This window comes from Gopherus evgoodei, chromosome 17 (assembly GCF_007399415.2).
Source record: "Gopherus evgoodei ecotype Sinaloan lineage chromosome 17, rGopEvg1_v1.p, whole genome shotgun sequence".
NCBI classification, from domain to species: domain Eukaryota; kingdom Metazoa; phylum Chordata; order Testudines; family Testudinidae; genus Gopherus; species Gopherus evgoodei.
Genome location: NC_044338.1, coordinates 20546484 through 20690662, shown reverse-complemented (window position 1 = coordinate 20690662; position 144179 = coordinate 20546484).

Here is a 144179-nt window from a genome sequence, read left to right as displayed (position 1 = left end):
GTTTCGAGGAGGGCACACTCTAGAAGGTGTTAGATTGACAGCCCTCCAATTCAGCTAAAAGACACTGCTATTGCAGATAAATTTTCTGAGATGGAGGGACTGCAGCTTGAGGCTCCGTTCTTGCCCTGGGGAGAGAACGAGCCAGACATGACATATGTGGATCATGTCACTTAAGACATGACTGGAAGGTGCTCAGATGCTAGCGTGCAGTAGGTGGTATGAGAACCTATATAGAATAGGATAAAAGTCTGGTCTTATGTCATCATTAGCTCAGAAGTTTTGCTTGGATGTTTTTAGAGCTGGGCAGGAGGGTTTTTTTTCCTGCAATACATTTTGGGATTTCATTGAAAACAAACAAAGTAACCCCCTAAGTGTCCATTTTAAACCGGAAACTTTTTTTAAACTATGTTTTTGGGGTTTTTTTGGGAAAAACCCAAATATTTTTGTTGAAAACTTTTTTTCCACTAAAATGTCTTCTTTAACAAAACATAATGAAAAAAAGCTTTTGATTAAAGAACATTTTAATCGTCTCTGTTTTTATAACTGACCTGGATCTAAAATATCACAGAAAGTCAGTGAGTCATTGTCCCTTTATTGTCCTCAGTCCTCAAACTAATGCAACACCTAGCTAGTCTCCAGGGATATCTATTTATATGTCCCTCACGGCCATGGTATATGAGATCATCTAATATAACTGAGCAGTCTTGGTGGCCATATGCCAGCTGGTCAGTGTTAGCCACTAGAAGCAGGGCCGGTGCAACCATTTAGGAGACCTCGGCGGTCGCCTAGGGTGCTAGGATTTGGGGGGCAGGATCTTCAGCCGCCCTGGTCGCCACCGGCATTTAGGCGGAGGAAGCTGGGGCAGGGGAGCACGGGGAGGGCTGCCTGCAGTAAGGGGTGGGCAGCACACAGGGGAACTCCCCACCCCAGCTCACCCCTGCCCTGCCTCCTCCCTGAGCAATCCATGGCTGCTTCACTTCTCCCACCTCCCAGGCTTGCGGTGCCAATCAGCTTAGGTGCCACAAGCCTGAGAGGTGGGAGAAGTGAAGCAGTGATGGTGTGCTCGTGGTGGAGGCAGAGCAGGGGTGAGCTGGGGTAGGGGGGCGCTTCAAGGCAGAGGGGGGGAGCTGCCACGGGGTGGGGTGCCTCAGGGCAGGAGCTTGGGGATGGGGGAGGGCGCAAGGTGGAAGTTTCGCCTAGGGCGCGAAACATCCTTGCACCAGCCCTGACTAGAAGCAAGAGATTTCCCAGCCCAAAGTTCCTAGCTCCCTCACACTGCCTCAAAGGTGAACCTGTGGACATTCATACACTTTGCCACATGTCCTAGAGACCAACAAAATTGTGGGTCTATCGGACTAAGAGGATGGTGAGTTTCAGAGTCAAGAGCCCTCCCTTAAGTGTCCTCACAGATCTAGCTATCCCTCATCATAATATATCTGAGCACCTAACATGATCAAGAAGTCCTGACCCTCAGTCCAGTCTTCCTTTCGCCTTGTGCTGTCTCTCTGTCAAACAGGGTAGTGATTCTCCATCTTTTCCACGCTGTCATGCCACGTTCCAACAGAAAACCATTTCCAGACCCACTCCCAACTGGCCAGAAAGCACAGCAAGGTGCTGCCCCGCAGGCGGCGAACCCAAGTGGTAAGAGACAGTTTTCCATCTCTTCCTTTGTTAAAGCAGAAGCTTTAGTGGATTAGGTGTTCGGTGTCTGCAGTCCAGACCCCATCAGTCACATCACATTGCTTCTCAATTCCAGCCCTGTAGGTTCTTTCATTGGGCAGATATCCCTTCAATTTTCCTCGGCAGTAATGTTATTGATAGCTGAGGTCTCACCATTCTCCAGGCGGGCCTTCAAAATAGCCTGTTAACAATTCTAATGACGGTGTAATGCTTTGCCTTCCTATAGCACCCTTCAGCCCAGAAACTCAAGCAATTCATTATGGTGCACAACCTCTCCTGGAAGACATGTAAGTACTAATTGTCCAAGGACCAACCCTGGAGATAGCCCAAGACTACACCATCCTTCCGGCTCCAGCATAACCCTTACCTCTCCACTACACTGGACCAAGTGCAACCAGGAGGGTGGCTATATGCAAATCTTGTGGTGAGGACTTACAAATAAGGACCAGCTCCCCAGGTGGTATAAATTGGTGCTGAGTCTTTTCCTTGACTTTGGATAAGACCCTTCTGCTGTGTCATCAATAGGGGGAAAAGTTCTGTCCTTAACTCGAGTTAGCTAACGTGAGGTCAAATCCTAGTGAAGACAAATCTTAGTGTGTAGTTTTCACACGGCTTAGCAAGCTGAGTTAAGGACTAGGCACCCACATAGTCTTAACCCACTAACTTTGGTGAGATCTACAAGCTGCCATATCTTCTCTGGATACTAACACAAACAGAGTCAGGTGAAAAAATATTCAACAGAACACTTCTCCGTCAGGAAGTGTAGTTTCATTGAATTCAAAACTTTTCACAGGTATGTATCTAGTTTGATGAAATTTTCAATGGGAGAAAGTCAAGTCCAATTGATTTGCTTCATAGAATCATAGACTATCAAGATTGGAAGGGACCTCAGGAGCTCATCTAGTCCAACCCCCTGCTCAAAGCAGGACCAATACCTACCAAATCATCCCAGCCAGGGCTTTGTCAAGCCTGACCTTAAAAACCTCTAAGGGAGGAGATTCCACCACCTCCTTAGAGAACCCATTCCAGTGCTTCACCACCCTCCTAGTGAAATAGTGTTTCCTAACATCCTACCTAGACCTCCCCCACTGCAACTTGAGACCATTACTCCTTGTTCTGTCTTGCTTCTCTCATTTTGATAATGTCAAAACACTGTTACAAAAATATTCTGTTTTGACTTTATCATTTTGATTTGTTTTGTTTCAACTTTTATATTTATATTATAATATTCATTGGGATATTAGACCTTAGCTCTTCTATAGTGATTTTCATCAGCAGATGGCAAAGTACTTCACATGCTTTGTTGTATTTATCCTCACAATACCCCTGTGAGATAGGGAAGTATTATCCCCATTTTACAGATGCGGAACGGAGACAGAGAGAAACTATGTGACTTGCCCAAAAGGAAATTATAGAATCATAGACTCCTAGAAATGTGGGGCTGGAAGGGACCTTGAGAAGTCATCAAGTCCAACCCCCTGTGCTGAGGCAGGACCAAGCAAACCTAGACCATCCCTGACAGCTGTTTTCCAACCTGTCCTTAAAAACCTCCAGTGATGGGGATTCACAACCTCCCTGAGCCTTCTGCAGAGCTTAACTACCCTTGTAATTAGAAAGTTTTTCCTAATATCTAACACAAATCTCCCTTGCTGCAGGCGAAGCTCATCACTTCTTTTTCTGCCTTAGGTGTGCTTGGAGAACAATTGATCACTGTCTTCTTTATAACTCCCTTTAACATACTTGAAGACTGTTACCAGGCCCCCCAATTCAGTCTTCTTTTCTCAAGACTAGACATGCCCAAATTTAACCTTTTTCGCATAGGCCAGGTTTTCTAAACCTTCTATCTTTTTTGTTGCTCTCCTCTGGCATAGAACTTCTACCTCCCAATGGCACTAACCACTGTATCAGCCTTCCTTTCTCTAGGTATAGAATCTAATATTTTTTGTTATAATGCTTCTGCATCATCAGAACAAAGAGAAAGTGTTTGGAATTTCCGTTTCGCAGAACATTTAGACATTCCGACTTTTCATTCCAATTCAGAATGAAAATGAGTTTCTGAAACTCGTGTCCATTTATCAGGAATGGAAATTCTGTTTTCCAGCCACCTCTGAACACAAGTTAGCCAAAGTGAGTGAAGAACATGCCTTTTTCCTAGTGAAGCCAAGACTCTAGGGTCGTGGGAGTGATGTACAGATTTACGGTATTCATTCAGCTCTAAATTTCATTCATGGATCCTCTTCCCATGTGTGTTTTGCGTAGAGCTGGTTTGCTGATGCTCCTTGGTGCTGGCATATTGGGCTATAGAACAATAGATACATGCTTCCCTTAATTATTGCCCTCTGGTGTCTTGTCTCTTCCAGTACAGTCCATCTATGAGTGCCACCATGATGACTGACGACACATCGATGGTACCTACGTCATGCCAGGGACAATTGTCAGGGTCAGATTTCATCAGGGCTCTGATGAAATCTGACCCCGACAATTGTCCCTGCATATGTGAGACATAAGGGGGATCAGGCTGATCATCCTCCCAGACTGTCTGATCGGTAGGTTCAGGGATGTGGAGTGCATAACCGACCTTCAGAATGCAGAACGCTGCCTGTGTGGGTCCCACCCATTTCCTGCCCCACCCAACTTCTATGTATGGACAGCTTGATTCTGGCTCCACCCTTGGACTCTCCACTCTCAGCAGGTGATGCTGTTAATTGGATGATGGGATGCAGATGGTGCCCTGATTATCAGAAGTGCTTTCTTTCATGACGTGATCTCCCTTCACCTCCTACAGATCCTCTTCCAGCTGAAGCCATGGAATGATCCAATCTACCACTTACCCACAAGCTCCATCACAAAACTGTCATCTGTGGTGACACCAACTAGGCTAAAAGTACCAGTCCCACCAGTCCTGATGCTGTTTTCTTTGTAACTCCATCCGCGTAGGGTCAGGTTCCGCCACCCCCTTACTCCATGGACAACCCAGCCATGGTAAACGGGCTACTTGAAAAGGAGCAGTAGAATCTAGCCCTTCGTAAGATGCGCTCTGTAGAGAATGTTCTAATTTTGATGATTAATTCTGTTTAGACTGCTGGCTGTACAATATCTAGTTAATTATCCCAGTTGTTGCTCTATATCTAGATCAGCCATAGGAAGAAATTAATTACCCAGAGGTCACAATGCCCATTTCAAAGCCATGCTAGTCGTTTTATTTTTTAAATCAACTCTAAAGTATGCTGAGAGTAATTGTCTGTTGGGGAAAGTGTAACACGTATAATGAAATCTAACAAGGAAATGATGGGTACCACAAGAGAACAAGACAAAAAACTTTAATGCCGGAAGTATATCCTTTATCTATTATATTTATAAATAGGAACCATACTTTTAAAAAGCATTCATAGACAAACTTTGTTAGCTTCAAGTTAACGTTGCTCAGTAAGTCACCGCATCAGAACAATTACATTACCAGGATGTTGTGTCTTAAGAGTCTCGGTGTCACAAAAACTCAGATCATCAGTTAAGATCATACCTAGCTAAATTTGAATAGCAGTTCACTCATCTATCAAGCTTTACATTCATAGATCTCAAAGCACTTACAAAGGAAGGCAGGAGGAAGTGAGAGTTTTGTGTGATATTTGTATGAATCTGGACCTACCTTTGTCTGTTACCGCAGTGCTGACATAGTCAACAATGATGTGATAGTGGATAGCTGCAAAACGGAAAATGTTCTTGAAAGGAAGAAATTTGGCAGGATAAATCTCCTATAGTTTTCTGAGAATCACTGACCTGCGTACTGGGCACATGGAATAAGAAAAACACGATCAATCATCCCAGGAATCCCTGGTCAAAGGACTGTAAACTGCTTGACTATGAGATAGATGGAGATGAAAAGTGGGAAGAGGAAGAACCAGAAGAGTCTCTTTCTCACAGAGAAAGGGATGATGATGACGAGAGAGAAGATGAAGATGATGATGATGGTTTTTTTGTATAATGTATAATGCGGTTTACAAACTGTGACAGGTTGGGTCCCAGAGATCCCCTTGTGAACTGCCACCTGATGTGCTGAGACTACTTCTGAGCCCGTTTTCCCTGCCAGCTTGGGATATGGTTCGGCTTGAGCCTGGGTTTGTAGCAGGCTAGCACGTCTGGCTTAACAAGGCAGGGTACTGAAGTCCCAGGCTGGCAGGGAAACCAGGCTCAAAGGTAATTTCCGCACATCAGTTGACAGTCCCAAGGGGATCTCTCTGACCGAACCCATCACACAAATCCCACACTAAGCACAGGCATAGGGGACAAGAATGTCACCCCCCTGTGCAGCTTCCAGAACTGTCGATCGAGAAGACGTGCACTCACAACTGTGACCAACAAAGAAAACAAGCCCAGGTGTACAGGACAGAGAAGGCAAAGGGGCAGAGAGGCCTGAGACAGCAATGGGGCAAAAGCTTCGCACCCAGCTGCCTCAGAGAAACCAGCAAGGAGACAAAAGGAGATTGTGAACCCTGGGGTTTAGGGGCTGATAGACTCAATGTAAGTTTTTTATGGACTGGTCTAATCACAGACAAATTGAAGGGGGCCAATTAGGAAAAAGCTGCCCTTTAAAGGGGTCACCCACAGGAGACTGGTGACATGCTGGATGTAGACCAGACCCAGTGATTGTGTGACAGAAGGTAATTGTTGTTATCCCCATTAGATGGAGCGAGTGACTTGCCCAAAATCATCCTGCAGGACAATGGCAGAGAACCCAAGTGTCCTGAGTCCTAAGGAAGCACCCTTGTCACTAGTCCATGCTACCTCTTAAAGAATTGTGAGCCAAAAGAACCAAATGTTTGACTTGAAATTCAGCATTAATTGCTTCACAAACAATGCAAACAGGACACTGCACAGGACAGTTCACAGAGCAACATTATACCCAACTGCCCCAGATCTCATTTACATTGGCCAAATGGGCCAAAAACCCACAGCCATTGCTGCCAACTCTCATGATAAGCATCATTCTTCTTAAAGCCCCAGCTCCTAGAGTCATGGGAATATGTGAGAATCTCAGCTTCCATTTAAAAAAAAAATTCTAGCCTTTTTGATTGCAGAGAAAGGCATGGAAATATGACCCCAGTGTACCTGAAAGGCGCAAAGGCCAGAAGGCAAAGAAGAAGAACCCAACTGTATTGTCCTTTGGAAAACCTTTTGACTTTCAAGCCAATCTCATTATTTTTTGGAGCCTGGCTGATGATTTTTGCATGTTTGGGGCTGGTGATACTACACCCTCTATATGGGGTGAAATCCACCCCTGGACTGAGGGGGTTGACACAAGGCCTGGTTTTGTCCTCTGCATTATCTGCACTACCAAGGATCCCTAGTCACAGACCAGGACCCCACTGTGCTAGGCGCGATTAGAAACAGCAGCAGCAGCCCATGAGCCATGCTGCAAAAGGTGCTTACGCTCCTTGCCAGGTCAGTAGCACCCAAAGAGTCCAGCTGAGATCAGGGCCCCACCATGCCAAGTGCCATGCACACTCGCAGTGAGAGACAGTCTCTGCCCCCAAAGCTCTGCCTGAATAGGCAAGACAGACAAAGGGGCAGGGAACTGAAGCACAGACAAACTCAGGGTTTCTGAGTCCTTCCCCACCAGTCCATCCTTGCTAGGGATCAGCTCGAGTACCTGGTTTTACAGCCTACACTGAAACCTACCAGCGGGAATGAAGGAGAGTTTGGTTACAATATGCACATGGGAGCTTTGTGTGTGGATTTCTGTGCATTCGTCCCAGAGGCCTCTATTCTTTCTGCCCTTCCCATCCCTTCTTCATCTCTCATCTCTGCATTACGCCTTCTCTTTGGGAGTAATAATTCCCTACGTGTTCCTGATGACAGCACCGAAGGCCACTGCCTCCCCCTCCCACTCCATCGGAGGAGTCTCTCTGACCTTCTGCAGCTACATACAACCCACTGCCTGTTGGAGGGATGCACCTCCCAGCCCCCAGTGATCCATCTCAGGCAGTTTGCAGAGACCTCATTATCTGTCTCAGCGCTCTGATTTCAGGTCGGACTCTCAACACCTGCATCACAAAGGCTGCAGGATAAAGTGGTGTGGGAAGCAACTGGTACTGATAGAGTGACACAGGAGATATTCCATTCCACAGGCACATTGAAATCCAGCACAGGAGTCACCTGTGACTGGTCAGGTGAAACGTTAGCTCCAAGTATTGGTGTTAGACAACTGGAATCCCAAAGGGATGAGGGAAGAAGAGCCTGGACTGGATTTCTCTGGCCACTTAGAATGGACTCTGGGTCCAACACCCGATGAGAAGGACTACATTTTTCTGCCCTAGAACAGTGTTTTTCAATGACCAGTCTGTGGACTGGCACTGGTCCCTGAGATCTTCCAGGCACAGTTTAGGAATGCAGCAAGCTGGTCCCTGGTATCAAAAAAGTTGAGAAACATGGTCCTAGAAGACATATATGCTGTGTCCCATGTTCCTTGGGAACATCATTGCAATCTGCCTCCTGTCAGGGTTTTAAGGCACCTGTTGCATTGGACTCTAAGCACCCCGCAAATTTTATTGATTCTGCTGCACTGCATGATGCTCACTGGACTCCCAAAGTCCTGTCCCAGCATACCCTGGGCTCCATGTAAAATCTGGGGTGGCGCCTCAGGGCTCTAGAGGGGATATTGCATGTGCATTGAGGTCATTTGTTCACAAAGCACAGGAACATTTTCCTTGGTTAGGATTTGAGAGCTATTTGTTCAACAGGTTGTGGTTTTTATAGCTTTGCTTTCATAATGAGGCAGTTTGTAAATTTAAATAGCCTCTGTTTGCTTAACATACCTGCTCTTTGTTAGAACTGCAGTGAAGATCCAGCCCCAAACAGGTGCTAAAAATCCAGAAGGGCCTTGTAACAGCACAGCACCCACCTCTCACAAGCACCCCTTCTGGCTGGGTGTGTGTGAGGTCTTTAAGTAGTCCCGGCCCTGGTTTCGGGCTGTACCCCCAGGGCTTCCTCCCTGGAGGCAATGGTTTCACCCTCTTTGCCAGGGCTTTATCTCTGTCTGGGAGTAGGTCACTTCCCCAGTGGCCTACGGGGAGTGGGGGGAAATCCAGCCCTGCCCACTACTCCAGATCCCAGCCAAGAGATTCTCAGAATTTCAGCCACCTGCACCGTGTCCTTTTAACTAACTGCATTCCGTTCCCTGGGCCACTTCCCCACACCCCTAGCCTTCCCCGATTCTTTACACTAGGGTGACCAGATGTCCTGATTTTATAGGGACAGTCCCAATTTCAGGGTCTTTTTCTTATATAGGCACCTATTACCCCCACCCAGATCCCAATTTTTTACACTTGCTGTCTAGTCACCCTATTTCACACTAACCTCAGGGCTCTTTTATGTTCAGTCCCAGCAGCCAGCCAGGAGCTCTTTCTCACTCCCCCTGTCCCTGCTAGCAGTGAGCTGTCCATGGTTCTGCAGTGCCCTTTGGTCAGACAACAGCACCATATGCACTCCCCTAGCTCCAGCAAGGAATTGCTTGTCTGCTGCAGCTCCTTTTATATTGTCCTCCTAGGCCCTGATTGGCTGCTCACTGCAGCCTCTCTGATTGGCTGCTTCCCCTGCAGCCACTCTAGGCTGTTTGGAGCACTTCTCCACTGCTTCTTTCCTGGTGTGGCAGGATCCAGAGGCCTCCAGCAGGGGGGCTCTCAGCCCACTTCACCACATCACAGGCCTTTAGTAGGCTCAATTCTCAACTCAAAAGAAACTCTCTGGAGTTCTGGTTTCAAGTTCTACAGGATCAGCCCTGAAATGGGTTTGGTGGAATCTCATCCTAGTTTCTGCACATAGGATAAGGTGCATCAGCAGAGCTCTGGCTGGGGAGACTTGGAAACTAGTCTTCTTGCTTGCATATATATATACACCTGCCCCTAGAAATTTCCACTACATGAATCCAACGAAGTGGGTATTCACCCATGAAAGCTCATGCTCCAATACATCTGTTTGTCTATAAGGTGCCACAGGACTCTTTGCTGCTTTTTACAGATCCAGACTAACATGGCTACCCCTCTGATACTTGAGGACTAGGCGAGTAGTGGAGCAGGTCAGCTTTGAGGGGCATTGCCAAAACTTGGCAGGGCAGTGGGAAGGAAACAGGGGGACTGTTGGTCGGGATTGAGGGGCATTACCAGGAACTGCTGTGTGAGATGTTTTCACACCATCAGCCCTTGATTTAGTAATGCAATTACTTCCTCTATTTTCTAAATGCTAAATATATCCCCTGAAAAATGGAATAGCATAAACAAGGAAACCATGGAGACTAAGGGCTAACTGAACCACTGCCATAACTCTCCACAACCCCAGTATGCGTTCTGTGTCAGGGCAGAACTGCTGTTAGTGGTTTTCTCTAATTCCAGATGCGGACTTGAAAATCATAGATGTTGTTCTTAAATGGGAGTTAAAAATCCAACCATCCCAGTGGCTGTTTGGCTGGTTTGTGCAACACCCACTGCTCTCTCCCCTAGCACTGAAATGAAACTGTGCCCCAAAGAAAAACTATCAATCAAAGTCTAGAGATACAGCAGGAAATGGAACACAAGAGCCCTCCTGTGTTATAAATGGGAGGGAATTTAGAGCTCATCAAGCTAGTGTATCTAGTGAAAAGTTCATGCTAACTTCTTGTTTGTTTATTTTCCATGCCCTGGTATCCATATTGGCTCCACATGGTGTCAGGTGGATGTGGGGGGCTGGTGTCTGTGCCTGAGATCCTCATCCATAACATGGGGATAATAGCACTGAATTGTGAAATGCTCGGTTACTATGGAAATGAGGGCCATATGTAACTAATTGAGTTACCTGCAGTAAGTTAGCCTAGCTCCACAGCTGGTGGCAAAACATAGGGGAGGAAATTTCATTAACGTTTCTCCTGATTTGTTTTCAAATGTCAAAATTTCATCAAAATTTCAAAATCCTCAAAATTTCAACCAACTCTGGTGTTTAGCCCCTTCCAAGGCCATTCTCAAGTCCCAGCTTAGACATGGGTTAGCCAACCTAGACAGATTTAGCCACTGTAAATGGAGCTGTTCGGAAAATGTATTTTATTTTCCTTCCAAAATTTTAGAGAATACAATAATGTTTCATTTTTATAGCAGTTTTTTTTAAAATCAGGTTTTTGTTGATAAACCCAAAGCCCTGAAAAATGTGTTTGTTTTTAATAAAAGCAGAGTAATTTTTTAGATAGAGATTCACAGATTCCAAAGCCAGAAGGAACCATTGTGATCATCTAGTCTGACCTCCTGTGCAACACAGGCCAAAGAACTGCCCCAAAATGACTCATAGAACAGAACTTTTAGAAAAACAGACAAACATATTTGACAACCAAAAGCTGAAAAATGTCACGTTTTGGAGCTTGGTTTTTTCCCTAAAAATCTGAAAAATTCTGACAAAAAAGGGACGTTTTCTTGCAAAGGGCATTTTTCATTGGAAAAAAAGTTTTCAGTGAGAAATTTTGGATGAACTCTGTGTTTTCCTTTATCTCCCAAGCCAGCCCTTCCACCCCCACAACCATTTTGGTGTCTCAAGAATCCCCGTCATTGAAGTTTTTTAACAATAGGTTGGACAAACAACTGGTAGGGAAGTCTAGGTTTACTTAGTCCTGCTTCAGTACAGCGGGTTGGTCTAGGTGACCTCTCAAGGTGCCTTTCAGCCCAAGATTTCTATGATTCCCCTACTTTTTTGTCCCCAGCTATTCCAGGTGCACTCTCCATGCTGAATGACAATGGCTTCCCTGTTCCCACGCCCAGTGTGCCTGCATGCACAGCCCCTAGACTGCATTAGCCTTTTGCCTCCCTCTGCTAGTGCCATGTCTCATTCCCTGCCCTTTGCCCTAAGGATGTTGAATCTAGTTGGCAGTGAAGAAAGCCCTATTGATGTCCGTGGTGCCCATTACTCCGGCAACTCACCCTATTCCATTTGTTGTTCTCCCTGAACACCTTCTGTTTTGCCACTGTCTTCATGGTGATGCCCAGAGCTGACTGCTGTATTCCAAGACAGTGCCCATACCCTGCAAAGTGATACGAGACCATCCAGGAGAGCCAGGACAACAGGGAAATCACAGGAGACTGTGAAGAGGCAGCATTGTACACTGCAAATTAGAAGACTTGGGTTCTATTCCTTGCTCTGCTGTATGACCCTGGAGCAGTCATTTCCCCTCTCTGTGCCTCAGTTTCCCCTCCTATACTTTGTCTATTTAGACTGTAAACTCTTTGGGGCAGGGAGCATCTCTTACAATATTTCTGTACAGCACCTAGCACCAGGGGGCCTTGATCTCAGTTGGGGCCTCTTGGTGCTACCATATTACTATTACTAAGTGAGCTCCGGGCATCCAGGTGAGAATGTTGATCGATTCCTTCTGCTGCTTGCAATAGGGGTAGAGCTGCTTCAAGCCACAAAAATGCTTCTTCCAGCTAGGGTGTGAGAGAGAGAAAAATAAAAGGCTCTTTCCAAGAAGGAAATTAAATTGGACTTTCAAATGTACAGGATCTTCCTTTTTGTTCTGATGATAATGACTCAAGCTCTTGATGGTAGTTATATTACTGCAGAAATAAGTACCAGTGTTGGAAGCACTTTTGGAAAACATGCCTTTTGTTGTAAAGCTGTTACAATTTGCATTTAATTCTTCCATTAAGTCATTTATTTATGTGGCTCAGGTCCTAATCCTTTGCTGGAATTGCCGGTGTAGCCCACGCTGAGTGGCCAGGAGTGTGTCCGAACAGGGGCCCAAACTGTATCATCACACTGCATAGGGATGAACCGCTCCTGATTTTCATGGGTGATGAGATCAGTTCTGTCCCTGTAGCAGTGTGGGACGCATACCTGTGGCGCCTTCTGCTGGTCTCTTCCAGGAATTAGCTCTCCAGCCTCCAGAGCACTCTCTGCAGGCCGGTGTCCCACTACTGCTTGGCCCCCACATCCCTCCCGGACCCAGTGCCCTGTTAGCTGGGGCGCTGCCCCCTGGCAGTAACCCCTCAGTCTTAAGGTCTCCTCTCACCAGAGACCCCACCTACTATCCCCACCTTGCCTCAGTATACAGCTACTGCCAGTCATTGTCTAGCCCGGCGCCCTGGGGCAGACTGCCGTATCAGCCTACTCAGCACTGGCAGGAGGGTTTGGACCTGCTGCCTTGGCCTACCCCTGGGCTGCCCTCTGCAACCCCCAGTACCTATTAGCCCAATGATAGGCCACAGCCTGGGGCTTTCCAGGCTGGAGCTCCCTGGCTCCTCTGCCTTTCCCCAGCCCTGCTCCACTCAAGTACCCTGTGTCCAGCTCCCTGCAGCCAGGCCCATCTATCTCTACAAACAGAGATAGACTTGAGCGCCTGGCTCCCAGCCTCTTATATAGGGCCAGCTGAGGCCTGATTGGGGCATGGCCCAGCTGCAGCCACTTCCCCAGTCAGCATAGCAGCTTTTCCCCCTACCACAGCCCTCTCCCAGGGCTGTCTTTAAACCTCTCAGGGCAGGAGCGGGTGACCACCCCTCTACAGTCCACCAGTGGCAAATCTCTGCTCAGACTCATCTCTGCCTTTAAAGTTTGCTTCTATCTCCTGGGCTGAGTTCTGGACTGAATGACCCTACAGTACTCAGATATTAAAGGTTAACATTGGTGCATTGCCTTATCCCCTTCCTCCTTGCCATGCCCAGCCTGTGCTAGTGTAACCCACACACCTTCTGGGTGTGGTGTTCTGTCCCATCTAGCGGCATTGAGACCACTTAGAGAGAGAGAGAGAGAAAATGAGAGCGAAATAAAAGCTTATGCCCAAATAAATCTGTTAGTCTTTAAGGTGCCACTGGACTCCTCGTTGTTTTTGTGGATACAGACTAACCCGGCTACACCTCTGATACAGAGATAAAATGGGTGTGGGACGTGCTTCAGAGTCTTCCCAGACGAAATCCTGGACGAGCCCCAACTTGTAACACTGACAGAGGAATTGAACCTGGGACCTCTGTGCATGAGTCTCTACCATGTGCTTTAAAAACCACCTGGCTGTTAGCTAAGGCTGTAGAGCATGCTCATTTAATGCTCTCTTTCTAAGTCGTCTCAGTGCCACTAGATGGGACACACCACTACACCCAGGAAGTGTGTGGGTCACGCCAGCAGCGGCCAATAACTAGAAACACAGACCTCTTAGATTGTAAACTGCCATTGTGGGTCAGGACCTGTCTTGCTTGTTATGGACACCCGGCATCAGGCACAGTGGGTCCTGACTGGCAACCTCAGACACTACTGCAAATCTAATAATAAAATACTAACAAATAACACTAATAAATGGTGATTAATAATTCCTAATTAATTATCAGTAATAATCCATGACTAATTAACAACAACCCCCAATTAATATTAAGTATGAGCAATTAATTAATCAACATTAATAATCATTCATGATTTATATTAAGTATGGCTAAGGAATAATTCATATGCTACTGTCATTAGCAATTATTGATTGAGTAATTATTTGTAATTTATTATTATTATGTAATAAGAAAAATGTTACCACCTCTACTCAGGAATTATTATTAATTATTATTATTGCTTAATTATTAAATTATTGTTCCACTTTAAAGCTGAACGGAATTCTTGTTTTTAGTAGAAAAGTCCAGTTAGGTCAACATCAAAAATGTTTTATGGAGAGAGTTTGACTTTGACCCCCTCTTTGATCCCCCCGCCCCATGTATTGAAATGAAAATAAAATCTTTGTTTGATTTTTTTAGTCAAAGAATGGAAATTGGCCACCTAGAATCTTAAACGACATGGTTTCATTTGAAACTTTTCCTGGCAATGAACGACGCTATTTTCACCAGCTCTGCTCCTGAGCTGGGACGGCTACATTGATGCCTGTCGATCAGGAGAAGCCACACTGAAACTGGACTCAATTGTATTGTGTTATTGTCTCATTGTGCTCCGTGTCTGTCTGTCTGTGCCCGTCTGCTGTCACGTGTCTGGTGCTTAGGATATGTCTATGCTACAGCGGCACAGACATGACTGACGAAAGCATTTTTCCATTGGCCTAGCTGCGTCCACAACAGGGTCTAGGTGAGCATAATTATGTTACTCAGGGCGCAGAATTTTTCACAGCTCTGTGCGATGTAGCTAAGTCGACCTAACGTTTAGGTGTCGGCTAAGCCTTGGATTGGAAGCTGTTTGGGGCAGAGAGTGTCTCTTGGTTCTGTGTTTGTCCAGCATCTAGCGTCATGGGTGCCGGTCCATGACTTGGGCTCCTAGAACCTGCCGTAATACAAATAGTAAATCATCCTCCTGAGAACAGAGAGTAGAGTTAGTGGCTTCAGGCATTACTAACTATTCTGTGGACAATACACTTCCTGTGCAACCCCTCTCCCCATATGGGGCTCCCAGAAAACTCGACTACAGTGCTACAGGGGGCAGCTGACCCCCACTCCATGTGAACAGACAGGGGTTCCTCTGCCTGTTTTGGCCTGGCACAGGAGGCTGTTCAGAAGCCTGAGGAAGGTTGGCCAGCTCGAGGAAATGGACAATCTCGAAGCTTCATTCTAGCTGAAACTTCAGCTGCCTGTGACCCACTTAGAATTGACCATGGAACATGATGGCCCAGCCCAGATCAGACATAGAGCCCACCCCCTTCTGTGCCCACCCATTCCCTTCCTGCCCTGGCATAGCTGCCCCCTTTCCCCTCTTTACCCACCGCAGCCCTGCTCCCCGCCAGGCCTGAGAAGATGAAGCATTGACCGGGAGCCAACAGCTGAAGGGTAAATGGCCCATTACCTTGATTAACGGATGCAGTCTGGAAAACATGTAAAGTGCTGTGGCTTGCGATATTTCACCCCCTCCCGGCGCCTGCTACCCCCTGGCCTATGTGATGAGATGCGAGGGGAAGGGGGATGGGAGTCCCTGAATCCCACACCCCACATGCTCCCTTTTCATTTCCTCTCCTCCCCCCAGACTATGAAAGCTGGTACCGAGGGCAGCCTCAGTCTCTTCCAGGTTGGAATCTCCCTATTAATAACATGCTTCTCGCGGCCCTCAGGCAGATTTATGCCCTGCAATAACTGGGATGGGCAAGAGGGCCCCGACTGGTATTTTTTGGAGCGTGGTGGCTGGGAGTAATTGGAGACTTTCAATATTGATCCATCCAGTTTCAATCAGATGCCTTCCACTCTGCACCTGAATAAATAGTACCATTTATTAAGACTTTTCATTTTGCCGGGGGAAGTAACCTTATTGTTTGAGGGCTGTAATCCCACAGCAGATACAGAATTTCAATCGAGGTTATTGCTGAGTGGTTTCTACCTTCCTCGCATCTTTATTACACCTGCAGCCGCTGTCTCCCAGATGCATCTTTTCCTGCCTGGAAGGGGGATACAGCAGAGCTGGAGTTTAACCCATCCCCACCTACCCCAGAATAACATGCCTGGTGATTTCTTTTCGATAGACCCCAGAGCACTGAGAAGGGTCCTACAACTCACAGGTATCCTGACTGCAAAGAGGTCTCCAGTCTCGGGAATGTGGAGTGTCTGGGCTGTGCCATAGTTTCACCCTGAAGGGTTAACGAGTGCTACCAGTGTCTGTGCAGTGAGGGCAAAGTCACACAGCTACAGGCACTGCTGTCACCAGTGAGAGTAATGATAATAACACCTAGATGGGGAAACTGAGGCATGGAGGTGACATGAATTGACCACAGTCACCCAGCAGACCAATAGCAGAGCCACGACAAGAGCCCAGTGAAGTGTTCTAGCCGCTAGGCCACAGGACCTGGAGACTTCACCATCCAAAGCATGAAACCCGACCACCTGAGTTAACAGAAGAAGCACCTTTGTCTGTGAGCAACTTCCCTAGCTCGCTTGCTAGAAGTTTATTGTTGTTAGGTATTTTCACATAACAGCCTCAGCTGAGATCAGAACCCCATAGCACTTGGTACTGCACAGAGAGGCACTTTCTGCCCAGAAAAGCTTGTGATCTAAACAGAGAAGACAGACAAAATGTGGGAGGGGAAACTGAGCCACAGAGTGAAGAAGAAGCTTGGCCAAAGGTCACCCAGCAGGGTGAGAGTTGAGCCAGGAATAGAACTCAGCTTCCCAGCCAGTGTCCAACCCACGAGGCAGTACTACCTCTTGTGCTTTTAGTGCTGAAGTCCTGGGTACTAATCCAGTGCCAGCTATTGCTGTCACTGAGAATAGACATGAGAGGACAACACAATTGCATGGACCAGGCCAGTGTGGCATCCAAAGGCTGAATCTGCTGAACCACGTGCAAGCCAAGAGGGTGTCTTCCAGCTGCATGAGTCCTTGTGAAAGCTGGCCCAGGAACTGCGGGATATGGGCCAGTTGCATTTCTGCCCCAGCTGGAAGCAAGACGTGCTGAGAGGCAGTGAACGTTACAAGGGAATGGTAACCAGGGCCTGAATGGAGCATTTTGCCTTTTTCCCAGCTCAGATCCGCCCTTTGTCTGCAACAAGCAGACATTGTTAACATCAATTTTGTGGCCTGTGGGGACAGAGTGGTGGTTGGAGGGAAGCACAGACCAGCTCCCAGAAGACAGGCGCCCATCTGGCACAAAAAGAAATCCCCCCACCGACAGCACACGTGATGGTACCCATAGGGGAATGAATGGCCCTCTCAAGGTGGGTGGGGGAGTGGGGAGATTGCCGTATGGGGAACCTCTGCTGCCCCTGGGGTTCAGCAGAGATTCCCACCACATCTGCAAAGTTGATGAATGGCTCTTTGGCAGCGATCCCAGCACACCCTTTCCCTCTCCAGCCTTCCCCCTAGGGACAGTGGGTCCTATCCTCAGCGGAGGTAAGCCAGCACTGATTCCAATGGAGCTGCACCAGTTAATACCAGCCCAGGAACTGGCCCTGAATACAGAGCAGTGTATTCAGGTGTATTGGGTCCAATGCAGAGCAGTGGCGGTGGCTGCACGGAGCCAGGCCCCCGCTCGATTAGCAGCTTCGCAGCCACCGCGTTAGTGCCAGCCGTAAAACACCAACAGCCTCGTAATTTATATGGCAGGTTTCATTCCTTTCCTTCTCCAAAGACTTGTTCAATAAATTACTGCTTTATATCTTCCAAAGTGCTCTGCGGAGCGCAGAATGAGGGGTAAAGCGAGCCCCGCCTGTTGGCGTGCCAGCGAGCCACTACTGCCACGCGCAGCCCCACACGAGCTACTCCTTCCACCGGGAAGCACATGCCAAGGCAAATGCAATACAGAAACACCAAGGGGTGCCGAGGAAGAGCAGGGTCTCATGGTGCTAGGCACAGGCCCATCCAGAGGAATTTGGGGCCCCGATGCACCTTGCTTTCTGGGGCTTCCCTCCCTCTCATTTCACTTTATTTACACAGATGTTTTGGAGGCAATTGCTGCCCCTGCTCCCACCTGTCAGCCATTGAGAGACAGTCTCTGTCCCAGAGAGCTCACAGCCTCCAGAGAAAGCAAAGGGCGGGAGGGGAAAGTGACTTACCCAAGGCCAGCCAGCAAATTAGTAGCAGAGACTAGAACTAGAACTCCTGAGGGCCAGTCCCTGCCCCATCGATGAGGCCACATGGTCTGTACAATCTCACCCAGTGCATTCCCTTCAGGAGCATTAGTGATGTCCCCTTCTTCCCCCCACTCAATTAATCCTAAACTGCCACCCTCAGCACAGCTGCCATGTGGGGAGTGGTGGTGCTGGGGACTTCAGGGCAGCTGAAATCTCAGACAGGAAGCATACTGCCCGCTGTAGACCATCTATGACAGATGCTTGCAGTGCCAAGGATGCTGCAGCCTCAGTGCACCATAGACAGGCTGGGGCATCTGTAAGGCAGCGCATTGGATCTCTCCGCAGGGCAGTGACCTCACCTCTCTGATTGGCCTGGAAAGTGCCCAGCAAACTTTTGGATTCAAGTCAAAAGAATGAATTCCAAAGCACCAATAAAGAGAACAAGAAAACTAGCCATTGCTGTGTCCCTGGCTGCTGGGGAGCAGCTGATACCAAAGCACTGGAGACGGGCCCATTGCTAGGAGCTTTCTTGACCACGTCTGCATGTGAGGCACTCACTGAAGGGAATTCATCCCTGGAGGGACTCTGAGGCTGGGGGTGGGTGGGAGGAAGCAGTTTCCTCCTCCCTTGTTCAGGAGCAGCCAGGAGCCAACTTAGTTCCTGGTACAAGTTAGAGCAGCACTGGGGTTACTCTGGAGCACTGCAGGTCTGCCCTAGCCACACCACCTCCTTCCTTGGGTCTGCCCTGCTTCAGCCCCACTCTGGAATCCCCTCTGCATGCTCCAGAGTGAGGGACGCTTATAGGAAGGCCAGCCAGGGACCTGCGGAGCTAAAAGCAATTCAGTCACCATAACTGGAAGGCTAAACCACCACCTAAGACAAAAGGAGAAAGTGAAGCCACCCAGGAGATTTGTGGAGTATTGTTTTGGGTGGGTGGAGGCGAGGAGGCAGAATGGACAAAACCTGAGCAAGATGGAGAGACAGAAAAAGAAGTCAGAGAGGAAGAAAAGAGCAGAAGAAGCTGGTTCCTGTTGTTTGATCTTTCTGTGTTCAGAGACACAGGACTTTGTACATTCTTTGTAAATAAAAAAATGCATCCAAGAAATACCCATCACAAATTTCTACCCCACATGGAACGTTCCCAGGGCCCCAAACTTTGACTAGTTGCTCAGGTTGAAAAGGGACATCAATACATTTCAATTTATGTGCGTGGTGCTGTACAAAACAAAGGCAGAGTTCCTGCCCACCAGAGCACATAGAGAAAGAGGTTTTAAGACATACACACACACATCCATGCATAGGCATGTGAACACTCTCCTTTGCACTCATGCACACACATGCATTCTCAAACACACACACTCATGCAGACACACACCTACTCATATACACACACACACATTCACAATCATTCAGGCAGGTGCACGCACTTGGGCACACCCCACCCCATATCAGTATGCATATGTGACCCTAACAGCCTCTCAGTTAGGGTGACCAGACAGCAAGTGTGAAAAATCGGGACAGGGGGTGAGGGGTAATAGGATTCTATATAAGAAAAAGACCCAAAAATCGGGACTGTCCCTATAAAATCAGGACATCTGGTCACTCTAATCCAAGTGCAAGAGGGTAAGGGGTTCGCTGTTAGCTGTGAGCACAGCTGGCCTTACCCATTCAGTGTACACCAATTCATTAATGCCATAAATTGTATCCGAGATGTGTCATGTATGCTATCATCAGAAAACTAATAACTCGCTGATCATTGGTGTTCTTGTGTGGTGTGTATACGGAAAATGCCCAAGGGATCATACACATGTGAAGGAAATGTGGAATTAAAACACGTTTAATAGACAAGTCTGGGAAGTGGGTAAACAGGTTTCTCCCAGCCAAAGGACAAACCATCAGTGTCAATTAGCAATCACATGCCAAGTGGCCATTCATTTGCATCAGTGAGGGCTAGGACAGATTAATTTGAATTTTAGCAAACACCAGCAGGGGAAGAAACCAGCATGGAATTTCCTTCACCAGCAGACTCCATCTCTCTCTCCTCACACCTTGAATGAGCTTAGCTTTGGGGGTAACTTGCAGAAGAATCTATTGCAAAGGCTCATCAAACGGTCCCAAGATACCGTTCACCTGAGAACACCAGGAAGTGAGCTCTTTGAACTTTGTGGGAAATCCCGATCAGACGAGTGATCAGCTGCGATGTTGGAAGGTAGATTAATAAGGAAATTACCTTGAACAAAGGCCTACAGCCTTGCTGTGTTAAGTCTTAACTGCTCGAAAGTGTTTTTCACTTTGATTTTCATGTCACCATTTCTAACTTGACCCTTTGTACTTAAACTCAGTTAAAATTCTCTCTCTTTTTTTAACATACTTGTTTTAGTTTTAATCTAAGCCAACCCTGTGCTGTGTTTGAGCTGAAATAATTTCTAACTCCAGTTAAAGGGATATACTGTGCAGTTTGTTTCTTGGGAGGAGCAAATTAACCCTATTATTCCTCTGAATGGCCTGGAGATTGCAGAGCACAGGGTTTGGGGACAATTCGGGACTGGGGGGTATTGGGGTCATTTGCCAAGTGGAACCAAGTCTGGTAGAGGCCAGAGTGTGTCTGGGTGTAGCAAGCAGGTGGCTGGAGTCAGCGCTGCTGGTCCAGGGTAACTTATCATACAGACACTCAGGGCATGCTTGTCTGCTGGCCGGGAGCATCCGGACAAGGGAGCTGCAGCAGCAGAGGCACCCAGGGTTTCTGGGCATGTGATGACACTACCCCTCACCAGTCTGGATTGCACCCAGAACGTGAGACCATGCACACACGCCGGTGCACACACACCCGTGCACACAATTCAAACCATTGCAGACCAATTAGAAGCAGCAGCTGCTTTGTGGCAATCTCCCTTCTGTGCACCTGTTCAAGCCGGCATCGCTATGGCAACACACCAGCCTGGGGGAGGTGGGAGATGAGTTGCCAAGTAACGCAATGCTCCGGACTACAGAGCTGACCCCAGGTACTCGAATCATCAATGTGGGGAGCGACGTGCCTCATTGAAAAGAGTCAGCAGGGGAGAGAGGAAACAGGAGGAGAGATGATCAAAGGAGAGTCACTTCCCATGCTAGATGGGAGGCTGATCAACATGCTCTGACTAGTAGGCATAACTCCCTATGTGGCTCTGGAACAACTGGCCACTGGAGTCATTGACTGATGATCCATTTTACCCAGCAGCAGCACAATCCCTCTGCTTCCTTCCCCATACCTGGGAGCAGCAGCTGGTGAGTGAAAGGAAATGCATTGCGGGAAGAAAAGTGAGTTGGGCAGGGCTGCTGCAAAGAAGCTATTTAAATGACAATTATTTTTTCACAGGACATTTTGAACTTCTTAAAAAAATTTCTTATAGAAAAAATTCATTTTTCAAAAATAATTTTTGATTATAAACCAGTTTTCAGTTAATTTTTTTTGGTTTTAGATTTTTGGTTTCTGGGATTTTATTTGAAACCTGAAACTTTTAAAATTGAAATCTGGTTATTTTTGTAAATCAAAAACAGTTTTCAAAAAACATTTTTTTTCTTTTACTCAAAATATTTTCTAGGGAAAAAAACCCAGGATGAAAACCTAGAAAATTTCAACCACAATGGAAATAGACCATGAAAACAATTGGTTTTTGTCCAAAAGCTACTTTTTGCTGAAAAAAACGTTTGGACAAACCAATTTCAATCAGCTACAATCAGTACATGCCAGACATTTTGCTGAGGGCCCTGTCCTTTTCTACACAAGCAATCAATCCCCTTCCAGTACTGTCAGTTCAGGATGCAGTGCCAGTTATTTCTGAATGGAAACAATGTCAGTGTTGGTTATATAGCCCTTCTGATGGACAGGGTCGATCCTGGCCATCCCAGGTCCTCAGGAGCAGCACAGACTATTGCCATGTGATCAAAAGAAGCACACACATTAGCTGGCAGCAGTGGTAAGCTGCAATCCACCATGTGGATCAGTCATAGAGGGGGAGAAGACACTCACTTTGCAAGTGCGTTACAATGGCATTTTAACTTCAATGGAAGTAGCCACAGTTTGAATAGATGAATCCAGATTCCCTGCTAGTATACATTGGCTCATCTCTTTTGGAGTCAGTGGGCCAGATCCCATCTCTCTAGGACAGAGACTGCTTATCACTGTGTGTTTGTGCAGCGCCTAACACAATGGGGCCCTGGTGGAGATTGGTGCCTCTAGGTGATTTAACATGAAAATACTACACCAGTGAGGGCTGCTGGTCTGCAGACAAATCCCTCAGGAACGCAGAGCCGGGGCTATCTCCTGGATTCCGAAGATGACTTCATTTTTTAGAGATGCTTTTGTCGGATGTAAATTACCGATTGATTTCTGGGTGCTTTGGCTAATGAAGAACTGAGCTAAATAATTAATCACTTCTGAGTAAATAATTCATAGCTGGTTGTGATTTCGATGGGGGAGCAGGGAAACGTTTTATTTATTTGAATCTTAAAAAGAATAATACATGCCATTCCCACTGCACTCATCCCTCTCCCCTCCCCGCACGATGTCATTGCCATAGAGCTATGGATTTTCAGGCCGCAAGAGAACGTTAGATCATCTAGTCTGACCTCCTGTCTAACGCAGGCCAGCGAATGTTGCCCTGTTACCCCAGTGTTGAGCCTATAGCTTGTGCCTGATTAAAGTGTCTCCTCCAGAAAGGCCTCTGGTTGTGATGTGAAGACCTCAAGAGATGAAGAATCTGCCATGCCCCTTGGTAATTTGTTCCATTGGTTAATCATCCTCACTGTTAAAAATGTGTGCCTGATTCCTCATTTGAAGTTGTCTGGCTTCAGCTTCCAGCAGTTCCTGTATTTATTTAGGGGATACTCATAAATTCATAGATTTTAAAGCCAAACAGGACCATTAGATCATCTAAGCTGACCTGTATATCACGAGCCAGAGAATTTCTCATAGTTATTCCTGTATTGAGCCCCCGAAGGTCTGGCTGAATGCAACACCTTTTACAAAAAAGATCCAGTATGGATTTAAAGACTCATCGTCCCTTGGTAAGTTGTTGCAATGCTTAATTACCCTCGCTGCTAAAAATTCATACCTTATTTCTAGCTTGAATGAATCTAGCTTCTGCTTCCAGCCACTGGACATTGTTAGGGCCTTGCCTGCCAGATTAAAGACTCAGGAAAGTGTTTGGTGGAGCTGTAACGAAAACAACAAGAAAAACCCCAAACAAGAATGAAATGTCTCCGTTCTTTTCCCTGCTTTTCACATTTTTGATGGAAATGTTGCAACCTTCTCCTCTCATCGGTGGGTATGGGACAGCCCTAACAATGCACCATATAACAGAGTCCTCTACAGAGAGTGTAATGTAGCTCTGTAAGGTGCCTGGTGGAAAAGAGGACATGAGAGCTAAGACCCACAGGAAAGATTACACAGTCCACTCCTGTTTTCTGCCTTCCCAAGAGCGGCACCCAGAGTCCAGGAAGTACAAAAACCTGTTCAACTTCTTTCCCCATCCAAGTCCCTTTTACTTGAAGGAGGTACACTCTGCAGCCTCCTATTTATGCTCGGAGCTGTACATACATATAGTAAGTGACAGCCACTGCCCTGAGGAGCTTGCAGAGAGTACAGCCTCCCCAAAGAGAACACTATTTATTTATACCACCCTGCTTTGCAGGCTTTGTTCTGACCCACAGGCGCATTGATCCTGGGACGGTCTGATGGTCATTTTCCCTTTGTGCTGCCAGTTCGGAGCCTGAGTGCATTGGGCTGTTGCTGGAGTTCAGCTTGTCTGCAAGGCAAGAAAGGCAGATATTTGTATCCCACAGCTCTCTCTCTCTGCTTCTTTTCAGGCGCGTTGCCAGGTTTGGCAGTGCAGTACATAGGAACAATTCACTCGATCTACCAGCATGCTGGATAATGAGCCAGAGCAATCATCAGCAGAACAATATTTATTAAAATCACCATAAGCGTTGTTATTAATAAAGAAGTACATTATGATAACATCCAACGGCCCCCAACTGGATGCCACTGTGCAGACACAGGGAGAGAGACAATCCCTGTCTTGGAACTACCCCAGTCTCAGTCATGGTGCAGCATCGTTTGCAGTCAATAGGGGGACAGGATGTTTCCATTGACTTCCTTCGGCCCTGGATCAGGCCCTAAGCCAAAAAGACAAAGGGCTGCAGAAGGGGCAAGACAAAGAGTGTGATGAAGAATTGACACTGGGCAGATTAGCTCGGGTTGCCCGGTTACGTGGCTGAGGACCAAGGTGAGATCCTTTATATTGTGGAGGGCTACTCAGTGAAACTGCCTCAAGGAACTGTCCGATGTCTGCTCGGAAAGATATTCAGCATCTTGCCACATACTGGAGGTGGTTTTCTGAAGTGCGAGGATTTAAGGGCACTGTCCAGCCTTGCTAAAGCAACTGCTGAAAGTATGTTGGCCTTGACTGGGTAAGGTGAAATCAAAATAATACATTGCACTTATGATGCATTTCTCCGAAGATCTCAAAAGCATCTGCAAAGGTGAATGAGTATCACTATTTTACAGATAAGGAAGTGGACACTCAGATAGGGTAAGGCCTGTGTTTTCATGCTCAGATACCTAAGAATTAGGTACTAGACATGTTGCACGTTAGCAGTTCCAGTGGCCTTTGAGAAGTAGGACATAAGGGACGTAGGGGAAGGATTCATAGATTCATAGACTCTAGGACTGGAAGGGACCTCGAGAGGTCATTGAGTCTAGTCCCCTGCCCTCATGGCAGGACCAAATACTGTCTAGACCATCCCTGATAGACATTTCTCTAACCTACTCTTAAATATCTCCAGAGATGGAGATTCCACAACCTCCCTAGACAGTTTATTCCAGTGTTTAACCACCCTGACAATTAGGAACTTTTTCCTAATGTCCAACCTAAACCTCCCTTGCTGCAGTTTAAGCCCATTGCTTCTTGTTCTATCCTTAGAGGCTAAGGTGAACAAGTTTTCTCCCTCCTCCTGATGACACCCTTTTAGATTCCTGAAACTGCTATCATGTCCCCTCTCAGTCTTCTCTTTTCCAAACTAAACAAACCCAATTCTTTCAGCCTTCCTTCATAGGTCGTGTTCTCTAGACCTTTAATCATTCTTGTTGCTCTTCTCCGGACCCTCTCCAATTTCTCCACATCTTTCTTGAAATGCAGTGCCCATAACTGGACACAATACTCCAGTTGAGGCCTAACCAGCGCAGAGTAGAGCAGAAGAATGACTTCTCGTGTCTTGCTCACAACACACCTGTTAATGCATCCCAGAATCACGTTTGCTTTTTTTGCAACAGCATCACACTGTTGACTCATATTTAGCTTGTGGTCCACTATAACCCCTAGATCCCTTTCTGCCATACTCCTTCCTAGACAGTCTCTTCCAACTCTGTATGTGTGAAACTGATTGTTCCTTCCTAAGTGGAGCACTTTGCATTTGTCTTTATTAAACTTCATCTGGTTTACCTCAGATTATTTCTCCAATTTGTCCAGATCATTTTCAGTTATGACCCTGTCCTCCAAAGCAGTTGCAATCCCTCCCAGTTTGGTATCATCTGCAAACTTAATAAGTGGACTTTCTATGCCAACATCTAAGTCATTGATGAAGATATTGAGCAGAGCCGGTCCCAAAACAGACCTCTGATGAACCCCACTTGTTATACCTTTCCAGCAGGATTGGGAACCATTAATAACTACTCTCTGAGTACGGTTATCCAGCCAGTTATGCACCCTCCTTATAGTAGCCCCATCTAAATTGTATTTGCCTAGTTTATCGATAAGAATATCATGCGAGACTGTATCAAATGCCTTACTAAAGTCTAGGTATACCACATCCACGGCTTCTCCCTTATCCACAAGACTCGTTATCCTATTAAAGAAAGCTATAAGATTGAGTTGATACGATTTGTTCTTTACAAATCCATGCTGGCTATTCCCTATCACCTTACCACCTTCCAAGTGTTTGCAGATGATTTCCTTAATTACCTGCTCTATTAAGTAGGAGGCAATGTAAAGTTTCCATGTGAGAGAGAGCAGAGCTTGCCTTTAATTCAATAAGAGGCTGCTCTGTGCTCCGAACAGCATTCGCAGCCCTGTATCCTTATAAGAAAGGTGACCCTTTAATAACACCCTCTAGTTGTTATCTAGCCCTTTTCTTAGTAGATCTCAAAGCACTCTGCAATGGTAGTCAGGATCATTATCTCTATTTTACTGATGGAGAAACTGAGGCAGGGATGTGATGTGATTTGCTCAAGGTCACCCAGCAGGCCACAGGCAGAGCTAGGAACAGAACACAGGTTGTCTGAGTCCTGCTCCAGAGCTCTATCCACCAGGGCCCTTTGGACTCCCCAATCACACCTGCCCCCATCAAAAACAGTAACAGCTGCTCCATATACCCATGAGGGGACAGATTTAAAGGAGCGGCGCACAAAAAGGAGAATGCAGCTGCATCCACTTTCCACTGCTGCTCTGAAGATCCAAAGGGCAGCATGGGACAATCTCCAAGTCCCATGCGATCATGGATTTGTTACATTCCCATCAGCATATCCTCACACTGGGCATTACAGAGGAAAGGCAGCGCCTATAGAAAAATGAGCCGTTCTTTAGCGCTGTGTCAATAGCTAGGCAAAGAGCTAGAAGAAAGCAATCAGTTATACTTACTTTTTGTAGGGCTTTAGACTTGGAGCTGCTAACTTGGGGCTGTCAAAATCCATAGTTCCACTTGATTGTCTCCTCATGCATTGTCTCAGGGGACTCTAGAGCTGGACTGACATCCCTAGAGGCTGAAGTCCCAGTTTATCCTTAGGACGGCTACATCTCCGACTCACTTCCTTGACCCTGTGCTTCACTGTGCATCCAGCCCTGTTCTCAGGGGGCGTTCAGTCCCCAGGGAGCGTTCTGAGAACACCCACCAGGGAGCCCAGGGGCAGATGTTCAGGAGAGCTCAGCACGTCGTGTGCCTATTGGGCGTCAGCTCTAGAAAGGGAAAACTTCCCTCTTTGTAGCATGCGTGGTGGAAGGGGTTTGCCATGTGGACCGGAAATGGGCTGGAGAGGGTGAATTCCTGAGGAGGGATACAGGAGGGAGGGTGATACCACGGTGCACTCCCTGCAGAGGAATACGGTTGGGAGGTCGGTTACCACAGTGCACTCCCTGCGGAGGGATACAGGAGGGAGGGTGATACCACGGTGCACTCCCTGCAGAGGAATACGGTTGGGAGGTCGGTTACCACAGTGCACTCCCTGCGGAGGGATACAGGAGGGAGGGTGATACCACGGTGCACTCCCTGCAGAGGAATACGGTTGGGAGGTCGGTTACCACAGTGCACTCCCTGCGGAGGGATACAGGAGGGAGGGTGATACCACGGTGCACTCCCTGCAGAGGAATACGGTTGGGAGGTCGGTTACCACAGTGCACTCCCTGCGGAGGGATACAGGAGGGAGGGTGATACCACGGTGCACTCCCTGCAGAGGAATACGGTTGGGAGGTCGGTTACCACAGTGCACTCCCTGCGGAGGGATACAGGAGGGAGGGTGATACCACGGTGCACTCCCTGCAGAGGAATACGGTTGGGAGGTCGGTTACCACAGTGCACTCCCTGCGGAGGGATACAGGAGGGAGGGTGATACCACGGTGCACTCCCTGCAGAGGAATACGGTTGGGAGGTCGGTTACCACAGTGCACTCCCTGCGGAGGGATACAGGAGGGAGGGTGATACCACGGTGCACTCCCTGCAGAGGAATACGGTTGGGAGGTCGGTTACCACAGTGCACTCCCTGCAGAGGGATACAGGAGGGAGGGTGATACCACGGTGCACTCCCTGCAGAGGAATACGGTTGGGAGGTCGGTTACCACAGTGCACTCCCTGCGGAGGGATACAGGAGGGAGGGTGATACCACGGTGCACTCCCTGCAGAGGAATACGGTTGGGAGGTCGGTTACCACAGTGCACTCCCTGCGGAGGGATACAGGAGGGAGGGTGATACCACGGTGCACTCCCTGCAGAGGAATACGGTTGGGAGGGTGGTTACCACAGTGCACTCCTTGCGGAGGGATACAGGAGGGAGATTTACAGACTTAACATCTCTGGGCAGTGCAGGAGGGACATGAAGAGGACGTTCTGTCAAGCAGTTCTTCAGGGTGCGATGGGGAGGAAAAGGTTTCACTCTGAGATCCCACCTGTGGAGTGATTCTTTTGGCAATGGCACCAGCCAGCCATCTGCTCTGGGACTCTGTGCACTGTGTCAATCACTTCCTGATTACCTATTTGTCTGTCCTAAAAGGGACCTGAAGCATATGGGAAATAGCAAACCCTGGTATAAGCAGGCACAGCTCCCCTTGGGGAGGACTGAACTGGGTCCAAGGAATCTAATGGATATCTGTGACCAACCATCAAATCCTACATCAGACAGGCTGCAAAACGGCCCTGCAGCTAGAGGCCTCTTCTGACAGGGATGTGTCTGAGATGAACAGATAGAGAACAAGGACAGAGCAAGGCAGGAGAGTGCCAGAGAGAAGATGATGGGGCGAGGAAGGGGGGATAAGAGAAGAGAGAAGAGGAGAGAAAGTGAGGGGAAAGAGGACAAGAACAGAAAGAGAAGGAAACAGAGGGAGGCGAGAGCAGTAGCACACTCTATCAGAGTTGCACCGAGTCAGTGCTCCAGCCGCATGGGGCTGCGCTGAACAAGCAGAGCGCTGCTCCCAAGAAAGCAGCTCTCAGCTCCATCTGCTGAACCATTACTGTGCTTAAATCATTGGAAAGAAATCGGAGTTAAAATGTGTAAAGCCGCCTTTCTCCCACCATCTCCGCTGCGCTGCAGGGGAACCAGGCTCAGGTGACGCACTGGAGCAGAACCTCTCTGTGCAGCTTCCATGCCTCCTGGATATCTGGGGCACCCATGGGGGAGTGCAGCAATGGGGGAGGGATGCCAAGGGACTGAAACTCCCCGATGGGGAGGAGGGGAGAACAGGACAGAGGGTAATCTGGTACCTGGGATGGTCTAGATAATACTTGTCCTGCCATGAGTGCAGGGGACTGGAGTAGATGATCTCTTGAAGTCCCTTCCAGTCCTATGATTCTATGAAAACAGGTCGGATTAGCTGGTGGATTGGTATCAGAACAAAGAATGTCCCAATATTTTGTTCAGTGCCTGGTACTGTACCACCCATAGCGGCCCGACGGGACTAATGTAACGCTGAAGGGACCAGCCATTGTGGAGTGCCTGGAAAAGTCCCAGCGGGATTGGTACAAATGGGAAAGAAAAGTCAATATTTCTCAATTTCGCATGGAACAGAAATTCCAAAAAGTTTCAATTCAGCAACATCAACAGATTTCATGTCAATAATGTCAAACATTACAATATAAAGTATGAAATATGTGTAAATAGTAGATACAGAAAACATAATACTAACATTCAGACAACATAAAAGTCAAAACAATGAAGTTGAAATGAAACATTTTGTTCTAATTGAAATTAAAAAGGTGAAACAACTGGTTGTGACACATTCTTGCTGGATGTTTAATGAAAACCGACTGGTTCTTTAAAATGTTGCAATGAAACCTGCATTTGCTGGTAAAAAACCGTTCTGTCAAAAAATTGTCAACCAATTCCAGAACTGAAGCAGACACCGAGCAGCCTTCTCCCATCTGACCGTCAGTCTGTCCTTGCCATCCGCTCCCAGACTCTGCATGTCACTCCTCAGTCCAAGTCACTGTAGCCCCCGCACCTTGGAGCACGGGTTAGCCGAGTCTGTTCTTCAACAATTCCTCTTGTGTCAGAATATGTGATATCCCACTGGAGAGGGAGATGTGGGAGACAGTAGATCAAGTCACCCACCCTCCCTTCAGCTCTCTTCCCTTGGTCCTGGGACTGTAGCAGCATCAGATTTCGTCCTCCTCCTTGACGTTAGGGAGCAGAGACATAAAGCTGACATGCAGCCAAGTGGCCTTGACGGCTCTTGGTGACTTTCCCTCAGCAGAAATTTGCTTGATGCTCAGTGAGGGAGCGCGTAAGTGATGCTGCAGCTGGAAAGGCAGGCACTGCTTTGCGAATTAAGGAGAGGAGAGAAGGTTCTCCTCTCACTGCTTGTGCTGATGCAAAGCAGCCTGGGCCCTGCTGTGAATGCTATCTGGGGGCCTCATGGATCCCCAACTAAAATCAAGGTCTGTCTTAGGTACTTACTGGCCCCAATTACCAGATAGATGAGCACCTCACAATCCTGAAAGGATTTAGCCTCCCTGAGGGCAGTGCTGCTATCCCCATTTTGCAGATGGGAAGTGAAGCAGATAGAAGTTAAATGACTCATCCAATGTTACACAGGAAGTCTGTGGCAGAGCAGGGATGTAGACCCAGGTCTCTCAAGTCCTCCGTGAGTGCCCTAACCACTGGCCCGTCCTTCTCTCATCAATTTTGGCTCAAGGCGGTTGGTGTCAATATTTTCTCAGTATTGATTCATGGGGCTTCCCCGGTGCACGGGACCCACTCATCCCAGACAGTAAGGAAAGTTGTTCTTTGGCTCTGCACCCCGGCATGATGCAACATGGATCCATACATTGCTGGTGCTCCCAGTGGACACCTGAGGTACAGCAGCATTAACACGTTTCCTGTCTATTCCTTCACCTTCCACCATGTGTCAAATTTTAAGAAGAGGGAAGTTTTGTTTTATTTAAACAACTCAACTGTTTGAACCACCCTGGCTGGGAGAAAGACACTTGAAAGCATCTTGCGTCTGGTTAAAGCCGGTTATCCATCCTGATTTGCATAATGATTATGCAGATGAAGGGGTGCGTAATGCAGCTATGAGCTACAGTCGCTTTAGATTTTTATTGTGTAGAAAGACCACAGAGAAATCTAACAGCTGTCTCCTTCATCCCTCTGTCCTCTCCAGTGGTTGCATTTCTGGTGAGTTTGGCTGAGCCAATGCCCCCAAAACGCCAAGTGACCCTCACTCAGCATGGTCAGAGCTCAGGCAGTCTCCTCTCCAGCCGCAAGCAGACTCCGGAACTCATCCAACTCTGGTCCAAAGGCTGGTCGAGGCACACTCCCCTCCCAGAGCCCCGGCTTTGTTCAAAGCTCAGTCACGCTTCTCCAGACCAATCACAAACCTCTGAGACCATTTTGGTGAACAAGGCCTGAGCTCCAGATTTGCAACAAGGCCCAAAGCTGAGCGAATTGTGCCCAGCTTTTGTTACGTCCCTGTCTGGCTTCTGCCTTCTCGAACCTTGAAACCCCTCTGGTTCGTAGAGTGTATTCTCCTGTGTAATACCAGTTGTAGTTTTCCTCTAGGTGTTGTCTGTTTAGCTGCACACCTGTCTAACACAGTGTGAGAATGATCGTCTGCAGTCATACCCTGATTTCACCTATGCCACTTGCACCCGGTGCTCTGTTTGCAGGAATACTGTACAGTGTAAACCTATTTCAATGGAAAAGTTGGGACCTCGACTTTTCTGGACCTTCATATCCCAATCTGCCTGCTCTCCCTGCTGACACTGGTTCCAACTCAGCAGTCACTGTATGTTGACACCGTTCTGTGGCCTATGTTAAATATGTCATGGGGGCTGGCTAGGTAGTTCCCTAAGGCTCAGCATCCACATCACCAAAGTCACCACTGCAATTCGCCCTATGAGGCCAGGTTTGCCAAAGAGCTCTGCACCCAACATGCCCCCCTCAGTATGCTGAGCTCCTTTGGAAATTTGCCCCCATTTGTGAGCACTTCTGAAAATCCTGGCTGAAGAGACAGTGTCTACAAACTTGCATGGTGTCAAGTAACAGCAGAACTAAAATTTATTTTCAAATTTAACACCATTAATTTGGGCTTGACTAGGAACTAGGAGTGGCTGGCTCACTACAAAAGCAGCTTTGCCTCTCCTGGAATTGACACTTCCTCATCAATTATTGGGATTGGATCACATCCACCCTGATCGAATTGGCCCTATCAGCACTGGTTCTCCACCTGTGAGGTAACTCCCTTCTCTTTGTGTGTCATTATATAATGCCTGTATCTGTAACTTTCACTCCATGCATCTGAAGAAGTGGGTTTTTTACCCACGAAAGCTTATGCCCAAATAAATCTGTTAGTCTTTAAAGTGCCACCAGACTCCTTAGTGTCTACAGAGAAGCCAAAGGGTCAATGGGCCATAGAGAGCAAACAATCCACTCTGCCCTCCAACTTGCTGGTCCCTTCAGATCATGTGCGGACACATTCCCATTCAGAGGAAAGAGGACGTAATCCTCCAGAGCTACGCATCTGGCAGTTCAGTTTTTTAAAACACCCTAGAATCAGTTCTGGGCATTGTTCTGTGGAGGGCTGTCTTCAGTCCTGGAGAATGGAAACAGAACATCTTCATCAGCAGGAAACGTCTTATTGCCTGAGTATATAGTGCCTCTTATGCAGTCTCTCTAACTTCCTCCTGTCCACAAATAGCAATGATCCCTGGCTGCTCATAATGGCAATCAAATGCCATTCCCAAGCCAATATGATGAAGTGAAAAGAATGATTCTGAACTGAAGAGTAATGGGGTGGAGAGCATTGCTCTAATGGTTAAGAACATAAGATATAGATACTCAGGGGCAGATCCTCAGCCAGCCCAAATTGGATTGAGTGGAGCTTTTATGGTTTACACCAGATGAGGATCTGTCCCCCAGCCTTTTCTGACACAAATATATCTCATTAATTTCAAGGTAGATACTTCTGATTGATCCTTTTTTGAGATCAGAATCAAGGGCCACAAACTGATATGAGGGTGAAAAGATAGGGGACATAAGCCATGTTTCCTGCTTCAAGCATGATTACTCCAGCCTCTTTGCAGCACAATTGTTCCAAGAAAAGAAAATGTTTGCTGAAGAGATCGTGTCTGGAGGTCTCTGGGAGACAGAACAAAAAGGAGGATAATTTATTTAACTGGTTCATTTATGTTAAAGCAGACCATAGCCTTTTTCGATTAGTTAGGCAGCATATTAAGTGCATGTTATAGATGGATTATGGCAATAACTGGAGAGCAATAAATAAAAACAAAGTAGAAAGGGATAATGTCTCAGCTTTAATGGCTTCCTTGAGTGGGCGGTGGGAGGGAATGGAACGAACCTGGTTTATTCTCTTTACTTTGTTTGCCTCTCACTCAAATGTATTCTCAAAGTGCAATCATCTGCCAAGCAAAGTTCCCAGTTACATCTCCCACAGCATGGTCCCAGCATCATGTCCAGGTGTAGTTCCAGAGAGACATGCCAGTCACCGCTCTCACATCACAGTCACTACTCACCAGACACAGTCGCAACAAGCCAACCATTCTTCCGATATCACAGCCCAACACTCTCACATCCTGGACACTGCTCTCACACCAGGGCTATGAGATGCCAGCAATTGCTCCTCTATACTAGTCACAACCCACACCAGCTACAGCTCCCAAGCAAACGGCTACCATGCCGACATCACAACGCCAGTTAGCCAGCGAGCAAACGTAAGAGCAGGGGAGCATGATGCAGCACTTATCTATTTCTTTGTAGTGTGGTGGTGCCCAGAGTCACTGTGGAATGAAAACCGCCAAGAATGAAGGACCTCCCAAACCTGACAGCAAGTTGCATTCCTTTGAGGTTGCCTTCTCTAACAAAGGTATTATTGAATAATACCATCATAATAAATAATATTTAACCCTGAGCCCCTGACACCACAAAACTCTACCAAAACAAGACTTCTGAACTTGCTTCTCCCCACCTGGAGATAGAATAAGTGAATAAACAAGTGACAGGCATGTGGTCATGTTGCTTCAGGCACAACTGGAAGGTGTTCAGATACTGCAGTAATGAGCATAGTGTAAGAATAGAATAGAATCCCCAGTCAGGATAAAGGCTCCATCGAGCTGAGCATTATACATGCATTTTAAAGCTTTCATTAATTTATTCAGCTGTTTTAAACATAACAAACTGGCTGCGTGTACCATGTTCCCATCTAATGGCTGGTCCGTGTGGAGGCTAGGAGTCCTACTGCACTAGAACTGGTTGGGCATTTTCCATCAGAATGATTTGCTGACACAAAATGCAGCTTCTACAAAACAGAAATTTTCCCTGGGAAAATTCTGATTTTGCTAAAAGAAAAAAAAAAGTGATTGTCCATTGGGCAAACTGAAATAACATCATTTGGGGTCAGTTCAACCCAGATTGGAATATTTGGGTTTTTTAACTGCCCCAAAACATTTCATTTTGAATCAGTTCAACATACCATTTTGTTGCATCTCCCTGTCTACACATTGCCCTATGGGAACTGTAGATCAGGCCTCCTTTCTTGCCTATGGTCCAGGCTCCCTGGAGGACTACATTCCCCATAATGCAATGTAGCTTTCTCTTTGACCAAGCTATGGGGTGCATCATGGGAGTGAGATGCTCTGGGGGCATTACAGGAGATGTAGCTCAGCCAGGAAGCCTGGCCCGTAGGACAGAATGAGGACTCAAACCTCACCTCTCATAAGGCAGTGCATCAGCATGGGAATATGCAGTTTAATATTGATCTGACTGCAAACAGAGTATTTCAGGTAGTGTGAAATGCAAGCAGTGTGAGAAGGGAAATATTTCTACCTGATGAGTGGAGTTGCTGCTGGTTTTATTATTATATGTATTCCAGTAGCCCGAAACTGCATTGTGAAAGATGCTAGTGGCTGACACCAGGTGGATCTGGGATCCAAAGGTAATCACCAGACCTTGTTCAAGACAATGGCTGGGCTAAGCAATGTCATTCAGGCTCATCAGTAGGCACAACCAAGCCCCTGCATGTCAGAAAACCAGCTGCAGACAATGAGGCTATCAGCTGAGGCTCTACGGTGGTTCAGAACTACACTGTGTGGATGGAGTGGTTTCCCTGCTTGCGAATGCAGGGGTTAGGATGTAAGTTGCAGGCTGTGTGCGTCGAAGGCAGAAAGCTAGCTGAAGGAGAGTGTGACAAGGCTTCTTGGGCACAGAGCCCAACTGGAGGGGCAGATCTGAGGATTTCTGAGCAGGGAAATGCTGATCACTGATCGTTTCTAGTGCATCCGAGGAACAGGAACAGGAACACTCTTTGTAAATCCACGAGATTCCATCAAGAACAGATCTGGCTCGGGTCACCCTGCTAACAGAAACAACCCAGCAAGTCCCCCAGTATTGGCAAAACCACTCGGGCCAAAGGGGCAACGATATACACAGTGAGAGATGATCCTTGCACCAAAGGACTTACAGTGTACAGAGGCAAGGGAGGGAAAATCAAGGAGGGGACACAGAGGCACAGAGAGGAGTGACTTGCCCAAGTGACACTGCTAGGCAGTGGCCGAATCGGGGATGTTTTTCCCTTGCCCCGTGCTGCGAATGTCACATCTTCACTGACCTGCTGCTTGACAGCAGCCCACCTGTTGGTGCAATATGTATTCTGGGCAGCGAAAGCCAAATGACAACGGGAAGCAAGCAAATGTGATAAAAAGCTGCTGCCGCTCTTGATAATGTGGAATCCAGCCAGGTGCCAGATGCTGTCATGCGCAGATCTTGAGACCTGTGTTTCTTTTCCCATCCTGGCTGATCACCAGGGTTTTTGCATGTAAAGAAAGTTGTGATCCTTCCCTAATAATTTAGACTGGGATTTTCCAAGGGATTGGAGGGATCTGGGAGCTCAGGTCCCTGTGGTATTTGGGCCTCCCTCTCCCTTCAGGCTAATGTTTAGTGCTTTGTATAGTGCAAGGATGTGCTTGCCCTACCTGGCCCTGGCAGGGAGTAAGGAGGCACCAGTACCCCCTTGCTCCTTTTGTGTGGCCTTCTCACAACTCCAGTCTGTGCTGGGAGGGATTAGGGGAAGGGCAGCAAGATCTGTGAGGCCGCTGCTACCTGAACCCAAATTGGTAGGAGAGAAGTGGATGGAAAGGGGTGGGAATGGGTGGGGTCTTGGCTCCGGGCTCCTGTGCCCTGGTCAGCCCAGCTGAGCTGGCTTGGTGGATGGAAGTGCTGTGGGCACTTGCAGATCATTTCCCTTCTGAAGCAACAGGGTAGCCAGGGAAGCAATTGTGGCTCTCTGAGCCAGTATGGGAGGCTGTGTGCTCTAGGGGGTAGCGCAATGGAGTGGGAGGCAGGAGACATGAGGGCAACCATACCACTCCCAGCTCTGCCACTAACCATCTGGGTGTCCTTGGGTGAGTCATTGCCCCACTCTGTGCCTCAGTTTCCCCTTCCATCCTTTCTCTTATTCTATTTAGTCTGTAATCTTCTTGGGACAGGGACTGTCCCTAACTCCGCATCTGTGCAGTGCCTAGCACAATGGGGCCCACATCTCAGGAGGAGCCCGGAGACACTACCACAGTACAAACAATGGTATGGATCATCCAGGCTGCAGTTCCTGGGGCCTTGGAGCAGTGCACTGCCCCTTGCACAGGTTCTCCACCCTGCCTGTTAGCAATACTGACACTTAGACTGTGGCCTAGAAGAAATGGCACATCCCTGCCGGTTCTCCGCCACAGCGCAGGGTGGTGCAGATGTGCCCATCACTGCCTGTGCATTACACACACCCAGACCCTCCCCAGGCATCCAGTTCTTGTCTGATCCCACTGCTTGGCTCTCATCCCCTCTTCTCCCAGTCCCAGCAGCTCCCTCACTCTGCTAGAGTCTCTTGTCACTTCAAAGCTGTGCAAACAGAGATACCAGGCTGCAAAACTTTCCCCGGCTTCAAAAGCAATTTTTTTATATTTTTTGCACAGCATTAGGGAACTACTGGGATGGGTTTTAAGGAAAGTAAGATCCTGGCAGTCTGACAGTAAACTCCCCAGCAGGGATAGAAAACCAAATAAAGGGATGGGAAGAAAGTTTGGGGTTTCAGATTACGCTTTTTTGCCTGATGGTGTCTTCAGCCCTAACCTATTTAATGTTTCCAATTCCATTCCAGGGGAGTTGGCTGAGTGCACCCGAGGGGAACTGCAGATGGCTATCGAGGACTGGCTCAGTCAGTGGAAAATTGAGGTTCCTGGGAAGATGTTTTATTCATGGGCCTGAGCACAACACATCAGAAGCTGCTGAGAGGCGGATGGACCCTGGTGTCGGCTCTTAGAAAGAACACGCTGGAAGGAGATGTTTTCTTTTCTTCTCCATGCCTGAAAGGAGGCTCTCGCTTGGCTGGGTGGACACAGAGGCATCCCTCGGGGAGAGGTCATGCTGGAGATCCGGAAGAGTGACTTTCGAGATCCTATCGCCCGGGTCGTGGGAGTGCTGCGGAACTGGACTGACTTGCAAACTCCTCTGCTTCTAGACTAACCACTGAGGGGCAACCCCTGGGGTAGCATCGATGGGGGCCTGAAAGGAAGCCAAATATGATCACCCTCCATGCAAAAATATGATCACCCTCCATGCAATCGCTCTCTTTGTATAAATATCGCCTCCGGGCCAGAGTGAAGACGCAACAAAGCCTCAGCAAAGCAGCTCAGGCTGTGATGTTGAGAGAATAGAGAGTAGAGGAAACAAACAAAAAGACTTTTCTTTACTCCATGGCTTCAGGCAGAAATATACACTGCATCACCCCGACTCACCTAATGGTTCAGGTTAGAAGGGAATCATGGGCTATGAAGAAAGGTCTACCTTCCTGCCAGTCCCCTGTCTGTGCCACCAATTCTCCTCCCTCCCTCCCTCTTGGTAGCTGTGAAGACATCTTCCTTTGATTGAACTTCCTCTCTCAGTGCAAGGCCAGCAGAGCAGTTCCTCTGGCCTCTCCCCAGGCCATCATTCACAAAGGCATCAGAAAAGAGGAAGAATCTCAAGGAGGCAGCTCATGTCAGAGGCAGTCAGTTCTTGGGGATGGATGCGGTCTGTCACTTGTCTGGCGCCTTCCAGTTTGCCTGGGAGGCTGTATGCTTTAGATGGGAGCTCAGGAGATGGAATGACAGAGGCAGACTCCAGGTAAGGCTAAGCCATGGGACTGCCAGGAATGAAGATGGACAGAAAGAGAACAGAAACATATGGACTCTGCTGACAGCTCTCATCATGAGGCTTTAAAAAGGCCAATGACGGATCTGAACAGCCGATACTAGGAAATATTGCACGTGCAGGGGCTGCTTCTGAGAACCACGCTGTGCATGGCAGGAACTGATTCCATCTCCTCTGGCCTCCCTGGCGTTTCCATTCTACAAACAAGCTCCATTCCCCCAAAGGTCAGGAAGTGAGTTCACCTGTATTCTCTTCCATGACCATTCATAGAATCATAGAATATTAGGGTTGGAAGAGACTTCAGGAGGTCATCTAGTCCAACCCACTGCTCAAAGCAGGACCAACCCCAACTAAATCATCCCAGCCAGGGCTTTGTCAAGTCAGGCCTTAAAAACCTCTAAGGATGGAGATTCCACCACCTCCCTAGGGAACCCATTCCAGTGCTTCACCACCCTCCTAGTGAAATAGTGTTTCCTAATCTCCAGCCTAGACCTCCCCCACTGCAACTTGAGACCATTGCTCCTTGTTCTGTCATCTGCCACCACTGAGAACAGCCGAGCTCCATCCTCTTTGGAACCCCTCTTCAGGTAGCTGAAGGCTGCTAGCAAATCCCCCCTCACTCTTCTCTTCTGCAGACTAAATAACCCCAGTTTCCTCAGTGTCTCCTCATAAGTCATGTGCCCCAGCCCCCTAATTATTTTCGTTGCCCTACTCTGGACTCTCTTCAGTTTGTCCACATCCTTTCTGTAGTGGGGGGTCCAAAACTGGATGCAATACTCCAAATGTGGCCTCACCAGTGCTGAATAGAGGGGAATGATCACTTCCCTCGATCGGCTGGCAATTGCATGGGGCAAGCGTACAATGCTTGGTATTGTAGGTCTGCTAGTGCTTCCTTGGAGAGACATAGTCTCTGGGGGTAGAAAAACACTAGAGATAGTCAGAAATAGGGGGCGGGAGGGTTCATGGAAAAGATATCCATTCCAATTTTTCTGCAGAAAATTTTGACTTTCCGTCAAAATACTTCAGCCAAAATACAAAAAAAACCCACCCTGTTTTTCCACAAAATATCAACATTTTCTCTGGAAAGCAAGCAAGTTTTGAAAAAAAAATCAGTTACTTGAAAACCTAACTCTCCATAAAAGCAGTTTTCATGGACATTTTTCGATCACCCCAGTTCTCCTCAATGCTGAGCATCGGAAGAGCCAGACTGTGAGCCTGGGTGTGTCATGGATCTGTTGTGTGATGTCAGGCATCTCACATGGTCCAGGAATTTCCAGACTGGTCACTGATTTTGAATGCGCAGGCTGAAACTAAGTGTCTCAAACCCAGGCACCAACAATCAATGACCTCTTGAATATTGATCCATTGACCTCTCTGTGACTCTTTCTCAGGTGCTGGGCTGGCTGGTTCTTCCCCACATGCTCAGAGACTAATCGAGCACCATATTTGGGGTTATGAAGGAAATTTCCCTCAAGGACCTGCTTTTGTTGTTGTTGTTGTTGTTGTTGTTGTATTTTTGCCTCCCATTGCAGCCTGCGGCATGGTTCGCCTGTGGTGGCTATATGGGCTAATCTCACCTAATCAACGTCCTGACATTGCAGAGGCTTTTGCATTGGTTTGCATTATTCTTTGCCTGTGGCACACAATAGTTTAGTCCCCTGAAGGCTATTGTACTTTTGTCCTATTCTGGTTGTTGGGCTTGTTGTGCAGGTGCTGGGCAGTGAGGTGTTGGTGACCTGTGCTCTACAGGAGGTCAGACTAGATGATCGAGTGGTCTCATCTGGCCTTAAACTCTATGACTGCATGACTCAGTTTCCCCACCTAACAAAACAGAACTTATCCCTCTCTCTCTCTAGTTTGGTGTTTGTGTGGATAGCATCCGTCACCATAGTGTCTGAGCACCTCGAGATAACCGGGCAAGTCCTTCTAGTTACCCTTGCAGTGACGGACAGACCCTTCCTACAGGGAACCACACACACCGCAAAGTAAATCTTGTGTAGGTTTCAAGGCATCCTCCACTCCCGTAGGACAGCGAGCAGGGATCACAAGGGGTGTGAGGGGCTGGACCTACAGGCGGGGTGTCCAGAAGACAGAGGGTGATAAGGAGGAGAGGGGAGATTGAAGTGGCTTTGATTTCCTCTCTCCTGCACTAGCTCGAGTGGGAGTTACCCCAGAGTGATGGCTTGGGGGGCAGAGCCAGTGTCACAGAGAGGGGGCCAGAAGAAGATGGGTGTGCCCCAGTTCCTGCTCCCTTCAACTCACCTCTGAACAGGGCCAGGCTGCGAAAGCTCTGTAACCACAACCCTGGGTCCCTCCCAGGTCAGGTTCCATGCAGCCAGGGCAATGAGCCTCCCTCTGCACTTTCCTCTGCCCGCGTCCAGCGCCTGCGCCGATGTGTCCCTGTTCCCCCCAGCAGCCCATTGCTGTCCAGCCCCCTGAGGAGTCCGAAGGCAGCAGTTCACACTCAAGTGATGCCTTTCAGCTTGGGGGTGACAGGCCTGCCATTCCCATCACATCACCTTGGCCTTTCCCCTCCCCTTCCTTCACCGACAGGAGATCAGCAGAGCCCGGTGCCAGAGGCCAGGAAGGGGGGATGGCCGAGAGAACCAGGCGGCTGAGGAAAACAATGAATATTGGGTTTGATTGGATTCTAGGGAGTCATGTATCAAAGGAGAAGACAGCGTTGATGTATGTGGGGGGTAGGCAGCTGGGGGGGGGTGCAGAGCCAGTGTGTGAGGGGAGCTCGAGGGAGTTAAAGGCAGCAGAGGAGTTTCTCCGGCGAAACAGAAGCCAGCTTGCCATGCAAGGTCACCCGGCCTAATGAACAGCAGCAATGAGCAATCTCAGAGGGGTTTGTGGATGGGTGGGGGACTGTGAGGAGGCCCTTCCCTCGCTCCTCTCACTCCCAAAGGGAGAAGCGCTCTCAGTCAGACCCGACCCTAGTCTGACAGTGTGTGGGGAGTGAGAACTCTGTGTCCATATCTCATACATCACCCAGCAGCTTAAATGTTTGTTCATGATCTTCTGGGCTGCGGGCTTTGCTCCCACGGGCTGTATGGTGTGTCACTCTGACATGTCCCCACTGCATAGCCAGCGCCTCGCAGAGTCATCCGCAGTCGCCTCCATGAGTATAGAAGCCAGGCCTCTCCTTCCTTGCTGCTTGCCCAGACCTGAAGAAGGGCTCCAAAGCTGGTCTCTCTTGCCACCAGAAGTTGGTCTGACTAAAGAAATCACCTGGTCCACCTTGGTTCACTCTTTCTCCTTGTGTATCACTTACAGGTGTGCAAAGCACTACTGAATCTGAGCTTGCCACTCCCTTGCACTAGTAGCAGTGTGTTTCACCTACCCTGTACAGGTGTAGCTGATCACAGAGGGAAGAAGGCAGGAGAAAATCAGGACCCTTGTACAGTGGCACTAGGCAGCACAGCCTGTGCATATCAGGGGGCTAGAAATCCAGAGAGAACTATAACATCTGTCAGTGTCCAGCAGCCGCAGTAAAGAATTCCCTTTAAATTCACTACCACCAAGTCCGATCCCCAGTTTGCAGTGAGATGAAAACACAAGGAGGCAGAAACCCACTGCCGGGTCCCCTGTGTGTACTGAGCTATATGGCAGGGTGAGATGGGGAGAGAAGGACTTTCTGATGCTCTGAGGTTCTATGAGTGACTTGGAAGTGGAATAATGTCTTTTTCAGTTGACTGGCAGTTCCCCAAAAAATCAGGATGGGGAAGAATCATTCTGGGTCAACTTGAAAATGAAATGTTTTGTGGAAATTGTCAGTGAATCAAAATGGAAAAAATAAATTTGTTTTGAGCAGAACAAAACATTTTGCAAGTTTTACATAAGAACGGCCATACTGGGTCAGACCAAAGGTCCATCTAGCCCAGTATCCTGTCTACCGACAGTGGCCAATGCCAGGTGCCCCAGAAGACGTGAATCTAACAGGTAATGATCGAGTGATGTCTCTCTTGCCGTCCTTCTCCACCCTCTGACAAACACAGGCTAGGGACATCATTTCTTACCCCATCCTGGCTAATAGCCATTAATGGACTTAACCTCCATGAATTTATCTAGTTCTCTTTTAAACCCTGTTATAGTCCTAGCCTTCACAACCTCCTCAGGCAAGGAGTTCCACAGGTTGACTGTGCTCTGTGGGAAAAAGAACTTCTGGGTTTCTTGTATGCTTTCACATTTAAAAAAACAATTGAAGGAAATTTGAAAACAACTCCCCCAAAATCCAAATGCTTCATTTAAAAAATGTCAAAACAAAACGTTTTGACTTTGGGATTTTTTTTTATTTTTTTATTTCTTTTTTTTTTGGTAGGGCCTGGAACAAAGACAAACCTTGTGAGGTTGCAAGGGAAAAGGTCCAAGAAAGACCGAGTAAGAAGATTCCCAGGAAAACGGCAGCTAGGAGTGGGTCTGAGCAGACCTTGACTCCCAGTTAGAGGCCCCCTGGGTTGGAACCCACTGTAGGGGGATGGCCCAGGTTTCTCCCACCAGCCATTGGATAAGGTGGTGTGAAGCCCCAAAGAAGGGGATAAGGACCAATGGAGAGTCCTGAAAGAAGGATGTGAGGATCACAGGGACCAGAGTTTTAGCCAAAGACCTTTGGGCAAGGATGTTTGGATTGTTTATTTGTTGGACTCTGTTATCCTGGAAGGGATGGACTAATGTGTGCCCTGGCTGAAGAGCTGAGTTATGGGAAAAGAGACCACTGCAGTGCTGGAGTGATCGTCTGAAGCGGGTACGAGATGGGAAGAGAGCTGCTATGCCATGCATGGCCACAAGGAGGTGCACTAGCAGTGAGTGAATGCCTTCACAGCCTGACATAGCCAAGCTTCTCAAACATGACGAGCAAATTTGGGTAGAGGTGGCCAGGAAATATTTTTTCTTCCCACAAAAAATGTTGACAAAAATGAAAAAGGCTTTATTTTCATCTACATTTTTCTTCAAAAGTTTTAGGCTGATAAAAGTTTTTTTTTTTAATTGCAAATTAGAAATTTCAGCCCCAAACTGATTTTCTTTTCATTTTTTTTTGTTCCCCCAAACCAAATAGGGCTGAGTACCCACCTTCTGAAAATCAGGCCCCTTTAAGTTGTCTCACCTTGGGCGCCCAAAGTCTCTGGTCAAGGTTGGCCCATGTCTGCAAAACACTTGATATCCTTGGCTGGTGTGACGAACTGGGAAAGTTCTTAATGTTTTCTCTGAATACTGTATTGGTGCCTCAGTGTCCCCATGGCAGTTCTTAAGTATCTGGCAGAGCCAAGGGCCAGTGCACCTAAATGCCTGGCACTCTGTCTCCTAGCAACTGATGGCCTGGGCCCCTCCTCTGCAAAAGTGCCAGCTGAAGGTGTTGGAGACAAAGGGATCAGGTGACCTCCTGGCCAGGGAAAGGAGCTAAGCAGAGAGGAGGGCCTGGGAAGGGTTGTTAGTCTGGAGCTGGCTGAGGGCAGACGTGGGGGTCTGGCTCACTGACCCCTAAAATGGACCCGGCCAAGGGGTCCGGTTCTCTGTACCTACAAGCTCTGTTTTAGACCCTGTTCCTGTCATTGAATAAACATCTGTTTTACTGGCTGGCTGAGAGTCACGTCTGACTGCAAAGTGGGGGTGCAGGACCCGGTGGCTTCCCCAGGACCCCGCTGGGGTGGACTCGCTGTGGGAAGCGCACAGAGGGGCAGAGGATGCTGAATGCTCCAAGGAGAGACCCAGGAGGTGAAGACGTGTGAGCTTCTTGCCCTGAACAAGTCTGCTCCAAGGGAGAGAAGGCTCCCCAAAGTCCTGCCTGGCTTGGTGGGGAGCAGTTCCAGAGCATCGCCCGGTGACTCCGTGACAACTGGTGGCAGCGGTGGGATGTACTGCACCCCGTGAATGGCGCTGCTTGCAGTAAGTGACTGGGGAGCAGTAAAACAAAGGAGGGATAATGAGGACCAGGTGTGCTGAAAGCTCAGAGAGGCACGGTTTCAGGGGGCAGTTAACCTCTGGGAGTCTGTGACCAGTGAGAAGGACTGTTGGAGTAACGGGGTCCCCCTGAGGACTGCAGCGAGCAGTCTCGGGCGGAGGAGCTTGCCGCTCGACCCTGGGAGAGAGAAGGATTTTGCAGTAGCAGGGTTCCCCTGGGGATTGCAGGAGCAGTCCCAGGGGCAGAGGAGTCTGCAGCTCGACCCTGGCAAAGAGATGGTGATCACGAGAAGGGCTGGCACACCCGGGGTTCTTCCTGGAAACCATGGGGGAGCCAAGAGCACACAGGCCTGTGAGTCCAGAGCCACTTGGGAACGGTGAAGTGATGGCCTATCACCATCTCCTTGAGAAGGACATTGTGATCCTGTGCACAAAGAGAGGGTTACGCATGGGGAAATTCAACAAGGCACAGTTAATCGTGCAGTTGAAGGAGAAGCACCGCTCTGAGGAGCAGATTCCTGGCCCAGATGGGGCTACAAGAGGATCTGAGAGCAGCTGGAGCATCAGCCAGGCATCCCCGGGAGTCTGGTCCCCAATCAGACGAGGGTCTTCACGACTGGGTTCCCCATCAGGAGATTGGAGACGGATGGGATGGGAGCAGAGCCCGAGAGAGCGAGAGGACCGTGAGAGAGAGCAAGAGCCCGAGGAAAAGCTGCAGGAGAAGCAGCAGCAGCGTGGACTGGTGATGGTGGAGCAGAGAGACATAGGGGGCTGCCCAGGGGTCAGTGGGGAAACACGCCTGCAGGGGCGAGACCCTGGGACAGAGAGAACTGTGGTGGTGCAGCCCCAGATGCTGAGGGACTGTGGGACCTGGGTGAAGTTCCCTGGGGTGAGGCCCCTTGCTCTGCCTATGGCCCAGATCCCTGTGCAGACCGAGGAGGGGTCGGGCTGGCTGGTGGTTGGGGTTCTCCAGGATATCGGCTGGGAGGCCCTGTTGGGGGGTGACTGTCTCCCCATGGGACAAGATCCAGGCCCCGCTCCTGTAACGGCCGAGGGTTTGAATTCAAATCCAGGGAACCAATTGGCTAGGATGGGAATGGTCAGTGAAAATGCAAATAACCTGGCTGGCAGGGGGGAGGGGCTGCTGGGCTCAGGATACCTGCCTACCTGTAACCAGCCCCCTGGGGCTGAGTGGGAGGGAGAGATGCTCCCCGCCCCCCTGCACACCGGAGAGGGGGCTCACGCTGGCTCTGATGCTGTGACCAGAGCAGAGAGCTCGCTGCCTGCCCCCACTGGCACAGCCAGGGCAGCGCTGAGCACGGGGGGAGCTGAGACCCCAGCTGAGTGGGGGGACACCCGGGCAGGGCAGGTCAGCTGCCAAACAGGTTTGCCTGGTCCAGACGTGCTGCTGGGAAGTGATTGCACAGCAGGGAGGGAGCTACCAGGGACAGGGCTCAGGGGGGCTGTGACCCCAGGTCCAGCCAGCGAGAGGGAGCAGATCCCACTCCCTGCCCCAGCCGCTGAATCCCAGACCGAGCTGCAGAGGGATCCCTCCTTGGAGAAGCTGAGAGAACTTGCTGGCCACAGCGCTGCAAACCCCCTTGGGGAAGGCTGCAGGGACAGAGTCCTGCAGGAGGAGGGATTCCTGTACCGGGAATGGGCTCTTCAAGGGGAAGTAGAACTGGGGGGAATCGGGAGACAGCTGGTGGTACCCCAGGAATCCACAGGGTTCTTCCCTTTCGAGCTGCTGGATGGGAGGAGAGTGAGAGGACCCCTGAACCTGAAGAGGGAGGATTGGATGAAGAAGGGGGAAGACCACCAGGGGGATCTCTTCCCTGAGGTGGGAGACAATCTCCCCATCAGGTGTTCCCCGTTCAGAGTGCTGGGAAAAGACCCAATCCCAGCTTGAAGCCCAGGGGTACTGGGGTGGCAAAGGGTGTGGGCTGCATAAACCTTCCCACATGCGGCCTGCAAGTGCCATCAAGCACACCCGACCTAAGGGAGGGCGTAAGACTGGACTGTCCTGGTGTAACTCACACCAAGGAATGGGAGAGATGCTGGGGCATCCATGGGAACCTTGGTGGGTTCGAACTTCCCCAGGTCACTGGCTGAAGTGACCTCGCTCAGTTCGGTCTCGAAGGGGGGAGAGATGTGACGAACTGGGAAAGTTCTTAATGTTTTCTCTGAATACTGTATTGGTGCCTCAGTGTCCCCATGGCAGTTCTTAAGTATCTGGCAGAGCCAAGGGCCAGTGCACCTAAATGCCTGACACTCTGTCTCCTAGCAACTGATGGCCTGGGCCCCTCCTCTGCAAAGGTGCCAGCTGAAGGTGTTGGAGACAAAGGGATCAGGTGACCTCCTGGCCCGGGAAAGGAGCTAAGCAGAGAGGAGGGGCTGGGAGGGGTTGTTAGTCTGGAGCTGGCTGAGGGCAGACCTGGGGGTCTGGCTCACTGACCCCTAAAATGGACCCGGCCAAGGGGTCCGGTTCTCTGTACCTACAAGCTCTGTTTTAGACCCTGTTCCTGTCATTGAATAAACCTCTGTTTTACTGGCTGGCTGAGAGTCACGTCTGACTGCAAAGTGGGGTTGCAGGACCCGGTGGCTTCCCCAGGACCCCGCTGGGGTGGACTCGCTGTGGGAAGCGCACGGAGGGGCAGAGGATGCTGAATGCTCCAAGGAGAGACCCAGGAGGTGAAGACGTGTGAGCTTCTTGCCCTGAACAAGTCTGCTCCAAGGGAGAGAAGGCTCCCCAATGTCCTGACTGGCTTGGTGGGGAGCAGTTCCAGAGCATCGCCCAGGGACTCTGTGACAGCTGGAAACTTCCATACAGCTGCGAAGTATCATTCATTATCCAGGTGCTTAATAGGGTGATCTCTCTTTAAGAGATCTGCTGGGGGAGCGGGGTGGGTAGGAATGAGCTGTGTCTGGGTCATTGTGGCTAGGCCCATGCTCAGTTAGCACTCCACACCAGGGGTGGGCAAACTTTTTGGCCAGAGGGCCACATCTGGGTATGGAAATTGTATGGTGGGCCCTGGCTCACGAAACTGGGGTTGGGGTGCAGGAGGGGGTGAGGGCTCTGGCTGGGGGTGCAGGCTCTGGGGTGGGGCCAGAAATGAGGAGTTCAGGGTGCGAGAGGGGGCTCCGGGCTGGGGCAGGGGGTTGAGGTATGGGGGGGGCTCCGACTTCAGCTGAGAGTGCAGACTCTAGAGTGGGGATGGGGATGAAGGGGTTTGGGCTGAAGGAGGGTGCTCCAGGCTGTGATTGAGGGATTCGAAGGGCAGGAGGGGGATCAGGGCTGGGGCAGGGGATTGGGGTGCAGGTGGGGCTCAGGGGTGCAGGCTCCAGGTGGGGCTTACCTCAAGTTGCTCCCAGAAGCAGCAGCATTTCCCCCTTCTGGCTCCTACACAGAGGTGCGGTCAGGCGGCTCTGTGCACTGCCTGTCCACAGGCACTGAACCCACAGCTCCCACTGGCCGCAGTTCCCAGCCAATGGGAGCTGCAGAGGTGGCGCTTGGGGTGGGAGAAGAACACAGAGCCCCCTGGCTGCCCCTAAACATAGGAGTCGGAGGGGGGACATACTGCTGCTTCTGGGAGCCGCGGCATGCGTGTGCACAGTAGCCCCAGACCCTCACCCCAGCAGGAGCTCGAGGGCCGGCTTATATAGGCTGGCGGGCCAGATGTGGCCTGCAAGCCGTGATTTGCTCACCCCTGCTGTACACTCAGAAATTTCTAGAATTGGGCGTGGTAGTTTTGGGTATGCTCACTAGATTCCCAGACTCCGCGAGGGTAAGCAGCCAGGGCAGCTGCTTTGCAAAAGGCCACAGAGCAGAAAGCAGGCTGCTGTCCCCTAACTGTGAGACATTTTGCAGCAGGTTAGTGATATTGTTAACCCTCCAACAGGGAGAATGATAGAAAGGGGAAATTGGGAGAAGAAACTCCTTTCTTTTATTTTACTTTTATACTTGGAATGTTATTTGATTTTAGCCAAAGCGTTAAATTGTCTTAAGTAGTGGGATTCACCAACTCTTCTTTTATTTAAATGTGTTGATGCGAAAAGAATAATTTATTTTGCTATTCACAGTTTGTATTTTTCTTACGCCAGGGATGTTTTAAATCTATCTCCTGGTGGCTGGTTAATCAGTTAGCTGACTAGCTGACTAAGCGAATACAGCAGAGGAGGAGGAAGTCTGCATGGATCCCAGCTGGAGACTCCTACAAGCAAGTGGAGGCTAGACGTTACTTTTGCCTCAGGAGACTGCATAGATTTTGGTGATCAAAGACTGAGACTCAGGTGAGCTCAGCCTAAGCTTTTGGGAACTCTGCGTTTCTTCTCACTGTGTTTCTGTGGGGACTGACCTGTTTAGATTTAATGTGTTTCCTTGTGTTATGTTTATGTGTCACTGTGGTATGTAGATTATAAAGTAACCATGGTATGTTGTAAAAATATGATTTATTGTGTTTATTTATAATAATATTTTATAAAGTTGGTGCTTAAGAATTAATTTCATTTTTTTTGTTCCTTTGGACTTGAATGTGGGGAAGCTGACCCTGTGCGACCCCTGCTGGAAATCCTCAGTGGCTGAATTCTGGGCCTCCAGATGCTTTTCTATGGGAGTTGGGGTTTTTTAGGCACTGGAGAAGGGCCTCTGAAAAGTAACACTTGCATCTCCCAAAGCGCCCAGCATTACTGCCCCCAGTGCAACACGCCTCCTGTCCTCTGAGCCCTGCATTCCCCCCGGCTTGCAGCAGCCGGTGACCCTCTCAGCACACTCGCCCTGCTCCTCCTTTTGAATCTCAGCATGGCACTTGACCCCTTGAGCAAGATGCTTGTGTCTCTGGCCCCTGCCTCAGCCTGGATTTGCTTCTCTCTAACTTCTCTCTCTTTTTTTCCAGTGGATGCTCTCCTTCAGACCCTGGGCCAGAGCATTGTACTGGCCTCGACTGGGGTACCACCCCTAGAATCAATGGCCCAGCTGAGGGTCTGGACTCCTGACTCTAGACCATGAGCTCTCTACCTGGGGGTCAGGATCCCAGGGGAGGTTAAAGATAGATGTCAGGGGTTGTGACCTCCTCCCCCACTTTCACAAACTGCTAATTAGGAGAGGAGTCACTCTGTGCCACACCCCATCTGGATGGGATGGAAAGACCCAGTACAGAAAAGTTTGAGAACCACTGCTCTAGATCTTACCTTGCAGGTCTCCCAAGACATTCTGCTCCCCTCTTTCTCCCTTGCTGAGTTGGAAGGGGAAACCCCCTCTCACTTGTATTGCCCTTTTGCAGGAGCAGTTGGTAAACCTGGCTCAGTGGGTTTCGAAGGACAATGGTCCCATTGGACTTCTCCCCCTGTGCATTGCTTGCCTGTGGAACGTTAAGGCTGCTAACTATTTGTGACTTTTGCTTTTGGGAGGTGCAGACGCAGTCTCTCCATTAAAGGACAGAGGCATCAATTATAACCAGAGTTACAGCACCCAGACACACATTAACGCCATTTCTAATCATTGCCAGCCCACCAGCCTCTCAGCACGCTCCATTTCCCAACTCGCTCCGCCACCGGGGCCAGGGTGGTCCCTGGCATAACTCTGCTGAAGCCTGTGGGGCTGCTGCAGGGATGGGTTTGGCTGAAGGTGGTAAGAGATGGGGAGAACTGATTAGCCAGGGACCTCTTTTAAATACCAGAGGAAGTGGAGACTACCCTGGCATGTGCCAGCATGTGCCACTTTCATAATTTCTGTGGAGGTGTTGGACAGTTCCACCCAAATTTATATATCCATCCAGCCGGCAGTATAGGAGAGGATGGGCCAGGTTTACACTGATGGAACTACACCAATATACCCATGGAGCAAGATTCTAAACTTATGGGAAGGCGGCATCTTCTCTGTCTCTCTTACTTACTTATATGGCCCCATCAGCACTGTATCCTGCACAATCGCTAATCTTTACAACACCCTCTGCGAGGGAAAGTATTATTATCCCGGGTAACAGAAAGGAACGGAGCCACAGAGGGGTTAAATCACTTGCCCAAGGCCACCCAGGATGTCTATGTCGAAGCAGGGACCTGAACCCAGGTCTAGTGCGTATGCTGGGTGTGCATGTGGGTGGGTGTGTATAATGCATGTGAATGCTTGTATTTGCATGCAGTATGTGTGTGTATTCATGTGTATTTTGAGTGTGTAGGCCTATCAGTTCATGTCTTCTGTGTGTGTGCAATGTCGTGCATTTGTGTGTATGTGTCTGGCTGAGTCTGTGAGCATTCAGTGTTGTGTTAACTGACAGTACAAAGTGTTTGCAACTCTGGCCAGAAAGGAGCATTTTTTTTTGGCAGGGCCAGAAAGGCAAAGTAACCTTGTAGATTTGGCTCTGTCTAACTTTTCTGCCAAACCCCTTTGCCGTGCTCCAGCCTCCTTCGATACGGCTGCCGACACTGCCCCTTTGTCTCTTGGTGCTATCCCAGCAGGTGTCTCCCACAACGACACAGAGTGGCCTGCAAAAAACAGAAGCCGAGTGACAAAATGATCACCTTTGGGGGGAGCAAATGGTTTTCGTTAATTGTCCTCCTGGCTGATGTGCAGCCATTGCTAAGTGCTCTTCAAGGAGATTAAGTGCTGGTAATTAATCTTAGATGCTTGGATAACCAATTACTGAAGTGGTGCAAGCTGGTGATTTGTTGGGGTTGTGCAGCAGGTACCAAGGCATGTGTTGGAGGAGGCCAAGAAGCTCTGGTACGGCTTGTCCTACCTGTGGGTACCTGTGGTAAAGGAGCAGGGAAAGAGTGCAGAGTCAGGTAAAACCAGAGTCCCATTGAGCTGCCACCTACACCCCAAACATGGTAGAAATCTCTTTTGAGGTTCAAAACCGTTGGTCAAATGATGGGCTGGATTCTCAGTCCAGAGTCTCCTACAAAGGAAGTGTGAGACAGGCCGTGAGCTGACCCAAAGTGATTGGCCCCAGCACACTGATGTGACGTGTGGGTGATCTAGAATTGCTTGATTAGAAGACATCCATCTACCTAGCCAGGCCCAGATTCTCCCTTAGGCAACTGCCTCTTTGTGCCAATTTGTTGGCAGAAAAAGGCCAGAAATCTGGCTTCACCGGCTGGCCCCAGCTTTGTGCCACCCCATGTGTGGCTCAGCAGTGGGAGGGTGGCTGTGGCTGGAGCCCCACAGGCTCTGGGCACTACAAAAGCACAGAACAAAGATATGGTCGCTGCCCCAAAGAGTGTACATGTAAGATCAGAGAGAACAGGTGGATGCAGACAGATATCAATAATTGTAAAAGCCCCTGCCTCGCCCCACTTTTTATAGTGGGAAGCTGAGATACTGGGTAGATTAAGAACATGTCTACCCTACAATCAGTGGTGGGCTTGCAGCTCAACTAGACATATTCGGACTCGCTTTAGTCTAGCACACACGGCTACAAACAGCCAAGAAGACACAGTAACATGGACTGTACAAGTCCACCCGGAACCCTGCCTATGTACTTGCGTTCCTAGCCCACACCGCCATGTCTTCATGTGGTAGCCAAACTAGCCAGATGAAAGCTATCCAAGCTTCAGTCACAGCATCTGTTGCAGAGTAGATCTCAAGTACTTGTCCGATGTCACACAGGAAACCTGTGGCTGAACCAGAAATTGATGCCAAGTCTCTTAAACGCAAGCCTAGTGCTTTGACCACTCAACCATCCTGCCAATACCCTACAGAAGCAAAATGATGGACTGTCCCAACCAAAGACGCCTGACCCCAAGGAGAATTTTATCTGTATAAAGAAAGCAGAATCCATGCGCTATTAACAAGCTTTTGCCATTTCTGATTTCCGAAATGCAACTGGGTAAAACCACTGACATGTCAAAAATAGTCTTTTATTATGATCCATTGATGCTATTAATGCAATATCCTCTTCTTAGATTGCTTAGTTAGGTATTAATATTTTAAGAAGCTCAGGCGCCTTTTTCTTCTTTATCCTTTAAAAGGTTTCACAGACTCTTCTGCATGACAAGATGTTGCCAGAGGATTAGATTTTTATTTTTTAGCTCCGATCTGGGCTAAATACTCTGATGCCAACAGATTTGTGTTTTTAAAACGATAAACGATGATGGTAGTATCATAGATATACATTTGCCATTTAAAAAAACCAAACCTCTGTATTATTCGTTACCAACATTTAGTTTTTGCAGAATTATTATGGCTTGTTATAAGTATCATGCATTTGTTTATATGTCCTGGTACTTAGTTTATGCCAACATGGAAAATAAAATATTAAAAATGTGGAAAGTAAACTGATCCGTGTGTCTTTGTTTTCTATTAACCAAGCTGCTTACAACTAATAGCGCTAGTGAGACTGATAGGGGAATTCTGCGTCCGGTTCTGGAGTCTGTGTTTTAAAAAGGATATTGAAACATTGACTATAAAAATGGTAAAAGGTCTGGGGAAAATGCCTTTACAGTGAGAGACTGAAGGAGCTCCATCTGTTGAGCTGATCAAAAAGAAGAAGGAGAAGGCATTTGATTATGGTCTAGGTGCCCAAGTCTTAATGAGTTTCAATGAGAGATGGCCAGCCAGCTGCCCTTTGTAATGCTCACCTTCTGTGACTGGTGTCAGTGTAGCAGCCGTGTTAGCCACTGTGCCTCTCCAAGCCTTGTAGTAAATGTACCCATAACAGACTGTCCCAGTGGCTTCTGTAGAACTGCTCATGACAGCACAAGGGACGCCTGGTAGCAAAAATAATGCCTAGCTCTCATATTGTAGATCTCCAACTGCTTTACAAAGGAGCTTGGTGTGATTTCAACGGTTGGCAAACAGATCAAAGCAGCTTACCTATCAAACGAAACAAACATGAAACTAGGCTTAAGATACCAAAGAAACTGGTTACAGATAGTAATTTTTCACACTAAATGTTGTTTTAGGCAGATTGCAGAGGTTCTTGAAGGCAAGCTGTATTTCTTTCACAGGCCAGGCACCTTCCCAGCCTGGGCTCACTTCTTCTCCCCTCTTCTCCCTCTGCATCCTTGTTTCTTAGATGTTCACAGCAGCCATCCTGGGGCAGGATTCAGTGAAGAACGAACCTTGATTATCTCCCTCCCCTGCCTTAAATAGGTTTTAAATACAGTGGGAACCCTTCGTTTCCCAAAGTGGTTCCCTCTCTTCCCCTTCCCCTGGAAAATACTGGTGTCCTATCATGGAGTCCAGTACCAGTGACTTGATCACATGACCCTGCAGTATCAAAGCAGTCAGGAGTCAGAGGCTGTCTGTAGCATCCCAGGAAAGTTTCTCAGCAAGGTGGGAGATTAGCATCTTCAAAGACCTGTTGTTCTTCCTAATGGTCTATTGACTTGTCCCCAGCTTGCCAGCCAGACTGATTGCATTTTGTCTAGTGGGCGTTCCCCAGGTGCAAACACTGTTGTAGTACAGAAGTATACTCAATATTCCTAACTTCAGATACAAAAATGATGCATGCATATGAATAGGATAATCATATTCTGCAAATCGTAACCTTTCCAATGACACCTCACGTTCCTTATTTTGCACAAACATATCATAATTATGCTATAAACATAACAATATTTCAGTGAAGAATATAGGGTGTGGTAGTGTCATAGCAGGGCTAGCAGGGACCTCGATAGGTCATCCAGTCCAGTCCCCTACACTGAGGCAGGACTAAGTATTAGCTAGACCATTCCTGGGAGGTGTTTGTCTAAGCAGTTCTTAAAAACTGCCAATGAGGGAGATTCTACAACCTTGCAAGGCAATTTGTTCCAGTTCTTTAACTACCCTGACAGGAAGTTTTTCCTAATGTCCATCCTTAACTTAAAGCCAATACTTAAGCTCTTTGCTAAATCAGGGCCACAGAACGTCATCCGTGCATGGATGTTCCCTGCCCACATGGAAGGGGGAGTTGACCAGGAGTCATGGCCCATCCTCCCTTTCTGGGGCTCCAAGGAGAGCCATGGTAGCAGGAAGTGAGTAGCAGTGGGAGGGCAGGACACACACACACTACCCTGCGATGGTAAATGTACCTGATAGGTAACCCAGCCCCCTACTTTCTGATCTTTGCACTGAGCCTTCTCCACACTAGAGAAGCCAGGGAGATACTGACCAACTCCAATGATGCTCCTACCATGCAGCGTAGCCTCCATGGAGTCTGGGGGGCTGAGAGTGGCATGCAGAGCTGCTGATCTCCTCCCGAGGCTGCCTTGCCCCTAACATGCCATCTGCACTGGGCAGGGCAGGTTGGATGTTACCCAGTCCTGCCCACAGTAAAGTCATTTTCATTAGTCATGCTTTGCAGCTGAGGATCTCAAGGCACCATGCAGGCATTAATTAAGCCTTGCAATAACCTAGTGAAGTAGCATTGTTAGCCCCCCCTTTACAGATGGGGATACCAAGGTGCAGAGAGGGAACGTGGCTTTCCCAAGATCACATGAGCAATCAGAGACAGGAATAGAGACCAGAAGTCCTGGTCGCCTGCTCTAACCTTTACACCACACTTCCTCTTTTCTAATTAGCATACGTAAGTCCGATCTCCTCGTTCACTTGTTCTAATCACTAGATCACGCTGCCCCTTGTGTCATTAATATCCCAACTCCCTCTTTGCCTGTTCTAAATAGACGTCCATGCTCCCACCTGTATTAATGCCCAATGTAAGTGAACCTGATTTGCATGTAGCTGCTGTATTTCCCTGTCCCAGCATAAGGATGTTCCGAGACTAGTGTTGTTTATTGAGAGATGATAGCACCGCCCGGACGTTCATCAGCCAATCGCAGCTCACGTTTTCCTAGGGCCGCCCCCTCCATTTATACTCATTGCTCGAGTAGTAGTAACTGCTCCATTGAACAGGAGACCTTGCCTAGAAATTTGATGGATGGTCCCAATTATATTTTTCCAGCCTTGATTTAATGTAATGTTTTATTAATGGCAACAATCAGAGGAAAGCAAACAGCTTATTCTGAGCACGCCATTCTGATTTTGCTTTCATCTCTCTACGTTCAGATGCACTCCACGCCCTTGATGTCAAGGAATTAAGGGTGGGAGGAGGAATCCCTCCCCTCGCAACACCACAATTCACTGAACAGGGAAATAGCTCATTAGAACCCTCTTGACAGAATTAACACAATGGTGACAATGTTTTCTTCTCTGTCTCTCTCCCTCATTTTCTCTCTGGTTTTGGCAGGGGAGACTGGAAATTGCTGGTTTGTTTTATTGGAAATTAAAAGGCCTGCCTGCAGCTTCTGATTGTGAAGCAGAAAAATAATTTACAAAAGAATTAAAAAAAAAAAGAACAAAGGAATGAACATAATAAATAAATGACAATCACTGACTGTGTGAAAACAGAGGTCTGGACAGCCCTGCTGCTTTTGAGCATCAGAATCATTCCACCTTGATCTCAGGCAAAAGGCTTATTCCAGGTTGTTCTCCAGCGGGATGGGAAGTTTGTCAGCAGTTAACATTTTTTGTGAGTGCTAGAGGGGAGGGGGGAAGCTGGAAGGGAGGCGGCTGAAGCACATCTGTTGGGAGAGTGGTTTCTCACTATTGGTAGAGTCAACTGAAATTCTATCCAGTGAGAAATTTGATTTTGACATTTGTTTCCATCCTATGTCAGGTCAAAAGCCTGAAATACCTTCTTTTTTTTTTCCATGGAGTGAAAAGTTTTGAAATAGGCCACATGGGCCAGGTTCTCTGGCTGGACTACATCTCCCATGATGCACCATGCAGCTCAGTTGGCGAAGAGACTGTGATGCACCGCAGGAGATGTAGTCCGACCAAGGAGCCTGGCCCATAAAGAGAGAATGATAGCATTAAGCACCTGAACTTCAACTCCCATGAGGCAATGCAGCACCTTTGGCAGATGTGATCTAATGTCAAGCAGACGCGAAACAAAACATTTCAGTTCAACAAGCTGTAATGTTTTGATTTGGGCTGAACCAATCAGAAAAAATAGTTTGTTTAGATTTTCCTGATTGGAAAAACAAAAATCCACAAAAGCTATTTTTTCTGACAAAAAAAAATCATTTGGAGATGAGCTGCATTTTCTGTCCAAAAAAAAAATCACTTCAGTGGAAAATTCCCAAGCAGTTCTAATTGTAGGTGCATCGATACCAAGGTGACAGTCACCTCAGAAATAGCAGGGATGGACAGCAGCTTGGTAGGTAGATGCAAGATGCCCTGTAGTCAGAAAGGGTGTCAGACCTCAATCCAAAGCCCATTGAAGTAAATTGGAGTCTTTCTATTGACCTCCTTGGGGTTTAGATCCAGACCTTATTGCATATACCAACCAAACACTAAGTTCAGGGTCTCGAACTAGACATTAGCAAGGACCCAGCTTGCTTTTGTCTTCTTCTTCCCTGGATGTAACCCATTGACCAGTTTTCTCTGTCTCCAGGTACCTCGGGGCACACTGGTGGACTGCTGGGTTCTCCTCTCCCTTTTTTGATGTTTCCACCACAGCTCTTCTGCCTGACAGGCCTCAGCCTGAGCCAAAGACCCAGCTATCAACACCACTCAGGGCAACATTCTTCCAGAGGCCAGATCTGAACTTACTCTGCTGTGTGTTCCAGGAGGCATGGCTGGCAGAGGCTGTGCATGCTCCCAGGGTGTTCTGTGAAGGTGGGAAGGCAATGCCTCAAATCTGGCTTGTGAAAGAATCTCCTCTCATATCCTCAGGAGGGACACCTTCCTATGCACAGGGCGCCGCTCCTGACTCAACACGGGGCCATCATGCTGTTGGCAAGGACAGGAAAGTCATAGAGGGAGCAGAAGGAAGCCACAGAGAAAGTCAATCTAGTCCAAGTGAGGTACAAGGAGAGGCTGGATAGTCTTATGCTGAAGCGACTCTGAAGAGCTAAGTCCAGCTGGCAGCTCTGCTAGATACTCCTTGTCTGTCACTTAGTCATTCTGTGTCTATTTCAATTATAAACTCTTCAGCATAGGGGCTGATGCTCATGGTGTGTCTGTGCAGTACCCAGCACAAAAAGGCCATGAGGGACAGTCTCTCACTGTGTGTCCATACAGTGCCCAGTAAAATGAGGCCATGATCCCAGCCTCAGAGTTCTACCATTAGGCAAACAATAATGGTACATGGTATACAGCCGATTTGGGGAAAAATGTTCAGTCCACTTTGTTCCCTTTAACCGAACAAGCGCGTTCTTTTTACAGTAAATAGGATCTCTTGTAACAGGATTTGCCTTGATAATGGGCCCAATTTTCCACCACCTGGCAAAAGATGGGGTCATTCGCCCTCATGCAAAAAGTGAAAAATGCTACTAAACCAAAAGAGTGGGGTAGATGACTGCTCAGGTGGCAAAGAAGCAGAGCAATGGGCCCAGTGAGAATAACAGCATATCTAGCTAGGATTATCATTTATAAGGGAGATTTACTGTCAGGATTCAGCCTAGACATTTCTGTGCTTGGCAAATGTTTGCAAAATGGCTGGTTTAAAATCACAATCTGGATTTCGGTTTAGATTAAGGTTTCAGTTGTAAAAGAATTCTATTCTAGTCTATTCAGGTTCATTAACCACCTTCATCACCCTGGTATCGGAGGCCCGGATCCTCAAATCTGATCTGGAATTGCCACTGTGATGCCTCATGGTTGTTGTAGTTTGGGTGCCTCATATCCTCATTCTCCTCTATAGGCTAGGCTTCCTCGCCAAACTACACTTCCCATGATGCACTACAGTATTCCCTTTTGTTCAGCTGCCATTGTGCATTATGGGAATACTATTGTTGCATTATGGGAGATTAGGTGCCAAAAGACCTGTGATGATCGGGGTCTGAGCATGCCATGACTGACATCATGTTCATTCTCTCTTTTCCTCTCCCCAGGGGGAGAATTGCATGTGCAATGGAGTATTTTGTTTTGGTTTGGGGTTGGTTTTCAATGCCTGTATAGCTGTGTGTTGATATCAGGCTGGAGACACGCGCCTGGCACTTGGAGTGGAAGTGGTGAGATTTGGGATGGTTCTGAGTTCCTGGGAATTTTGTTCCACCATCTAGGTTCTGTGCCTGAAAAGCTCTGTCTCCTTCACAGATGAGGTTTACCCCCTAGTAGGGTTATAAAGGATGAATAGGTATTATAGGTGTGACACAGACATGAGTAGCATGTACTTCAAATGATTGCAAGCACATCGGAGGATCTGGAATAAGATGTTTGTAAGCCACATATTGACCAGTCAGACTTTATAACCATGACCAAATGCACCCCTGTATTCATACCTTACACACAGTTGTAATAATCTTTGTGCAGACTATCCCTTGTGACATATCGTTTTAAGAGTAATAACTCATTGGTCAATAATATGGTGAAATGTAATAACATTATCTGTAAATTATGAATTCCCCCTGAATGATGTTGGTGGCACATGTTCAAACCCACATAGCTCCGATTAGGCAGCACTGGCCAAGCAGGTCTTAAGCAAAGGAATGTGTGATTGCCTCGATGTACATATGAGTTGTCAACAAGGTCCTGCAAACGCTGAGAAGGGAGAAAAGGCAAATCTGCATTTTAGCAAACAACACAATAAAGCCTCTTTCAGGATGAGGCTCCATGTCTCCATCCTCACAGCTGGAAGGAACTTGATCTAGTGATAACCCTCAGGAAAATGCATTTCAAAGAGTGTAAGGGACAAAACCATCCAACGTGATCTTTCCCTATCCATCTCTCTCTTTCCCACCTAAGAAGATAACAGAAACAGCTTTTCGACTTTGGGGGCAGATCCTGGCCTGAGAATTTGGTCAGCAAAATTACTGAGAACCTGTGGTAAGAATTTGAACCATGTCTAGATTGTTAGGTTTAGAGAGTGTTGCTGCTATTTCTGACTTTAATGCCTTATACCTATAGTCACTTAAAATCTCTCTTTTCGTAGCTAAATAAACTTGTTTTAGTCTTTAACGAGAACTATTCCAGTGTTGTCTTTAAAGTGAATTATGTGGATAACTCCATTTAAAAGTAGCAAATTGCTTTATATAGAACCCTTCAGGGGAATTAATGGACCTAATATATCTGGTCTGGCCTGGAGAGGGCTGGACAGGCCAGAATACACTTTGTGTGTGTGTGTGTGTGTGTGTGTGTGTGTGTGTGTGTGTGTGTGTGTGTGTGTGTGTGTGTGTGTGTGTGTGTGGTCAGAGTTGCTGGACGAGGGCTGTGGCTTCCACAGACACTCAGGATGGGACCTGCATGCTGTCTGGCTGTTTGTGAGGCGCCCAGGGTGGGAGCTACAGCAGCAAACCTTTGTGAAGCACCCCAGGTTGCAGGGAAGGGGTGACACAACCCTTCTCTGGTCTGGATTGCGCCCCGCAAAGTCATAATAACTATGTGTGATCATTAATAAACCCTTTCTCAAAATATCCATTCGTGCATTAACCTTTATAAACTATTTATAAATGGACACTTAGTACAAATTGTGGTCAAAATGGGTGACAGTTCAAACATTTTGCATGTTTCTATACAGAGTCTCTTTCTTTCACCCCTTAAATTCCTCCGCTTTGCTTTATCCACACTCATTCACCTCTCTGCCTCCTCTGGCATATGAAAATGAAAAAGAACTATTCTATTGCAACAATAATAATAATAATCAAAAAAAGCCGACCATATAAGACCTCATCAAGGCCAACAGTGATAATCTGAATGGACAAGAGCCTTAGTTAGTTTATTATTTCAGTTTTTGCTCCTGGCTCAAAGATGCAATTTAAAGTTCTTTTTCAATCAAAAATGCTTTATGTTGTGGCTAAATGATTTCCCCCTCCAGGAAACCATTAATCAGACGCATGATTTAACAACTCTCACTTTTGTTCTTTATTACTAAATCCTAAAAAAAAAGGGGAAAAAAGTGATTAAATGGAACAGGTGTCATATTTATCTTATTTCCAGCATAAAATAATAATCAAGTGCCGAGCTAAAAACAGATCCCCCTAACTCAAACGGCAAAATGTTCTCTAAATACATTGATGTTGGCTTTGCTCTGTTTGTTTTTAATTTGCAGATGTCCTCTGATTACTTCTGTCCTGCAACACCACTTTGGGATGATATCATCAGAACAGAATCTGAAGTGGAATTGCTTCGGTTGTTCTGCGTGGCTGGGTGCTGTGATCACTCAGCACAACCACAAGTGAAGACCCCACACCCAGCTAGATTGCATGAATGTTCCCAGAGCCACTTACATGGCATGCTTTATGTGTGATATCACAATTATATACAGATGAGGAATATGGGAGGATTACAGGGTGCTCCCCCAAGGTACGGAACATCACAATGGCCTTTCATTTTAAAATTCTTTTGAATTTTATTTAAAAAAATGTAAATCCTTAAAGAAACACAGAATCTCAGGGCTTGTCTGTACGGACAGTAAGTGCACAGCACGCTGGATTATAAAACTACCCTGCTTTGAAACAGGGGTACTTCAAAGGGCATTAGTGAACTTGTAGTGTGAGTCAGCAGGGTCCACATGGACATTTAGTGCACAGGAAGCTAGGGTGAGGTAGATTTACAGCCTAGCTTGCCACACACTAACTGTTTATGTAGACAAGCCCTATATAATTTCTTCCCCACTCTTTTGGAAATCCAGTGAACTGACACATCCATTTTTTTCACTGCTCTGAATCTGAACCGCAGACCAGATCCAACCCCAGATAGCTATTCCACCTATCTTCTCGAGTCCTTTAAAAATTAATGGCGTCTTTTGGTTTTCTTAAAAATAATATTCTGGTACTCCAAATGCTACCAACCCGCTGCAGCTTGAAGATGACCTATTACAAGACAGCTTATCTCATGCCTTAGTGCAAATATTAAGATTTTTGTAAGGGTCTTGAACAGATAATTTCTAAATTAGTTAATTAATTCATTACATTTCTAATTCCTCTAAGTAGGGTAAAGTGGGACTTAAGTGGCATCTAGATTTTGCATTGGTACTCTGCACAGGGGTGAATTTCACCTAATGACTGAAGATCAGGCAGGCTTATTTCCAGGAGACAATTATCAGCTAACTGCAAATTATTTACACTCAGCCTGGTATAGAGAACAGGAATTTATCAGATTAGATCTAGATGCAGAGAAAGTCCCGTGTTATAGAAATGCATTTCAACACAATACAAAGGGACCAGCTGCTAGTATTTTGGCAAATGGCAGCTTGGTTGAAGTGGTACACTTGCAAAGAGGAATTAGGCAGGTGTGAAGTCTCTATAATAACGTGTTTACCTGCAGTATATTTTTCAGCCATTAGTTAGCCCCAGTGTACTGTATAGAAGAGTGTACTGTCCCAGGTAAACAGAGGAGACAAAGCTGGAACTCAAGTTGTGTGGAACCCTGTTTGTTATTCTCTGTATTTTATTGTTGCCATTTTAATAAATGTCTCTTGTTTAAGACAGAGTATGATTCCATATATCATGATACCTTTGTCTTTTTATTTTTTGCTTAAATAAGTGAACCTCTTGCTGCAATTAAATACACAATAATAAACAATGTCCAGATCTATTAAAGTCGCAGAGCATAAAATAACTCTGTATGCCAACAATGCATTGGCATATTTAAATTCACCAGAAACATCCTGAAATACAGTGGCTTTAAATAATTTTATTTTGGTTTCAGGATATAAAATGAATTTCCAGGAATCCAGTTAGTAGAAACAATGTCCAAAACAATAAAAAAATTAAAAACAATATGCTCTTTAATTTGGGCAGAAGAGAAAGTCCAGTACCAGGGGATGCAGGTAGCTGATGATCCAAGAGAATTATACAAATATAATGTTTGTGCAAAGACCACAGATGGAGGTCTTAGTGTGGGAAAAGTTATATATTAATCAGTTAGGTAGGAGAAACCTCATTCAAATGAGTTGGCCAGCTAGGATATTTTATTACTTCTATATAGATAAAATGAAGAAGTCCAGCCTGAGACCTAAGTACCACTTATGTGTCATTTAAACCCTTAAAAGAAGACTTAATTGTGATTTAAATGGCAGATAGTCCTTATGCTGACCCTTGCCACAGGAATGAATTTTACCATAGGTTATTGGTATATAGCCAAGAAATTTAATATTGCAATTAGGTCTGTCAATTAATTGCAGTTAACTCACTCAATTAACTCAAAAAATTAATCGTTATTAATCATAGTTTAAATCACATTATTAAACAATAATAGAATGCTAACTGAAATTTATGAAATATTTTGGATGTGTTCTATATTTTCAAATATATTGATTTCAGTTACAACACAGAATGCAAAATGTGTCTTATTTACTTTAGATTATTCTTTTTTATTACAAATATTTGCACTGTAAAAATGATGAACAAAAGAAATAGTATTTTTCAATTCACCGCTAACAAGTACTGCAGTTCAATCTCCTTATTGTGTAAAGTGCAACTTACAAATGTACATTTTTTTTGGTTACATAACTGCACTCAAAACCAAAACAAAGTAAAACATTAGACCCTACAAGTCCACTCAGGCCTACTTCTCGTTCAGCCAATCGCTAAGAGAAACAAGTTTGTCTACCTTTATGGGAGATAATGCTACCCATTTCTTATTTACAGCATCACCTGAAAGTGAGAACATGCATTCACATGGCACTGTTGTAGCTGTCACAAGATATTTACATGCCAGATCTGCTAAACATTCATATGCTCCTTCATGCTTCTGCCACCAGTTCAGAGGACATGCTTCCATGCTGATGATGCTCATTAACAAAATAATCCATTAATTAAATTTGTGACTGAACTCCTTGGAGAGAATTGTATGTCTCCTGCTCTGTGTTTTACCTGCTTTCTGTCACATATTTCATGTTATAACAGTCTCAGATGATGACCTAGCACATGTTGTTCGTTTTAAGAACACTTTCACAGCAGATTTGACAAAACGCAAAGAAGGTACCAATGTGAGATTTCTAAAAATAGCTACAGCACTCAACCCAAAGTTTAAGAATCTGAAGTGCTGTCCAAAATCTTAGAGGGACAGGGTACGAAGCATGCTTTCAGAAGTCTTAAAAGAGCAAGCCTCCGATGCGGAAACTACAGAACCTGCATCACCAAGAAAGAAAATCAACCCCTTCTTCTGGTGGTATCTGACTCAGATGATTAAAATGAACATGCATCGGTCTGCACTGGTCATCTAGTCTGACCTCCTGCACAATGCAGGCCACAAGATTTCACCCACTCACTCCTGAAACAAACCCCTAACCTATGTCTGAGTTACTGAAGTCCTCAAATTGTGGTTTGAAGACCTCAAGCTGCAGAGAATCCTCCAGCAAGTGACCCGTGCTCCATGCTGCAGAGGAAGGCGAAAAAACTCCAGGGCCTCTGCCAATCTGCCCCGGAGGAAAATTCCTTCCTGAACCCAAATATGGAGATCAGTTAAACCCTGAGCAGGTGGGCAAGACTCACCAGCCAGCATCCAGGAAAGAATTCTCTGTAGTAACTCAGATCCCACCCCATCTAACATCCCATCACAGACCACTGAGCATACTTACCTGTTGATAATCAAAGATCAGCTGCCAAAGTAATTGCCAAAATTAGGCTATCCCATCATACCATCCCCTCCATAAACTTATCAAGCTTAGTCTTCAAGCCAGATATGTCTTTTGCCTCCACTACTCTCCTTAGAAGGCTATTCCAGAATTTCACTCCTCTAATGGTTAGAAACCTTCCTCTAATTTCAAGTCTAAACTTCCTAGTATCCAGTTTATATCCATTTGTTCTTGTGTCCACATTGGTACTGAGCTTAAATAATTCCTCTCCCTCCCTGGTATTTATCCCTCTGATATATTTATAAAGAGCAATCATAGCTGCCTTCAACTTCTTTTTGTTAGGCAAAACAAGCCAAGCTCTTTGTGTCTCCTTTCATAAGGCAGGTTTTCCATTCCTTGGATCATCCTAGTAGCCCTTCTCTGTACCTGTTCCAGTTTGAATTCATCTTTCTTAAACATGGGAGACCAGAACTGCACAGGGTATTCCAGATGAGGTCTCACCAGTGCCTTATATAACAGTACTAACACCTCCTTATCTTTGCTGGAAATACCTCGCCTGATGCATCCTAAAACCGCATTAGCTTTTTTAAGGGCCATATCACATTGGCGGCTCATAGTCATCCTGTGATCAACCAATACTCCGAGGTCCTTCTCCTCCTCTGTTACTTCCAACTGATGTGTCCCCAATTTATAACTAAAATTCTTTTTATTACTCAGGAGGGGCTATTTGTGATGCTAGACAAAAGGCTGGGTTAGGATTCAGGAGGTTGGAGTTTCGTTTCCAGTTGTGACTCCAATTCTAGGCATGATCTTTATTGTGTCATTTAAATGCTCTCTGTTCTTCATCCGTAAATGGAGGCTAACAACCCTTTCTCTCCACTCTTAATGTCTGCTCTATTTGGATTACAAGCTCTTCAGGGCAGGGCTGTTTCTGACTATTGTACATGCAGCACCCGGCACAATGGGCCTTGGTCCATCTAGGCACTGCCATAATACCAATGTCGCCTAGGTTAAGCAGGTGTTGGCCAAGATGGTGGCCATGCACCAGGAGTCAGTTTCCTCCAGGGGTGGGGCTCCATGGGGATGACCAGCTGGTGGGAAAGAAACTCTGGGATGTCTCTTGCATGGTGAAAGCTGGCTGGACTGGAGGACCCCGTCTCCTCCTGCCCTAGCATGTGGCCTGCTGACACCTTGATGCAGGAGGCGATTCTCCTTTGTGACAGGGACATTTAGCAGCACTAACTGTTCCAGGTGTTGTTCCTGAAGCACAGCAGCCATCTCCATGTTTAATTCATGCATCTTGTCTGCAGAGGTCAGGGGGAAGTAGGACAGCTGGGCCGGGAGCCAGGGAAAGGGAACGTGTCTCTTTGGAGCCTGGTATGGCTTTGTCAGGCCGCTGGGTCCTGATCAAAGGATTCTCGGAACACCCCTGCCTGGGGGATTAGCTGCTCACCATGGGCTTTTAGCTCCAGTCCCCAGATGGCAAGTATCAGAGGGGCAGCCGTGTTAGTCTGGATCTGTAAAAAGCAACAAAGAGTCCTGTGGCACCTGATAGACTAATGGACGTATTGGAGCATGGGCTTTCGTGCATGCATCAGACGAAGTGGGTATTCACCCACAAAAGCTCATGCTCCAATACTTCTGTTAGTCTGTAAGGTGCCACAGGACTCTTAATCCTTAGATGGTACGTCCCAGCCCGCTGCAGCTCCCAAATGCAGTTTTATTGGTGTCTTCTCCCCCTGCTCCAACCCCCCAGTTTTAAAGCATGGCTTCTCCCCGCTTCCTCATTCATAATGTGGTGCTCTTGAATCGGGGACAAAGCCAGGCAAAGTGCAGCAGGTGTTGCTGCTGGGGCCTTGCTCCAGATAGCTCCAGGAATATATCCCCTCTGCCTCAGTTTCCCCATTCACACACTTCCTGCTCTCCTAGTCTAGCCACAGCTCTGCCAATGTGCCTCTGTCCCAACCTGAACCCTCCTTGCTATTCCAGTCCTGAGCTGCTTCTACACAGCGCTGCTGAGGCCCCACAATCCTTACCGGCAGCCCCCCATTATTGCATCCTGGGCTCTGAACACACAACTCTATTGGCGCACTCCAGTCCTGACCTCCAGCCCCATTGCTAATCCAGTCCTGAGCTCCCTCCCTCCCCACTTCTGCCAACAAGACTCAGTCCACATCTGCAGCAGCCCTCTGCTATTCCAGGTCCAGCCCCCCTGCCTGGCTACAGAGTTTTGTGACGTGCAACCATTTTTCACTATGCAGCGTACAGGGCCCCATTTCATGATTGCCTAGGTTGCCACGTAGCTGCAAACCCAAACCATCGCCTTCTTTTGCTCCAGAATTTATGCCATGCTAAGCCTTAGACGTATAAAGATAACCTTAAAATGTGAACTCAGTTTAACCCAATGCCGTGATGTCTGACTGACAGACTCGGAGAGGTGCGAACTTTTCATCTCAAGGGTCTGTGAGCTATGAAGTCTGATGATAATGTAATTGTCAATACCATTATGATCATCATTAGCGTTCACCTATTGATACAGTAGCTGCTAAATGCTGCCTACCCAAGCATTATCCTCACAGGTCACCATGGTATATGGATGAGCCACAGCGTATGAAGAAAGCTGGGCCCCAGAGGCAGATGTCTTGGATTGAGTGTGATGGATTGCAACATAAAGGGTCTTTTAAATTTCTAATCTATGGCTATGCAGTCTCAAATTTCTCTGGGCAGAAACATGGGTGGAACAAACATTGGGCCACCGCAAAGGACCAGATGGATACCACCTGGCATACCGTACTTAACATGTCACTCTTACGCAGTTAAATTGCCAGCACTTCTTTGCCACCCACCCTTACGTCAGTGCCCCCATAGCACCAGCTTCACACGACGTTCAGTATTAGCTAAGGAGGCAGCAGAACAAATGGTCTTATTATCCCCAACATAATCCCGGTGAGATAATGGCAAGTGGAGTTGAATGACATTTTTTTGAAGAATAGTTTATTTGCCCCAAAATGGGATTTCAGGCTGACCAAAAACTCTTTGCAGATTTGGGTTGAATGCAGCAAATCCTTTCGGCCCAAAAGAAAAAAGTAAAAAGGCAAAAGGTTGCATTCCAGCATTTTTGATATGAAGTGTTTTGACTTTTTGTTTTGAAATGTTGACTTCGGAAAGTTAGCTTAATTTATTGACAAAAGCGAAAGGGTAAAAAACACCTGAAAATGAAAACAAACAAACATAGGAGGAATTTTTTTTGAGTCAAGCGAATTGTCTTGTTCAACTCAAAATGATTTTATTTTTTCGGGGGGAGCGGGTTGTTTCCGCAAGAAAAATTAAAAGGACGTCCAAGTGGGGTCAACCTGAAAGGATTTTTTTTAATTATTTTTCAGTTCAGTGACCAAACTGAAACATCAACTGTTTGTTCAGCAATAGTCTCGACTTCTTCCAGCGCTGGCAGGATTCCTTCAAACAGCCTGCTCTGGAGAGGGAAGGCAGAAATCCCCTGCAGGAAGGTGAGGGACCACCAATGTCCCGAGTGCCTTATTGATTCAGCTGAGGCCAGCAGATCTTTACAGCTCATAAACGGTATGATTCCATTTATAGCCGTGTTCTTACTAAGCGAGAGGCGAGGCAGAGATTAATCAGTCTCAGCCCTTTTGGCAACGAGGGGAGGATTCTGGCATTGGCGGCAGGATCCTAAATCTTGGCGGGCTAATAAAGTCAAATCTTCCTGGGGAAAAGCCGTCGCTCCTTAAGCAGAGGCAAATGTACAAACAGAAGACGTCTCGTCCCATCTCTACATCCTGGTGAGCCCTGCGATGAGTCCCCAGAGGGGAAGTGACAGGCACTGATAATGTTTATGAAGAGAGGGCAGAGGAGGGCACCGAGGTGTATATCCAGGCTGTGCCACAAATAGGGGACCCGGTGCCACATGGCCGGGTGTCAGAAGCAGTGGATGAATGAACTCCCAGGAGATGCTGAGTGCTCGCAGCTCTTGTTGTTTCTGCGCGCGCTCACCACAAACAGGAATTGCCCTAACACTAGTAGTATGTGTGGCTGATTCCTACGCCTCTTGACTGCTAAGGGGGAGCGCTCAGCTGCCCGTGTACTGATAGGGTCTCCTCTTCTTCTACAGACCACACTGTCAGGAGGTCCCCACACAAAGCCTCGTGTGGACTCAGCTGGTGAAACGTGTATGCAGGATACAGGGAAGGGAGTGGATGTGAGGGAGTCAATGGGGAACTAGAATGTGTGTTGAACAGGAGCGCTTAAATCAAGGCTCCTGGGAATTTCTCCCTATGATTCTGTTCCACTGTGAAATATTTTCTCTTTTTTTTCTTACAGCAAACAGATTTCTGCAATTAAACTTTGATTTACACATGGGTTAGGGACTGATCCTGACTTCGCTTGCATCGGTGTCTGTTATCCTGCATGGATTTCACTGGAATAACTCCTGATTTGCACCTGCATAAGATAAGAATCATGATCTGAGGACTTCAGTAACTCAGCCAGAGACTGGGGTCTACTCCAGGAGTGGTGGGAGGGTGAGGATCTGTGGCCTGTGAAGTGCAGGAGGTCACACCAGATGATCACGATGGCCCTTTCTGGCCTTAAAGTCTGTGGCCATGTCTCCATTACAAAGTTAAGTTGACTTTATGTTTTTTCCACTCCATGCATCTGATGAAATGGGTTCTAGCCCATGAAAGCTTATACCCAAATAAATTTGTTAGTCTCTAATGTGCCACAAGGACTCCTTGTTTTTATGTAAGATGTCATTGAGCCTCCGATTTAAGGAAGTCGATCTTGCGTGTCCACGCCAGGCTCGTTGTGTCAGCAGAGTGTGTCCTCACTAGTGGCGCTTGTCTTGATGCACGGAGAGCTGGACTATGGGTAGCTATCCCACAGTGCAAGTAGCCCAATGGGCTATCACAGTCCCGAAAGCAAAATTGCTCCGAGGCAGGATTGTGGTCGCAGACGTGAAATAAGATCTGTTAATGGACTTTTTATAGGTATATTTAGTATTATGTTTATTATTTATTAAGTGTATTATAGCAATACCGAGGAGTGCCAATCATGGACTTGGACCCTTTTGTGGTAGGTGCTGTGTAAACGCACTGAAATCTACACCAGAATTATTTTTAATTTGAAAAATTAACAGTCAGAACAATACATTCAACACCCATCTGGATAGTTATCTTCTGCTGTAGGGTCCCACCTGGCTGATTTACGTGAATGGAGACCCTTCCAAAGGAACAATGGAGACCTTTCAGGCATTGCCTCAGTTTTACATGAGTGAAACCTCATTGATTTTAACGTGTGAATCCAGAGTGACAGGGTGGCAAAACTGGGCTCCGCTGTATTGTTATAATCAATGAGAATGCTCATTTACTGGGCTAGGGAAGTATTTTTTTGTCCTCTCAATAATGAATTGTCTAAGACTGAAATATTGATAAAGCTGGGAAATCGCAGGGTTTGTCCTGTTTCCCAATCTGCTCGTAAGGCATGACATCTCCCTGCTAAATGCTTTGATGGAATTGGGTTATATCAGCCTTCAACCAGTGCTTAACATCCTCTGAAGATGTCAAAACCAAAACCTCCGCTGTTTCTTGTAAGGGAGGAAGAGATGTTAACAAGGAAGGAGACAGGAGGGTTTTAGACACTTATATCGCACAGGATCCTAATTGCTTTACAAACTCTCTGCACACAGCACTGGTTGGAAAGCAGCCACTGTGGAGGACACAGCATTCTGCGCGGGGTGGAGGAAAAGGAATTTTAGGGAAGGCTACTGGAGCTAATATCTGTTCTTAGAAGTGTCATGATGTCTCCCTACCTGTGTTAATGAAATGGCCCCAATTACCATAGTATCTGAGCACCTAACATTTGTTAATTGTGTTTATCTTCATGACAGCCTGTGAGGTAGGGCCATGCTATTATTCCCATTTTACACATGGGGAAACTGAGTCACAGACTAAGTGACTTGACCAAGGTCACACAGGGCATCTGTGGTGGAGCAGAGAATTAAACCCAAGTCCCAGGTTAGCACCCTAACGACTGGCTCATCTTTCCTCTCTATCTTGAATATGCAGCCACAGCCCATTTTTAAAATGCAAGCTGAAACTAACAATGACCATACATGTAAGGAATTCACTTAATGTGCCTCAAATGGAAGATGGATCGATCAGTCGATCAGTCTATCTATCTATCTATCTATCTATCTATCTAGGTTTCTGTATTGTGATAGCTGAATAACTAACTCCATGTTGCTGGGATTCTCCCCTATAATTCCATGGAGCCAAGCATTGCTAATCTGATGCTGTGAAAATCAACCCAGTCCCTCTAGGATAACATGATTGCTGGTGTATCAGAGACAATCCAGTGCCTAGAACCTAAGAAGAGGACATCAAGACAAAACTGTCCAACTTTAACCTTTATAGTCGGACCAGTAATGGATTCTTGGATTACTAGATTCTGAGATCTGAGTGTAATATGTCTGAGTGGATATTAGGAAAAGCTTTTTCACCAGGAGGGTGGTGAAGCACTGGAATGGGTTTCCTAGGGAGGAAGTGGAATCTCCATCCTTAGAGGTTTTTAAGGTTAGGTTTGACAAAGCCCTGGCTGGGAAGATTTAGTTGGGGATTGGTCCTGCTTTGAGCAGGGGGTTGGACTAGATGATCTCCTGAGAACCCTGATATTCTATGATTCTAAACTAGGGCTAGCTACTGCGCTCCTTACTCCTCAACGTCAGTGGCAGATTGCCCGAGAAAAGGCCAAGTTCCTCAGACTGGAAATGCAGTCAAACCGTTCTAACGCTGATCTCATCTGAATTTCCTTCACTGAATTCACACCAGCACCAGAGAGCCAGTTAAAAATACCTTTCTTTGAAATATCAGGCTAATGCCACAAGGAGAAATGAAGGAGACTGTTTTCTAGAGTTAAGCGAGCCATAACTCTCCTGATCATTACTTTTCTATTTTCCAAATAGCTGCAGCAATAATTATCAGACTTCTATATTTGGAACAAAAAAACTGAGCCAGGGCTTTCTTACTTATAGAAAAATAAGACATCAGAGATATGCTCAGTGGTCCTGCTATTTAAAATGGGCTATGGAAAGTATCAACAGTATGAATGGTAAGGAAAGAAGGAATTAGTTAGGGAGTAAATATAGTAAAAAATTTCACATGAACACTTCTTAATTAAAATACTTTTTGTGAAAATGATTTTCCTCCTCCCCTGCCCATTTTCATTGTGTTCAAATTTTTCTGTTTTTTTCAACAAAACAAAAACAAAAAACCAAGAACTGAAAACTGAAAAATTGTGGATAAAATTTGTGATTTGTAGTAAAACCTCGGGCCTTTTGAAAATCAAATGTTTGGTCATCAAAAAATGCCAGTTTGTCAAAACTGAAATTTTTCACGGTAAAGGGTCAGTTTTGCAAATTTCTCAACTCAACAAATTTTTGAAAAAGGAAATTTTCAAAATCATCAAGATGGGACATATACAAAATTTTTAAAAATCCTTTTTTTGGTTCCAAGGGACTTTTTGTTTCAAAATGTAACCTTATTATATTTTAATTTTTTTTTAAATTAAAAACTGTCACAATTGAATTGAAATGTTTCAAAATTATCAAAACAAAACAATTTGATTGACCTGAACTGTTTTTTTTTCCTGGTTCATGACAATTTGTCAAGATTTCAACTTTTTGTCCCTGCTCAGGATAGGAAAATTTGTTGAAATCTCAAATTTTAATTGTAATTAACCATTGGAACAGACTCCTGCAAGGGAAAGTGGATTATCTACCACATGGAGTCCTTAACCCCAGATTGGAAGTGTCTCTAAAACAGGTGTTACTATTCATTGACAATTTATTGGACTCAATACAGGAATCATTAGATGAGGTTCTCTGCCCAAGGTTACGCAAAAGCCAGACTAGAATATCATAATGAGTCCCTTAAAATATATGTGTGACGCTGGGAGACCAGGCACCAGCTCATGCCAAAGACCCCATGTCTCAAATGAATACTTGCAAACACAGAGTTGGAATTAGTCTGGCTCCCCTGTGTTAGTGCTATTAAAACAGGTTTTAGAAGTATAAGAATGTGTTTAATGTTTAGACTGTACTAAATGCTTGTGAGCTGCTGCCTGCATTAATCTCAGTTATAACATACTGTGTAAGATAATATTTGAGCAGTTGAATTGTGAGCCTCTGTAACTGTACTAATCACCAGACAGGAGGGAGACATTAATTAGTTTGACATGCTGACCTTCAACAGAAGACATTACAACCTGCCCAACATCGACACCAGATAGACTATTGTGGGATGTTAAAAAGGATGTTCTGGTCTCTCCATTCCTCCCCACCCCCCAAAGACGAGGATGAATCATGCAACGGGAGTCCTTCCATTAGCTAAACTTGCAGCTCAGAGCACATGGCAGGAGAGGCATAAAACCCCGTAACAGGAAGGAACTGATTATCTTTGTGCAGCTTGGACTCCGGGGGACAAGGTTTGTTAGACAGGAGCAAGAAATCCCCATCTGCTTAGCCTGGATTAGCCCTACAGGACATATAGAGCTTGCTGATTAGAGATGTTTCTATTACCTTTTGAAAATTAAGATTGCAACTCATTTGTGTATAAGTTTTCCTGCTTTACTCTTGTAAATAACTCTCTAGTTTCCTTTTCCTATTTAATAAATCCCTATAGAGTTTATTATAGAACTGGCTACATGAGTTGTCTTTGGTGTGAGATCTAAGGTGCCACTGACCTGGGGTAAGTGACTGGTCCTTTGGGACTAGGAGTAATCTGAATATTGCTGTGATTGTTGGTGTAAGGGACCATATATCACAAAGGTATCTCACGTGGGTGGCAAGATAGATCGAAGTACCCACGAGGACTGTCTGTGCCTCCATGATTAGGCTGTTTTAGTGTCTGAGGGGTAGACAATCGATAATTGGTTGGTGAAATCTAAGTATAAAACTCACAGCCAATTTGGGGTTTGTGCGCTGACAGTATGTATCCGTGACATGACGAAAATAATAACAGAGGGAAAAATCTTTCTGGCAGAGAGTATCCTAAAAGCAGTGATTTTGAATCACCATCACCATCATCTGGGGCATTTTAAACAAGACTGGATAAAGCACTGATGAAGGGGCCTGTTCCTGCAACTGTGAGATCAATGGGGGTCAATGGTTGACAGCACTGTCAACCCAAAGGGTTCAAAAATCCCAAGATTGGCTTAAAAATCATGAGCTTTAAAAACACAACAAAAAAACCCAATAAACATTGGGTTCTCTTCCACTTGCCTGCTGGGTTTTGAGCCTTTTGAGGGGGCATGATTGTAAGCATTCTCCATAGCCACAAGATTAGAAATGTACTTCTTTTCTTTTCTTGTCTTTTCTCAAATGAAAGCTGAGATTATCATAGAACCAATTCCCTGCGGAAGCTGAGATTTTAGAAAAGCCACTAATCAATTTGCAAGAGCTGACCGCACTGTGTTGCCTTCGCCGGGAGCTCCATACACCAGGGAGCAATGTGGCACTAACTCTGGGAGATAGATTCAATGGGAGTTAATAGGCCCTTTCGGTCTCTAATTTCCCCTTATTCCAGGATTCATAGAGCCACAGGGAACCCCAGCCATGCGCCACCCTCCTGCCATGCTGTCACTGTCCCCTCCTGGGTCAGATCCCTGGTTCTACCATGTATCTTTAGGTCCATTCTGTCTGCCCGGCACTATGTTCCGTGTGATTAGAGCACCAGTAAGTGAGGGAGGATCAGAGAGCAGCATGAGCTGTGCTCTGCCGTCTGCAGTGGGGGAGATCAGGGCAGGGGTGGGCATAGACAGAGGGTAGAGAAGGAACAAAGGTGGAAGAGCATCAGCAATGGAAGGGAGGGAGAAGGTGGAGAGGTAAAGGAGGAGATAGGGGCGGCTCCAGGACCTAGCATGCCAAGCGTGTGCTTGGGGTGGCATGCCCCAGAGGGCGCTCTGCAGGTCGCCGGGAGGGCAGCAGGCGGCTCCGGTGGACCTCCTGCAGACGTGCCTGCGAGAGGTCCACCAAAGCCGCAAGACCAGCGGACCCTCTGCAGGCACATCTGCGGGAGGTCCACAGGAGCCACGGGACCAGCAACCGGCAGAGCGCCCCCGCAGTGTGCCGCTGTGCTTGGGGCGGCAAAATGGCTAAAACCGCCCTTGGGAGGAGAAGGGAGAGAGGAGGGAAGTAGAAGGAAAAAGAGAAAGGGACAGGATGGGACAGAAGGGCTGAAAAATGGGGGAGCTCCAGTTCTGGGAGTGCCCGGCCTTGGGGATCTGCTTAGTGTTGGCAGACGTAAGGGATGGGAAGAAGGTGTTCCCCACGGGGTTCTGGGAGATGTAAGGCAGCACGGACCCTCCGAGGGCACTGCCTGAGCAATGTGCCCCCCCGTGCAGCTGTGGGCAAGGACAAACAATCCCCTCCCAGACCCTCGTTCAGCCCCATAGCCCTGGACAGTCAGATAGCCAAGGGGGGAGACTGCCCCCCCATCATGTTCTTGGCATTTCAGCCAATGGGGCGGCATGATGCAAACGAATGGAAGAACACAGCCTGGTGACTGGCTGAGTGATGGTCCCCGGGCATCCTGATCAGTCCCTATCATGATGGCATCTGGCTGGGTGACTGGGCAGCAGTTGAGCAGAGCATCGCCCGTAGCAGCTGCGGGGCATGTGGCGGGGGCATGAATAAATGAGGGACAGCCCTGTAACGCTGCAGGGTGCATGAAAGGGATGGTGTGACGGGGGGGCCTGTGAGAGTGGGGGACTGGACGCTATGAGCCAGAAGCTCCCACCTGGAAAGGCAGGTGTGCAAGTCAGTTTGCTGGTGTTTGCTCTTGCTCAACTGCTCGAGGTATGTAAAAGTTCCCCTGAAGCTCCAGGGTGAAGACCATGATCGACAACTTCACTCCTCTGGAACAACAGGGCTCTCTACAGCCAGGGTAAAGCTCGTCTGTACAGGAGACAGAACTTTCTGGAGGGCCCGTCCCAGATGGTGGAATGAACTGTGCCAGACCCATCCCAAACCTCCCCGCTTTCTGCTCCAAGCGCAAGGCGCATTTCGGTGACGTGCCTTCTCTAATACAAACGTACAGCAATGTGTGGGGGGGGGGGGGTGAATATCCTACCAAAACGAGGCATTCCCGTGAGGAGAGAGCGGATGGTCGTCATGCCTGCCTGGAAGGCTGTCAGGGACTATGGCGATGAGGGACAGATGAGACTCTATGCACAATCAAGTTCTCAGTGAAGGGGCATCTGCATCACAAAACCCACCACCTCAGCTGGCCCCCTGGAGGACTCATTCCGCACTAGGGCCAAGCACGGGACGAAGACTAAACTCCCCTCTTTCACTCTTTCCCTGGAGGTGATCCCTCAAGGTCAGGGTTGAGGCCCGCCAGGTGGGACAATCTGTAGGACACTCGCTGTCTGCCTTGGGGAAGGGGGCATCAAACTGGCACCATCCACCAGGCACTAAATCCACATGAAAAAGGGATTGATGATAATGAAAAAGATAAGGAGGAGAGGTGCCTCGCTGGGAAACCTCCAGTGATTCATGTCCTCCCACACAGGCAAGGGGCATTAGCTATTTCTAATGAGAAAAGAAGAGGGACAGAGAGATTGAGAGACACTCCGTAAAGCTTGCTTTAAAGACCTCCATTCCACCCTGGGGCTTGTTTTGCCTGCCCACGCTGCACGTTAGATGTTTTCCTTTCTATTTACGATGATTATTATGGCTGCTGCCGGATCTCTGAGTTCCCAGTGAGGCAGCCAGGGCCATTATTAAGGCTTTTTGTCTTTCTCTAAAAAATACATCACGACGTTCCCTACCCTCCTCCTGCTACGCAATAAAATCTAAAGACACTACACGGTCGAGCAGGCTGCCCTCCAGACAGATCCCTGAATAGCCTCATTAGGAACAATAAAGTGCTCCTATTAGCCCCAGGACTTTCAGTGCAATCAGACCAGGCCAAGGGAAAAAGTGTGCCAGGGAAGGGAGTGATGTTATGTAGAGTAGACAAAGGCCGAGAGTCATCAGCCAATGAGCTCTGTCCACAGCATATGGGGAAACGGGATCATTCACACTGGGCTAGGTCATCGCTGCATTAACCCCAGCCATTCAGGGGCATCTGGAAAAGTGACACCTCTCTCCAGCCTTTATCTATTTCATAAGATTTGAGGAGCATCGCTCGGAAGCCCAGAAGGCCAGCTGAGAAAGGAGTGTGGCTAGGGGTGCAGACTCTGGGGTGGGGTTGGGGATGAGGGGTTGGGGTGTAGGAGGGCAGGAATTGAGGGGTTCAGAGGATGGGAGGGGATCAGGGTTGGGGCACGGGATGGGGGCAGTGGTGCAGGCTCCAGGTGGTACTTACCTCAAGCAGCTCCTGGAAGCAGTGGCATGTCCCCCCTCTGGCTCCTATGTGAAGGCACAGTCAGGTGACTCTGCATGCTTCCCCATCTGCAGGTGCCACTCCCGCATCTCCCATTGTCCACGGTACCTGGCCAATGGGAGCTGCGGAGCTGACACTTGGGGTAGGAGCAGTGTGCAGAGCCCCCTGGCTGCCCCTACGTATAGGAGCTGGAGTAGAGACATCCCACTGCTTCCAGGATCTGTGTGGAACTACAGCAGGCAGGGAGCCTGCTTTAACCCCGCTGCACCACCGGACTTTTAACAGCCTGATAAGTGGTGCTGACCGGAGCTGCCAGAGTCCCTTTTCGAGCAGGCGTTCTGGTTGAAAACTTCCCTGTTTAAGGTACTCCCCTGTTTAAGGTGATTTACGGGACAGACTTCACGATATTCCTGGTATTCTGCAGATGGCTGGGTGCGTGGGGGTGGAATACTCAGGCTCAATGGCAAGGATAGATGGGCATCTAACGCTGTTAGGCCTCTTTCTTCCTAGCCTGAGTATTTCTTCTGATTAATTTCCAAGCAACGCGGTGGGGGAGGGAGGGAGGAGAATCCTTCCTTCAGAGCCACACAAGGCTGTGTGTAAATCACCCACACAACCAAGCTCAACCTGAGCGGTGGGAAGGCTCCGTGCCCTCTCACACATCACTGACCTCAGCGCTGCCGCCTGCCTGGAACAAAGCAGATTTGGGATCACATCTCGGCAATTGCTGCAAACGGAAGCAAATCAAATGTGCAATTAAAGTCTCCAGTCAGCAAAGAAGTATTTTTGAAATTAATTAGTCCAGCCGAAACTCGATTGATTAAAGACTCAAGGCCACAATCTGGTAAACCCTGAAGCATGTAATATTCTAAAACCCTATTAAATTTTCATGTTCTTTCTCAGTAGCTCTGCTGCTGTGGAGGCTTAGTGCCCTGTTGTTTGTGTGTAAACAGCTTTACTGTCTCCAAACAGCTTCTTTGTGCTGGCTGGGCCATTGAAGGCTGGGAGAGAATCAAACCGATCTTGGGCCTTTGCCCCCACACTGAACCAGAAGTAGGTCCAAGGAGTCAGCTTAATTTCGGCCTTTGTTTTGCTTTTCACATACCTGGACGTGGAAATATTGGAATGTCGTAAGGAAAACTGTGTGGTAGGAGGCACTCCCACAATTCTCACAAGGAGCCCGTTCCCAGGAGCCTGTTCCTATAGAGAGGAGACTGGGACACAATTCTTGACTACATGACACAACCCATCTGCTTTCTTTGAGGTTCTATCTCAGCTGATCAATTCACTCATCAAAAGTCAGCATTTGCCACAGACACTAGATTGGTGGAGGAATAACCAGAGAGGGGTGTATGGTTAGAAAGGAGACAGACCAATGCTAATGAAAATATGTGTGGTAGGGAATGGGGAATGGGGAAATGTACTAGTTACATAGCACCTCACAAGTCAGATTCACTAGTGCTAGGAGATTATTTCTCCTACCAGCCTGAACTTTTCTGCCATAAGGCAAGTGTGTGTGTGTGTGTATGTGGAGTGGTGTTTTGCCATTAGACGGGCTCTGGTTCGAGTGGAAGGTCTGGGGCTCAGTTTTTGCCAGAAATATTTTGGTTTTCAGCCAAAAGCTGAACATTTTGGGTTCTCTAGCATTCATTTTTTAATGAACTATTGAATTTTTTCATGGCAATCAGACATTTTTCACGAAAATATTTGTTTGGTTGAAAATGCAGTTTTCTGCCATAAAACAGTTTTGATGGACATTTTTGACTTGCCCTACTCCAACTGCTCCTGAACATTTGACATCAGCTCCAGGACTTGACTTTGGCAGCTCTTTATCTTTATAATAGGCATGTCCTAACCAAAGGATCGCCAGCGGCGTTCTCCAAAACTGGATCCAAATGTTGCAGCTCGTGCTTGACTCTAGTCTGGAGAACTGGTTCCTGTAACTATCCAACGGCATCTGGAGTTTCCTCTGAACCTCTTGCATCTACAAAATCATGTTGAAAATGGCAGGAGTAGCTGCTTTCATCTGGAATGTTCACTCTATCTTGCTAACAAATTCACTGGTGCTACCAAGATGATGGCATTTCCTGGGATATTTTAGATGTTCCGTGTCCGGTGCAGGTGAACCCAGAGTGCTCTTGGAAATGAGGAAAGGACACACCATTTTCAAACCTAAACACAGGGTCAGGCTTTACTCTGAATTTTGGGCAAACATTGATTCTTATTTACTTACATGATCTGTGGCCTCCACCCTAACCCCAATTTTATAGTTTCACTATGTTCCTTTGCTGATTCTTGGCATTTCCATTTATCCTGGCATTTGGGGCCCAAGATGGGTTTTATGTGAAAGTGACACCCTGGTTCCTGTAGATCTGTCCCTGTGCTAGATTGCTCTTGTCTTTATTAGAACCATTAATTTGTACCCTGCTCTGCCCCGAGCATCTTTCTGAAGCGTCTCCAGTGACTCTGGCAGTTCCCGTTATATCCAGAAGACAAATGGTTGGTTCTGTCCATGAGGGTTTTTTATTTTTAATAAAACCTGCTTGTGCTGTTCCCCTGAGGACTTGTTGAAGTTGCTAAAGTTAAAGATAAAATATACTTGCTGCTGTTCCTGGAGAGAAGCATTGTGTGTTCTATGAAACTCATTTAATGAACATCTGTAAAGGGTAGAGACGGGATTAAAGCGTAACCTAGGGGCCAAAGCCCCTTGAATTTAGCAGTCATTCAAATCCCGAGCCAAATCTGTACTTTACAGATGTCCTCTGGCTCCATACTGATTTGAAACAAAATCAGGATATGAACGTCTCTCCCCTTTGAGAAGTTCAAATCCATTTCTGGATCCAAATCCATACTTCGTGGCTGTCCTCTAACTCAGTGTTGATCTGAACCAAAACCAGTTCTGAGCAGCCCTCGCAGTATAGTTAAAGAGATACAATCGCCACTAGTATGGATGCTTTTATCTGTATAAAAGTGACTTATCCTACAGCCAGTCCTGTAAAGGAAGAAGAATAAATTAGACCAATATAAGGCATCCTTAGACCAATATAATTGCACCCATATTATAGGTTGTACTGAATTAACTCAGGGCTGCCGGGGGGGCAAGTGGGGCAATTTGCCCCAGGTCCCAGGCGCCGCACAGGCCCCATGAGCCCTGGCCCAGTTGTGGTCCGGTTCTTCAGTGGCATTTCAGTGGCAGGAGGCCCTTCAGTACTGCCGAAGACACGGAGCGACTGAAAGGCCCCCCCACTGCCGAAATGCCCCACGAGCCCTGGTCTGGTGGTGGTACAGGTTTTCGGCAGCATTTCAGCGGCAGGGGGCCCTTCAGTGCTGCCGAAGATGCAGAGCGACTGAAGGGCCCCCCGCCGCTGAAGACCCGGACCGCCACCGGGTGAGTACAAGCCCCACAGTTCCCTGCTTTGCCCCAGGCTCCCTGAATCCTCTGGGCGGCTCTGAATTAACTTTTTTCATAGAAAAATCACAACCGAAAATTAAACCAGTATAAAACCTGCCTCACACCAGAAAGCTGTGCTCAGGAAGATGTAATTAGAGTGAAGTGATTCTTTTTTCTGCAGGTAGAAATTTCACTGAAAAACACAGTTTTCAGGCTTCTGAAATAACATGCAAATTTATGTCAAATTCAACAAATAGTCTGGACCAAAAAAACCTCATTTTTTTCAAAATGTTTCATTTCGACCTTTTCCAAATATTTAATGTTGGGGGTTTTTTCTTTTCAAAATGGCCTTTCATTTTCAAATTTGGCCAATTTTAAATAAACAAAAGAAAAGGGTAAAAACACCCCAAAGTGGCCAGGTCAAACAGAAGAAAAAAAAATAGTTTCAAGTCAACTGAAATGCTTCCGCTGATTTGAAGGGACATTTTTTTGAGTTTTTCATTTTGAATTAAAAACTAGTTTGGGTTGGACTTGAACTGGATTTTCCCCCCAGATGTTTCAGTTTACACTTGAACTGAAAAAATCCATTATTCACTCAGCTCTACGGACAATGCCATTGCAGAAACCACAACAGTAAAGTTCAGGAGCTTTCCCCCCAGTTAATCCTGGAGGAACCTGACAATGTTTGGAGTCTCAGGTTGAGATAAGGAACCCGAGGTCTGGACTCTCATCTGGTTGTTCTCTGAAAATCTCCAAAACTCTCACATTTGCAAATGTGGGCTGGAAAACAGGCTCTCTCAGGGGATTTCAGACACTTTCCATTTGCAGTCAGGCCAAAAGCACTTACTTGCTGCAGAGAATTATTCATTTACTTTTTGGATCAAGTCCATCCAAAATAGAGAAAGAACAGGTTAAAGAATATTTAGATAAGTGAGATGTATTCAAGTCGGCAGAGCCTGATGAAATTCATCCTAGTGTACTTAAGGAACTAACTGAAGCAATCTTGGAACTGTTAGCAATTGTCTTCGAGAGCTCATGGAAGACGGGGGAGCTCTCAGAGGACTGAAAAAGGACAAACAGAGTAACTATCTCTAGAAAGAGGGAACAAAGAGGACCTGGGGAATTGTAGCCTATCCTTGATACCTGGAAAGATACTGGAACAGATGATTAAACAATTTGTAAGCAACAAGAGGATAATAGGGTTATAAGGAGTAGCCAGCATGGATTCATAAAAGACAAATCATGCCAAACCAACCTAATTTCCTTCTGTGACTGGGTTACTGGCCCAGTGGGTGAGGGGAAGCAGTAGACGTGATATTTCTTGATTTTAGTAAAGCTTTTGACAGTGTCCCACAATACATTCTTATAAGCAAACTCAGGAAATGTGGTCTAGATTAAATTACTATGAAGTGGGTGAACAACTACTTGAAAGACTGTACTCGAAGAATAGTTATCATTGGTTTACTGTCAAACTGAGAGGGTGTAACTAGTGGGGTCCCACAGGAGTGAGGCCCCACGGGAGTGAGGCCTGGGTGCAGAACTATTCCATGTTTTCATGAGTGACTTGGATAATGGAGTGGAGGGTCTGCTTATAAAATTTGCAGATGACACCAAACTGGGAGGATTTGCAAGCACTTTGAAGACAGGATTAGAATTCAAAATGACCCTGACAAATGGGAGAATTGGTCTGAAATTGAGAAGATGAAATTCAGTAAAGACGAGCACAAACTTCTACCCTGAGGAAAGACAAGTCAAATATACAGCTACAAAGTAGAAAATAACTGGTTATATGGTAGTACTGCTAAAAAGGATCTGGGTATGATATTGGATCACAAACTAAATAAGATTCAACAATGCAAAGCAACTGCAGAAAAGGCTAATATTCTGGAGTGTATTAACAGGAGTGTCGTATGTAAGACACAGGAGGGAATTGTCCCTCTCTTCTCAGCACTCATGGGGTCTCAGCTGGAGTGCTGTATCCAGTTCTGGGTGTCACACTGGGCATCACAAAGATGTGGACAAATTGGAGAGAGTCCAGAGGTAAGCAACAAAAATGACCAAAGTTTTTAAAAACCTGACCTATGAGGGAAGGTTTAATTAATGCAGATATCCTATCTCCTGGAACTGAAGGGATAAGGTCATTGAGTCCAGCCTCCTGCTTTCATTAGCAGGACCAAGTACTGATCTCTTCCCCCCTTGATCCCTAAGTGGCCTGCTTAAGAATTGAATTCACAACCCTGAGTTTAGCAAGCCAATTCTCAAACCACTCAGCTATCCCTCCCCTGGGTATGTTTAGTCTTGAGAAAAGAAAACCAAAGGGGACCTTGAGAACAGTTTTCAACTATATTAAGGCCTGTTATAAAGAGGCCAGGGATTAGTTGCTTTCCATATCCCCTGGAGGTAGGACAAGAAATAATGGGCTTAATCTGCAGCATGGAGATTTATGGTCGATATTAGGGAAAACTTGATAAGAATGGTTAAGTTCTGGAATAGGTTTCCAAGGGAGGTTGGGGAATCCCCATCACTGAAGGTTTTTAAGAAGAAACAAGACAAACACCTGTCTGGGATGGACAGGGTTTACTTGGCCTTGCCTCAGCGCAGAGGGCTGGACTTGATGACTTCTTGAGTTCTCTTCCAGCCCTGCGTTTCTATCTGCGACAATGTCTCAGCATCCCCAAGGTGGAAATGCCTTGGTCTTCACCTGCTGTGTGTGACACTAATAGGGGATACAGGCCCCATTAATTCCCGAAACCTTGGCCTTGGGCTGTTGTTACCCAAACTGATCATCGAGATCCTTTGAGGTTCACCAATCACTACCTGATGCTCTCTTGGGTGGAATCTATGCAATGAAAAGCATGTTTGCTGATGGTATTGAAAAGATTGATCCACTATTTACTCTTTCCTAACTTCATTAGAGATGGCTGGAAAATTTCTCTCCCACACCCTGAAAATGTCAAGTTTTTAGCAAAAAATTAAGAAGATTGAAATATTTTATTCTGCAATGTGGTGCCTCATGGGAATTATAATTCAGGTGCCACATGCTCCTAATCTCTCCATAGCAGGCACTCTTGTCACATTACATCTCACATGATGCACTATAGGGGTGAGGGGACATAATACATTGTGGCAGTCTCATGGCTGCAATATATCTGGGAGATGTAGTCCAGATAGGAAGCCTGGCCCACAGAAGAGAACTACAACTCCCATGAGGCACTGCAGTATCAGTGCAGAATGGAAATATTTTGGTTTACAGCTAAAATATTTTGGGTTTCAGCTGAAAACAAAAAAAAAATGAGTTTTGGGGCATTTGATTTTTCAATGAAGAACCGACATTTTCCTGGACTGCAGACACTCTTCATGAAAATTCTTATTTAATCGAAAACACAATTTTCTATCAAAAATCATGTTTCAATGGATAAAACTTTTAATTGCTCCTAAACTTCAGCCAAAATAATTAAAACTCAGCATGACTCCCTGACCAGCTAGTTTAAATCCCTTTGGATGTTAAAAGCAGATGTGCACTCTGAGGAAAAATGGTTTTCTTGGCACCCAGATCTCTCTAATTATTATTCTGGTCATTTCCCTCCTTTCTCTTTCCATCTTGAGGAAGGAGCAGAGTTTCCATGAGTTTGAATTTGGATTTATTCCCAGTTCTATTTTTTTTATGCTTTCCCCTGTTAATTAAAACTAATAAATCTGCACTACAGTTTTTGCAAAGCAGAGGAACAAGCCACAGTTATCTCAAAACAGCAAGGCCATCTCACACATTTCCTCTACCCATTATCTATTGATTTAGTTATTCATTCTGTGCCTGAGCCATTTCCAGAGCTTGGCTGCTGAGCAAAACGTTACTCCTGTGGTGTGTGGAGTTTTTCTTTCACCATTTTCAGATGCCCCAATAGCTCCTAACTAGTGCTTTTCTCAGTAGAGCTCAAGCGTTTTACAAAGGAGGTCAGTGCCATTATCCCCATTTTACAGATGAGGAAACTGAGGCTGCTCAAGGTCACCCAGCCATGACAGAGCCAGGAATAGAAGCCTGGAAACACAGAGCTGAGGGAGCTGTGTTTTAGCCTTTTCCTCCACCCACATCTTGTTCCCTCACTGACACCATAATGATAAAGGTAAAGAAATCTCAAGCTTCATGGCACAAGTCGATTCCTGCTCTGGTCAGGGAGAAATGTTTCCGTGTTCAGAATTGCACAGCTCATCTAGTGCATTATGAAGATTCTTGCCTTCCTCTTTAGCCTTGGGGGCAGCTGGTCGGAGAAAGAGAATCAATTATCTTATGGCAAGTACTAGGGCTAAGCATTCCAGAAGTGGCCAGTGATTTTGAGTGTCCAACCTGACACCCGTCAGGTCAGATTTTTAGATGCCAAGTATTCCCAACCCCAGCTGAAATCAATGGAGATCTCACTCACCATAGAATAGAATGATTATAAGGAAACTATGCCCTCGCTCTCCCTTTATGTAGGGACCAGGCATGGACAGTCATACCTAATGGTTAGAGTCAGGAGTCTGGACTCAGAGCCAGGAGTCAGCGTAGGAGCAGGGCAGGAAAGCAGGAACCAGGAGCAGAGGCAGGTCTGGGTTGAGGAGGGCAGGAACCAGGAATACGCAAGGAGTTAGGAACCAGGTGTCAGGCAAGTAGTCAGGGCCCACAGTAGCAGCCAGCCAAGGTTACATCTACTGGCTCAGACAACTTTCTGTGCCTCTTTCTGGCTTAAATAGTGTGTTCCAGCCAATCGGTGGGGCTGGAGGTCTCCTCCAATCAGTAGCTTTGTGGGCAGGGCTCTCTGTGAGCTAGAGCATCACTAGCCCCATCCCCAGGGAATCAGGTGAGCTGCCGTGTGGTGGCCACTGTCAGAGCACTGCTGGGGGCTCCCAGGTTTGAGGCCCGCGACTCCTCACTCTTTGGGAAGATGGTCTAAGTCATTAAAATTGGATTCTGTTCCCAGCCTATCACTGACTTTCCTTGTGACTACACAATGGAACTTGGGTGCCTAACTCCGAGAGGCTCCTTTGAACATCCCAGCCTCAATGTCTCAGCTATCTAATAGCATGGTCAGGAGGGTATGAAGGGGCATGGGAGATGCTCAAGAACTATGGTGATGATTGGCACAGGAAAGCCAATTAATAAGTAACTTGCCCTCTGCTTGAGAGACGGGGCAGAGGGCTGGGTCCAAGGAGAATTCAGACTGAAAACATGGGCTCATCCTACAGACTTTCAGAGGCAGGAGAAGTTTTTCTGGAATGGCTTTCAGTCTGGAGTCTGTGTTTTCCTTCTGCCTCTAAGTAATAAAGCTCCTGGTAGCCATGGCAACCAGACAGGGCTTATTTCCTGCAAGCAGCGAAACTTTGCAGAGCCGAGCTGGGCCAGAGAACTGGACGGGGAATGTAGAAGTGAATGACTGACAAGCCCTCTAATCAATACTATATGAATTTAATACCACAAGTGTTAGGAGGTTGCATGTAAGGATAAGGAAGTGAAGCCCAGCTTGACTGCATAAACGAAAAGACAGGAGCAATGGGCTGAGAGAAAAACACCTTGTTCACCAGTGCCCGTAACTCAGGTCCTCATGCCTGCAGAGTTGTGCCCAGAAGATGCCATGCCAGGCTCACCCGCTGGTGAGTACGTGTCCTATCACATGTCCCCTGCTGGGTCCAACGCAGGAAGTCTGCTGCAGCTGCCCTTTGCAAAAGTTGACTCTTTAGCCTAAGCAGCAGAGAATCATGTTTTTGGCGGGGGAGGCCAAATTCCTGGTGTTGGCCGGGATGGCAGCTGTCACACCAGGTCCCAGCTTCCACCAGAGTGGGTTGTTGCTGCAATCTCCTTTGTTAGCCAAGTGAGATTGGGTAAAATGTCCAAAAGCACCTACGTCATCTAGGAGCTAAGCAGAAGCCCTTGAATTTCAGTGGGATTTAAGCTGCTAAGTCACACAGGCTCCCAGAGTCTGGTCAGCCCTTGGTCAGATGGTACGGCCTGCAGAACCTTCAGAAGGGCTCAGAACCCACAACTGGGACCAGACTGACTCAGAGGCCTGTAACCAAGGCTCTTCTGAAAATACAAACCTTATTTTGGTTCCCAGTTGGGAGATGACACTTAGGACACATCTCTGCGGGTGCTGTCAGCTGGTGTGGTTCCACTGATTTTAAGGAAGCTGCACACATTTCTACCAGCTGAGGATCTGGCCGCTATGCTCTAGGGTCTGTGGTTGAAATGGTCTCTTGTCTCATCCGTGGGGTGAGAACTGCTTCCTCCCTGATGGACTGGCTGTCTTTTGTGTCTGCCTGAGATGATACGCTCAGGGTTGGTCTAGGCTGCGAGTCAGTGAACACAGCACTTCATTAACGCTCACCAGGGAACTTTGAAATCGCGTCAGCAGGGCCTACACGGGCCAGTTAATACGCAACATGTCGGGGCACATTAGACTTCAGCCCCCCACAGTGCTTCTTGCCACACCATGTAGCTAAGCCCTTAGATATAATGATGAAGTCGAAGAGTGGGATGATTAGGAATGGGTGAAGCCAGTGGAGTCTGGCATTTTACAAGACTCTCCCACTATATTCCTGAGTTTGAAAAGAATTGCAAAATTAATTTCGCTTTGCAAACATTATAAGGGATCAGTAGCTCCTCTATAATTACTCTGCAGATATATGTTTTGATTCAAATACTTCCACAGAACCTCATATATTAGTTCCATTGCTGTTACAATGGATACAGAAATTAACTTGGCAGTAGTTACACGGCAATTTATGCAATCATGTGCTTCCCCTACAGTTCTGCTACCTCTAGGGTGCCCAGTTGTCCCGATTTTATAGGGACAGTCCCGATTTTGGGGTCTTTTTCTTATATAGGCTCCTTTTACCCTCCACTCCTGTCCCGATTTTTCACACTTGCTGTCTGGTCACCCTAGCTACCTCCAGGATACCAATCTTGTGCACCTATTTATCTTGATATGTATTTCTTACCCACTAATGTAATGTCATTACTCCTTTATTCTGCGTGCCATAGATAGATAGATAGATAGATAGATAGATAGATAGATAGATAGATAGATAGATAGATACTAGGGCTAGTTGAAACATTTTGAAATTCACAATTTCAGCTACATCTGTTATTGACATTTCAAATTTGGCAACAAAGAAACAAAAACAAAGATAAGATTTTCACCAAAAAATTCATCCTGTTTTTGGATCAGCTATGGAGCTGGTGAAAAAATTACAAAATTCGAGATTTCAACAAAAGTCTCTTCTCAAAATTTTGAATGTGATGAAAACAGAGACAACAGTTTTGTGAAAATCTTTGCAGAAAAGGTGTCCCCTTTTCCAACCAGCTGTATTATTAATATGCTGCAAGTGACATTACCATGGCACATGTATTGTGCTGAAATGGCTGCCAGGGGAAGGAACTATACATTTTATTGCCATGAATTGTACCGGTGTGAGTTTTGCAGGGAACGAGCACCTGCAGATCCCATGGACTTTTCAAGTTATTTTCCCACCTGCAAAAACTGCTGAAAAGGACAGTGATAAGTCGAGACTTCTCACATTTTTTCATCCCATGATCCACTCTTTGAGACAAAGAACCTCTCCCGACCATCTCCTCTATTGATCAACACAGTGTGACATCTTCAAGAACAAATGAACTCAACTGGTGTTACACCAGGTCCAGAGCTTGTGTAACTCCACATAGTTTCATTGGCTTCAATTTGCATTGGCAGAGGACCTGCATCAAAAATTGTTTTCTTTGTTCCTTTCCTCCTGCTTTCTCTGCTCTCATTTCACTGCCCATCCGATCTAAACAGCATCATGCTTCTCCCATGAACGCACACCTTGCAGTAGCATCTCCTAAGATCCTCCTCTCTCAGCGGCTCTTTGCCTCTTGGGTGCAACTGGCTAAACTTTTGTCACTGAAACCTTATTCCGATGACAAATGGTGTTTTGACCCAAACTGCATTTTTGAGGGGAAACTTTCATTCTGGGCCAAATTTTCCTTTTCTTATTCCCTAATGAAAAACCAAAAACAAATTCAGTAAAAATGTTCCATTATCAGCAGAAAGGTCTGGCTGCTAATGTTAGAAAATGGAAGATTGTTCCCAAAACCAAGCACTTTTAGTGAAAAATGTTTTCAAAAAATGAAACATTTTTTGCTTTTTCTTCGAAAAACGTGGTTGGTTTTTTCCCCATTTTCTCCCTATATTTTCAGTGAAAAAATAATTGTCCTTTTTCAATCAACTCTGCTCCTGGGGTGTGATTTGCCATGGGGACAGCCGCAATTCTCTCAGAGGCACCAACAACCGTTGTGGGAGCCAGCTAAGACCTTACTCCTGGTAGTGGTAAAATCTCATGACCTGCTGTGCCTTTTGCATCATGAGAGAATGAACCTTGGTCCATAGATTATAAATTTGCTGCACTTAAAGAAACCTAAGAGTTCAATAGTCTGAACATCCTCCACTAAGCTTATCTATGACTATTAATCCCCATCTGTTTATACTTACGACCCAATCTGTCATCCCTGTCATCCAATCACTTGAGTGACTCCAACGAGTTCAGTTGGCGATGCACTATTGTAAATCAAGCTACTTATTTAAGTGTTGAAACATGGTCTGGAAAGGTTGGCCCGAGCTGAACAGAGACATGACATCTCCTACCTCCTTATTCAGCTTCTTCTAAAAGACAATTCTTATTCCATTTTCCTTCACGTTGTTGGCTCAATCTGCTCCTTATTGCACTGTATCAATCATCGCTATGCACGTGGAATTTAGTGAGCCACAATTAGTGCATTACCTGTGTTCTGCCAATGCTGTGATCTCACAGTGCAAAAAGTCTCACCAGAGCTAGGTGCAAAGTCATTTCTAAAATGCAGGGAAGCAAATGCAATATAGTTTTCCCTGCTTGCTTAATTTTTCAAGTTGGGCGGGGAACAGTTTTCCCATCCCATGAGAATTTTTGAGAAATGTTCCCATCCCTCCCAAATTAGGGTGAAAAGTCGAGATCTTGAATATGTTTACACTCTGATAATCCAAAAATAAATAAATAAAGCATTAGGATTGGCTCAATGACAATGCTTCATTTTGATAATTTGCAAACAGTTCATTTAAATTTTGACCTTTTAAACCTATTTTTAACTTATTCCTTTTAGTATAAATTTACTAAAAATGGAAAATTTCCAGCCAGTTCTATTAATTTTGTTCAGTGCACAGATCCTGCTCTGTGACCAATAAAAGCAACTGATTGGGGCACCCTGATCCTTCCTGTGAAAGCCAGGATCTATTTTTCAGGCATGTTAATTGTTTTACACTGTTTCCAGAAATTGTCCATGTGCTCTTCCTCGGAAAGATGGTTGGACTGATGAGGATTCCAGGATGCATTTCAACTGTCTGGATTTGGCAACAAGTGGAATCCATTTTATAATGAAAGAAAGAAAGAACAAGAAAAGGGAAAAGAGAAAATATCCTCCGGGTCCAAATGACAACTCTATCTTTTCGCAAACCTGCTGTAAACATATGCACAGAGATTGACTACCATTAATTGAATTTGCTGCTTACAGTTATGGTATTAAGAACGTTCTCTTTTGTTTTCACAAAATGTTCTACTTGAAATAGGAGAGTTCAGATGAAATATTGCTTCACATTAATAACAAAGGGTTATTTTGTGCCTTTACATTTGATGCATAAACTGGACCGTTGTACGAGAACATGTTGTTTTTGGCATGTATAGGATATAGCCATATTCCCACTCACTCCACTTAAGTCATAAGTGTTGGAGTCAAGATACAATCCCAGCTACAGGCACTGACCTTGCAAAGTATTGGCTGGTTCTAATTAGTTTTGTGGCTACTTAAGACCAGTGCTACTTGCTTCATAGGAAGCGAGACCAGGCTAAGCAGGACTTGTTTTGGAGAGAGAAGAATGCGAGGAGCCACATTTGTTACCGTCATCCAATCAGGGAGGAAAAACAAGGCCGTGAGTTAAATTCTACATTACGCCCCCGGACATACATCTTAGAAAACATAGCCCAGGGAGAGTGGGGCAAAGGGTAATTTTATACCACCTTTGCATCTTCCAGAGTCAGGGCTGCTGTACAAGCCAAAACAACCCAAGCGTAAGTTAGAGCAGCCCAAGGGCTGCTGTAGTTTATGGCAGCTTCCCCATGGCTGCCTATGATCTGTGCAGCAGCTCAGAATCCTCCCAAGAGCTCAGTGCTACAGACATGCCCCTTCCCACCCCATAGCTGGGGAACTGGCAGGGTGACAGGCCCCATCACCACCCCAGGGAGGAATCTGGGTCAACCTGGGGAATCATCCCTATCCTTGTAGATTGCGGCTGGGACAAAAGAGCTGTGCTGGGCGTAAGGGGCTGTAAGATACTGGCTTAGACTGTGGACAAACAGACACTGCACACCCACTTCTGCTCCCTTAGCAGGCTCGCAGGCAGCCTTGGCCATAGCCCCAAAACACATCAGCCAGCCCAGGAGACGGCATGGAGGAGACAACCCTTTGCTACCAATGAGAGCTGATTTTTCAGATTGGGGGCTGAACCAAAACATCTGAACACCCCCCTCACCCACACCACTCAAAAATGGTTCAATGCAAATGTTTTGTTTTAAAAAGGCCCAAGTGATCCACTTCTGGTTTTTCAAAGGATTTTTTCCTGTTCTTTGGTGGCTGAAACTACTTGCTGAATTCAGCCCAAATTTGAAAACTATTTTCGTGTCCCCCAAATGCATTATTCGGCACATTTACTATTAACTAGCACTTTTTTGCCCAGCTCTACTACCAGCAGGGACCAGTAGTTATTTATTACTAGGCCCCAGAGCAAAAGGGAGTGGGGAGGGAATTGTGACTTTAATAATTACTGCAGCTATGCCCTGCCCCTTATGCAGGGCAAATGGTAACCCCACTACCTACACTAGTAGACTGACCAGACAGCAAGTGTGAAAAATCAGGACAGGGGTGAAGTGTCTATATGAAACAAAGCCCCAAATATCAGGACTGTCCCTATAAAACTGGGACATCGGGTCACCCTAAACCCTTCCATGGCAGAAAGCTGAGGTTGAAAATTGCTCCAAACCACGCAGTGAAGCATTTGAAAGAATGATTCCTTATGCATGCATTAGGTTCCCCTAAGGGCTTTGCAAACAGAAAACACGGCTACCTTTGAAGTGACTATCATTTGCATGATAACATGGACAAACCTTTTGACCAGCTCTGGAAATAAGGAACGATGCTACTCAGCTTCCAGGAAAGTGAAATCTTTCAGGTGATAGGATCAGTAACAAAGCAGGTCAGACCATTTTCATCCAACCTGTTTTCCAGGACAAAATGGGGACATTTCTTTCTGATGAACATTGTTTTTTTTTTAAATTGCACTTTACTTCTTCCCATAATTCCCACCCGCCCCTGACAATGCCCAGAGCACCAAACACAGCTCGATATGGCCAAATGCTTTAGCAATAAACCCAGAGAGAGGAGATACATTAAACCATATGGCCATTCAGCAAGCAACCTGGATGAAGATTTAAGGGCTATTGTGGAGAAATCCTTTAAACCCATCAGCATAGTGTAACAAGAAAGGCAAATGGGTATCTGGGATGCCTTTGATGCTGGGAAGGAATACAAATGAGAAGGAATATTGGAACTTAAACAGACAATCCTTGCTTAGACTTTGCATACCAGACGTGTCTGCTTTATTGTCAGCAGATTGTTATAGCCCCAGAAAGGGTGTGAGTTGGAGCAAAGAGAATGACTCCTGATTTTAGGATTCATTACTTGGAGGAACGGTTAAAAGAGTCTCTTCCTTAGAATTAGAGCTGGTTGGGAGCTCTCTGATGAAAGGTTTTTTCATTGGAAAAAAGCTAATTAGTTATCCCCGAAACTGAAACTTTTCACGGAAATGGGTCAGTTTTGACTCAACTTTTGTCGGGAAATGGGCCCAGGTCCAGGATGGAATTTCAGGTCAAAACCAGAGCAAGAAAGCCCAAGCCTCTGCCCAGAGTAGCTAACATTCTGGTGGTTCAGGTACTCCCCTGGGCTATAGATGACCCCAGTTCAAGTCCTTGCTCCACTAAATGGAAAATTGAATTGCTCCAACAGGCCAGATTGAAGTAGATTCATCCCCACATAGGCAGTATTCCAATGGTTAGGGCACTCTCATAGACTCTAGGACTAGAAGGGACCTTGAGAGGTCATTGAGTTCACTCCCCTGCCCTCATGGCAGGACCAAATACTGTCTAGACCATCCCAGATAGACGTTTATCTAACCTACTCTTAAGTATCTCCACAGATGGAGATTCCACAAGCTCCCTAGGCATGGGACCCCACTTCAACCTCTGTTAGACTCAGAGCAGGAATCTGAACTTAGGTCTCCAACATCTCAGATGGTTGCCCTAATCTCTGGGGTGTATGTATCTCACTTGCTCTATTTTTTTCAGAAAATAAGGTATAAAAGAATCAGCTTCATCCTGATGTGGAATGGGGAAAAAAATAAAATTTTGGCAGGATGAGAAAAACAATCCTACTTTAAATACCACTTTCAGAGTGGCTCTACGATTATAAACCAATGTGTGCAGTCCAGCAGACAAGATTAACCTTGCATTTACTAGGACCCAAAAGAACATCACTAAGCTACAAACCAGGGCATGTAGGGCAGCTGCCATTTTGTGAGGCAGAGTTGATGCAGCATGCTACAAAGGACACACACACACCATGCTCTCATCTTGGAGACTTTACTTTTGATCTTTCTTGTTTTGTTTCCCTTAATCAAAAGTAAAAAACCGTGGAGGCAGAAAGTAATTGGTAGCTCTTAGTGGCCCTGGTTCAGCAAAGAATTTAAGCACATGATTAACTTTAAGCCAGGGTTCAGTCCTTTGATTTCAGTGGGACTTGATTGTGTGCTTAAGTGCTTTGCTGAAGATGGATACTTTCATGAACCAGGGCCTGTGCATGAAAAAATTTAGCAGATTGAAGCAATGATCTTCATGATCATCATGATCTCTAAGTATCTACAAGGAGAGCAGATTATGGATAGCACATGGCCCTTTAATCCCACTAGCAGAGGCAGAATGAGATCCAATGGCAGGAAGTTGAAGCTAAACAAACTGAGACTGGAAATAAGGTGCAAATTTTTAACAGTGAGGTTAATTAACCACTAGAAGAACTTTATAGGCTTCTCCACTCTGCTCACGTAGAGCCTTTGAACTGAGACCGGATGTCTTTCAGAATGGTGTGTTTTAGCTCAGCCAGGAGTGACAGCTGAATGTAGGGATCACTGAGGGATGTTCTCCAGTCTGTGTTCTACCGGAGCTCAGATTCGATGATGATATTGTTCCCTTCTGGCCTTAAACTCTGTTTTATTTTATTTTAGTTTTGAACCTCAGAAATGATTTGCTTTGGTTTCTGGGTGAGTCTGCAACGGTGATTAGATTTTAATAAGTTATCTCCCATGAGCAATCTATCCAGGAGGTTGGGTCTTTTTTGCACCACCATAGGTAAAGCCTTCCCCATAGCTTAGATTTAGATTGGCCCAACCTACACCAGGCAGTTAGTGTTTTCAGATAGGTTTTGCTAGCCTGCACTATCCAGTGACTCCTTGAAGAGAGAACCAGCTGAGTTGTGAGATCCTGCACACTGAGCCAGAGGAGAAGGGTATGTAGGCATACATGTGATGTATTTGAAATTACAAACCACCCCTCTCTACCTAGCAATGGCATTTATATGGCCTCCAAGACCATGTATCTGAGCACCTGTGACAAAGGGCTGTCGGCTAACGAGTGAGCCAGCCCCCTGATCAGTTAGGTGCCAATTAGATCCCCTGGAGAAGACTGTTTGGAGAAGGTGCTGCTAATTAGCGGATTGGCTGAGGGCAGGTGAAGCTAGTAGCCATCAGCTAAGGGCTATAAAAGGAGACACAGGAAAGACATACAGAACAGAAAGGCTATGTGACAGCGTGGCAGAGAGAGCTCATTTGTGTGTGTAATGATGCTAGGGAAAAGAGCAGGGGGAGAGGGATAGTTCAGTGGCTTGAGTATGGGCCTACTAAACCTAGGGCTGTGAGTTCAATCCTTGAGGAGGCTATTTAGGGAACTGGGGCAAAAATTAGGGATGGGTCCTGCTTTGAGCAGGGGGTGGGACTAGGTACCTCCTGAGGTCCTTCTAACCCTGATAGTCTATGAAACCATTGCCAAGGCTTGGTTGCCCCAGACTCTATCAGCATTGGTGGAGGGAATATAAACAAATATCCTGGAGGGGCTACTCATGGGAGAGTTTGCAAGGCTCCTGGCATCAGAGAGTGGACAGCACCTCACAATCTTCAGTGTGTTTATCCTCACAACACCCCTGTGCAATTATCCCCATTTTACAGATGGGGAATTAAATAGTAAGAGACTTGCCCAGAGTGCAAGACTGAACTCAGTGCTAGGCCAGCTCCATGACCACTCAGCCAGCCTCCCTGGGGCTGCTCTTCCCTATAACCAGCTGCTGCAGGGGTATTTGCACCTCCCTCTGAAGCAGCTGGCACAGGCTTTTACTAATGGTGCACCCCCACCCCCCCCCCCAGTTCAATGCAGTCCAGCAGATTCATTGTTTCAGTTGCCAAACTCTTGAGCCACCCCCGTGTAAGGTTTCCAGGGCAGGCGGAGGCAGTGGAAGGATTCAGAAGGGGCGGTGATCAAGGCGAGCGAGTTGACTTGCTGTTTAAATGTGCACAAACGCCGACCCTTTTCGCAATCCGCACCAAGAGCAATATTGATGGCTGCATTAACAGTAAATACATTTTTAATTAAATCATTTTTTCCCCTTCTCCATTCGAGGGGTGCTAAATCTCTCCTAGAATAAACTCCGATTGGAGTTTGTCTCTTCCCTGCTGCCATGGGAAGACAGCCCTTACCTTGAGCCCACCTGTCCTGTAACCTTCCCCTCCCAGCACTCCAGTGTCTTCTGGTCACGTGAACCCCTCCCTGGCCATCTTAAAGGGCTTAAAGGTTAGAGCCAACACCTTTATTCTGTCCCTTCTCTCTTTTTCTTTCTCCAACTCTGGCATTGTTCTGAAGGGCATCATTAATCAAAAGGCAATTAATTCCCCATCACAGGGGCAAATAACAAATACAGTCGTTCGCTGGCCTCCTTTCTCCGTGCTTGTGTTTCTCTGATTCCTGCAGAAAACAAATGATTAAACACTTCATTAACATCCCACGGAGGGGCACCCCCCCCCATTATTTATCTCTGTCGCCATGGAGACAAATAGTTCAGAGGTGCCAAAATCATTTAGGTAACAAATGGCGTGGGGACACTGAGTGAATGCGAAAGAAAGGGAGCAGGCAAAGGAGCTAGAAAAGTTATTTTTCCCAATGGGAGGACGTAGCTGGATTGCTCAGGCGGAGTGTATTTATAATGCACCTACAGGCCCTGTTATCAAAGCTTGGCCTTTGACCCTCGTATTGCTGACCTACAGTATATGGATACCTTGTCTGGGGTTGCCAGGACAGAAGCTGGGAATGGGTGATGGGATGGAGCAGTTGGTGATTCCCTGTTCTGTTCATTCCCTCCGGGGCACCTGGCATCGGCCGCTGTCGGAAGACAAGATCCTGACCTAGATGGACCTTTGGTCTGACCCAGCCTGGCCACTCTTCTGTTATGTTCTTAAGAAACGCGGTGCAACCAGCAGGTATTTTTCTTGTGATTCCTGCATTTCCCATCATTGATACATTCTCCCAGATTTCCGTTGCATTTGCAGCTCGGGCCGTTACTCTACGTTCACTTGGGCTTCCTCTTTTCTGGCCCTGCCCCTAAATCCTCTCTGTCTGCGGCAACTTGTTATGCTCTCAACAGCTCGAACTGGAGACAGGCCCATCTGGGCTTGGGAGCTGACTCGAGCTGGCGTGCCAAAACTTTGAGCAACTCGGTGCCAGGCCAGCCCGTCTCTGACTCTAATCCAATGCTGTCTGTGCACAGAGAGATCTCACACTAGGAAGCTGGATCCCAAGTCTATTTATGCGTATTGATTGAGAAACTGTGGCTGGCACCTCTGACCTGGAACGGATACCGATGGGAGGAGGAGGGTAAAGAAAGCGACTCTCATGCCCCTTTGCTGTCTCTCATTCACGCTCGCTCATGGATGTGTATATACCCACGCACCCCACCCCCTCTCGCTCACACACACACACACACACACACACACACACACACACACACACACACACACACACACACACACACACACACACACACAGAGTTCGAAGAGGTGTCAGTGTGACAGGTCCCAAAGGAAAATCCCTTCATGACTCTGTAAGCTGATGCAGAAAAGGTCCTAGCTGATAGCTGGATAACAATGGCAATAAGGAAGGATGGCCTAGTGGTGATAGCATAGAACATTCCTGGACCAGTGTGACCTTCAGCAAGTCATTTAATATCTCCATGCCTCAATTCTAGCTCTGGGAAGTGGGGTTAGTAGCACTGCCCTACATTGCAGGGGCGCTGTGAGGCTAAACACATCAAAGATGATTATGTGATCAGATGCTACATTAATAGGTACCGTTGGTAGATAAAGAAATGTGGTTTGCATCTGCTAGGTGACAGAAAAAGTCGGGGTAACTGGGCATATGCTCGTGCTGCTGGGAAAGTATGAACAGTTTTAGGACGTTTGACCATTTCATCAAACATTTAAAAGCTCTGCTCCAGCAACGAACCCCTTGTGAACGCAGAGCTCACCGCAGAGCCAGGGTCTATCTTTGTAAATGCCCATTTTCAGAAATAATATCACATTTCTTTTAATATCCTGCAATAAATAGGAATATCGGTGTCTCAACTCTAGAGCCATTCAACCTTTTTTTCAGTCAATTAACAAATGATCATTGCATATTGCAAAATTCATCGTAAATGATTAAATCAGTGATTTCATCGCAGAAGTTATCAAAACCAATAAATACTATTTCAATGCCCAGTTGGTGCTATTAATCACAGTCTGTCGGATAATATAATGTTATACTGTTAAAGGAATTACTGTGTAATGATTTACACTAGCAAAAATGCATTTTGCTTTATTTATTCTTCAATCAGACCTCTTTCAGATTGCCTTATTTAAGTCCGTTCCATCGCATCTGACATTTCAACATGATTTAAAAAAAATGTGATGTTAAAAACTTTTTAAAATGCTTAAATGGTGAGATTTGGCAGAAATTAGTAAACTACTTTTTTCAAAAAGCATTGTATTTTGGGGGCAAACATATGAATTCTGTCATTTCCACAAAATCAGTCTTTTGCTTGATTTTTATATATAGGGCTGGATTTCTCAGGGTTTGGCACACACAATTGGGGCTAGAGTCCCCAGAGGTCAGCACCCACAGCTGGGTCCAGGTTTTCAAAAGAGATCAGCTCTCATTCAGGCACCTAATGATTAAGGGTAAGGAACAGGTACAAGAAGAGATTAATGAGACTGGGACTTTTCAGCTTGGATGACTAAGGGGGGATATGATCATGACTGGTGTGGAGAAAGTAAATAAGGAAGAGTTATTTACGCCTTCTCATAATGCAAGAACTAGGGGTCACCAAATGAAATTAACAGGCAGCAGGTTTAAAACAAACAAAAGGAAGTATTTCTTCACAAAATGCACAGTCAACCTGTGGAACTCCTTGCCAGAGGATGTTGTGAAGGCCAAAACTATAACAGGGATCAAAAAAGAACTAGATAAGGTCAAGGAGGATGGGTCCATCAATGGCTATTAGCCAGGATGGGCAGGGATGGTGTCCCTAGCCTCTGTATTCCAGAAGTTGGGAATGGGCGACGGGATGGATCACTTGATCATTACCTGTTACGTTCACTCCTTCTGAGGCACCTGGCTTTGGCCACTGTTGGTAGACAGGATACTGGGCTAGATGAACCTTTGGTCTGACCCAGTGTGGCCGTTCTTAGTTCTTATGTTCACCTAAATAAGCAGTTAGATTACCAGGAGTGGCAGCACCCAGCCTCTCGTTGTGACCCTGCTGGGCAGATTTCCAAAACAGAGCCCAGCAGCACCCAACGTGCATGCGACATGCTGCCATCTATTGAAAATCAGACCCATGTGGCTAGATCCGGGGTCCTTATGCAACTGGTGTGTCCCACTCACATGGCAAGTGCTGCCACGCTGCTGTAGTACAGAAGCTTGGAATGGGAAACTGATTAGAAACTCTGTTCAGTTAGAGCCACAGGGAACAGCTTGAGACTGAGACTTAGATCCAAGCATCCCCAGAGGCATGGGGAATTCAGATCTGAGTCAGGTTCTTATCTGCTTACAAGCCAAATGAAATTGACCCGTCAGGTTTCATCTTCCAAGATGAGTGAAGAGCAGAAAGCAAATAGACAACAGTGGCAATGAAAAATGCATCCAGTTATTGAAATGATTCGGGGGTTAATAGTCTAGGAGGTTACGAAAGACTTTTTATATCTGTGATTTTGTCTTGACAGTTTTCCTTTTAAGCTTCCCTCACAGGAATCGCTGGCTGTAATCTGAGCCTCTTTGGCATGCAGTTTACAAACTGGACTGCTAAACACTGTTTGTGTTGGTGTACTGGATTTTCTATGATCCCCCTCATCCGATTAACTGACATGTATTAGTGAATTTATCTTCACAACATCCCTGGAAGGTAGGGAAGGGTCTTTATCACTCTTTCACAGATGGCAAATTGAAGCACAGAGAGCTTAAGTGGCGTGGCCAGGATCACATGGGGATCCTGTGGCAGAGCCAGGGACAGAGGCTAGGTCTTCTGAATCCCATTTCTTCTCCGTAAGAGTGTCCTTTACATGTTCTGAAGTCAGCTGCTCCAAATAAGCGTGGAAATGCGGCTTATCTTCTTCTGCTCCCAGTGGCGGCCTTTGGAATCCATTCCACACAGGTTCAGAATCCAGTTCAAATACTTCTTCTCCCTCAGGTGTGGCACACGCAAAGAATTGTAGGCTACGTTACCGGAGAAGTGAGTACTGGGGAGTTGTGTATCGAACACTCAGCCAGGCTGCTCTGGGGCAAGTCACGTTCTTAGAAGAGAATGTGTTGCAAGTGAGCAGTGCTAAGAAAGAGGGTGAGTCACCGGGAACATGGCAGGAAAGGGACAGAGGAGATTCAGCAGAAATGACATGGCTAGGGGCAGCCAAGCGGAACAGTCCTAGACTACTCATGTTAGGTAAAATTTGGGCTACAAGGAGGCAAAGTGTGTGGGTAAGGGGGAGGCCACTAACACTTGGTTCCCTCCAAGCCATTCCATGTCCAGGATCTCAACTGGCCCCGTTTCTCTTCTCAGTCCATTCCCTTCAGTGGTGTCCCCGTTGATTGTCCCTCGTGTGGGACCCAGACTACTAGGTGTGCAAGAGCAAGAGTGTGAGAAAAGCATAGGGTCTGTTTCACCATGTGCCACCGTGTGCCATCATAACTCCAAAGTCATTGACCTCAGCGGTGCAAAGCTGGAGTCAGGCAAGGGTGAATCAGTCCCCAATGCTCTCAAAGCCAACCAGAGATCCTGCTGGGGTAAATTGGCACTGCCCCATGGAGCTGCAATGGAGTGACATTGATTTCCACCAATTGGGGGTCTCTCCCCATTGATGCCAAAGGAGCAATGCTGATTGACACCAGTGGGGATTCAGCCCTGTTGACATTACGCTGTACATCCGAGCAGGCCCAGCCCCAGCAGAAACAAATGGGTTTTACTTTCTGGCATGGAACAGATGATTATGGGGCAAGAACATGTTTTTTAAATGATGAACAGGACCTCTTCATAGTGTGTGTTCAGAGTTGCCCTCTGCAACTCCCAGGCCTTACAGATCTAGTCCCTGTGTGGTTCTTTTCCTGAGTTGGCTAAAACAATCTCCTGCTCAGCTTGTTCTGTGCTGCATATCTGATGATCACATCGGCATCTCCAAGTCTCGCCGGGAACTAGAAGAAACCTAAAGCCACTGTCGTAAAGAGGGGTTAATGGCAGGGTTGGAGCAGGTATTTGGCACAATATTAAACCCAGTGAGTGCATGAGCTGTGAGCCCATCTACCCCACAGGTCTAGCCATGACACTGGTTAGCACCTGATCCAAGCTGTGATATGATTCCTAACACAGACCTGTTGTTGTGCTGTGTCAGCCCCACTTAAAAAAGTGTTAAAGCACTGCTCCCCTAACTGTGCCAGGCAGTGGTGCTTTGTCCAGTTTGCGCAGGGCTGGGATTCAGGAGAGCTCTCTGTTCCTGGTTCCGTCACTGTGTGATCAGCTTTACTCTTCTGTGCCTCAGTTTCCCCACTGAACAATTGAGGATAATGCCGTTTTCCTATCTCTGTATGGTGTTAATATCTGCTGATGGAACATGCCGTACAGGCACTGAGGATATGTCTACGCTGCAATAAAACACCGGTGGCACCAACTTCCAGAGCCCAGGCCAGCTGAGGGCCTTAGAGGCAGGACTTCAGTCTGAGCCTGAATGTCCAAACTTCAATTTTATATCCCCGCAGCCCAAGTGCTGCATGCCCAAGTCAGTCGACTCAGGCCAGCCTCAGCCATGCCACAGGCTTTTATTGCAACGTAGACATACTCTGAGTAGCTGCCAGTTTAGGCAGCAGCTATATTGGGTCCACATAGCCTGCTTTAGGCATTGGCCCTGGCACTCTGAGATGGTCTGAGCAGTTGAGCTGGCACATCAGCTCTCACTTAGGTCCTGCAGAACCTGGGTGATTTCACTCCTGGGCAGGGGATCCACTCATGGACTAAGCAGCATCCTGCAGTCCTCCAAGCACAGGTTCATTTCATGCACCTTGACTAGCACGAGGGGAAAATGCCAGTTCCCAGTGCTCCTCGACCGAACTGCTGGGGAGTACGCCGAGGTCATGGGTGAGATGTTCCGAACAGCTTTCCATCTGCAGAGATCAGGATGGCTTGTGAGTGGGAAAACGAGTGCTGAATTCACAGCTTAATTTATGTGGGATGAAAAATCGGACCAGCTCCACCGGTGAGAACCACCCAGAATTTCCTCGGCTTAATGACATTACAGGCTTCATATCTTTCATTCGGGTGTTGGGATTTAGGGAAGGCAGTCTGTTAGCATTTAAATGAATGAGCAGCTGCTACAGGTGGCCAAATCGCTGCAGGTTAAAGGAAAAGGACTTTAGAATGACCTTTATCAACTGACCAGGAAAAATCAGCAGAACAGACTTGAGATCAGAAAGGCTGTGTGGTGATATAAACAAACCCTTCTCTTGTTTATTGGGAAGAATTAGGAAATTCTCGGAGTTCTCCTCCAGAGGTTGACTTGCTTTGCAGTATTACAGCTGGCATGGAAACGGACGTGAACAAAAAGTGAACGTTATTAGCTCCATTGGTTTCCTTTTCTGCTTTTCTCAATTCAATAAAGCGAGAGGTTCACATGTGCACTCTCAGTTATATCCGGGGCTTCTTGTCTAAACCCTAGAGAAGTGGATACGGGGCATTATTATTGCTGTAGTGCTGAGCAAAGGCACCAGAACTGGGAGTTCAGGGGCCATGGCCCTCCTACTTTTTGCCACTGACCTCCCCGGCCACCCCCTGGCCAAGCCGACAGCTGTAGCCCAGCCAGGAGCTTGGGCAGCATGGAGTCCCACACCATGGACCCTCCATCTGCCCTGGGTTGGGGGGTCCAAGAGCAGCCCCCGTCCCATGTCCTCACACCGTGGACCCCCCACATAGAGCAGGTGGAGGGTCCATGCTGCAGCTCCCCACAACTGCCCATCGCTGGACTGTGGCTCTGAGACCCACTCTGGGCATCTGTGGGGATCCACAAACCCTCCACCTGGGCAGAGGGCCGCCGGGCAGGGACATGGGCTGGTTGGGGGCCAACCCCGGGCAGGTGGAGGGTCTGCAGGTCCCAGTCTGCTCCAGCTTCCAGCTTGGCTGGGGCCATGGCCTCTGGTGGAAGGGGTGGGGGCACAGAGGGGGCAGGGGCCCCCAAGACATATCCCCCCACACACTTTTGGGAAGGCTCCATCACCGCTGGTGCCAAAAGGCTCTGGCTGAGATCACAGCCCCATTGTGCCAGGTGCTGCACAGACAGAAACAGCCCTTGTCTCAAACCATCTAAATACACAAGAGAGACGGGGGCAGGAGGGGAGCCATCAGCACAGAGAGCTCACCTGGCAGGTCAGCGGTAGAGCCGGGGAGGAAACCCAGGGGAAGGATTCTGAATTGTGCCTCTCACACTGCAGGATGGACGAAAGAGGGGCTAAGACAGTGTTAGGTCAGAGAGATAATCTAACCCGTGGCCTGTCTGCTAGGGCCACCTCATCAGGCTGTCATCTGGGCCACAGTACTGTTGACAGTGCTGTATACTGCTGGCCTTCTCTGACTCCCCCCTCCCATCCCAGCCCCCCGTGTTAGGGCTTCTGCAAGGGGTCCTTGGAAAGCTTGTTTTTGCAGTGACCAGCCTGAACTGCTGGTTTTAAGGTCCTTTTATCCCAGTCTGACCCTTCCCCCTAGTCGAAGGGGCTAGAGCAGGGGTGCGGCTCTCACCCCAGATCTCCTGAATCCCAGTCCAGTGCTCCATCCACTGAGCAATGCAGTGTCTCAGTAAGACCAGCCATTGACAATGGGTCATAGGACAATGAAAATACCAGTAGGACCCTGGCCTTGGGGTGAAATAGAGAACTATAGAAACCCAGTATCTATAGATTGCAGCTACTATTGGTCCCACTCAGGTGGAATTTCTGCTTGGGTGCCTCGGACCCCTTGTTGGGTCCAGGGGATGCGCTCACCAGGTTGGTCTAAAGGACGTCATTCTCCCCATCTCTCCCCAAATCAGACCATGCCACCTTGGAGTCCAGCCTGTTTATTAGGAATACAGGGCTCTGGCTTCTCCCTAGGTCTCCTCGTGCTGCTGTTCTCCTGAATAAGTCATGGGTGACGCAGCGGTGTCTGGATCAGCTTGTCTCCCTCCTGTGGAACCCGGCCCTTAAGAAACTATTTCCTGTTCTTGTTGAAAGATCCTGCCACAGCCACAATCCCAGACCCCAGTGAGCCAAGCCAGGAGGCATAAGGAAATCTGTCCCTTCAGCACCATGGAGAGTTCACAGGCTGGGCTCACTCCAGAAGGCCGAGTGGGGGGGCTTTTCAGGTTTTGGTTTTTTTAATGTCATTTTGGAGCCCATATTCATTTGGCTTCCATCAGTTTTCCTTTGATGAAACTCCAAAAATGTCCATTTTCAGTTTTTCAGTAAAACGTCTGAATTTTCCACTGAAAGTTTTTTTTTAACAAAAACGAAAAAAAAAACCAAAAAAAAAACATTTGGGTAAAATGATCCATAGGCAAAACATGCATTTTCAGGCCAGCTCTGCTGGGGGTTCATGAAAAGTTGAACACATCAAACTCCTTTTTGCCAGGGCAATTAGCAGTGTTTAATAGACGCACAGATTTTAAGGCCAGTGTGGAATAATACAGACATTCTTGGCCAGCAGACAACTAGCAACTAGAAAACTCTGCCTTTCCTCCTTGGCAAGAACCTAGTCATGGTGATCCAGGCACTACTATCCTTCATAATGATTTAATAGCAATACCTGGGTTTGTTCATCCATAGATTGCAACATGCTCTACAAAGCAGGTCAGCATCATTATCCCCACTTTACAGATGGGAAAATTGAGGCACAGGAAGGGTAAATAACTTGCCTCAGGTCACTCAGCGGGCCAGAAATAGAACCCCTATCTCTTGGCTGCCAGTCCACTGCTCTAACCCCTAGGGAACACTTTCCCTATATATTAAGCTAAATGTGAAAACAATGCCCAGACTTCAGTTATGTTATATCTGCTCACCTGCCACCCCCTTCTACAGAAGAGATTTGGGTGCCCAGTTTCCATTGAAGTACGCAGGAATCAGATTTCTAAATTCTCTTGCCAACAGAAAAAAAGCCTAGAGGAAAAGATATTGAAAAGACTGAGGCTGTTACCTTAGAATGGGGTGCACAGGGGATATGTTCCAAATCTATAAAATGATGAATGATCTAGAGAAGGTAGCTCTCCCTGTCTCATAACCTAAGAACAAGAGGTCACTGAATGAAATTAAAAGAGGGCAGATTCAAAACTGATTAAAGGAATTTTTCACGCAGTGAGTTATTGAACTCTGGAACTCACTGCTCCAGGAAGTTGTGGAGGCCAGGAACTTAGTGTGGTTCAGAAAGGGACTGAACATTTAAATAGTTAACAAGATTATCCAGGGTTATCATACTTAATTATACTAAATATGTCGGATTTCATGTGTCAGGGTTTAAGCCACTCACTAACTATTAGAATGAGACCTAATGTAGGGGCACATTATCCCACATCTGCTAGTGTAGGGATCCGACATCTTCCTCTGAGGCATCTGCTGGCCACCATCAGAGAGAGGATATTGGGGTAGCTGGGCCGCAGGTCTGAGCCAGTATGGCAATTCTTACTCTCCTTTGAAAATCTGAGCCATCGAGCTGCTTCTCCAGGCCCTCCGCTAGCTCTGTCTGTTTCCACCCCCAGTTTAAGGCCCCAGCTCCTTACTCAGGATTCAGTCCCACCTTTATATTATTGGCAGAACTCCTGTTGGCTTCAATTGTCTCCTAATCTTCAAAGCTGTGAGTGTAGCAGGTGATCATTATTTTATTATTATTACTGTAGTCCTTAGGCTGGATCTGGATTAGTATTCTGAGCCTGATGAGTCATCTGAGGGTCCAGCCAATGCCCATGCAAAGAACTAACCAGATGACGTCCCCCCCAAGGCAGGTATATAGCTGCTCCAGTCTACTCAAAGTTTCTACCTTCCTGGGGACCCTCCCAGTTGTCTGGTAGCTCTGACCAATTGCTACTGCTCCAGCCTGTCCCTTCTCCTGCTTCAGCCAGGACCCCATTGTGCAGATGCAGAACAAAGACATGTTCCCTGACACAAAGGCCTTCCCATCTAAGTATTCCAGCTGCATTAGACAGAGCATCTCTATCTCTGGCCCGCAAAGATAGTTGCCCTCCTCTGGGGCAATGGCCCCAAAGCCCAGGACAAAGTGCATGAGAGCTGAGGACGGAGCAGTTGTGAATCAGGGGATCCGGCTGTGGACTGAAAATCTGGAGCGGATGAGATGAACCCAAGACTGACCACCTTTAGGAGATGGTGCCAAACCATCCTCTTTGCTAAAGCTTTGCCAGCATCCCAGAACGATATTCCCCTCATCAGCTCCTACCCCCACCCTCTCCATGTAAACAATAAACCCATCCCAAGCAGAGCTTTGAATAGCCCCAAAAGAGAGATGTGCTGGAGACTCCATGAAGTCCAAGATTCTCAAAGGTATTTAAGCCCCTAACTCCTATAAGTATCCAAATACCTATGAGCAAGGGTGCCCAGTCTTACTCCACAGGAGGGCCATCATAAACTAAGCACAGGTTTGGGTGGGCCAAACAGATTCTACATATTTTAATAAGATTTAAGGTCAGCTGTATTGATGTCTATTTTAAGTTCAGCTTGTTTCCTATGTATTTAGCCAGGTTGTTTCTACGTACAGGATTGTCTGTTTACACACTTGTGTAAACTAAAATGATGTAAACACGACAGTAAACTGCTAGGGACTCGGCCGTTAATTAATTGTGTTGAGGCAGGCCACAGGCGTTATTAAATGCTTTGGTGGGCCATGGACGGCCCATGGGCTGGCGGTTGGGCTGGACATCCCGTGTTTGAGGATCTGGGCCTTTGCTGCTATCCACCTGTTGTAGGTAGAGGGCGTTTAGCCACTGCAGCGCTGGGCAACATTACTGACCCTAAAACAGAGAGAGAGAACCAGGGGCCCAGTTCCCTGCTCCCATTAAAACCACTAGCATAACCCTGCTAATTTCAGTGGAAGCAAAGTCAAGCCCAAGATTTTCACTAGTGCTAGATGAGGGCTTCAAAATTATTCATTGGCTGGCTTGTGGCACTGCCTATGGGCTGCAGCCACAGTCCATTCTGAGTGCGTATTTCACTCCAGTTCATGGTCTTCTCCCCTGATTTGCAAACCCATTAAGGGGCTGAAATAATCCCCTCTTCAAGACAAACTTTATTCCTGGACTAGTGCTGGAGAAATCCTGGGCTGGATTCAGTCTTTAGCTGGAATGGATGGCAGACCAGTGCCATGTAAGCAAATTTTTCTGAATGCCACAAAGTTTATTTCCTCTTTCGACTTCCTAAATTACTAATTATCTGAGCGAGATTGATAAACTCACCAGCTGCCTCTCTGTTTACAGGTCACTTACCTCGGTAATAGGAAGTGCTGAAATCAATAGCCATAAATGGAGGTTGGGAATCAAACTCCCTGAGCAGCATTTTAAGTGAGAAGAAGGGTTAATTATACACTCATGTGACTTAGTTTCCATTGCAACACCAGGATGGAGAGTAGGATGGATGAAGTGACCATCCACTGGTTCAGAGAATTCCTCTTCTCCTTTGCTTTCAGACCAGCCAGGGAAAACTCATTTAAGCAAGGGATGAGTTCCTGAGCATACAGCATCTTTCAAAGGGGTTGCTATAGAAGCAGAGCTGCGATAGTTTAATTTAAGGTGTGATTGTAAACCAATTTACTTAAATCAGTGCAAAGGGCTGTGCTGACATGGTTTAAAGTGGTGCAAGGCCTAGTAAAGGGAGCCCTGGCCTGGGACTCAGGAAAGCTGGGTTCTGTCTGGGCTCTGCTACTGAAAGTTTTGGGTGGCCTTGGGTGAGTCACTTCACCGCTACATGCCTCAGTTTCCCCATCTGTAAAAGGTCTATGAGATCTGCTGATGAAAAGTGTTCTCTGAGAGTTAGGTGTTGTTTCTATTATGGATGAGTTTCAGTAGATTAGGAACAGGTTAAAGCTCAAATGTTTGGAAATCAAACTAAGGCTCCAGGACTTTGTATTAGGTGTGCTTGTGTACTAGGTGTACAGTACTTGTAGTAGGTGAATTGAAAAATACTTTTGTTTTTTACCCTGCAAATATTTGTTATAAAAATAAATATAAGGTGAGCACCGAACACCTTGTATTCCGTGTTGTAACTAAAATCAATTTATTTGAAACTGTAGGAAACATCCACAAGTATTTAAATAAATGGTATTTTATTATTGTTGAACCATGCGATTAATCATGGTTCATTTTTTTTATCACGTAGCCGCCCTAATTTCAGGATATAAAGTGTCTGGAAATGGCAAGTCCAGACTTTCCATTCAGAAATGGTGAAGAACATTTGGATAATTTTTTTTAAAAAATCAAATTTTTGCTCTAAACCAAATTTTGCCCAAATCGACACATTTTTGCAAAAAATAGCAGATAAATGGAAAACTGTGTCAGGGACAATTTTCTGACCAGCTCCAGTGCTGAGCATGCACATGTCCGACTGAAGCCAACAGAGGCTGGCATAATAGCGCAGCAACAGACCACGCCAGTTTGCATGCATGTTTCATTTCTAGAACCCTGTGGCCCCTGTTTTGAAGTGGGCCAATCACAAAAGGTCAAATTCTGATGTCCTGACTTGGTTTCCCTCAGCAAAACTCCAGCTGGAGCTATTGAGAGCTTTGCCAAAAGAGAAACCGGCTCAAAGCTGAGGAAGGGAAGCAGGGCTGGCGGCCTGAGAATCTCATGAGAAGTCTAGTTTGAGCTGAAAGGCTCAGGGTAGTTTTAAATTAGCTGGCTCAGCTCCCAGAGCAGCGAGGCTGCGGCAGCGTGTGCTTCATAAAGTAGCTCGGATATTCACACCCTGCGATTACAGTCTAGACACACCCTCCGAGAGCATAACTTCCTCTGAAAAGGGTTAGAAGCAGTTGGAGCCAAGAGAGGATTAGGTGGCCCCAACATGGGTCAGAAGGGGGAGCCATCCCTACCTGCCTTTGATGTGGGACTCACCAAGCCAAAAGCAGAGGAGATGCATAAGAGGGTGTAGGTTGCACATTGTAAAGGCATCGGGGGTCTCGGTTCTGCCCTCAGATGATACAGGAGGGTGATTCCACTTTAGGCTGGATGGTCTACTAGTGGGTTTCTCAGATCTCCTGCTGGCTTGTGAATGTATGTCCCTGGAGAGTGGATAGAGGCTCTCCCTGGCCTGCTGAGTGACCTCAGTAAGTCGGCAGTGAGGTGGGACTGGTATGTCCGACGTTCCCAAAAGCCCAGCAGCTGTATGACTATTCCAAAGCAATGACTCAAAGAAGTCTACACATGACAGCCGCCTACACAGGCTGTTTTTATTCTCACATCTGTCTGCGAGTTGTTGTCTGTGTTGATCTGCCAGCCCTTCCTCTGCATCTGCCCCATTATTTTGAATAGACCCTGCCCTACACACAGTGTCACCCCCAGTTAACTATTTCAGTTAGGGGCATGATTTTACACAGCCAGAGTTAAATCAGTGCAACCCCTGCGAGCGGATGCAAATATAACCCGTATAAAGGTGCCAGACATATATAAGCACCTTTGAACTGGTATAACGGTGTCCACACTTTAATAGTAATAATGCCTCGGTCTTATAGAGCCGTTTAAATCAGTCCCTCTCCATGTGCTTTACAGAGGAGGTCAGTATCATTATCTCCCTTTTACAAATAGGGAAACTGAGGCACAGAGAATTACCTAACATCTCAAAGCAGCGATTAATCCTTGGTCTCCGGCCAGCATGCTAGCTACTAGAGCATACGTTAGCTACACAGCTGCCAAACCCAATATATTTATATTAATACAAAAAACTGTAGCCAAATCCTTTCCCAGGTACAGTGTAGAACTTCATAGAACTTCCACATATTCCAGTAACATTGGGTTAAATAAATGTTTCAATAACCTGCTTTTTAACAATAAAATAAAACCAGAAGGAATCAGGATATTTTTAAGCTGATGTAAATTACATTTTTGTGAGCACATTGCCGGATGAAGGAATCACATCCTCTGATCTGCCTCTCCCCCGTCTTTCCCTTGGGCAGGTAGGATAAGCGTTTAAAATGAAATCAACATCATCATGATGACGATGATAAAAATCAACCCTTTTATCGCCACTGGAAGGGAAGGCTTTTGTCTCCCACCGATCAACCGTTGTTTAATATCTTTGCCCTTTGCAGTCTCATCTGCCTGTGATGGGCACGTGGGGGCTTACAGTGTCTTTTATGGACCTCTCTGGGGTGAAGCCACTGATCAGCAATGATGCCGACAGCTGGTCCGGCAGATTGGTGATGGGCGTTTCACCTCCAGGTCACTGGTTTGAATATGGCCCAGGTCGACGGTGATGGAAAGTCATTACTAGCTGGCAGCTGTTTGATGGCCTATGTGAAATGGGTTGGTGGATCTCAGTCTGGTTCTTAGCATGCAGGTGTCCAAATAGACACCATCCCAGCTGGTGCTAATTGACACACACATACAGGGAGTCTGAGCAGAAAGACAGAAGCCGGAACGGGGCATGTATTCTGAATGCCCTTCTCACTCCTAGACCTGGTTCTCTCCAAGTCTGGATTGAGGCATGGACGGGGGGAAGCTTTGCCTTGCATTCTCTATGCTGCATCTATGCTAGGGATTAACCAAGGGTCTCATTGGGTACGTCTACACTGCAATAAAAGATCTGGGGTGCTGGGCTATCTAATTGCAGTATAGACGTCCAGGCCCTGAGACCCCGCAAGAGGGGAAAGGATTATGGCCACTGTGTCAGCACCTGTACTTGTGGGTGAGGAATCATTTCAAAGCATGAACCGGAAGAGCAAAAGGAAGAGGATGCGTGAGCCAGGGTCCAGAACCAAGAGCCCATCATAAGCAGGCACAAAACGGCAGACTCGGAAGGTGCCTCGGACTCTTTGAAGGGAGACGTGTTGGTTCCTGAAGTAGTGTCAGGATGAACATGTAACCATCCTCAGCTCTGAGACAGGGGTTTGCAGCTATTGAGCTCCGTGCACATTATGAAGCCAAGCAAGTAACGTTAACCCCACCTTACAGTGGGGGAAACAGAGGCACAGAAAATGAAGTGATGTGGTCAAGGCCACCCAGAGAATCAGTGTCAGAGCCAGGAATCTAACTTCCTGGGACCTTGGCCATCGGCCGGGTTTTCAAAAGCTCTTAGCATTTTACTGTTGACATCAGTGGAAGCGGAGCTAGGCCCGTGCTGAGTGCTATTGAAAATCTACCCTCGGAATCAAAGATGGACTGTGATCCTAGCATTCAGAGTCCCTCTCGCGTCATTAATTTCCCAAAGGCTCTGCTCTTCGATGCTTGAGCATCAGTCTGCACATGCACATTGACATGCGAACATGCACATGTGCACACAGGCGCATTGTCTGGTCCCACCATCCCTTCCCTGGCATTTCAGTTTGGGGCAAGAAAAGAGAGGGTGATGCTGAAATCTTTCTGGCACTCCTTGCTGTGGCTTTTTAAATACTGACAGACAGAACCCCATGTCGGCCACTTGTCCTGGATATTTTGCTGTTAATCTTTGTGCAATAAAGATTCAATAAAAAAGGACTTGAAGTGGTGTCTCTGCCCTTGAGGAGAGACTCTGGTGCAGCCTTGGGCACAGAACCTGGCATGCATTTCAGTTCCCATAGGGAATGGACTCTGGTTACGGGCCCCTGCACATAAATGCTGCATTCTTATTTCAGGCAGAAGCAGATTTTCCTCCACGGGCCACAGGCCGTTCATTTATTTAATACCATTCATCACGTATTTGCAGGCCTTTGTGCTTTCCCGTGGAGGGCTGCTCAGAGTCCTGCCCCAGAGCACCTTTCTTTACCATCCTCTGTCCCTCCATCTCAGCTCCTGTCCGCCCTCCTTCCCCCCCCAATTCACCTTGGGGAGGAATTTCAAGCAGTGCATAGACGAGAAATATTTCTGCCACTTAAGAAATTGCTGCTGGGAGTTCAGATCCCCACGTTCAGCATCAGCACTATCTGTCACCTGTTCTCCCTTGTCATTGCCTCCACTCTATCCCCATTGCCCACACACACACACCAACAGAGAGGTCAGGATCCTTTGCTTTCTGTCCCTATTTACGCTGATCTCAGCATCCAAGGGCTCACAGTCTTTGCTCAGCCACCCTGCATGCCGTGAACGCTAGGCTGAAGTCCCTGACACGTACTAGGAGAACACAGAATTGACCCACCTCTCAGCTAGCTCTCAGGAACCAAGCTGGGTAAGGGGGTGGGCAAATGGGCTACAGAACCTTTTATGCTAGTTCAGATGCAGCTCGCTACTCTCCTCTCAATTATATTACTTGTGTACTTGGTCCAGATTGTGCCGGGCAGATCTCTGTGGGGCTGTACCCACTTCCCACAGGGTTCACAGATGCATATGATCTCAGCACCTTCTGTACATTGGAACAGCATGATCACCGCTGCAGCATGTGGGCACCTCATTCTCAGAGCAACAAGGACATGCCAGAACCATCCCAGCCTTTCGTGGGGGTCTCACCTCAGCAATACAAGGCAGCCATGATGCCTGCGATCATATGAAGGTGAAGGTGCAACACAGTCAGTGAGTAATGCAAACCCACCCCTACCCCACCCCAGCGACTTGCATTCAAGGGCAGATGGGATTGTGGATTCTCAGCTCAGTGCCCAGAGGACAAGTTTTGGTATCATGAAAGACCCACTGAGCATCATTTGCAGCCCACCTGGGCCAGACACAGGACTAAGTGAACTCGGGGGGTAGATGCCTCTCTCAGATGAAGCATAACAGAGCCTCTGACAGGGCGACCGATGAGTGACTGTATAGTGGGTCCACTCAATCTGTAACCAACAGCACGGTGGGCTCTGTGAGCTCCCCGCCATCGTCCAGCCAAGCCAAATCCTTCCCTGAGCTGCTATGGCAAACTCCAGCCACGAAGGGAGGAATGGGCAGACGGTATTGGGGGAGGACGAAGTGGGGACCAGTCCCCTTTATATAAACACACCCACAACCACTGGAGCTGGAGAAAAGAGGAAACTTGACCTCTCTCCACCACAGCACCCCCGGGGGAAAAGGAGAGTACATGTGGAGAGAAGAGGCCCCACTGAGGGATGGGAGAGAGAGAGAGAGGTGGGATCTGAGGGGAGGGAGGCTTCGAGGTGGCAGGCAGAAGGAGAGGGAAAGGGGCAGAGAGACAGAATGGAGTTCAGGAGGAGGTGGTGAAGAGGCAAGAAGGAAGATGCCAAAGATCGATCCTGGGCAAGATAAGAAAATAGCCAACATGGGACTTGATTAATAAGTAATTAAAGGCAGGTAATGTAATTAACGCAAATCAACGTGAGTTTATGGAAAATAGATCCTGTCTAGACTTCTCTAAGGCGCTCGACTTGGTACCATATGACATTTTGATTAAAAACCTAGACAGAGATATAAAAATAACATGGCACGCATTAAATGGACTAAAAACTGGCTAAATGATAGGTCTCAAAATGTTACTGTAAATGGGGAATTGTCGTCAAGCGCAGTGTATTTCCAGTGGGGTCCCACAGGGATTAGTTCTTGGCCCCATGCTACTTAACATTTTTATCAATGACTTGGAAGAAAACATAAAATCATCACTGATCAAGCTTGCAAATGACACAGACATTGGGGAGTGGTAAATAATGAAAAGAACAGGTCACAGATTCAGTGCAATCTGGATCCCCGGTGCAAGCGAACAATGTGCATTTTAATATTACGAAAGGAAAATATATACATCTAGGTGAAAGGATGTAGGCCATACTTACAGGGTGGGGGAGTCTATCTGGCAAATTAGTGATTCTGAAAAAGAATTGGGAGTCATGGTGGATAATCAGGTGAACATGAGCACCAAGTGTGATACTGTGGCCAGCGCGATCCTTGGATGTATAGACCAGGGCATCTCGAGTAGGAGCAGAGAGGTGATTTTACCTCTGTGTTTGGCACTGGCGTGACTGCTGCTGGAATAGTGCGTCCAGTTCTGGGGCCCACCATTCAAGAAGGATGTTGATAAACTGGAGATGGTCCAGAGAAGAGCCTTGAGAATGATGAAAGGATTAGAAAACCTGCCTGATAGTGATAAACTCAAAGAGCTCAAATCTGTTTCGTTTAACAAAGAGAAGGTTTGTTACAGTCTATAAAGATCTACAAGTATTTAACACTGGGGAACAAGCAGGGCTTCAATTCCTCTGGAGCTGTCAGGAGTGGAGGTCTGGTAAATATTGTCAAACCATGGCAGCCCCACTGCACCCCATGGGGCCCAGCCCGTACCGCACGGCTGAAGTCCCAAGCCCTGGGGCTGGAAACTAGCATTTAATAATAGGCTCTTCATTCTAGCAGCGACGGGTCTAACATGAACCAATGGCTGGAAGGTGAAGCTAGACAAAGTCAGACTGGAAATAAGTCGCGCATTCTTAACAGTGAGAGTAATTAACCATTGGAACAATTCACCAAGAGTTATGGTGGATTCTCCGTCACTGACCATTTTTAAATCAAGCTGGGATGTTTTTCTAAAAGCTCTGCTCTAGGAATAATTCTGGGGCAGATCTATGGCTTGGGTCATGCCGGAGGTAAGCCAGGCCATAGATGATCACAAATGGTCCCTGCTGGCCCTGTCCAGCACCAATGGGGCAGAAGGGAAAGGACAACGGGGGATACAGGTGACAGTGAGTAAGGCGGATGTGATGGGGACACTGGCCTGGAAGGGAGATGGGAAACAAAAAGAGGAAGAAAATACACAAAGGTGGGTAGAAGGATCTGGAGACAGGAGGCAGAGGGGTACAGCGGCTGAAGGAGGATGGAAAAAGCCAGCACATCTTTTGCAGCAGATTGAATTTCCTTCCTGATGCCGCTCCAGTTCATTGCACTGCTCGGCCAGGTGCCTGCTCTCTCGCCAAGTCCAAGCGGAAGGGATGGGATGGCTATTTCGAACCTTTATGTTATATTAATGGCCTGGCTACTCGCAACTCCCAAATTAATTAGTGGGAGCATAAGGCAGAGAAAAGAACCTCCACTCTCCCCGTCCACAAAAGCACACGGCTAGCAGCTCCCAGGGCCCTCTGGCTTGTTTGTTTGTAAGAAAGAAAGAAAGAGAAAAAGCTGCTGGCAACAGTTCAGAGAGCCCCGCGTGAGCATGGGAGTGTTTGTGCTCACCTGGCCTCTAAATAAGCTATGTGAGCTCATGCCTAAGCAGCCCCTTGATGGGGCTACTCCTGTGCATACACATAGGGACGACCCCTGCCCTGCAGAGCTTGCACTATAGATATTAAAGACCCTGGGTGGGAGGGGAAAGAGAGACATGGAGAGAGGAAGTGACTTCACCAAGGTCACGCAGCAGGTCAGCAGCAGAGCTGAGAGAAGACGCCAGGTCTCCTGAGTCCCAACCAAATGCCCATTCTGCTCTACCACATTGCAGCCAGTCTCCGAATATTGAGTTCAACCAGTGCCCTGTCCACTAAAGCACATGAGCTCCCTACTCTCCCTCTTTCCTTTGTGCTTTCTCTGACCCAGCCACTACATGGCAATACCATCAACCAGGAATTTAAGGAGGGCAATTCTCTGGCCTGAGTTAGGCGAGAGGTCAGACTAGACAATCACAGTAGTCCCTTCTGGCCTTAAAACTCTACAAATCAGTACAGAGACAAAGCCATCCTATTACTGTAGGACCTATAAAAAGTAGCAAGCAGCATTTTCCCTCCTTAGAAAGCAAGCTGTAATAAAAGCAGTTTCCCATACAGCCTCCCCTCCCCCAAGACCAGGAAAGTTTGTCTGGCGATAGAAAAGCTTGGATCATTCCTTTTGATGGGTTCTGGGTGCCAGCAGATGAATATCTTAAATAATTAATGGTGACTCAGAAGAACGTTGAACAAAGATAGCATTGTCAGTTCTTCTCTGTTCTCCTTTTGTTTCTCACCCTTCGGCTTTCCTCCTGATTTATTAGCGCTTTGGTTTTCCTTGTGAAGATCTTGTTCCTATGACAAGATGTGCATGTCACACTCCTCCAAATGTCTGATCTGTCGTATCAATGCATGGCAGAAATAAGCAAGGAGGAAGAACACAGAGAAATTAAACCACCGAGTGAAATGGTGTCCGTTGAAATCAAAGAACTTTTTTTGTGCTTCCTTCCAGCAGTCTCATGAAATTAACAAACAGGGAGAGTTTTTGTCACGTTTCAGTTACACTTGGGTTTTACATCTCCCCTATCCCCCCTTCAGCCGATGTCAGCCCGGGTCTCTCAAGGTCAAACATCCTGACTTGCTACCTTAAAGTGTGGTGTAGTGTTGCCTGTGCTGTTAAACTCCCTCTGTGTGCCTTCCCAGAAGTGGCTGCATTTCACTGGTGACCTTTATACAATAGTCTTTAGTGTTTACAAGTAAAGGTGGACCTGACGCAGATCCAGTAAAATTAATTAATTAAATAAGACATCTTCCCTTCTTCTAAGACAAAGAAATCTTGTGTTTGTCACTGTCAAACACACAGTGCCTCAGTCAGAAATCGCACTATCTAACCGTATGCTTGCATGCCACAGAGGGCTGAAACTGGCAAATGGGTAACACGGAGGGTAAGGCAACAGGCATGAGCTACTCCAGATCCAGAGTCATAATTCCCCAGGAGTATTTGGCTCCAGGGTTGTCGTTCAGTCTATTAGTGAAACAGGAACCAACTTGCATCTGGGTCTGGACTTCCCCAAAGCTTGGAGACACTTGGATCCAGGACTTTGGTTTGGGCCCACCCCTCATTGTAATAAGCAGTAACATTCGGAAAGCCTGTGGTCGGTGGGGAGCACGCTGGGATCCTGGAGGGTTGAGTGTCCAATTCAGGGAACACTTGGTGTTTAATAGAAGTCCCACTCGGAACTCATAAGGGGCCAGCTCCGCCCACTTGAGAATTGCTTGCCAGACGGAACGTCGCCAGAAGATCCCTTGAGGACAAGTGCTCTGTAATGTGGAGATAGTGGTGAATAATGGTGGCTCTCATTTACAAAGCACGAGTGTGCCCATATAATCCCAAAGTGGTTTAAAACCAATGTTAATAAAGGAATCACTTCATCTACCTCTAGTGTGGTGTGCAGCAGCTCTTTAACAGCCATTCAGAACACTCTAGGACAGGGCGCCTGCAAACAGTCCTATTGTTGCTAGCATCTGCAGGGCGGGTCTTGTGAGACTCATAGCTCATATGCAAGACTTGGATCTTCATCATCTCCCTGAAAATATTATTAAATTGGCTGATTAAGTCCCATTGTGTTAAATGCTGGATATACACACAGCAGAAGACTGGGCCTATCCTGAAGAGGTGACAGTCTAAATAGGCAAGACAAACAAAAGGTGGAAAGAGAAAGAGGTGAGAAAGCCGCTTGCCCAAGGTCACAGCAGATCAGTAGCAGAGAAGCCAGATCTTTATGCCCTATTTACCGAATCAACCTGCTGCCTCAGATTGAAACTGATATCTCTGAGCTCAGATCCTGGCCCTTTATGTGATATGAGGCCCAGAACATTGCCCAGCATGGCAGCATGATGTCATAATGCCATCATGTGACCTCTGACCAGAGCTCCCAAAGCCAGGGCAGATTTCACCCAGCCCTTTGCAGAAGCAGTCGGAAAACGTAGTTTCACTGCACTGAAAAATAACCGGTAAGTCTCCTAGACAGATCAAATCCTCCACGGACACTTGACTTGCTCCTCCGTCCGTGTTGGCTCTGGTGTGGAAGGATGCAGCATTTGTTTTCTTTTGAACCGGGGCAAAGTTTCTGTACAACCACAAGCCCATCCCGGTTTAGAAACAGATTTTTCCAGCCCTGATTAGCGGGCAGAACTGGCATCATTATTTCCATCACATAGCAGTGTCTGGTCCCATCTTGGCATCCCACATCATCCCTTGGAGGCTTGGTCCCTTTTTATAACAAAGCACTCATTTCCGAAAATTCTAAGGGCTTGTCTACATCAGAAAGTTGCAGCGCTGGTGAGGGAGTTACAGCGCTGCAACTTTGAAGGTGTACACATCTGCAGGGCACCACCAGCGCTGCAACTCCCTGTTTGCAGCGCTGGCCGTACTCCCGTTTTGTCTCGGGTGTAGAGGATCCAGCGCTGGTGATCCAGCGCTGGTAATCCAATGTAGACAGTTACCAGCGCTTTTCTTGACCTCCGTGGAAGGAGGAAGCCTCTGGTAATCAAGCTGGTTTCCTTTCCCGGTTTGCTCTCTCGGTCCCGGAGCCAGCCAGCAAACCGCAGGGAAGGAGACCTGCTTGCTCGGGGTTCCGGGACCGAGAGAGCAAACCGGGAACGCCGCGGTTTGCTCTCTCGGTCCCGGAGCCACCCAGCAAACCGCAGGGAAGGAGACCTGCTTGCTCGGGGTTCCGGGACCGAGAGAGCAAACCGGGAAAGGAGACCAGCTTCACCGCGGTTTGCTCTCGCGTTCCCGGAGCCACCCAGCAAACCGCAGGGAAGGAGACCTGCTTGCTCGGGGTTCCGGGACCGAGAGAGCAAACCGGGAAAGGAGACCAGCTTCGCCGCGGTTTGCTCTCGCGTTCCCGGAGCCACCCAGCAAACCGCAGGGAAGGAGACCTGCTTGCTCGGGGTTCCGGGACCGAGAGAGCAAACCGGGAACGCCGCGGTTTGCTCTCTCGGTCCCGGAGCCACCCAGCAAACCGCAGGGAAGGAGACCTGCTTGCTCGGGGTTCCGGGACCGAGAGAGCAAACCGGGAAAGGAAACCAGCTTCGCCGCGGTTTGCTCTCTCGGTCCCGGAACCCCTGAGCAAGCAGGTCTCCTTCCCTGCGGTTTGCTGGCTGGCTCCGGGACCGAGAGAGCAAACCACGGCGTTCCCGGTTTGCTCTCTCGGTCCCGGAACCCCGAGCAAGCAGGTCTCCTTCCCTGCGGTTTGCTGGCTGGCTCCGGGACCGAGAGAGCAAACCGCGGCGTTCCCGGTTTGCTCTCTCGGTCCCGGAACCCCGAGCAAGCAGGTCTCCTTCCCTGCGGTTTGCTGGCTGGCTCCGGGACCGAGAGAGCAAACCGCGGGGAAGCTGGTTTCCTTTCCCGGTTTGCTCTCTCGTCCCGGAACCCCCCTTGAAGCCGCCCAACAGCGCTGCAGTGTGGCCACATCTACACCACTTGCAGCGCTGGTTGCTGTAAGTGTGGCCACTCTGCAGCGCTGGCCCTATACAGCTGTACTAATACAGCTGTAACAACCAGCGCTGCAAAATTTTAGATGTAGACATGGCCTAAGGTTCAGTTCACATCAGCATGCAATGGCTGAGGAGCAGGAAGCATGTGATCGCTAGACCAAAAGGGGTTGGATCCAGAAGTTTGTATGCTCATCCAATCTCAAAATCTCCTGTAAACAGATTTGTCTTCTGAGAATTTGCAGGTTATCTTGGTTTTCCAGTACAGAGGGTTTGACTCTGACCTCAAGCTGGTGCTAATCAGAAGTAACTTTATAGAAGTACGTGGAGTTACAGCAGTGGAAGTGCAGCTTCCTGATAGCACACCGCGCTGCAGGCTCTCGCTATCCTGTAATTGCCAGGGCTGCAAACACTGCCTGGCTACACTTTTCCTGTCTTATATGGGGCATCCTTAACTCCCATGGCAAAGTTCTGCCAACAGACCTGACGATCTTATTCCAAATTAGGACTGGTCAGAGCTTTGTTTTCCATTGGAAAATTTTGATGAAAAATAAAATAAAACTCATTTTCGGCAAACTCTTCTGCAGAAAATGTTGACTTTTCATTGAAAAACCAAATACTTCTCGCTCCTCCAGATCTTTCATTTTTGGGGTGATGGGTTGAATCCCAAAAGATGTTTGGCTTGAAACCAAAAAGTTTTCTGCTTTCAGTTTAAATGAAGAAAATTTTCTTTCTTTCTTTCTTTCTTTCTTTTGTTTTGTGAAAAGCAGACACTTCTTGCCAAACTTATGGTCGAAAACCCAATTTTCTGTCAAAAATAGGTTGCAACAGGTGTTTTTCAATCAGACACATTCAAAATGCATGAAGCAAAACAGAATCCCGCTGATTCTCCCCTAGTTACATTGGCCTTTGCAGTGATAATAAGAGTTTGTCCTTGATAAGTAATGTCATCACAGGAGTATTGTGACGTTGCACTCCACGTGTTTGATGGAAATATGCTTATGAGTGTGAATATTATGTAACTGGAATATGCTTTATGCAAGAGGTCTCTTGTAAAGTATCATAACAAAGGTTATAACCTACTGAATATACTCCTTTTGTATGCATGTATCATTCTTGTATCTGAAGCTAGAAATATGAAGTATAACTCTGAGGTCTATTTTAATTATGCAAAGTGTGAGCCATTAATGGTGGTTTAGAATCTTGATGGCTCCTATTGACTAGGACAATTGGTTGTAAATGGTTTATTTACCTGCAAACCTTCCTGTGTCCGTGTGGGCCAACTCAGGAAGAATGGAGACTAGGGGGGTCTTACAATGACATGTGACCACGTCACATGATACTGGAATCCATCTTAATCTGGTACTTATCCATTTAGAAAGAGGGGTGGGGAACCAGAGACACAAAAGATTCCGACCTTGTGCCAAAGCTATAAAAGGGGGTGGAGCAGGACAAAGGGGCCTGCCAGTCATGAGAAAACCCCTGCTTACCACCTGAGATGTCTGAGGGAACTAACAAGGATTGTACCAGGGAAAGGATTGGGCACAGACTAGGAAGGAGTCTAGTCTGTGAAAGAAGCTTATTGGAACATCTCTGAGGGTGCGATATTACCTGTAATCAGTTTCTTAATGTATTAGGCTTACACGTGCGTGTTTTTGCTTTATTGCTTGGTGACTTACTTTGTTCTGTCTGTTATTACTTCGAACCACTGAAATCCTACTTTTTATACTTAATAAAGATCACTTTTGTTTATTAATGAGCCCAGAGGAAGTGATTAATACCTGGGGGAGCAAACAGTTGTGCATATCTCTCTATCAGTATTATAGAGGGTGGACAATTTATGAGTTTATCCTGCATAAACTTTATACAGAGTAAAACAGATTTATTTGGGTTTGGATCCTACTGGGAACGGGGTGTCTGGGTACTGGAGACAGGTAACTTGCTGTTTTCAGTTTTCAGTTAAGTCTGCAGCTTTGGAGGTGGGGCCCAGACCCTGGGTCTGTGTTGCAACAGGCTAGCACGTCTGGCTCAGCAAGGCAGGGTTCTGGAGTCCCAGGCTGGCAGGGAAAACAGGCTCAGAGGAATTTCAGCACATCAGGTGACAGTCCCAAGGGGATCTCTGTGACCGAACCCATCAGCACTATGACCTTGTTAAGTAGTGTAGTGTAGACCTGGCCTAAAATGAGTTGGCATGACTCAAAGACATCAATGGACAATGTGAGAGTTGTAAAAAGGTAGCCATGTTTCACAGAAACATTTAAAATAAAACCAAAGATTTTTCATTTCATTTCAGATCTTTTACTACATTTGTTCATAGATTCATAGACTCTAGGACTGGAAGGGACCTTGAGAGGTCATCGAGTCCAGTCCCCTGCCTCATGGCAGGACCAAATACTGTCTAGACCATCCCTGATAGACATTTCTCTAACCTACTCTTAAATATCTCCAGAGATGGAGATTTCACAACCTCCCTAGGCAATTTATTCCAGTGTTTAAATACCCTGACAGTTAGGAATGTTTTCCTAATGTCCAATTTAAATCTCCCTTGCTGCAGTTTAAGCCCATTGCTTCTTGTTCTATCCTTAGAGGCTAAGGTGAACAAGTTTTCTCCCTCCTCCTGATGACACCCTTTTAGATACCTGAAAACTGCTATCACATCCCCTCTCAGTCTTCTCTTTTCCAAACTAAATAAACCCAGTTCTTTTAGCCTTCCTTCATAGGTCATGTTCTCAAGACCTTTAATCATTCTTGTTGCTCTTCTCTGGACCCTCTCCAATTTCTCCACATCTTTCTTGAAATGCAGTGTTCAGAACTGGACACAATACTCCAGTTGAGGCCTAACCAGCGCAGAGTAGAGCGGAAGAATGACTTCTCGTGTCTTGTTTACAACACACCTGTTAATGCATCCCAGAATCACGTTTGCTTTTTTTGCAACAATATCACACTATTGATTCATATTTAACTTGTGGTCTACTATAACCCCTAGATCCCTTTCTGCCATACTCCTTCCTAGACAGTCTCTTCCCATTCTGTATGTGTGAAACTGATTGTTCCTTCCTAAGTGGAGTACTTTGCATTTGTCTTTATTGAACTTCATCCGGTTTACCTCAGACCATTTCTCCAATTTGTCCAGATCATTTTGAATTTTGACCCTGTCCTCCAAAGCAGTTGCAATCCCTCCCAGTTTGGTATCGTCTGCAAACTTAATAAGCGTACTTTCTATGCCAACATCTAAGTCATTGATGAAGATATTGAACAGAGCCGGTCCCAAAACAGACCTCTGCTGAACCCCACTTGTTATACCTTTCCAGCAGGATTGGGAGCCATTCATAACTACTCTCTGAGTACGGTTATCCAGCCAGTTATGCACTCACCTTATAGTAGCCCGATCTAAATTGTATTTGCCTAGTTTATCGATAAGGATATCATGCGAGACCTTACTGAAGAAATCATTTTGAAATTTTGTGTGTAGAAAAATCTTCTAGCTCCAATTTGATTTCATTTTGGTGGGGACCCGCCCCCATCCCATTTTCTCAATATTAAATTCTCTTTCCCCCTTTTCTGACTGGGAGAAGCTGGAAAAAAGGGGTCAAAAGAGAAAGAAAATGAGAGGAAAAAGTCACTTTCAGCTGTTTACCTCAGCTGCATGTGTTGTTTTCCCTCATCTATTGGAGGTGGAAGTGAAAGCCTTATGCAGCCTCAGAGTGTGGCATTAGCAGTGTTAACAGTGTGGTAGGCCATGAGAAAGAGGCAAGAAATGGAGAAGACTTTTCTCTTCACTTGTTATTTCCCGGTTTCTGAGGTTTGGCGCTAGTGAGGTGTGCAAATGTAACTGTCTCTAAATGAAGTTTGGGTGGGTTTATTACATAATTAGGGGCATTAGTTAAGTTAACGGCATGCCTTTCTCTGAAGCACTTAGCTTTAGCCACTGCTGGAAGCAGCAGGCCAGACTTGATGGACCATTGATCTGCTCCAGGATGGCAATCTTCTGTAAGCAAGTTCTAGCACTTTTTAAAAGGAAGCAGTGAAAGATGCCAGCAAAGGCTGGTTCAATGGTCTCTGTATCTCTGATCGAGAGAGGCCATAAATATTCCTTAGCAGTGGGGAGGCTCGTCAATCGTTCTGAGCATCTCATGGGGGTTGGGAGAGGCGGAGTGAGTCTTAGTGTTTCTGGAACCCTGTGGAGACACAATGAGCCAGGGAAGCAGCAAGCTCATCTCCTCGCAGAGAAACTGTTCACGTAGTGGGATTTTAATAATTTAGCCTCCGTCTGGGTTGTTTAAATGTTTGATGTCTGTGAGCTTCTCTTTAGGATCAGGGCAGCCCGCAGACCCCAGGACCTGTGCTCTGATTAGATGCCATCTGTGATCTATGTCAATGATTTAAACACGTTGCTAAGCGTGGTCCAGCTCCAATTACGGGGACAGAATGTCCAGAACCATTGAATACACAGGCCTCCTGGGGAATGGAGGGACCCAGCCAGGGAGCTGCATTCTGAAATCCCAACACCAGAGCTGAGTGAATCTGTAGAAATCCCATGGAGAGAACTGAGTATTGAGTCAATGGAGCAATGTTCTAAAGCAGTGGTTTTCAGCCTGTGGTCCACCGACCCCTAGGGGTCCACAGACTATGTCTAAGATTTCCAAAAGTGTCTGCACCCCCATTTGAAATTTTTTAGGGGTCTTCAAATGAAAAAAGGTTGAAACCTGACCCTGCCAGCAGGTAGGGGATCTTGGGGGACAACTACTGCACTGGTGGGGTGCAAAATAAACTTCATTAAGAAAATGCAAAAACAGGGAAAATTCAATAGTGAGGGGTATGGGGTTTGTTAAAGTAGACAATTGAGGAGGGGTTTCTTTTAGTAAGTAGTATAGGTGGTTTCAATAGTGGGGTACAATATAGTGGGGTACAATACAGTTGGTAACCAATTGACCGTGAAGTATAAATGTAAGGTAGCTAACAATTTCTATGTAAAGGGTGTGTCTCAGCAGCATATAACCAACTAACAGTTATGGGTAAAATGTGTTAAATAACCAACAACTCTAGGTAAAAATGTGTCACAGTGGTGTAAATGTAAAATGTGAGGTGTGTCAGAGAGAAAAAGGGTAACCAATGGGGTTTGATGCTAGACTTCAGTAATACAATTGAGGTTTGGCAGCAGTAGGAGCCGGGTGAACACGTGGGGGAAGGGATTAAAAGAGAGAGAGAGAGAGAGAAAGGCAGTGGTGGAGGAATGAGGTTGGGGGATGGGGGAAGAGGAGCACGTGGTGGAGCAGAGACCAAAGGCAGAGGCACTGCGGAGGGAGATTTAAACTCAGGGAGACACAGAGAGCAGACAGGCTGCAAGTTTAAACAGCAGAGAGACTGCAACGAGCGACTGGGGAGCTCAGGGGGAGACACGGGCAAGCTTGGGGGGGGGTTAGGGCAGTGGGAAGACAAACTTAACCACAATTATACAGAACACAGCAAAATCTTATTTATGATCTAACTTAACCAAGACTACACAAATTAGCAAGTAACAGAACACAATGCAACAATTCTTTTTTAAACCTAACTTACAGAGCACAATACAAACAATTCTTTAAACCTAACTTAACCACAGCTATGCAAAATGAAATTACAACTTATCTAGACTAAGAACCTGATTCTAATAGGTGCACCTTACACTATGCCGATTCTTTGGTCGGGAGGGGGAGGTGGTGGCTGCAGCAGAAGGGCGACTGCAAGCCTGCGGCCCAGGATACAGTCCAGGAAGGCACAGCTTAGCAGCGGCACAGGCTTATTTTTAGCAGCAAAGGCGCTGCAGAGCAAGAAACAGATTACAGATACAGACCAAGGAGTAAGCTTGGGTCTGTCTGCTGGGGAAACAAGGCCAGCAGCTGGGAAGGGGGAGTCTGCAAGAGGGAGTTCTTACCAATCCCCAGGACAGCAGCAACCACAGAGGCAGGAAAAGCAGTAGCATAGGAGGATAGAGAGAGGACTCGATTCGCTTACAATAATCAGGAGATCTCCAGGCACAAATTCGTTGTTTGTGGGAGGGGAGTTTAAAAATGGGGGTATGCTCAAAAACAAACGAGAGCAGGGAGAGGGCCCCCCGAAGACTCCTAGCTGATCAGAGCAGGTGGCAAAGCAAGGACCTTCTCCGAGGTCTGATCAGAAAATGTCTGGCTTTAAAGGCAAACTCAGGCAGTTTCCCACCAGTACTTTTGATTGGCTCCTCTTGATACAGGGGAGGAGAGAAGGCAGGGAAAGGCTGCAGGTAAGCATAGGCATCCCTGGGCATGTTCTGAGCCACAGGTATGACTTATATGCTTAATTAGTTGGCCACTTCAGGTCTTGCATTTCTGGGCAGCGCCCCCCACACCGAGCCCAGGTCTGAACAAAGGAGCCAAACAATGAAGCAAGAAGCCCCCTCCCTAGGCAGAGCAATGGCTCCAGTTAGTCTGTACAAGCCATTCCTATGAGTAGGGCTGTGACTTTAGTTAGCACAATGGCCAGGAGGGACGGCCACACAGGACAAACAGAAAGGAGAGGTGAAAAAGGAACGCAGCAGGGGGACAGCTGTAACAGACAAAACCCACTGCTCAAAGGGAGAATTTCAGTCCCTCCTGCAAAAGACCTGTAGGCCATTATGTCTCATTCATGCCCACTTTAACTCTAGAATTAGAACTACAGCTGGTCAAAACATTTCCAGCTATACTTTTCTTAGAGCGATGTGGTTTATGCCAGTAGAGGATCTGTTCCCATGTCGATAGAAGTGTTTACTAAAGGGTGACACCACCAAAAGATCTATTCAGATCATCGCAAAAGTCGGGTGGAAAATGTCTTTCCCGTCTCCGGAAAATTTACGAGTTTCTTTTTTTTTTCCGTTCCACATCAAGTAGGTGCCTACATCCCCAGTTCAAGTCCCAGCTTTGCCTGATTCAGACTAGGGACCTCATGAGTGTCCTAACCATTGAGCTGTGTGTGTGTGTGTAGCTCCATGTGTGACTAGAAATTCCATCCAGGATTTGAGGAAATTTTCATCAAAACTGACCTTTTCCCACAGAAAGATTGGTTTCAATGAATTGGTTTTCTCTGGTGAAACACCATTTCACCAAAAAATTCCAGATCAGCTCCAACAATAACCCGTAACCTGAACTATTGCTTATATGACTCTCCGGGTGTTTGCTAGGGTATATTCCATGGATAGCTATGCATATTAAGATGGCGACAAACAGCAGAAACAATATCACGTGACTTAGGCAACCAATCACACACCACAAATAACGTACAGCAAAAGGGCCTTGGGACCTAATCCAAACCCTACTGAAGTTATTGAGATTTTTCCCATTGTCTTCAGTTTGCTTTGCATCAAGGGCAGGGTGAACAGTTTGCCCACAACCCACATGGTGAAAACTGACCAGCCACGCTTCTCCAGCGGGTGCTGCTATTCTGAATATCAAAAATATTTATAGAAGCTGGGATCTCCTTGTGAGCACTCTGCGAAACGGAAAAAAGAGCTACATTCCCAAGGATGCCAATAATCCAGTCAGTGTCCCCTTTCCCAACTCAGTCCAACCCCCTGCATTTCAACATGATGGATGAGATTCTCACAGCTACCTACGAGCTTTGGGTGCACAGCTCCCATTGATTTAAGAGGGATTGTGCATCGCTGCATCCCCGGTGCAGGTTTGGAAATCTCAGTCTAGACTGTCAATGGCCACTATAAACCCCAGTTTTAATGGGAAACCATGGCCGGTCACAGATAACTCCCTGCACTAAAACAGCTAGCTCTGTTAGCTCAGAGACAGTCGCTATAGCAGACTAGTCAACCTCCGTGTGGCCCGGCCACTATGGGGACGATCGAGTCCCACTGTTGCAGCTCCATTAGCAAAAGGCAGGGCTGGGATTGTAGATGCGTCTCCTCCACTGTCCTCATCTCACTAGGTCATCTGGTCTCTTCACAGGTGAGGACCGCAGTGATGGCCACGCCAGCTCTTCAGAGGGTGAGGCAGGATCTCTGTTACTGTCCACCTGGCTACCTCTCCCCCTTGCCTGAGCATGCCCTGTTTCACACGTCCAGGGTCATCAGGTACATCTTCCTGGACGGCAGCCAGAATATTGTCCCTGCTCCTGCTCCGTCTGGCTTTGAGACCCACGCTCCTTATCAGGACTTAGATAACATCTCCTACCAGTCTGCTGCTCTCCTGGATTGGGGCATGGCCACCGCCTACTGGCCCCCTCACCTCCAGCGTCTCCCCATCTTTGTCACTCTCTCCAAGGATCAAGAGAAACAAGCCACCACCTGCGGGGGACCACTCTTATCTCGGGAAAGACTACCTGTTTTCCGGCAGCTGTGCGGGGAAGTGGTGCAGGCCACGGCCAATGGCAAGGAGAGAGATGGATGTCTCACAGACGCAGATGGGGAGCCCAGTAAACCATCTGGCCCAGAGGCACCGGGGATGGGAGATGGAAGGTGGGGAGATGAGGATGGCAGCGGGGCAGCACCCTCCCACTGAGGTATAATCTGAGCCGGGAGAAGCTTTAGAATAAACAGTGGAATCCGTGATGTCGCCAGCATCCCCCTGGTATCTGGGAAGGTTGTCAGTGGACACATAAGCCCGCATAGCTGCCTGGGGCCCAGTTGTTACTTGTGGACTTAGTGAAAGCTGAGGGGTGGCTTTGCGTAAGTGGGGTGTGGGGTCTAACATACCAGCTGGTTGGTCCGTACCGAGAGCTCTAGGCCCTGTTTCAAATTGTACAGCATGCAGAACTAAAGACAGGGCAGGGACGTGCATCCAAACCGAGCCAGCCAAACCCTACAGTGTATCATAGATAGAGACATCCTGGCTCCCATCCCAACATACCCCAGCCTGCAGGGCAGCCCCTCAGGCCATCCCTTCCCCGGGAAAGCCTGAGAAAACCGCATCCCAAAGGAGATCGAACCCGGACTGTTGCAGGGCAATTTATTGCAAACTTCCCGCCACCAGAGACCCCCTTTTATACTCTGCGTTAGCTTCCGGGCCTGCGGTCACCTCCTTGGCTGCGTTACCACCTGAGCAATGAGGTGGCCTCTCCAATACCTGAGATCTGAACCGGTGAGGGCCTTGTGAGTGGCAGCGCACGTGTGTGAGCCACTGCTCCTCTGGATGGATTGTCGAGCTGGCCCAAGCGCCTGCCTGGCTGATTCCTAGCTAGGGCACAGGCCTCAGAACTGTTAGAGTTTGCAGAGAGCCTCCATTAGCTCAAGTGGTAAAAGCAGGAAGGTCCCATTGGGCACGTGCCACATTTCTACGGGCAGGAAGTTTAGCTGGCACCCATGCACCCACCTTTGCACGGCACCAAACCTATCTGTGTGGGGGAGAGGACAGCATTTCCTTGCGTTTCTAAAGCAGGTCACAATTGGTCACTGCCAATCCCGGTGGAGCCATCCTTGCTGCAGGCGCTGGCCCCAGCCTCTCACCAGCCAAGTCCACTCCACTCTCCTCCCCGGCCTTCTGTCATTCCCCAGCCCTGCAGCCGTTGCTGCCTTCCCTCGCTCTGCCCATGGCACTGCGGGAAACAGGGAGAGGGGGCTTTGCTGGTCAAAGTGGGACAGAGCCACAGAACCCGGGACGGTTGGGAAGTATGTTGCTGAATGGAATCAAGCCTACGTGTGTGCGTGTGTGTGTGTGTGTGTGAGAGAGAGAGAGACATGGCTGGGGGGTGCAGTTCAGCAGATGACCTTCATGTCCGGTGTTTGCAGGAATGGATTTGCCTCTGCCCTCAGTTAGATGGAATTTAACCTGTCTGTGCATGTGTTAGGACATCACTGCCCTCTGTACTTACTAGAAGGGAATCCAATCCGGCAGCAATGCATGTGCATGTGGTTGCACCTCTGTTCTCCGCTGGGCAGAACCAGACCGGAGCATGCGGGTATCTCGGCTCACCTGCACCCCAGCCCTCTCTTGCTCAACGTTCAGCATTTTATCCTCCTCTAATGCAGCTCCCGACCTTTCCCTCTCAAGCCCCAGGCCTCTTGTGATAATTTGGCAGCTGGACACCCCTTTTCCCCCTATGGAACCGCACTCCAGAGCTGTCGCTTTCGTCAGCCCATTCACCCTTCCCTTGCTTTATTCCGTCACGTCTTTATTTCTCCCTTCCCTTTCTCCTTTGCTCTCCCGTCGCACCCCATCCGAATGAAAACCCGTCAGCATCAGCTTTGCACTTCTGTAGCCCCTTCCACCCGAGAACGTCCATGCATTTCACAAACATCACGGCAAAATGCGGTCGCTAGAGCTGGGCCAGAAGAGGTTTTCCAGTCCCAGGAAAATTTCGGAGATTTCAAAAATGGGACAAAATTGATGCAAACTTTCAACATTTTCCTGCAAAAACGAGAGAATGGTGAATGTGGAATAGCCATTAGCATTGTGGTTAGTGCAGTCAGGATGTGTGCGCCCCAGGGTCAAGCCCCTGCTCTGAATCAAGCTGTGGGCTATTGGTTGGGTTTTGTCCACTAATATCAAGTACCTTCACCCAGTGGGTTTACCCGGCCTGTGCTGCCTGTTAGAACAGCAGAAATGGATCAGTTTTGACAACACTTCCTCAGGTCCAGGATGGAATTTATGGTCAAAACCAGAGAGAAACCCATCCCAGACTAACCAACACCTTTGTGCCTCAGTTTCCCCATCTATACAATGGATATAATGCTTCCGTACCACTGGGCAGATAGGAAGCCTGAGTAGCAATGTTTATCTAGCTCTTTGTCTATGAAAAGTGCTATGTACCAAGGCTCATTATATGAAATGCTTGTATTTGTGCGATCTTTTCCACTTGAAATAAATGCGTCCCCTCTCTCCTTCCCTCCCCTGCCCCCCGTCAGTGAATTGTTGCCATCTGGGCTCTGTGAGGTGAGAAGACTTCTGCAATTTGTCCCACTTGTTTCCTGCAATGCAGTTTGAGTGTTTGACCTCTGGGATGTCTCTGCCAAATGATTCATGACCAGAGCCTGGCAAATCCTCTGATTCGTGGAACTGAGTACCTCTTGTGCGCACTCGCCAGCCATCCAATGAGAGTGCTTTTTTTTTTGCACAGAGACCCTGGCAGAAAGCAAAACACACCGAAGCCATTCGTGGCCAACATACACTTACCTGGGAACACTCATGCAAACAGACATTTGCATGTGCCCAGTAAGGCAAATATATATTTGGTTGCGAATGCCTCTGTATATATCCATTTGCATAAGCATGTTTCTACATACACACAGCTTTAGCCCAAAAAACTACACTGCAATTAAACAGCCCTGTACTCAGGAGCACCAGAAGGTCCCTAAAAGTGGGGGAGCCACTGGCATCTGAAGCGTGGCCCCGTCGCCTCACGCTGCCCCTTCTCCTTGAGGCCCCACTCCCGTGCAGCGTCCTCCCACCCAAGACCCCGCCCTGCTTGCTCCTCTCCACCCCCTCCTAGGGTGACCAGACAGCAAGTGTGAAAAATTGGGCCTGGGGTGGGGATAACAGGAGCCTATGCAAGAAAAAGACCCCAAAATCAGGACTGTCCCTATAAAGTCAGGACTTCTGGTCACCCTATCCCCTCCACACATTGCTCACCACTACAGCTGGTAAAAAGTGGAGCCCCTTGTTTTGATGTCCCTGCCCATAGCCCAAACCCCACAATCCTGAGTCAGCAGACATGGGCCAGCCTGGGATGGTTTGTCGCAGCATAGCCCAACCTTCTGCTTCAGTAAGAACTGGGGCCAAGAGCTCCTGTACACATTTATACATTTGCATGCAAATACTCATTCGGAAATGAACTGTGGATGTCTGTGAGAAGTGGTATTTGCAATGCAAACAAAACTCGAAGAGCAGCACAAACACAGACAGTGAGTGGCAAAGTGAAGATGGTTTGAACGGGCTACAGAGGGAAAACCTCATTTCCCACCCCAGGCCAGGCACACAGATGAGGAAGCCTCTGCGAAGGGTGCCCATGCTGTGAGGTACCCTGATACCTTTCCCCAATCCACATGCACCCTGACCCCCATGCTGCTAGTGCTGGCTGGCTCCTACCCTGCACCCAGCAGAGGAAAGGAGCAACCTCTTCACCTCACTTCTGCTGCTTTAAATGCAACTGAAAGGCTGCACATCCTCACCTGCTGTTCATTAACCAATTAACGGGGCTTGCAGCCTCTGTATTTATTTATACCCCAGGGGCTTTTCGATCAAAACAACCTGGGAGCAGCAGGATCCTATCTGGTCTGAGAACTTCAAACTCAAGGCTGTGGTCTGAGGTTGGTTGGGCCCAGGTCAGGATTAGGTGGGATTAGATCCAAAACTGGGTCCCACGAGAAGAAAGAAAGAAAGAAAGAATGAGTAACTATCCATGTAGACCTATCTGAGGGTATTCAATAGCTAGATCGATGGATTGATCAATTCCAGGAAGAAAGGAGGATGAGGAAAGAAGATAGATAGGCAGGCAGAGAGAAAGAGATCAATCCCATAAAGGGAGGCGAAAGAAGACAGAAAGAAAGGGAGATCCCAGAGGACTGAAGACAGGAGGGAACAAGGGGGCAGAGAGGAACAGAGGCAAGTTGAGATGAAGTAAAAAAGAGAAAAAGGAATTAACAACCCACTTTATACCTGTTCCTTTACTGATAATATTATGCTTCTCTGCAAAAGGACTAATTTAGCCCTGCGAACAGCCCCAGTGACCCTTCCTAATAGAAACCATTTAAATCTTTCAACAATTTACATGAAAATGTAACTTTGCTGAGAATATATTTCTTCTTCTCCATCCCTTGCGCCCTGCCCCCCCCCGTGCCATCCCCAGAGCAATCCTTCAAACCTCCGACAGCTTCCATTAACTCTTAATGAAGTTGGAGCATCTTTCTTAAGAGATGCGATGGCCCTGGGGTTAATCGCTGAAAGGAGGTGGGCCACATAAAAGCGAAGGGAAAAAAAGAAAACACTTAAGAGGAATTAATAAAAAATAAAAGACACCCCCATCGCCCCCCAAAGAATCCCTGTTCAGGAGGTGAGTGCAGCATTCATCACACCACTAGGATATTTGGGATGCAGGAAGCCCCACACTCCTGTATCTCATCCCTCTTTCCACTTTCTCAGGTACCAGGCATCCTGGGGATGACAGCAGGGCTAATGGGGTGTGCAGGGGGGTCTTAGTGAGGGTCCAGGGCATCTGCTCTGGACCTGGTTCACTGCTGATCAGTCCAGGCTGGGGAGGGGCCATGCAGAAGGGAAAGAGGCACTGACCTGTCGGTGGCCCAGGGAGCACCTCCAGAGCCTGTCTACATGGCAGTTGCCGTCTCAGGAGAAAATGGGATGAATCTGATATTCTGCTGTGCACTGAGGTTAGCCTGACAGGGCTCTGAGATAAGTGACTCCTACACACACATACATTCACACTGTTCCATTCACAGCACACAAGCCACACACACTGCATAGCACACACACCCCGATGCACTTACACCACTCCACTCACAGCACACAAACCACACACACTGCACCACACACACACCCCGACAGTCACACCGCTCTGCTCACAGCACACAAACCACACACACTGCACCACACACACCCCGACACAGTCACACCGCTCTGCTCACAGCACACAAACCACACACACTGCACCACACACACACCCCGACAGTCACACCGCTCTGCTCACAGCACACAAGCCCCACACACTGCATAGCACACACACCCCGATGCACTTACACCACTCCACTCACAGCACACAAACCACACACACTGCACCACACACACACCCCGACAGTCACACCGCTCTGCTCACAGCACACAAACCACACACACTGCAACACACACACACCCCGACACAGTCACACCGCTCTGCTCACAGCACACAAACCACACACACTGCACACATATTCAACACACACTGCACAACACACACCCCTGACACATTCACACCGCTTCACTCACGGCACACAAACACAACACACACACATTGCATAACACACACACACACACACACACACCCCGACATTCACACCCCTGAGTGGCGGAGCTATGCTGACCTACCCCGTGTCGTTGCAGTGAGTTCTGTGAATGAATGCTTCCATCCACGTAGCTTCTGTCACTCAGGGAAGTGGTCTTTCTACAGTGACAGAAAACCTCTTCCATTGGTATAGGCTGTGTGTGCACCGGGCAGGCCTGCTGGCATAGCTACAGTGACAGAGCCATGCTGGTATAGGCCCCATATGGTAGACATACTCCTAAGTTCTTACCTCAGGGTATGTCTACACTGCAGCGGGGAACGTGTTTCCCAACTCAAGTAGATAGACAGCAACATCTGCCAGAGTCTGCAGAGAGCCTGAGCCAGTTGTTCTGATGGTGGTGGGGGGTGGAACTCAACATGCGTCACAACAGGGTGTTAACTCCAAGACCCTCTGGGCTGGGGGCTCCTCCCCAGGAGAGGACTGTGTATGTGGGGAGAGGGGACCTCTGTTTCCACTCCTGGGGATGCTTTGTAAATGCCAGTCCAAGAGGGGGGCAGAGCCCCAGGGGCAGCAGGTCATGCGGTCCCTGGGCTCCAAATTGTCTTAGTCCAGCCATGGAGATGGACATGAGACTGGGGGGTCAGGAAGGAACCCTGCTCAGCATCAACAGGAGCAGCAGGGGAGGAGGTAACGAGAGGATCAGTTAGCTAGAGGAAAGGGGGCAGAGGAGGGGAGGCTGAGAGGATGAGGAAGGTGATGGGTGAGGGCGAGTGGGAGATGCTAAACGCCATCTGACGACGCAGCAGCATTTTCTGCTGATCCCGCACATGGACCGGCTGGTTTGCTGGGCTTGGCGTCTGACCCGTTAGTCGGTTTGTGCCACCAGCTTTTCTGCCTGTCCCCTGGAGTGCTCCCGGGTGGCCAGGAGCTTCCTGGCCCACTGCTCATGAAGTGTGGAAGCTGTGGCATGCTCTGCATGAGCTGGTAACTCAGGGAGTATCTGATGGCTGCGGGGAGAGTGGAGGGCAGGCCCGGGGTGCCAGCAGAAGAGAAAAAGGAAGATCAACTAATTAACCTCAGAAGGAGACCTGCAGTGGCTGGCAGAAAAGATAACCGAAGCCTCATAAACGCTACAGATCTCAAATATTAAGGGGCCAGATTCTCCCCTTGGATACATGTGCACAGCTCCAGTTGAGCTGGGCCTGGGACATTCAGCTGCACCCAGCCTAGATAACACATACACCCTCATGGTGCTTGGAATCTGGATTCCCGATCCTCTCTGTCTGTCACTGATACGGCAGCAGTATCTAGAGGCCTTCATAACGCCAGGCATGGCATGTACGCACAGCGACACCCAGTCCCTGTCCCGAAGAGCTCACAGCTGAAAACGACAAGACAGATGAAGGATGAGAAGGGAAACTGAGGCAGGGTGGTGTCACGGAGCGCGCTGCCTCTGAGCTCATCTTTGGCCTACAAACCTTTGCGTTGAGTAGCTTGTTACGGTGAGGGGCACAAAAGCAACGCACAGGTAGACTGGAGGGAGGGAGGTGTGTAGGGGGAGAGGACAGACAAATAACTGGATAGATGGACAGACAGATGGACGGCTGGGGTCTACAGGGAGGGAATAATCAGATGGATGGGGGGCTCACAGGTACTGTTCTTTACATGGAGTGTACAAGACTGTGAAACATTGAAAGTACAGTCCAAAAAATTTCCCAGCTCTTGAGTTTTGAGCCAGCGTGGTGGGGGAATGCAGCCCCTGCTCGCCCTGAGCAAGGACAAAGAGCTGGGGAGGGAGTGCGGCAGAGCATGGAGCCCAGCTGTGGTCGTCAAGCAACACACTGGTTAGTCCTTGATCAGCAGGCTGTGGCTGAGCACATTAATCATAAGCCAGACCCTCCAGCCATGAATAGCCCTGCCGGCTATAAAAGCCCCACCCGTCGGGCAGGGAGTGACAGGCCTCGTCACAGAGAAATGCAGGAATCAATTACAAATCATGGTCAAATGGAGGTGATCGTTCCTTGAGCCGAGCAGTGCAAACCTCGTTTGTTTAGCCAGGCAGCAGCATGTGTCCCTCAGCAAGGATGTTCTCCTAGCAGGTGTCCATGTCCTGGTGGTATCTGGATTCAAACCCACCTTGGCTCGGTATGGTTTGGACGGTGACCCAGTGCTGATGACCTATGCTCCAAGTCTGACCCAAGGGTGGTCAGGTGACTTCAAGCTACTTTTATGGTCCCTGTATTCTGGGACCCTTTGGGGCCTGCATGGATCCTAGCATCACCTAGAGCAGCCTCAGAGCTGCTTTAAATTACACTCTCTTCCCATTCTACCCTAAGGACCCTGGGAAGCAGAGAGTAACTGGACTACAATGTGCCTTTCTACTGCTGACATGTCCTGGTCTTCCTCCTTTTTCCTACCCTAGCCACAACCCCTGACCTGCCCCCTTCCCTCCCATACCCTGTTCCCAGCCCTGTCTAAACCTCCCACAAATCTTCTATATCTACGCTTGGCAGAATTCAATTTTTATGTTTTTAGCATTGCAATGAAAACAAGCGATGGTTATTTTAAGCCTTTTTAGTTACTTATTTTTTATCAATTTAAATGTCCACAATTGTGTAAAATTGTGGGTTTAAAACATTTTTAAATCTATTTTACATTTTCACAGTTTCAAGAACATACAGGTGTCAGGCAGTAAGAACATAAGAGCAGCTATACTGGGTCAGACCAATGGTCCATCTAGCCCAGTATCCTGTGCTCTGACAGTGGCCAATGCCAGGTGCTTCAACGGGAATGAACAGAACAAGGCAATTATTGAGTGATCCATCCCCTGTCATCTAGTCCCAGCTTCTGGAAGTCAGAGGCTTAGGGACAACCAGAGCATAGGGTTGTGTCCCTGCCTATCTTGGATAACAGCCATTGATGGACCTATCTTCCATGAATTTATCTAATTCTTTTTTTAATCCTGTCCTTCACAGCATCCCCTGGCAGTGAGTTCCACTGGTTGGCTGCGCACTGTGTGAAGAAATACTTCCTTGTGTTTGTTTTAAACCTGCTGCCTATTCATTTTATTTAGGTGAGCCCTGGTCCTTGTGTTATGGGAAGGGGCAAATAACACTTCCCTTTTCACTTTCTCCACGCCAGTCAACATTTTATAGACCGCTATCATATCTCCCCTTAGTTGTCTCTTTTCCAAGCTGAGTTATCCCAGTATTTTTAATCTCTCCTCCTACACAAGTTGTTCTAGACCCTTAAACATTTCTGTTGCCCTTTTCTGTACCTTTTCCATTTCTAATATACCTTTTTTTTTTTACCAGAATTGCATGCAGTATTGAAGGTGTGGGCGGATCATAGCTTTAAATAATGGCACTGTGATATTGTCTGTCTTACTATCTATCCCTTTCCTAATAGATCTTAACAGTCTGTTTGCTTTTTTGACTGCCGCTTCTCATTGTGCGGATGTTTCCAGAGAACTATCCACTATGGCTCCAAGATCTCTCTCTTGAGCGGTAACAGCTAATTTAGGCTGCATCATTAGTATGTATAGTTGGGATTCTGTTTTCCAACGTGCATCACTTTGCATTTATCAACACTGAATTTTATCTGCCATTTTGTTGCTCAGTCACCCAGTCTGAGGGTGAGGTCCCTTTGTAACATCCGACGAAGTGGGTATTCACCCACGAAAGCTCATGCTCCAATACGTCTGTGTCACGGAGTCACCGGGCGATGGTCTGGAACTGCTCCCCACCAAGCCAGGCAGGACTTTGGGGAGCCTCCTCTCCCTTGGAGCAGACTTGTTCAGGGCAAGAAGCTCACACGTCTTCACATCCTGGGTCTCTCCTTGGAGCATTCAGCATCCTCTGCCCCTCCGTGCGCTTCCCACAGCGAGTCCACCCCAGCGGGGTCCTGGGGAAGCCACCGGGTCCTGCACCCCCACTTTGCAGTCAGACGTGACTCTTAGCCAGCCAGTAACACAGAGGTTTATTCAATGACAGGAACAGGGTCTAAAACAGAGCTTGTAGGTACAGCGAACCGGACCCCTCGGCGGGGTCCATTCTGGGGGGCAGTGAGCCAGACCCCCAGGTCTGCCCTCCACCCTTGACCCCAGCCAGCTCCAGACTCACAACCCCTCCCAGCCCCTCCTCTCTCCTCAGCCCCTTTCCCGGGCCAGGAGGTCACCTGATCCCTTTGTCTCCAACACCTTCAGCTGGCACCTTTGCAGAGGAGGGGCCCAGGCCATCAGTTGCTAGGAGACAGAGTGTCCGGCATTTAGGTGCACTGGCCCTTTGCTCTGCCAGATACTTAAGAACTGCCATGGGGACACTGAGGCACCAATACAGTATTCAGAGAAAACATTAAGAACATTCCTAGTTCGTCACAGTCTGTTAGTCTATAAGGTGCCACAGGACTCTTTGCTGCTTTTACAGATCCCCTCTGATACTTTATAACTCTTTGCAGTCTGCTTTGGACTTAACTCTTCAGTCATTTTATATCATCTGAAGAGTTTGCCACCTCACTGTTTCTCCTATTTTCCAGATCGTTTGGGAATATGTTGATCGTCACTGGTCCCAGTACTGCTATTTATCTATCTCCTTTGTGAAAACTGACCTTTTATTCCTTCCTTTTGTTTCCTGCCTTTTAACCAGTTACAGATCCATGAGAGGACCTTCCCTCTTATCCCATGACTACAGAGTTTGCTTAAGAGCCCTTGGTGAGGGACCTTGTCAAATGCTCTCTGAAAGTCCAAGTCCACTATAACTACTGGATCACCCGTGTCCTCATGTTTACTTATTTAAGGCCTGCAGATTTAGAGAGTCCAAAAAATTCAAGCTTTGATTCTATTAAAACACAAATGGCCAACATCACGTCAGACTATACAGAGTAAAGAGCCTTCAATCAAACTCAACATATGTTCTCTCTTACTTTGCTTCTCTGTACATTTTGATTGTTATTGATGGAAATATTTTCCCATCGGTTTCCATGTGTTCGGTGAAATTGACGTTGATTGCCATTTACCTATAAAAATCAAATCTTTTCAAGCCTACCTGCTTCCCAGTCCCTTCCACACCCCTGATTCACCCCATCCCTCCCACTCTCTGCCCCCAGACGGCCCTTGAAATCCCTGCCCATGTCCCCTGGCCCATCCCTTGCCCCCTGTCCTCTCTGCCCCCATGTTCCCATGCATATTCCCAACATGGGGGGCTGGCAGTGGGGCTGGCTTAGAGCTGCTTCAGTAGCCTTATACAGGAGCCCTGTTACGTGGGGGTGTGGTGTCCGAGCACTGTCCCGGGACCTTTGCATAAATGCAAATCGGATCCAGAGCCTTTTACCATCAGGTGCACCTGGCTGGCAAAGGCCTGTCTCTACATGACTCCCCCTTTCTGCCCCACAGGGACACTTGGCTCCCATACCGGGGTTACGGCATCCAGGGGCAATCAGGTCTCATAATGGGGAGCGGCGAGGAGCAGGTTAGCTGAGCAGCCGAACGGGACCCAAGGAGAGCAAAGGGGAGGTAATTCAGCCTCTGAAATTTTCCGCTCTCTCCTCCCGCTCTGTCATTAACCTGCATGACTTCCCCTTTCAAAACTCATTTACTCCCAGGCTCTTAGCTCGTGGGGGTGAAGGGGCAGGTTCCTGATAGTAGCAGCTTGTGCTGCGTAAGGTGACCTAGCCTGGGCTTTCTGTAATAACAGGACTTTTATTTATCTCTCCTTCCCCCCCACTCCCCCCGGCGACTTGGAACGGTGAACAAGAACGAGTTAACCCCGCGACCTTTAATCAAAGGCTCGTGTACATGGCAAAAGGATTGATGGAGCTTGTCTCCCACCTGGCCTCATGCCGTCACCCTGATTCCACCATTAACTCCCCGAGCTGTGGGCAAGGGGCTGATATCTGTAGCCGAGGAATAATGGCCATCGAACAAATGTTTCAAATGTATTGCTCAGCAGTAGCCACCCACAGCATTCCGCATCCCCTCTCCCGCTAGCGGCCCTGAGTAACCACATGGGTGGGGCTGACACGCTCTTCTGTTTTACAGGAGCTCATGGGACTCGGCCACCGGAGAGAAGCTTAGGAATTGTCTGATGCAAGAGCTGATCGGCTGTGAGGAAGGGCGGCCTCCTGGCAGGGATCTCTAGCCTGGGACTTGGGAGACCAGATTTCGAGTTCCTGTTCCATCATCAACTTCCTGTGTGTCTTTGGATGTGTCACTGAGTCTCTTGGTGCCTTGGTTTCCCCATCTGTAAATTGCCACATGGTAGCTGAGCTCTTGTGCCAATCTGGTCCCACGTGGTTTACAGGCGACAGTCAAGAGAAGAGTTCTGTAAGGCACATTGAGAGATAGAGGTTGCAGGAGGGACTTCATAGAATCATAGAATATCAGGGTTGGAAGGGACCTAAGGAGGTATCTAGTCCAACCCCCGGCGCAAAGCAGGACCAACCCCAACTAAATCATCCCAGCCAGGGCTTTGTCAAGCTGGGCCTTAAAATCTTCTAAGGAAGGAGATTCCACCACCTCCCTAGGTAACCCATTCCAGTGCTTCACCACCCTCCTAGTGAGAAAGTTTTTCCTAATATCCAATCTAGACTTCCCCCACTGCAACTTGAGACCATTGCTCCTTGTTCTGTCATCTACCACCACTGAGAATAGCCTAAATCCATCCTCTTCAGAACCCCCCTTCAGGTAGTTGAAGGCTGCTATCAAATCCCCCTCACTCTTCTCTTCTCCAGACTAAATAAGCCCAGTTCCCTCAGCCTCTCCTCATAAATCATGTGCCCCAGCCCCCTAATAATTTTTGTTGCCCTCCGCTGGACACTCTACAGTTTGTTCACATCCCTTCTCTAGTGTGGGGACCAAAACTGGACACAATACTCCAGGTGTGGCCTCACCAGTGCCGAATGGAGGAGAATAATCACTTCCCTGAATCCTCTGGCAATGCTCCTACTAATGCAGCCCAATATGCCATTAGCCTTCTTGGCGACAAGGACACACTGTTGACTCACATCCAGCTTCTCATCCACTGTAATCTCCAGGTCCTTTTCTGCAGAACTGCTGCTTAGCCAGTCAGTCCCCAGCCTATAGCAGTGCATGGGATTCTTCTGTTCTATGTGCAGGACTCTGCACTTGTCCTTGTTGAACCTCATCAGATTTCTTTTGGCTCAGTCCTCTAATTTGTCTAGGTCACTCTGGACCCTATCCCTACCCTCCAATGTATTTACCTCTCCATTCAGCTTAGTGTCATCTGCAAACTAGCTGAGGGTGGAAATCATTCCATCACCCAGATCTTTAATGACGATGTTGAACAAAACCGGCTCTTCATTAACCTCCTGGCAAAAATACTGTGTGAGATCATATCAAAAGCTCTGCTAAAGTCAAGGTATATCACATCCTTTGCTTTCCCCATATTCACAAAACCCGTTATCTCATCACAGAAGGCAATCAGGTTGGTCAGGCATGACACCTACCAGGACTGCCTGGTCCCAATGCCTGTACCCACGTCAGAAATCCCTATGGGTACAGGCATTTGTGAAAAGAGGAATTTGAGGAGGCTAGCATGTAAGAGGAGTGACTATGAGACAGACTCTGCTTGGATACAGGGAGGTCGTACACATAGGATTCTGACTCCAGACTGTGCCCTGAGCTCCGTGTGGATCCAGGAAACAGCTGGGCATGGATTCCAGGACTCTGGGCTACCAGGGACTCCTTGTTAATACAGGCAGCCCAAGGGACAGGGAAGATGAGGTTGGGCTTTATGTGGATACAGGTAGCAGCTATGGCAGGCAGACACCTAGGAGTCCTGGCTGGACCACTATGTATGATAAAAGGATCATTGCTGCAGATCCCAGAGCTGTATCACCCCTCGTTACTTCTGCATCTCTTGGGAAAACCCTGTGCTTCATGTACTACCTGTGAAAGTGGCTGTGGATAGATACTAAACTCCCCTGTGCTACAGCGAGCATGCATGACCAGTAGAGCCGCTTCTCTGGTGTGCCCTGGTGAAGGGAACTGTGCTGCAGTGGAGCAGGTGTTTCTGAGATCACTGCTCTTCCTGATTCTCGGGTCTAGCTAAGCATGTTCACTTCCACAGGCATAAAGTAGGCGGCTTGGATGTAGGTTGCTAGTGACACCCAGTGGCCTTCTGAATTCTGCCGAGTGAAGGCTCCCAAGCTCTTTCTCTGGCCTGGAAAGCAGAGCTAAACACTCCCAAGTCCCCACATATAGGATACAGAGAAACACTGGCCGGGTGTTCTGGGGATCGACTCCATAGCAGAGTGGTGGCATCTCCATAGCCTGAGTCATTCAAACCTGGCATGGCAATGAGACATTAGGGGAAGGTCCATGTACAATGTGGTTTTACAGCTGGCCAGAAGGCTGTATCATTTCTCCCTGAAGCCTCTTTTGTGCCACTAAAATCCCTGAACTCATCAGAAAAATTCTGTGTTGTGTTTTTTAAATCCCCTCGGTTGCTCCCAAGATGTCCTCAGCCAGGCACAGTCTCCTGCAGATCACAAATGGTGCACAGGAGAGAAGTCTTGGATCTTCTGGTGGACACCCTTATTCCCAGCAGTTATTGTGCTTTAAAGGCACACCTTAACTTACTCTGGAATCACGCCCCCTTGCAGACAAGTTCAGGTCAGCTAGGGAAAGCATCTACACCCCATCAAAGCAGAGGCTAATCATTTTTGTTTCTTTCTATTCCAGTCACAAATTGAGGCCTCACCTCCAATCTGCTAGGCACACAGGAAGAGGCAGTCGCTACCCTACCCCAGAGAGTTTATAATCTAAACAGACAAGGGGCAGTGGCTTGTCACACAGCCGGTCTGTGGCACACCTGGAAAGAGAATCCAGGTGTCCTGAATCCCAGAGCACCTGTCACCTGGTCCACGTTACGTTGCTTTACCATGCAAACCCTGGAGCCTTGTCTCATGACCCGTGGGGCTTTGACTATGGGATCTACAGCTGAAGTGGCCAGAAGTGGGTAAAGATTGGACCAGATGACTTAATGCATAATTTCCGTTGCTAATTTCTCTATCAGAATGAGCCTCGTGTGCTCGCAAACACCCACACACTCACAGGTGCACACCCATGCCTGCCCACATGTGCACATCCACATGCACACGTGAGCCCCCTAGATCAGGAAACAAACCAGCCCCCTCCCTGCCTCAACTCTGTTATAATGAATATGAGCAGAAAGAGCATATCAATTTCTACTCAATCAGACAAAACAGAGTGTCGGTTTCCTCTGTCCCTCCTCCTCCTTCCCTTGCCCCACGGCCACAGTGGCCTGCTCCACTTGTGGAGTTTCACTAACCTAGCAGGATCTAAACACAGTGGCCCACCAGGGGTTGCTCCTCCTCGTGACCCCAAAAGCATGAGGTGTCATCATTGCTTGTGTGACATCATCACTGCTTGCGTGACATCACACCTCAGACTGCTCGCGGCAAAGGGGACTGCTCAACAAAAGCCAGGGTGGCTCAGGCTGGCCCTAAAACACCGACTGCCTAAAGGATTTAAACGCCGAGCGCCTGTTCATTTGAATGGGAACCGAGTTTCCAAATGCCCCAGTTGGTTTGGGGCATCCCAACCTAGATCATTAATAATTGCCTGCGCCTCTGGCTTTCTCTCTCTCTCCCAGCTTTGCTCCTTTTCTTGCTTAGACTCCATAGCATGGCTGCTACTAACTAGCTTTCCTCTGCATTAAGGGCCTTGGATTTCGGTTGCCTTTGTCTTGGAGGGGGGTAGGGAGCAGGGGAAAGAGACACAGCATGTTTCTCAGCCCATCACCGAGGCTTTCTTTCTCTCTGACTAAGCATTAAAAGCAAGGAACAAAGCAACAACCAGAGAATGTTTTGTAGCATGACTGAGGGTCCGTACAGGCCAGCATCCCAACCCCTTCATATCAGCTCAGCTGCTTCAGAGATGAACCAGACTGTGAGTGAAAAGCAGATAACACAGTAAGAGAGCCTGTGGTATGGGAAGCGGGTGGCCAATGAGGAGGAAATTAGTCCTTGGCTTCCTTGTCTGACCTTCATGAAGGGCTGTGGGGTGGCATCCCTGAGTCACGGGCCTGTTGGTGTCACATCTGGGGCAAGACATGCTAATGGGGGCGGATGGGTGTGCAGGTGACATGGGTGGGGAAGAAGGTCTTCCGGACATACCAGGTACCTCTCCTTAGGCTGGTAACCCAAGAGCTGGCCAACCTTGAGGCTGGCAATGAAATGATCTATTTGGGTGTGGTAGGAAGGGCTTGTGCTCCAGGCTCTGGTTTCAGGAGATCTGGATCCAATTCCCAGCTCGGTCACAAAGAGTCCTCAGTGATCCTCTTCTGTAAAATGGGGCTAATGATTCCCCCTTTCTTCCACTCTGCCTGTCTGGTCTGGTTGATCGTAAGCTCAGTGGGACAGGGACTCTCTCTCGTTCGGTATAGGCACAAAGCAGACACACATTCATTTAAGTCTTTTAGCTGCTATCATAATATCATATCATTCAGAGAGCAAACAGCGTGGGATGCAGCAGCACAATCTGCCCTGCCAACATGCCCCAACAAAGCTGATGGGTGGGACCCAACTGTTGACTGAGTGGGTAGCCCATTTTCCACCCCCATTCGATCTGTGAAAAGTGCCACCCAGTGGCATTTCTTTGAAGTGGACCTGTGCCCACTAAGACTCACCTAGTTCCTTTACCAAGAGGCCCCTGCACATCCATCATGTGGTAACATCTTTCAGTCACTATTGACTTGGGCTGGACTGAAACCACTGTGCCAGACCCAACATCACTTGTAACAGCACAACGACCATCTCAGCATGGCGTCCTTTGCCTCTGTAGGCTCTCACCCCTTTCTTCCCCTTCTAAAAGGGTCAGAATAACCTCTTCCTTGTGTTTCATCTACATCACGTCACCAAGCTCCACTCTGGCCACAACAGGACAAATGTCTACAATGCTGTTGCCAATCAACATACAGGATAACAGCCTACTACTGCTACTTACTGGCAGGTGTACTTCTTGAGCTCCAGCGGTGGAGGCCAGGGTTTCTGGTGCAGAAGGTCACAAATTTAGCCCCTGTTAATAATCCGTCTCTTCCCCTCACCCCTGCCCATGTACCCCATCTCCACAGAACGAGGGATGGGGGACGTGGTTCAGGAGGAGGAGAGCTTTCAGTGAGTGTCTTAAATAGACAGCGGACGGGAGTCTCTCAGAAACTTCCCCAGCAGCGGCACGCACACTGTCTTTGTGTCACACATACACACAGAGACTCTCTGTGTGTCACACACATGGTGTGTCTCACACACACACACTGTCTCTGTGTCACACACACTGTCTCTGTGTGTCTCTCATAAACAGTCTCTTTGTGTTTCACACACACACACACACAGAGTCATCACACACACACTCTGTCTGTGTCACACACCTCCCAACACTGTTGTTGTTGGTACTTCCTGCAATGCACATATATTGTCTGTCATTTTATTCTTTCAAAGTGTGTTATTTTTTACTGGTCAGTGCATTTCATAATTTGTATTTCTCTTTGACACTGACATTTAATTCTTTGAGCAGTGAGTTCTAAAATGCCTAACCTGTCCTGGCTGGAGTAATTATCCCAATGGAAACATTTTAAAAATACATATTATATCTAGGGTTTTTGTTTCTCCTGGTGGCACACATCCAAACATTACCTTGGTGCACATGACAAAATTTATGCCGCACGTGGGTGGAAAAAAAACAGGGCACTTTGCTCTACACTCAGACTTCCGAGAAAATGTCTTTCCGCTTAAACATTTAGCCACTGGTGTCAGTCTCCGTTTTCTTTGTCTGTTTAGATTGCAATCTCCTACTCTGTTGCCCAGTGCCTTGTGCCTCCTCTCAGTCTGGAGCCCCTAGGTACTACCGTTATAGAAATCATTTGTAGCAATACCTACCTTCTCACTGGACGTACTTGGAAAGTAGAGCAGTGGTTATGTTTAAGTGGAAAGAATCCTCTAGGAAGTCTGAGCGTAGAATTGAAATGTGAAAATTAGCTTTTGCGATCCCAATAATAATGAGATGCCACAGACATCGTAATGGAACAATTGCGCTCGCTAAGTGTCCCAAACACAATAGCCCCTCTCAGGCCTTGGAAAGCAAAAAGCTCTTTAACAAAGGAATAATTGTCAGAATTTGCAGAATCCATGTGTTCTCTCCCCCTATTCAGCTCTGTAAATCCATTTTAGAATTTGTAAATTTATTTTAGGATTAGAGTAATAGGTTTCATGATTTGTAACCTTGCCTTGACTTTATAAAGCAATTGACGGCTTAGGCTCAGTCCAGGGGTTTTAAAAATAATCATTTCTCAATCAAAGCTTTGTAGCTGAGATTTCCTGACAGGTTTTTTTACATTAGAGGAGGAGATTTACCACTCAGAAGGCCAACAAGTCCTGATGCCAAAACTCTCCTTGCAAATCAAGGGGCTTGTTTCTCATCTGGTAGTGGTTTCCTGAATGAAGCCTACATTCCAATGACTGCATTGACAGAACACACACAGACACAAATGTAATCAGAAAATGTGAATGATTATTGGGAATCATTTAAGGACATCTTATTAGATGCCCTTAAAAGTCACAATCGAGACAGAAGGTTGCACTGGTTAAAAAACTGACCTGGTTAATGGGGAAGTGAAGGCAGCTATAGTAATAATAATTAATAACATAATAAAAGTATGACAAATTCAAGAAAGGGGAAGAAGGTGGTACTGAATATAAAGCAGAAGTTGGGAATTGTAGAAAATTGATAAGGGAAGCCAAGGGACACAAGGAGAAATCTACAGCTAGCAGAGTTAAGGACAATAAAAAGGATTTTTTCCCCCCAATAAATTAGGAATAAAAAGAATCCTGACAATGGTGTTGGTTGATTACTAGATGGAAAGGGTAATATTATCAGCAATAATGCAGAAAAGGCAGAACTCTTCAATAAATGTTTGTTCTGTACTGAGGAAAAAACAAATGATATGGTGATTAAAACACTCATTCCATTCCACTAGTATCTCTGGATGATGGTAAACAGAAGCTACTTAAGTTAGACATTTTTAAACCAGAAGGCCCAAATAA